The sequence below is a fragment of the Nelumbo lutea genome, chromosome 6 (genome assembly GCF_056320005.1).
Source record: "Nelumbo lutea isolate HS-2025 chromosome 6, American lotus-T2T, whole genome shotgun sequence".
Lineage (NCBI taxonomy): Eukaryota > Viridiplantae > Streptophyta > Magnoliopsida > Proteales > Nelumbonaceae > Nelumbo > Nelumbo lutea.
In genome coordinates this window covers 68,364,000-68,508,178 of record NC_142689.1, presented here as the reverse complement: position 1 = coordinate 68,508,178, position 144,179 = coordinate 68,364,000, and the positions used below count along the sequence as shown (strand labels likewise).

Sequence of the window (144,179 nt, the reverse complement as noted above, 5' to 3'; positions counted from 1 at the left end):
TGAAGCTTGAAGGACTCTGCTTCCGCAACAGCTTTCCTTATTTTGTCCACCAATAAGACTAGGAACCAAAGTTCTTCAATGCTCTTCTTCAATACTTAGAATTATGTTTTCGTCTCTCATAATCAACCAACCACACCAAGATTAATCGTCGTCATTCTCTTCGATGTTGTTGCTCCTCTGCTTTCTTCTCCTTATTTTCTTTTTCTGCTTTTCATTGATTTTACTCCTCTGAAGTCTGAATTCTTCAATCAATATTTTATGGGTAAGAGGAGCCGAAGGGCAAAATTGGATTTAAAAAATATATGTCATTTGTATGCAAAGTTAATGGAATATTAACAGATGCAAATGGTAAGGGTAGTTCTAGTCAATTATCAAAAATAGTAAGGGTAGCGTTAGTTAATTTTCAAACAGTAGGGATACACTTAGCTAATTAGCTAAACCATAAGGGTAGTTTAAGAAATTTACCCAATAATATATAGCAATGATGAGAAATTACAGTTCTATGCTAACAACTATTTTTTGCTTTTTGGGTGCTTTATATATATATATATATATATATATATATATATGTGTGTGTGTGTGTGTGTGTGTGTGTATATATAACTTTAGTAATACTCTGACTAGCGATGACTTTGCTATTAGTTTTAATTTAGCATAAACTTCATTTTATACGATTGGCAATTTCTTTGTATGTAAATTTTTATGCTTCAAATAAAGCCTCTTAGATTTCTTTTTTATTGCATGTGCAGAAGTTTTTCTTTGGAAAAATTTGTACGCTGCTATAAAAGATGACTTGTACATGCACATATGTTCCTACTATTAGTAGAAAAAAATTTCTTAATGTATATCCGTTAAAAATTGATTTCAGCCCACAACGTTGGCAAGTAACAATGATTCAACCTCATAAGAATACAAGTGTCATAATTGTTAGGATCTTTCGTCAATTTAAGTTTCATTCAGAAACATGACGACATTCTCTCTCAATGATATCCATGATTAATGAATTTGATGAGGGATCACTATGGGAGGCATGACTACCAAATGCAAGAAAAATGAATTAATCAGATATAGTTCCAAACAAGATTCAAATTGCAAGTTATTCATCAAATGAAGATACTTTGCTGGAATTTTCGTGGAGTTAAAGATTATAAGTTCATAGAGATTATGAATGGTCTAATTCAAGATTACAGGCATACTATAATTATTCTTGTTGAAACAAGGGCCAAAAAATTTGAATATGAAAGTATTATTGAACAATTGAGAATTAGTAATTGTCATATGGTTGAACCGAATGAATATTCTGGTGGAGGTTGGTTTTTATGGGAGGGTGCAGATGTCCATTTAAGTTTCACTAACATTTCTAACCAATGTATGTAGGTGCAGATAAATTTTCAAAATTCTTAACCAAAATCTTTATTAAGAGGTTTCGGAGAAATAATGCAAAGTTGGTATGTGACACAAGAAAAAGGAGCTCTTCTTGATAGAGTAGAAGAGAATGAACAATGCAAATGGGGAGAAAATGAAAAGTACTCTTAAAATCTACAATTTAACTTTATCAAATACTTAAAAAGTGTAGTGTGAAAAGGAATGTAATTTTTCTACTTTTTAAATTAGGCCTAATGAATGTTGAAAGAGCATACTTGAAAAGTGTAATTAGATGTATTGCTTATCCATTTTGCGTGTGAAAAGAATAGTACTTTAGAAAGTGTATTTTGATGTTTTTGTATAAGAGTGGCAAATGGGTGGGTTGGGTTGGGTTGGGTTGGGTTGGGTAAGGGTTGAATATCAACCCACTCATATTAACCCACCAACCCACCATGACCCATCATCAATCCTATTTAAAGGGTCATAACCCACCCTAACCCTAGCCCACCCTAACCCACCCATATTGACCCACTTGACCCATCATATTGACCTTTAACCACCATCGCCCATACTAATCCACCCACCCTCACTTATAAATACAAAAATGGGTAGGGATGACCCCGTATACACAAAATAATAAATTTTGAGAGAATAATCTCTCTCAAGGCTGTCACATGACAAAAATGAGTCAGGTTAACCCATATATCCGAAAATGCAAAAATTGTAGATAAATATAGAAAATTGAAGAAGATTTACAGAAAATGTAAAAAAATACAAAAAATCTGTAGAAAATACAAAAAATAAAAAAATTATGTAAAATTCAAAAAATACTAAAAAAGTATTGAAAATTCAAAACTCTTTTAGAAAATATGCAAAACAATACCAAAAAATTGTAGGAAATGCATGAAAAACACAAAAAAAATGCAAAAAAGCACCAAAAAATTGTAGAAAATGTAGAAAAATACCAAAAAATTTTAGCAAATGTAGAAAATACCAAAAAATTACAAAAAATGAAAAACTTTTATAAAAGTTCTTTCGTAAAAGTACTTCTACAAAAGTACTTCTATAAAAGTACTTTCATAAAAGAAGTATAAAAGTACTTTTATGCTTTCATAAAAGTGTTTTCGTAAAAATACTTTAATAAAAGTACTTTTGTAAAAATGCTTTCATAAAAGTGCTTTTGTGCTTACATAAAAGTGTTTTCGTAAATGCACATTCATAAAGTGCTTTTTAAAAGTACTTATGTAAAAGTGCTTTCATAAAAGTTCTTTTCATAAAATTACTTTGTAAAATTGCTTTTGTAAAAGTGTTTTTGTATAAAATTGTATGTGAAAATGAAAGGTAATAAAATCTATTTTATTTCGCTTTCATTAACAAAATGAAATTTGGTGTAGTGGTTTAGAAGTGTAATGAAATGTTTGCATGCATTTTTTTGAGATTTGGCGAGTATAGATAGAATTAACTTTGACCCAACCCAATTTGACCCCGCACAACCCAACCCATCCTAACCCTAATGGGTACCCTCGACCCAACCCACCGTAACCCTTTTCCACTGACCCTAATTGGTTGCTTGACCCATATTGATCCATCAATAGATTGGATGGGTATGGGTGGGTGGGTCAAATGGGTTGGGCTCAAGATTGCCAGCCCTATTTTTGTATATATAAATGTAAAGGAAAATATGAATGTAAAAATATTTCTCTTCTTTTTTGTTGTGCCTCCTTTTCTTTCTATTTCTTTCAATTTGGTTTAATTCATGAATAACCCATAGTTGGGATTGAATTAGTTTTATGTTCTATACTACCCATGCCCAATTATAATACGGTTGACTTATTAGTTAATTAGTATTTTTTCCACAAGAATTAGTATGTTGAATTTGTACTAGATCAAAAAAATTGTAATGGGAGTGAGTGCGAAGATGACTAATAGAGGAAAGGTGCAAAGAAAATCTCAATTTGTTTATTCTCCTAAAGGTGCAGTGCAGTGGGCTTTTAAAAGCCAATGTTGCATTTTAGACACTATGAAAGTTGGAGACAACTTATATCCAACTAAATATGACTTGGAAATCTCTTTCAATTGTGATTTTTCTCTCTGTCCACCACTGTAAGGTTGTAAGCTTTAGTCCCTGTAATACTGCCAATGCTAATATATCAAACTTTAAGGAGTTGTTGAAACTAATTGAACCTGAGTGGCTAAAAAGGATATTACCATCATAATCTCAAACTACTCATCCAATGACCGGTGCTCCAGTATTTCCTAGGCATGTCTATTTAAAATGTCCTAAAAAACCACCTCTTCCTAGCTTTCACTTGGAGTGTTCATTATTTTTATTGATCAATAACAAGCAACTTTACTAATTATAAACTAGAATATTGTATGTGTGTATAAGCTTACATTTAGAGATAACATCTCTTATCTATCCCTCCATTTTTTTTATTCGAATGCACCCAAAACATTTAATTTCTCCCACCCCTTAGTTTGCAAAGTAATTAGCTATTTTATTGGCTATTCATTGTACCCATTGAATTCTAACTTCCACACCTTTAATAAGCCACCTAAATTTTTTAAATTCATTTTCATAAACCCATAAATCCGCTTCTCTATTTTGCAACCACCATGTTACCAGCCTAGAGTCATGGTGATGATAATCCATAGAACAAATGTAAATTCATAATAGTGATAATCTACATCAAAAAGTTGTAATCATGTATAGGTAACATTAAATAGATAAAACATAAAACATATGTCTTGTTCTTCAATTTTTTGGGTTTTGCTACAAGTAGATAAAGTAAATACATGGCCAATTGTAGGTACCATAAAAAAACACCTCTTATTGATTGTAGAAAACACCTTTTGACTTTTGTCTCACCATTTGCATATGCAACTTCTGTCATTTATTAGATTTCTCTATATTTGATTTGAAGAGGGAAAAAAGGAAAAAAACAAACAAAATTTGTGATCTCTTTTTCACCTACTTTATTAATTATAAACTAGAAAATCGTATGTATGTATAAGCTTACATTTGATCTCTTATCACCCCTTGGTTTGCTAAATAATCAGCAATTTTATTGGCTATTCATTGTACCCATTGATGTCTAACTTCCACACCTTTATTGATCCAACTGAATTTTTTAATTTATTTTCATAAACCCATAATCTATAGGTACCATTAACTAGATAAAACATCAAATAGATGTCTTGTTCTTCAAATTTTTGAGTTTTGCTACAAGTAGATAAAGTAAATACATGGACAATTGTAGGTACCATAAACTAGATAAAGGCATAAAAGAAATGCCTTTTTATTCATTTTTTTTTTTGGTTTTGGTACAAGTAGATAAAGGAAATACATGACTAACTATCCTTCTATCTTATAGTTTTATCCTCTTTCACCGAATAGTAAGTATTCTTGACTTTTTCTTTTTTGGTTTTTCCTAAAATAGATAAATCATGATATACTTGTAGGCTAAGATTGTTACTGTCACACAAGTGACTGAAATAAGGTGTTTCTACTATAAAATATGTAAACCATCAAACAATTGTATTGTTATTAGCTTTATTCTCTTGTTTTTCCTACAAGTGTTGTTTCCAATTATACTTAGGGGTGGAGCCAAGGGGGAACCAGGGGAGCCATGGCTCCCTCAATAGTCCATAAATCTCCACACGTGGTACATTTTTTCATGCTAGTTTTTTCCCTACCCCCACTTTCCACCCAATGGTTGGCCCCCCATGGCCCATCCATAAGTTTTGGCCCCCCTTATAAAAAAATTCCTATCTCCGCCCTTGGTTAAACTTGTTAATATAATACATGACCACCTGTCCTTCTAGATAATAGTTTTATCCTCTCTGCCCGAATAATAAGTTTTCTGACTATGTAACCTTCTATATCTATTATGTTTCTTGCTACTTATGTCACTCATTTGGTTGGAATTCTATATTATAGTAATCTCAATTTTATACTTCAAGTCACATTCTTCTTACTTTCTATGTATTGAAATCAGTTCATTCGTGCACAGAAAGTTTATTTCTCACTCTTTTTCCATTCTTAGTTCACATCTTCATGTATGTGCCTAATTGGTCAAATGTCATTAACTCTTGCATACTTTATTCGTTGCCCATGTTAATCATTGTTCTCTTTTCAAATTTAACAATGTTTAAACATGGATTGTATATGTGACTTTGAGGATTAGTAAATATATTCATGCTGCGATTAGCATGATTATAAATGAAAAACTATTCAAACAAATTCATAAATCAGTTTGAAGATTATCATACTTTTGAATTCTTATTACCATATTATTTCCATTTAGTTGCATCATTAATTTACATACTTTTTGGACCATTTATGAAAGAAGGAAAAAATATTTAATTCATGCTGTCTCAATCTATTTCACAATAGATCCTAGACTGATTCATAGATGCATAGCAACTTTCTTGGAAAATTTTACTACAATCACTTAATTCTTAGTATACTCTATTCATATCCACAACGAAATAATTCATTAAGAATTGTTAGTTTTCAATTTTCCTATGAATCTTTGCAACTCCTCTATACCTGTTTTATGCAAGTTCAGAACATGTAAGCAAATGAAATCTGAATTCAATATTGTAAGAAATTTATGTTATCTCTTATCAATGTTTTCCACAAGTAGTTTAGCCACTCAAAGTTTTCATCATCTTCTTTTATTATTATAGAGACAATTCACGAAATCATTAAAGATCTCATGTTGTTCTTCAATTCTTAACTTGGATAAAGAAAATCAAGGAAGACAAAATGGCTATCTCATGTTCTTCAATTCTTAACTGAAATAAAGAACAACAAGGAGGAAAAAACGACTATCTTATGTTATTCTTCAATTCTTAAATGAGAAAAAGAAAATCAAGGAGAACAAAATGGCTATCAATATAGCTAAGAAAAATTAATGTAGCTTCTTAAAAAAAATAAGGTAAGACAATGAAATCTATAAAAAAATCAGAACCTAATCTATAAAAGATTAATGTTAATAGAAATGTGTTGTTTAGGTTAGATCCTTTTCCAATGCTCTTTTATTTATGATGATTGATTAGCAAATGTTCTGCAAGAATCTAATAGGTTTGAAATTCAATTGCTATTGCTGTCCTATAAGTTATTGAATAATGTGCTATGAATTTCTGTATCATAGAATGACATATAGATATGTGACTTGATCTTACAAACTATGAACTTCATACACATCCTATCACATTCTTCCGATGTATAAAATAAAAATTTCAATGGCTTTTGCTACTATGACCTTCCCAACTACGAATTTTTATTTTTTTTTGGGCATTCCCCTCGAAATAAGAATTTTTATTGATATTAGAAAAAATACTAAACAAAAAAGTAATAAATAGTGGGTTTCATCGTTTCTATGGTTACTTCTTAAACAGATTTCTTTCTTGATTCTCACTGGAGTTGAATACCTCATTCAAGATTTTTGTATCCAATCCATAGGAATCAATAGAAAAGGCAAATCCCTTATGACACATCAGATCTGGCTCAGTTATTGATAGAGTGAATAGATCTGCCATTTCTTGAAATCTCTCTTCTGATTCAAAATCATGGTGTAACGTATATCCCCTTTGTTCTGGTCATGGAATAGATGAAATAAATCAAAAAATGGATTTTTTTGTTCAAGAATGAAATCTTATTGGAACTGTCCATATCCAGTTCATACTTCAGAACCATATTACATCCTGAATATGATGAAATAGGATGGATTGAGATGGTATTTTATAAATACATAATTATCTTGAACATATAAGCCATTTCTTTATTTTTCGATCGCTTGGAAGGGACAAAAGAAACATCTTCTTGTTTCTTCAACAATTTTTTTATCATTAGTGGACCTCTCAGTAGGATTCAAACCCAGATAAAGTTTTGACCACCTGTCAGAGAAAAAAGAATGAATTGATCTTGTAGGATTCCTAAGAAATTCTTTGATTTCTTCTAGATCACATTCTGTGAATAGCTGGGACATTGAAGAATATCCAGAAAGGCATTTCGGGAACCAGTCCAATTCTATCTCTATTCGTTTCGTTTGAATAAAGGATGGATCCCAATGAATCGAGCTTTCTTTTAGTTGTTGAATCTCTCTTTGATTGATCAATGTGTGATATTCTTAATCCTCATTACTAATGGTAATGAAATCGAAATGATCTCTGAATTGATTAGAAGATCCTTTCAATTGGCTAGAATCTGTTACTTGAACGAAAATAGATCTTGTGGAATCATATTGAATATTTGACGATACATTCCGTACCTTACTAACAAACCGATCATTGTTTACCAATCATACATTGTCTGACCAAATCCAATTATTTCTCGATATGTTCCTCAAAAAATCCGATTCATGTGGATTCTTCCCCCAATTAATGAAGAGATCTTGGCAGAATTGCCATATATGAAATTGAGCACAATTTTGCAAAGAAATACTCCACTTGTTTCTCGAGAAGATGGGAAACATGCTCAATACCATTTGATTGAATAGTTGACTCAATTCCTTGTTGTTTGAAGAAACCCTCCACTTCAATTGATCTCTTTTCACGAAAAGCAGACATGAGATAACAAATCCAGTGTTTCACTAAGATTTCAAATAGTTGTCTCGAATTCAAGTTGATTATGTTTTGCTTCTTCCTCGGAGAAAGATAATCAAACAATTCCCAATCATGGTCCATTCGGATTGGATCATCAATATAGGATACAAAAAGAAACTCCAGTTAATATCTTTTTCTTTAAATGAGATCTCAGTTCTATCTATGGTTTCATTAGATATCTTACAACTAGAATCCCTCTTTTTTTCAATCCTATTCCTCCACCACCGCGAACCCCAGTTAGATTCATGCATGATACACTTTTTAGTTATTGGGAGAACCTAAGTACTCTCTTTCAGATCCATGAAACAACTCTTAGAGATCTTGTTCCCTTTTGGAAGATACAGGAGTGAAACAATCAACCTATTGATATTGAAAGACCTAAAAGATTCTTCTAGTGTATCATTTTTGGGTCTAATGGAATTCATAAGTATAGGAAGAAGCCTCATCAAATAGAGATTTTTTCTTTTGACCATATTTTGATTGTTAATACGATATAAAAGGACCGCTACTACAAGCAACACTATACCTTGATTGTGAAATATCGATTGCTTGTAAACACTTAGTATATGTTTGGCATCGATGCTGCATATAGAAAACGGTATTGTATATGTGCGGGTTGGAAGCATCATTTCTAAGAAAACAATGTCTTTTTTTTTATTTGGAAACGTTGCTGCTAGGTAGGACGTTTCCTGGGGCAACAACAACACATTTTGTTTGGTACTAGTGCTCCATATTTCTTTTTAACACTGGTACCCATTATAGGAAGTATACGTCACTGCCACATCATGTTCTCGTCGGCAACAACGAGCTCTAAATTGAGAAAATGTTGAATTTAGCATTTCCCCAAATCACGCCTTCTCGATTTCCAAGACGTGGTTTGGAGCACCATTTTTTATGGAAAAACAGTTCTAAACATGTTATCGCTTTCTGGAGCACCGATTTTTCCAACGTGGCACTGGTGTATCACCATTTTCTTGAGCAATGTCATCAATGCCAAACACTACCTTACATACGATGAGCTAACATTGTTTTTCAAATAAACAACCATAGAAGCAAACACCATCTAAGTTAAAAAAAGGGTGAATTACAAAGACCCCCTGTACTATGGGGTTTGTGACAAAGACCCCTGTACTTTGGTTTGCGACAAAGACGCTCTTGTACTATGACTATGAGACAAAGACCCCTATCGTTAGCTTTTCGTTAAAATCCACCATTATAATATTTTTAATTCCCATACTACCCTTATAATAAGAAAAACACTGTTGATCTTCCCTGAACTCACTATACACGAACGGGATGGAAAAGGCAGCGATAAGGATGGAGTGCTGGCTTGGTATGTGAAAAACTCCTCCAATCCAAACCAACCAACATTTGTTTGACAGAATTGGCCTTAGAGTTGCTATTAATTACTGTTGTTTCTTCCATTAATACCTTTGTGAATTCGACAGTTACACTCTGCAGGCTACAACAAGAAATTAGGAGTCTAATGAAGGGCTTTTTCTATAAATCAGCTTTCCATCTCAATAGTTAATTGCAAATCCAAGTTATTGCGTGTTTGACATCCACGAGTCAAGACCGAGATTGCTTTGATCTTTTCTGGTTCTTTTATACATTAATGTTCCTTACTTGTTTCTCTTCTCCTCTACTCCTCTCTCTCTCTCTATTTTTATCTTTTGTTGGTTTTGGTACGAAATTCAGATTACTGTGATTGAGTTCTTTCTTGATCTGGAAGTTATGGTTTTACCAGAGTCGTAAGAACCAGGGTAGCTGGATTTAGGGTCATTATTGGCGAGGGAAGAACCATTGCTTTTCGATAAAATTAGGGTAGTTTTGATCAACGAGAGGAGACATGAGGGGCGTCAATAACACCATGGGCACTATAAGTGTTGCTGCGTTTGCAATCGTCACCGTTGATGCTCAAGCCCAGCCAGCTACAGTTCAGGTAAAATTTCTTGACTGATTCGTTAGCTTTGAAATTTCTTTCTTAATTATAATACCATGTGCTTGTTTCGGTTTCTAGTTAACATTATTTTTTATTGAGTTCTTTGAATTTGAATTCTTGGACTTTGTGATTTGCTTCTGAGGCTAGAGATCTGTTGAATTACTTAAGCTTGTTTTCGTTATTTGATTATCCTTTTGCCTTTTCCTGTACGTTTTCGTTTGAGAAATTGGGTTCTAATTTGGAGGTGAAAGGGAGAATTCTCTTGAATTGAATTTGGTAATTAATTTGAAATCTTCCTTTACTAGTTCCTGTGTTTTCGTTGCATTTCCACTCTCAATTTCTTTAGTTCTTTGTAAGACTTCAAACTTGCCTTGGTTTCAGAAATTACAAAACTAGTTTTACTAGATTTCTTTAGTTCTTTGTAAGACTTAAAACTTGCCTTTAGAAAAACAAAGCCCATGCCTCTTTTTATCAAAATCCCACCGTAGTTGAGGTTTATGGGGTTCTCTTCGTCGTCACTGATCTGATGAAATGCTTCAAGTTCAACCTTTGCTTCCTTGTCATTCTCAATTTGATTGCTTAATTTCTCTATGGAAGGTCTCCGATCACCAGCAAAATCTCAACGATTGGTACCAAAACCACTTCCGGTGTTTTTTCTGCGTGGAAATGGATTGGTTCAGACAATGATAAAGGTTCTGGATTCCTTGCCATCGTATGCAGATGTCACATGCCTCGTCATTTTGGAAAAAAGTTGCTGCCTTTTCAGGGACATTCCATCAACGAACTCCAAGAAGTGAGTTAACAGCAATCTTGGGGCTAATTCTGTCAACCAAATGTTGGTTGGTTTGGATTGGAGGAGTTTTCCACATACCAAACTAGCACTTCATCCTTGTTGCTGCCTTTTCCATCCTATTTGTGTATTGTGAGGTCAGGGAATATGAAATGATAGAGAAGATGAACAATGTTTTTCTTATTATTAGGGTAGTATGGGATTAAAAAATATTATAACAGTGGATTTTAAGGAAAAACTAATGGAAGGGGTTTTTGTCTTATAATCATAGTATAAAAGGGGTCTTTGTCACAAAACAAACTGCAGGAGGGTTTTTGTCACAGACCCCATAGTTGGGAGTCTTTGTAATTTACCCTAAAAAATAGAAAATAAAAAAACTAGACTAACTCGAACACATCCAAAATCATTGAATTGGATGTAGGTTTAAGTTTGACCTCAATCGGATCCAACCTAGTCCGACTTGCAACCCTGGACCGTAACCTTCTTTCAGAGTGGAAAGTTGCAATCGTATTTATGTATAACAATACCGTAGACTTGGAGATAAGCTTGTGATTTGTGAACGATACCCGAAAATCATCTAACCGGATCGGATTTGAATTCTACTTTTGGTGAATCCGAACCGATTACAGCCCTACTTCGGGATAGTGTTACGAATTGCTCTTTTGCAATCTTGAACCCGCGCCTCTCGTCTCAACTGTCATCGGCGTTTGGCGCGGGTTCAAGATTGGCATCGTTCAAAGCCCTAAAGATTCACTTAAACCCTGAACCTGACTGTAAGCAGCCGATGGTAGCATCGTTCAAAGCCAACAGAAGAAGAGGAACAAACCGTAGCCACACCGGGCTATAGCAGCATCGTTTAACGGTAACTTGCTAGAAGAAGAAGAAGAAGAAGAAGAAGAAGAAGAAGAAGAAGAAGAAGAAGAATGGGTAAAATCCCACCTTCATTTAAAACAGCCAGACTCCCTGTAACTACTCTACTTAGAAACCCCCCGTCTATTCCTCCCCATGAATCTTCTTCCCCGTCTGTAACTCCAACCCCTCATCCCCACCATTTCCCATCCACAAAGAAAACTGCCAACAAGAAAAAACAGTCATCCTCTCGTCAGAAAACTGACCCATCATCTCAAAACCCTAGTCCCATGATCTTCAAATCCCCAAACCTCTCCGACGCCAAACAGACCTTCAACTCCATCCTCTCCACCTCCCCGGCCTCACTAGATCTCCGCTTCCACAATGCCCTCCTCCAATCCTACTCCCAGATCTCCACCCCGCGCGACTCTCTTTCTTTCCTGCGCCACATGATCGCTAAACAACCCTCCTTCACCCCGAATCGATCGACCTACCATATCCTTCTCTCCCTGTCCTGCAAGTATCCCTCCGACGACCTCTCCCCTGTCCTCGAAACCCTTGACCTAATGGTACAAAAGGGTTTCCCTCCAGACCACGTCTCTCTCGACCTCGCCGTCCGATCACTCTGCTCCATCGGTCGCGAAGACGAGGCTGTTGAGTTGGTCAAGGAGTTATCCGTTAAATACGCTCCACCTGACTCTTTCACCTACAATTTCCTTGTTAGGCATCTCTGCAAGACTAGGGTTTTAAGCACCGTTTACAATTTCATCGATGATATGCGAAATTCGGTAAATTTGAAACCCGATGTCGTTACTTACACTATCTTAATCGATTCAGTTTGTAAACGCAAAAACCTCCGAGAGGCCACTCGGTTGCTCGGAGTCCTCGACGACGAGGGATTTAAGCCGGATTGCTTTCTTTATAACACAATAATGAAGGGTCACTGTTTGTTGGATCGTGGGAGCGAGGTGATTGCGGTTTATAAGAAGATGAAGGAGAATGGGGTAGAACCTGATCTTGTGACGTATAATACTTTGATTTTTGGGTTATCGAAGGATGGGAGGGTGGATGAAGCTAGGAAATACTTAGATATTATGGCTGAAATGGGGCATTTCCCTGATACGGTTACTTACACATCACTGATGAATGGCATGTGCCGGAAGGGAGATGCATTAGGAGCACTGGAGCTGTTGGAGGAGATGGAAGAGAAGGGCTGTAGTCCAAATTCCTGTACGTATAATACATTGCTCCAAGGATTGTGCAAGTCACGGTTGTTGGAGAAAGGGTTGGAATTGTATAAGATGATGAAATCGGGCGGAATGAAACTTGAGGCAGCTTCTTATGCTACGCTTGTGAGGGCACTGTGTAGGGACAACAAGATTGCAGAAGCTTATGAGGTGTTTGATTATGCGGTGCAGAGTAAGAGTCTCACAGATGTTGTATCATATTCCACATTAGAGAGTACCCTCAAGTGGCTGAAGAAATTCAAAGGACCAGAATTTGCTTCTTAGCTTATTCTACAAATACGGTAATTTTGTTTGTTTCCATTCTCTATCCATTTCAATCTCCTTTTTTCACTTTGTCTTGATGAGAGGTTACTTCATGCTGAATTTTGATATCTGATAATCCATTCTCGTATCCTGTTCATGCATGGGTTGTCCTAGTTATTTTAACTTCCAAAGACAAGATGCAGTATTGCTTATGATTTTTTTATAAACTATATTTAACAAATTATGGGATTGTCTAAGGTCTTGATTTTTTTTTTTCCTCCATTGTAAAGGGAGTAGAAGTTGTTTTTCTTTCCGAATAAAAAAAGTATATACAAAGGAAGTGGTGTACAATACTTAGTCTGTCTCATCCTTTAGACGGTGGAAGGATGTAAGATGATAACATTGTTTTCAGGAATGATTCCATTATTCCAAATTTCTTCCCATTCACTGTTTCGAGGAAATGAAGTACAGTTGCTTGAAAGGGGCGAAGATACTGCTTTGCCAATGATACCTCTCTCTCTGCATTTTCTTTTTTTCCTTTTCCTTTTTTTAATCATTGATCTAAACTCAAATATATGGTATCTAGAAATGTTTTTTTTTTTTTTTTTCAAATAACCTTTCATGTCTTCTTGCTTAAGGTGGCCAATTAGCCAGCTTGATTGTGCATGTGATTTATGAGTTCAGCACCATTACTGAGGCGGCTCTTAATTGTTGGACCACCAAAGGTATGTCTTGCTCAGTTATATTTTTCTTAGAAATTGAAGAGTTAATATTACTATAATTGCTTTGCCCCTTTACAAACATTAGCCAGGCCAAGCAGATACAAGGCATTTAAGGGGTGTTGTTATTGATTGGTCTTGAAGAGTTTGTTGGTATGTAAACTATAATAGTGGGAGCTCATGGTATAAAGGTATTACTTACACGGTGTATTTGTGAACAAAAGGACAATTATTTATTCGAACAATATGTTACTTAGCTAATATGCATAACCAATTACATGTGCTTGTGTTGAACTAATGTGGAAATAATAGAAGAAGATGGTATTTGAACAACTGGACTCTTTCATGGTTACACACTTACACTTGAAAGGAGTTGGATAGTTTTTACTGTACCTAAGTTGTTAGAATGTATGTATTATTCAAAGAGTGAGTTGGAGATTGCATTTATTGAACTGTAATTTCAGAGTGAAAATATATATTTGTTTGTTTGCTTTGAAAATTAATCGGTTTAGGTAAACTGTGTTGATAGCAGAGGAGCTGATCTTAGGTAAGCCTTCTTATTGAAAACTGGCACATTAGAATGCAATAAAGGAATGCATATATATATTTATATTTTGATCAATAATGCATTCATTAGCAATTTCATTAATTCAGGATAAAGATGACTACAAAGAAGAAGACAAGCACTCTTGTCTTCCACGTACAGCTAGAGCACTTAAGAAAAGAAAAGGAAATGGAAACAGTAGTTTACAAATTGGCCCAAAACATTGAGTCCCTTTCTACCCCTTGTTTAGCTAATCTATCAGCCAAGGAATTAGCCGATCTTTGAACCCACCTCATCTTCACTTCCATCTCCCTCACCAGCCACTTAAACCTTTTCCTCTCATTACTGTAATTCCATAGGCTACTGTTATCTTTATTCAGCCACCCTATTACCACCTCCGAATCCCCTTCAATTATGATTTTTCTGATATTCATCTCCTTAGCTTTCTGTATCCCTTCCATAACTGCATAGATCTCAGCTCTAAGGGAGTCCCCAACTCCAATTGGACCCAAGTAAAATGTAGAAATGACCCCATTCTCATCCCTGAAAACACCTCCAATCCTTGACTGTCCTGGGTTCCCTCTACTACTGCCATCAAAATTCAGTTTTAAGAATCCAGCAGGTGGGGGGGGGGGTCCAAGGCACACTTATTGCTGATTTGCTTTGCGAACAGTTTGCAATTTCTCCGCACTTCCTCAGCATATCATTCACTGTGTAATCTGTAAATACCATTAAGGATTTCAGCCACTGTCCAGCCCTAATATGAATTGTGGCCCTCAGTTCATCAACCCTCCTCTCGACTTTTGAGAAGATCCTGGAGTTTCTTTCTTCCCATAGTGACCAACATACTACAGCCCTTAATCCCTTCCACATAATCTTTCCTCTTTTCACTGTCCACTTGAAAAAATAAGGGGAGAATAGACTCTGCATGTTTGATGGGGGATTCCAGCTACACCCAAAGAGAGCAAAGGCCCACTCCCAAACAGACTTTGCATATTGGCAAGATACCAGTAAGTGGAAACCAGTTTCCCCCTCCGCTTTGCAGAGAACACACCAATGAGGAGGCAAGCAACTATTGGGTCTCATTTTTTGGAGCAAGTATTAATTCTTTCCAGATAGGCTTCCCAACAAAAACTACCAACCTTGGGAGGAATTGGTCTGCACCAAACCTCCTTAATCGGGAAAAGGGGGGGGGGTAACAGGATCAATGGACTGGCTTAAAACTTCAAAGAAGGAAGCACAAGAAAAAGATCCAGTTGGGGTAGGGGTCCAAATTCTAGGGTCCATGTTTGAGGGGTCTAAGAAGACATTATCAAGGAGATCAAGGAGGCTCGAGATACTGTCTAGGTCTGAGTCCTTCACAACCCTTCTCAGACCTAGGTTCCACCCAAGCCCAGAATTGGAAGAGGAAGGGGTGATGAAAGAAGAAACTGGCTCATTCTTAAGGTCTGAAAGAGCATACAAAGAAGGAAACTGATCTTTTAAAGGTACAAAACCCACCCAAATCGGTTCCCAAAATTTTATGGAATTACCTGAATTCAAGTCATACCTGATGTAAGGGGAGAAAACTGGTAGCAGATCATGAATTGCTTTCCAAGGAGAGGAACTTGTGGTCCTAGCTTTGATTCCAGCATCCCATCCATTTTGCTCCAGCCCATGTATGCTTGTCACTATCCTAGCCCACAGCTTCTCTTGCTCCAAAGGAAATCTCCACAGCCACTTCCCTAAAAGAGCCATATTTCTTTTTCTAATGTTCTCGAGTCCCAACCCACCACAGCTTCTACTCTTTGTCACCACCTCCCATCTAACTCTATGATCCCTCTTTTCCTCTCCCAGCTCCCAGAGGAAGTCTCTCATCATCCTCCAACCTACTAGACACCTTCAATGGGACTTTAAATACTGACATGCAGTAGATGGGTAAGTCTGCTAGCGTGGCCTTAATCTGTGTAATCCTTCCAGGATGCAAGTTTCTTTCCAAATCTTTCCACCACTGGGTTCCAAAAGCTCTCTCTCTCTTAGGGCTATCACCTAGAGGCAATCCAAGGTAATTTAAAGGCCATTCCGAAACTTCACACCCAAGCACTTATGCACACTCCCTAATCTCTCCCTCTTCCAAATTCACACCCACTACGCAACTTTTCCAAAAGTTCACCTTCAAATATGACATTTGCTCAAAGAATAGGATTGTGTCATTAGCAAACTGTAAATGGGTGAGGGGTGTTTCCTCCCTTCCAACCCTTCATCCTCTGATAAGACCCTAGAATCTGCCCTGTGTATCAACTTCCCCAAAACATCAGCAATCAGAATGAACAAGAAGGGAGAAAGGGGGTCTCCTTGTCTTATACCTCTAATGGCTGGAAAGAAATCTACCACTGTCCCATTCACTAGCACTGAATAATGGCAGTTCCGAATACAACCCATGATCCATTTACACCATCTAGCCCCGGACCCAAATTTAGTCATAACCTTCCTCAAAAACTCCTAATCCACCAAATCATGAGCCTTTTCCAGGTCCAACTTACACACCATCCCCTTCTTTTTATCCTTCTTAAAACTCTCTACATTCTCATTAGCAACGAGGATTTGGTCTATAATCTGTTTTCCATTCACAAAGGCTCCTTGATTTTATGCAGTGATGTCTGGCAATACCTCCTTCAGTCTTAAAGACAACACCTTTGCAATAATCTTATATAGGCTATTAACCAAATTGATTGGTTTGAAATCCTTTGGGTGGGAGGTCTCTTTCTTTTTTGGAATCAAAGCTGAGAAGGCTGGAAAGAAGGTTTGAGCTGGAAGAAATCAAAGAGGCTATGTTTTCTATGGATAGAACAAGAACCTCAGGGCCGGATGGATTCACAATGGCTTTTTATCAGGATTGTTGGGATATTTTGAAAGATGACCCTCTGCTGGTGTTCGAGGAGTTTCATAGGAGATGTTGGGACACAAATAAAGGGAATACAAGTGTACAAGAAAAGGCCACACCAGCCTTTAAAGAATGTAGCTAACAGCCAACCACTAAAACAAACTAAATTACAAACTAGACAAGTAGGCTGGACAAGTGGAGAAGCTGGTATAACAGAATTGTAACAACAATATATAAATAAGGAAAGGAGGTTAGGAGGGGATTATCGATTTGGGAATACAATCTCTCTCTCTCTCTCTCTCTCTCTCTCTCTCTCTCTCTCTCTCATTCAAGAGGCAGGCTCCCTCGAAAGAGTCCCTAAGTTAGGTAGTACCTAACAGGAGAGGCATTGTTAACCCAGGAATGAACTCCACCTTCCTTCCTTACATTTGGCCAATGCTCAACACATGCCCCGACAATCTCCTCTTGTTGTGTTAGCTCTACTCCATCTACTACAAATTTGGATATAAAATTTCTCCTCCTCCTTCCATCTGCCAAAGAATGGAAATACTTGGTGTTCCTATCTCCCTCTTGCAGCCATTTACACCTAGACTTTTGCCTCCAGCAAATTTCCTCCTTATGTAGGCAGTCCTCTAACTGCTTTTTCAAGTCTCTTCTAAGTTCAATGTCTCCCTCTCCAAGTTCTCCCCCTTCTTCTCTAGAGTCCAAGCTTTCAATTTGGTCCACCAAAGCTCTCTTACTTTCTTCTAGCCTCCCAAACTCTAAAAGATTCCACTCCTTAATCTTTGCTTTCAAAAATTGTAATTTCTTGTGGAATCTCATCCCCTCCCATTCCACTATTGGGTTACATTCATACCACCACTCCCTAACTCTCTCGGTAAACCCAGGATGAAGTAGCCACATATTTTCAAATCTAAACGGGGTAGGGCCTCCACTCCTTTCCTCCTTGCCAATTACTATGGGTCAATGATCAAAGGTCACCCTAGGGAGAGCTCTAGATGCCAGATTTCCCCAATGTTCTTCCCAGTCCAAGGAGAACAGGAACCTATCCAGCTTGGAACAGATGGGCCTAGATTGGAGATTGGTTATTATCAATCTTGTTGATACAAATTATGATCGGAAATAAAAATGCTGAGCATAGAGACATGAGCAGGCATTCCAAGTTTGTAACAATGATCAAACTGTAACTGGAGTAATTAGAATCTAGCTTTTACAGCTCCTGAGTACTGACATCATAAGAACGAGTAATGCATACAATATTTTAAAGCAAGATATTTTATAATTGGTTATTTAAAATATCAATCTTGTTGATACATATTTTGATAGGAAACAAAAATGCTTAGCATAGAGACACGAGCAGGTATTTCAAGTTTGTAACAATGTTCAACCTGTAACTGGTATTGGAGATAAAAGAAAGGGAATAACATGAATACAACTCAGATCTTAGTACCTGATTTCACATCTTCCACCACCAAAGCTTACATTGAACCTTTTCTAAAATGGCCAGGAATGAGTAAAAAAAGAACATTGCATTCGGTTGAAGAAAAAACAAAACTAATCAGGTTAATGCATTTAATCAAATGAGTATATTGTGACAAATGTCTGCCTTTTCATGTATCTGACCATTTCATCTCAAGGGGTTGTGACCTATAAAGTCCGTGCATATTGTTTAACTCTTGCTAGAATCAGTTCCCCACTTGCTTATTCAAAGTATAGAACCAATTTGTTAATTTATTTGGTAGATTGTGGATTGTGATTGTCCCGGGATCAATGGCTGTTTTGATAGTATTGTGGCTAATAAAGGACTACAGCAAGTTGAGATAACCATTCTCTGGAATCTGATTGCATTTGCCATCTGTTGCAACCTATTAAGAGAGGAATATAGAAACTATTCAAAAGAAAAATAAGAAAATATGGACTGATGTCTTGGGAAAGGTAGACCAAACAGCACAAGTTTGAACCTTTCGCCTTTTCTTTTGTAATGAATAAGAGCATATGGTGTTTGAATCTTAGTTGGGGTTTCAGTAACGAGGCACAATGCTTATGCGAGTATCTTATTGTAAAGGGGGCTTTACCTTTCCACAGTGTTTGGTATTTATATTGACATATCTTACCTATACAAGAAAAATGCAAAAAAAGATGAGATTATAGGAAGAGGAAGAGAAAATGACCTGCCGATCAGGTTTGTCTCAGGTGGAGAGGTTGAAGAGTGAAGTGGTGAGATCAGTAAAGCAACACCTGATATTTGGTGGACAAAAATTAACAGGTGGTGAATCAACTGGTGGAGCTCAGATAGATTTAAAGGAAGGGGCAGAAATGGAAAGGGAGGGTTCTCAAGTGGGTAACTAATGATTTTAGATATTCCTATTGGAGGGACAGGATGTTGACATATGCATAACTGCATAAGAATAGGGGGCAAAATGAGACGGTCAGAAGAAAGATTCATCTTCATCAAAAGGGGCAGGTTAATGATTTGAATGATTGGAATGATTCATGAATAAAAGGACCTTCAGCCAATGCTCATCCTAGCTTTCTGAGGTCTTTGGAGTGGTAGGCTGGATGCAGACCTAAGTCCTACCCTCTGGCACTTTCTTGCACAATGTGGGCCCCCTCAGACTTGACCTGGGATCTCATTCATCTGATCCAAGATTTTACCAGTGAACAATTCAAGAACGTTTTTCTCCTTTATTTGTTGGGTGGTGGTTGAACTGTTGAATATTGTTTTTATGAAGTTAGAAACTGATAATTGTTTCAGTATGGTTGCTTGTTTCTTTGGTTAATAAATTGATGTAGTCTTAAAACTTAGGATTCTGATTTAAGGTTTATAGTTCAAATGGCATGAAGAAGTAACATGTTGGAAGAGCTAGGGGCAAGCTAAAATGAAAACTTAGGATTATGATTTAATCAGTCTGTTTTGTCAGTAGATTTGCTGCAACTATACTTTGCTATTTTAAACACCATGTTTTCTCTTCTTCTTTACATCCCATGAAGATTAATTTCACAGCATTGACTTATACTAGACTCATAGATCTTCTGTTATTTTGAATTCATTCCAGATTTAGATTATGATGCTGATGAACAAGAGCTTGTAATTTTTGGAGCCTTCGCCACCTTTAAGGTAACGAAGTTTTGAAGTCCAGGCAGATTTCGCCGCCTGCATTTACCTATTGAGAATCTGCAACACATCCCTTGGCTAAGCTGATCCATTTTGAACCATCTCAAACGTTGGGGCAATCTGTATTAAACTGAAGCCCAACAATTACCAAAGATAATTGAATCCAAGGGGCATTTGGAGTCAGCAGACTTGTGAGGGAACTTCTTTGGGGACAGTTGGAGTGTCAACTATTCCATTCCCCCACTAATAAACCGTCAGTTGACAAAATATTAGACGATTTTTAATTTTTTTTGAAAGTCTATTTTATCCTTTTTTCTAGCACCTTTTAAGTCATATGTATAAAAAATATCCTTGCTTTTGTCAATTAAATGTACTATATATATGTATGTATTGCTGTGAACATTGAGGTGCAAAAAAAAAAAAGTTGAAAACAAATTTATAAAATAAAATTGAGATGATAAAACTCCTGACAATCAGAGATCGCGATGTAGAACAGAATGGGGAGGGCCAAATAGTCCCTCTTCCCTTGCTTTTATATTCTTTCTTACAGTGTCTATGGTACACACAAACTCCACATGAAAATCAATTATTACAATCTTGTTTCGTAAATGTGCTACCCAATCTGGTCTTAAGGGCGTTAAGGTGAATGAACATGAACCTCATAAATTAATGGTTTCAGGATTCATGAAATACCTTGTAGGCTTTTACCGTTGGTGTTGTTTGGGCTAACATATACATAGTCATTCCATTGATTCACCGTGGGCCGGTTGCTATTGCTGGGGAGAGGGGACTCCACAAATCCCACCTCATCATTTGGAACATGCAAATTGCAAAACAAGGTTCTAATTCTGGGGGTCCGTGCGTCTTTTAGACAAGAATTTGGAATTCGATCTGAATGGTTGAACATCAATTGAGATGTCCAAGTAGAATATGAAAATATAGATTTCATCTGGACTGCAAGGTTAAACACATGGTCCATTCAGCCCGTTAATACCCCATCTCCTGGAACTTTTATGAGATCTTCTTGGAAAGCAATTTATATTATAATTAATACAGACATGAAATCTTAATCTCAGCTTAAAATCATCAAATGTTTTGCTTCCGAGTTGCAAATTGCAACAGGGTACAGTTGTACGTGATCCCATCTCCTACACATGTATATATATATATATATATTCCCTCGTGCACAATCTCATTGTGTCCCCCTTCTGACTTTTGACCCCCTTCCCTTGTGCGGTTATCCAATTGGCTAGTTTGCCACGTGTTAGCGTCCCATGTCCCTCCCTAAAAGGTTACATACCTCTCTCCACCCCTAACAATCCATGTTGCCTACGTTACATCTAATTACACAATAATTTAACACTAATTAAGTGTTTATGTTACTCAACAATGCTGTGTGCTATGAAGACATGACAAGCTGGCACCCCCCTGCATCTCACTCGTTTATGTTTATTCTGCTATATCTCTATTCAAGCCCACACAGATGACGAATACGAATACGATCGATCGAATCGAACAACCCCTCTCCCATTTGAGCGAACGGCAACGTAATCCCTCTCTCTCTGTCTGTCTCCCAAGATTCCTCGTGTCTCCTTCCTTGGCCACCTCTACCCTCCGCTGTTATTGACTTAATCGTACCAGTTTCGTATTCAGGAGAGTTCGTCGTCCTTTCCTCAACATCCAACATCCGACATCCTATTCAGAATTCTTCTCTTTAAAACAGAGGAGCGGGAAGTTGGTGATAGATCTCAGGAAACCATTCATTAACCAGGAGCCCACTACAGACTTCATCTTCATTCTTATCTATCATTGTTGTTCCTGCCGATTTATTTTCGATAGCAATAATCTTGATTAGAGATGTTGCGCCACAACTTCGAAGCGCTTAGAAGCTTGCATGACTCTGCTAATGATCTGCTTCAATCGCCCGTTACCCAACAAGCACTAGTCCACCATCGAGACGAGAAATGGATTCACGAGGTCACTGAAGGATCTCTAAGAATGTTGGACGTGTGTAGCATCACAAGGGATGTCTTGTTGCTGGTGAAGGAACACCTGCAAGATCTTCATTCTACTCTGCGGAGAAGGAGCGCCAGAGAACCAGATTTGGATGATAAAATCGGGGCTTACAACTTCTGCAGAAAGAAGATGAAGAAGGAGATGATCAAGTGTCTACAAGCATTGAAGAAGATGAACAAATGTGGGTCATTGCCACTCTCGGAAATGGACCAGAATCTCGTGGCGGTTGTCAGCATATTAAGACAAGTACGAGTGACCACCATCTCTATCGTGGAGTCCATCTTATCCTTCATGTCCAGATCAAATAGAAGTTCCTTCATTCCGAGGTGTCTTCGGGCGAGACGAGTAGGCAGTGCAGTAGTGGAAGAGAATGAGGTGGAGAGGGCGAATACAGCTCTGTGTGCCCTTCATGGGAACACTTGGCGTGGTGAAAAGACGGACGCTATTGGGGTTCAGACTGCAAATAAACGATTGGAGGCTTTGGAGCTTGCTATTGAAGACCTAGAATTTGATTTAGAGTGCATGTTCAGACGATTAATACGAACCAGAGTCTCACTTCTCAACATACTCAATAACTAAGGACTGGGATTTGGTCTACATATCCATTAGACCTCCCACAGGCAGTCACCCGGCCCATTATTAATATATAATTAAACTTTAACATAGAAACAGATGTAATGAGTCACTGATTAATTCTTGATTAATATCGACAGTTTCAACCGTTAAACAATCCTGTAATTCTTTTTATTTTTATTGCGCGTGTGAGTGCTATAAGAATGTAACTCTTTCTCCAAACAGAGGCTTTATGATGGTGCATACAAAACCATGAATCTTTTGGTTTTGGTTATGTCTGCAAAATAATAATAATAATAATAATTATTTCTCAAAGAACCCTTCAACAAAAATCTTACTTAACACCGGTGTTAGGTTAGGTCATTGAATAGATTTTTATTCTCTGACACCCTCCTTCATACAAAAATCCATTGGGCTTTAAGTATAATGGGGCAACGAGGATCAAACACTAGATCATGATCATGTGGCCAAACAAAACAGGCTTTGATACCATCTCGAAGAACCCTTACACTTAAAATTTTAAGCTGTTAGGTTTGGTCTCTGAACAAGTTTTTATTCTCCAACATTAAGGAGGTCTTGAACCCAGTTGAGACTTGAGAGCAGTAGATATAAATTGTCCATTCAGCATGTGACAAGTATCCAATTACACGTTGTAATTAAATTGGTATCCATGCATATGAGACCATGCACACATATAAAATTGGACACACCTATCACAGATTGAATGGAAGTGCAGGATAAGTGCAATGGAAAAACAAAGTGCAGCCAGGTTTTGATTAAATTAAGGAGCAAATTTGATGGATTAAAGATATACCCTTCTTGTTTGGCTAATAAGATGAATAGCTGAGCCACCTTGTCTCCAGTTCAGAGTTTCAGATGGTTAATTAACTGGCGCTGACCAGATAAACAGGGCAAACCGAAATTTGATTTGATACCGCGTGCTTAACATAACGTAGCATTGAGTTTCTTCCATTGGAAAGCCTGAGAGATCCTTTCACAATGACTTGAGCTTCATCATTCAGCCCTTGTCCATGTGCAGAGGGAGACAATTGGAATCTTGACAGCCTTGAGTTAGGTCTATGTTAATTATTACAGAATTAATATTCATTTCATCTAAATCTTGATAGTTACTTGTTGATTTTTAATAATGTTTAGTTGATCTATCCATCTATTCAATTGTGTAAAAATCATCGAATATAATTTCTCTGCACAGACCTTCCTAATACCTACTGCAACAACAACAATAATTTAGCGTGCTTGCTCAAATTGAAGGCTCTTCTCCTCCTGTTCAAGGCAGGACATGCCACATTGGGTAATAATCTACACTTGAAGGTGCAAATGGCATAGCTTCAAAATTGGACGAGTCAACCCGGACTCGTACGCGTAAGCTCAACTCAACCGAATTCATGGGTTAGATCAATGTGCAGACTGGTTTTGCCGATGGAAGTAGATGGGTCGACATGGCCAAACTAGGTGAAACTCGACTGGATATTCGACTGATGAGATCATATATAATTTTGGAAAGAAGTTTGCTTTTTCTATTCTATGTCATCAACCAAAGTGGGGGAACAAAGAGAAAGATCATTAGCCAATAGACAATTTGAAAATTGAGATTGAATCCTTTTCTGTTTCATTATTTGAATACTGATTTTTCCATGAGCGTATTGTATGCATATACTTGATCATTCTACAAAAATGTATAGACGTACAAAACTCAAAGGAGTTTCCAATGGACATATATATTTAATGGTGATTGAGAATGTTTAGGAGTGAGACTCTGGTTTTGATCAAACGCCTGAAGACGCAATCTAAACCATCCTCAAGTCCCTGGATATTCATCTCAACTTCAGCCAATTGATTCTGTGAGTTCTGCAGTCCGCTGCCCATACATGACTTTTGGCAGTTGATCAGAGCATACAAAGCACCATCCAATTTCTCCATCTCACCGCAGCCATCCTCTTCTTCCCTTTCGCATGCTATGCGCTTTGGTTGCATCAATTTCGAAACCAAAGACCAACCACTGGTCTTTGATTGTGCCTTTGGTCCTGATACAAACGACAATATGGACTGGAACACCGAGACAGTGATCGCTTCCACTTCCTGCAGTATGTTAACAATGGCCACAAGGTCAAGATCTTTGCTAATGAAGAGAGCAGAGGAGGCGTGCTTCTCCATCTTCTTCAAATCTGCTAGACATTTGTGGATAGTTTTATTAATCTTCTTCCTGAATGTCATGTAAGCACCAACTTGGGTTGCCAAACCAGATTCTCCGCCTCGTTTCCTCCGGAGAGATGATTCAAGTTGTTGCAGAGATTCTTTGAGCTGTGACAAAACATCCCTAGTGGTGCCACAGATGTCCAATAACCTGAGAGATCCGTCCAACACCTCGTCTGCCCATTTGGGGTGGGAGAGAGCTTGTTGGGTGAGTGGCAACTGAAGCAGATCGTCTACACACTCGAACAAGTCATGGAGAGCACTCAAGTTGTTGCAGAGTGATGATGATGAGCAGGAGGAGGATAGGGCTTCGGAAGCCCTTAATCTGTGCAACTGTTCCTCGACGGCAAGAGTAAGAGGATGAGATGCGGAGGGCAAACTGGTAGAACGAGCATGAGAAGGCGCTATAGGAGTTGAAAGGGTGGTAGCCATCTTCTCTTATAATTAACAGATCAAGAAACCCAGCTATCTATTGCAATTGAATGTTATGTTGGAGATGTGTATAGATATGAAGATGTGGCCTCACCACCTTTGGGACCTTATTATATATAGGGAGAGGAAGAGAAGAGTAAGGAAGAGACACGAAGAATCTCACCCTTGAACTTCCTAACAACACTAAGCTGTCATGTGGTGGAACTTGATTTATTTTCCGGCGATGTCTCATCAGTGTTGGAAATGATCTACTTCACAGAAATTAATTATAGGTTATGCATGCATGCGCATGCATGGTTTATAAAACAAATATAAAATGTACACACACGAGTAGCTAGAGTGTCACTATGTCTCCCAGACAGAGAGATGGTGAATTGACGATGATCACATATTATATATAAGATGGAAAGGCTAAACTCCATGGGGACGCAGCAATGCATCCAAGGTTTTGATTAGTGGTTTTAGCGCAGTGGTTTGGAATTGAATGGATTGTTAGGGTCAACCTTCTGTTATGGTTGTTTGAGGGATGGTTAGATTGGTTTTAACCAAAAACCTGGTCCATTGACACATATATTCTTATCTTATATCAATGGACCAAATATTGGCTTAATCCAACTCAATTCAATATAAATTTGTTACGGACAGACCAGGTTCAATCCAATCTAATAAATATTTTAGACCCGATTGATCAAATCTAATATGTCTTGTTGGTCCATCCAAATCCAAAACTGATCCATTGCACCCTTAGCTAGTGATCTATAATTAATTTACCGAGTGATGTATCCTCTTCTCTGCTCTGGTGATTAAGCAGGATTACTTTGAACTTGGGGAGGCAAACACATTTGGTTGTATGTAGTAAATCAATTAATTAGTTAAATAAGATTATACTAATTAGCTTGTTTTAAAGCACAAAATTTTGAATGCCTTCACATATCTGAAATAATGTTGGGGGACCAACGTGCCCCCACTGAGCCACTGGTATTAGTCGCTTGAAATGATACAATGTTCCATTTGTGTTGTTGCAGAATTATTATCTTCAACTTTTATGCTTAATTTTTGTTTGCTAATTCACGATTACTTTGTAGTGCCATTCCCCCGCCCTCCATACATCAGTAGATACGATTTAAGAATCTAAAGGTTTCCTTGTCCCCAAACAGAGGACGACATATATTCTGATTTTGCCTAACTCCATTTGTCCTTACTAATAGATCAGAAGTCTGTAACTATTGGTATATGGATGATTAATGCTATTGTGTCCTACATTTACCTTAAACTTAAGGGTGTTCTTGATGATATATGCCCGATGACTTCTGTTTATATGGTCATTAACTTTCATAAAGAAATTTGATTTTGTGGATGGGAACCCGATTGAAACTATTAATTATACCCAAGGAGATAAATGACTCAAATTAGGATAGAGTGATAGTGAAAAGCAAGAAGAAGAAAAAGAATTCTAAATCTAAGAAGACCGAGGAGATGTTTCATTCAGGAAATGTTCATAGATATATCCTCTAGATCAAACAAAGACTATCACCCCATTATTCTTAAATTACTTTTGGTCTTTAATTTGTTTTTCTTTTTCAGATAAAGTTTTGCGAAAATTGCAAAAAAAAAAAAAAAAAAGAAAAACTTGCTGTTTGCTAGCACTGATCTCCTTGATCAGGGAATATATTGGTGAAATACTTCAATGTCTTGAAGTAAAAAAATAAAAAATAAAAAAGGTTGAGGACTTCAATAATCCACCATGAATATTCAATAACCAAACCCATCGACACCGGCCATTAGAAGTTTTAGAATCATGGAAGAAGAGTTGAAAACACAGCTGCAGCACGGCTGCAGGGAGTTGTTTTGATAAAAATTAAAATAGGGTATACAGTAGAATAGTCACGTTTCATTTGCCAGTGCAGACGGATAGAAATTTGTGGTGGTTTGTCACTTTTCAGGCAGGCTTCTCTGGCTCCGGCCCGATGGAGTTGTACAAATGCTTCTCATCAACCATTAACTATATATCTTGTTCAGAGATGTGTCATTCCCGTCACAAGCAATGAAGCAAACCATCGAACATGAGAAATGGGTACTGGGTAGTCGACATTAATCGACATGTTTGATGCATATAATCACTCAAATCATCAGACATGAGACACAAATACATCTTGCTTTCGGCTGCCAACAAAACATACAACAGATGCAACAGCCCTCAGCCACTACGACTACTATGATGCTCAGACGATGGCCAGATCCATGTTTCCCTCTTCTGGGTCTCCCTCCCATAGTCCCATGTAATGTGATGGGTTGCTTCATCAGCTTGCGACTATGAATGTCGTCGTAGTATGCATCAGATCAGAACGCACATGTGCATACATACACATGGATGAATTATTCATGCTCCAACAAGGCAATGTATTGAAAACATAACTAGACGTTCAACCAAATACAGCCTCATCTTGTGGTTCAACCGGTTCAATTGTGATATCTTTTCTTTTTGTTTTTTGGGTTTCTAGCAGATAAAGGCAACCTTTTGCCCTTAATATCAATAAAAAATAATACTTTTATATAATAACCAATACATGATAGAATTTTAAGAACAATGAGAGAAAACAAGAATTAAATAGTGTATAGTCGAAAAAACCGACAGCTCATATTTTCGACAGGATTCCAACAACCTTTGCAATAAAAATGAGCTGCAGAAAAGAATCTTTTTTTTGGCATTATATTTCTGACAGTTAGTTGAATTGATCACGAAATTTTCACGAATCCGTTTGCCAAAATTCTTTGGATTTCTGGTGAAAGTTGCGTTTGCATGAATACAGAGGAGGATTTTTTGTGGGGGAGGAGAGAAGGGGGTTTCGATGCATGGCTTTAATTAAAATTAAAGGCGATCTGATCATTTTGTTTATATGGGAGTTACAGTGCTAGGGAACAACGAGGGAGCTGACACCTCACCATTGCATACAGAAAGCATTTAAGCTGTTTTCTTTAATAGCCAGAGTAGATTTTGCTAACCAAAATTGTGACAGCATAACCATAGAGAGAAGACCATACTTACCGCATTGCCATTTGCCAGGTTGCCAAGATTCCTCCTGTCTCTTCCCATCTTCTGTAACTACATACAAATATCGATTGGGGGTTTCAGCTTTCTTATGTATCAAAAAGACAAAGAAAAAGTCTGGTTCTAAGAAGCCTGAAGGCAGTCATCATGTTTAATCGTTCCATTAGCCTTCCACCATGCATGTAGGCATTGACAATTTTATCATCAACTAGCTGATGGACACAGAAATCATTTGCATTAATCGGTATGAACACATATATCATCAACTAGCTGATAGACACATCCCTCATGAAAAAGGGCTTTACTTCAAATGGCTAACGACCATTTGTTATTAGACAAGCATGGGGTGATGAATGGAAGAATTTCAAAAAGAGTAAATTGCGGATTATTACCCAACTTTGGGACTGGTCTTATTTTAATCCTCGAATTTCAAAAAGTATCATTGCAATACTTAAACTCTAACTGTCAATTTAGTCCAAAACCGTTAATCGATATTAAGTGAAATGTGAAAAAATACAAATTAAATAATCTTCGTGAAAAACAATCGTGCAATTTATTCTGTAAATTTACAAAAATGGATAGAGAAAAACAATTTGTCAATTTACAAAAAGCCTTCCAACAACCACAGAATATTAAACAATCGTGCCAACTAAAATAAATCCAGAAAAGGATTAATGATTAAAGTGAGACTAGTCCTCTAAAGTATAAGATATTAATCTGCAATTTATTATGTAAAAAAAAAACAAATAATTAAAACAAAAATGATCAAAAAACATTGTGTAGGTCAAATGGGTTGACCATTCAACCGCGTAACTAGCTGATCAAGTCAACGGTTTTTCACAAAAAAACATTCAAAGATGAAACGGAACTAGAGGTGATCATGAGTCGGGCCGGGCTTTGCACTTATGATAGTGGTTATAGCTTAGACCCAGGCCCAGCCTGTAGGGCTGTTCACGGGTTGGATTGGGTCGATATACTGGTGTTTTTCCAACCGACCCAATTTTACCTAGAAATGAAACCAAACCGACCCAGTACTAAGTAAAACCGACTTGGTCGGTTTGAATCGGTTTGGGTCGGTTTTGTGAATGGTTTTCTCGGTGTGAATGGTAAAGGATTCAAGTCTAACAAAGCAAAGGCTGGATGCCTGAAAATTAAAAATGATTTGATGGATTAAAACTAATATTTTATATATCAGAAATTTTATATATAATATGTATATTTCTGAAATAAAGATGAAATATTTCCACAATATATATATATATATATATATATATATATATATATATATATATCTGAAATATATATTAAAACTGAAATATATATAGTAAAATTGAAATATACCATATATATATAATATATATCTGAAATATATTATATATATAATATATCTAAGTCGGTTCGGGTCGGTTCAGTTTCAATTTTCATACATGAAAACCGAAACCAAACCGAACTATCGGTTTATGTTTTTTTGTAACCCGAAACCGACCGATACTGAAGAAAAACCGATCAACTCGGATTGGATCAGACCGGATTGGTCGGTTTGATCGATTTGGGTCTTGTTATGAACAGCCCTACTGGCCCGGCCCAGAGTTCTGGGCCTGAAACATAAATCCTAGCCTAGGTCTATACAGGCCCGGCCGGGCTGGGCCTGATTCCGGGCCAAATGATATAGCATTGGAAAAGGAAATTCTCTTTCAAGAATTGATCAAATTTTCTAGAATTAACTAATATTAGATGAAAAAAAATTCCCTTGGAACCAGAAAAATACTCAAGAAAAATAATATTTAAATAGAGAGCCCAAGAATCTGGGCATAATGATTCCCATCTTTGTAAACAATGAATGCTCTTACAAACAGCGTAACAACATGCTAACATGGATCCCACCTATTAAAGTTTTAATTAATTCTTGATAAATTTGAAATCTTTACGTTTTAAAATAGTATAATAATTACTATTATTAAAATATAAAAGAAAATGTCTTATATCTATTTAGATTTTTCTAGAGGAAAGGATGAAGAAGTAAAGCTACTGATTCAAAAGCTGCTCTTGATTCGATCGAAGAATAAAAAGGTAACCCATTTTTTCATACTGCTGATAATACTCCTCTTCGCATTACTCATATTGGATCAGTTACCTTACCCTTTCTTCTTCTCGATCATTATCTCGTCCTGACTAACAAACCGCTTAAATCTACGAGAGAGAAACTCTGAAAAACATGGGAAGATCCAAAACTCATTAAAATTAATGCCAGGGCAATTAGGCAACTACAAAGTCATACATATGGACTCACTCAAACTTTGATTTAACTCGGCAAATCAGAATTCAAAAACCCCATTAAACCAACCCCAAAAGTTAAAACACCACTAAACACAACCTTCTGAACAAATCAGAAATTAAAAATTCTAAAAAAGCAGAAAAATAAGAAATTATCAAAAATAGTAAGTTTAACCAAGGTTTTTAAAATTGAATACAACGAATAAACCGTTGTTCAAATCGATGATTCGAAGACAGAACCGTCTTTTGGCCAGGTTGAAACTCAGGACAGAAGTGTAGCTTAAACTGCAATGTTTGGACGCATGCATCTGAGTTCAAGGTTGATGGCCAGCCACGAGAGAGTGGGCTTCAAATTTTTAATCCTACCACTGCAAGAAACATTACCTAGGCAGGACAATCTTCATGAATAGTGCTGTAAGATCGATTTATACTGGCTAGTGGCTGCAAGGTTCAAAATATAGATGCGCCTGATAAGCTGGTAGAGGCATATCGGGCTGTATTGATAGTTTTTTGGGTTTTATTTAATTTTGTTTAAAACCAGTTTTGAAAGGTTGGTTTAAGGCTCAACTACCATCTGAACCAGTGACTGACCCAATACAACCTCTGGAGGGGCGTATCGGCCGATATGGGCCAATATGTATTGATACTTTGAACCTTAGCTGCGAGTTTTACCAAATCATCTACTAAAATTACTTCTTATCACCAATTACTCCCAACATTTGCATCCTAAATTATGGATCCTTTTCTTCATTCGCATTCATTCAACTCTTGGGTCCTTTTGATTCTCAGTTGAATCTGAACCAAACTCCTTTGAAATTGGAATTGGAATGGTCTATTCCCGTAACCTGTTTGGTTCAAAAAAGAATTAGAATCAAAATGAGAATCAACTGGAATGAGATTTCATTCCCAAGGGACGGGAAAGGAATGGCCATTCCCTCAAATGGGAAATGCCATTCTACCAGGAATGGGGAATCAGATTCTGACTCCATCCAACCACTTGGTTGGAATCGAAATGAACTATTCCGACTCCTATTTCAGACCCCTATTCCCATAAACCAAACAGGCCCTTATTTCTACTCCAAAGACAATGATTGGATCGGCTGCCCACACAGTGCGCCCCATAGCCGATCCCCTCCGTGCACTGGAACATCTCCCGTTCTTGTGATGGGGACTGAGATAATTCCAATGCACGGAGGGAAAGGGCGGTGGGATGCGCTTTGTGGGCAGCCGATCCCGTCTCATGCTAAACATCTATATCTGCAAAATGGAGATTCAGCCGATCCCGTCTCAAGCTAACCCATGCCGATCATAGGACCATAATATGCTACGAACATCAAAATGCAGTTTGTAACCTGACCATTCAAAAGTCAATCCATGACCATCAATTATATTAAAAATTGATCCTGAAACATATTTACCAAACCAAAGCGAGATCATCAGTATGTATTCCAAAATCCCAGTTACTCGATTAAACATAAATCCAGAAAATCTTGGGTCCATAATTGACTTTATTGAGGTCTGAATACATTGCAGCATGGCACTTGTACATGGAACACCCGCTACTGAATGGTTTCCTGCCTTCACCTTTCAGCTCTTCAATGAGAAGCCTGAACAATAAGATAACGGAAATTAACATTCAGCCGAATGTGTTACATCTTACATATATGTATGATGCTTAAACATTAAGAGAGGACAGTGCATTCACGTGCTATATTCAAAATAATGTCATATAAGCTTTTATTTTGTTACGTTCATGTATGCTTTTGGCAGATAAAAATGAGCTACATGGAGCAAAACACAGGCGTAGGAGCCAATACATGTACAGGAAGTACTGACACAGAAAGATGGAAGAAACATGGGCTAGGGGAAACATTAAAGATCAGTATTTACTATAAAAAAACTTCTCTATCCTGCAAATTCTGTCAGCATATACCTATACAAGATTGGATACATCATCTAGAAGTTTATGTTTGTTGTCTATAAATTATAAATATTTTATCAGAGTTAATTATGTCAGATAAAGGAGAGAGAGGAAAACCATATGAAAAGCGTCCCTCAACCCATGGGGTGTTGGAACTTGATGCGTGTCTGAACACTTTGCCCATGAGTAGATGACATGGTTGGCTGATGGTACCAAAGAAAAAGGGACTGCAACAGTCAGCTTGGCACTCTTTCTTTAATACACAGACTGTCACTCCCTATCTGAGCATATCCACCACCTTTATGAAGACTGCAAGCTTAACCTTATATATCATTCTTTTATTACTTATTTGCAATTTATATCAACCGATATTGGCATTGCATCACTATCTTAAATTTATAACTTAATTTTTTTTTGTTGATCAATTAGTCAGCGCTTAGGCACTGAATAGCCACATCATCAAAGGACATTAAAATAACTTGGTCATCATCTCACTGCATTTTTTTATAATTGAAAATTAATTCATTAATCGAAGGATAGATCTGTTACAAAAAAACCAGAGGCTCAAGGTGCAGCATCACTATTAAAAATAAATATCAGAACTATGTTAAAATACAAGTAACCCACAAGAAGAGAGATTAAAAACAATTACAAAGCTGCCCAGAACAGAGAATCCCTGTTAACAAGAGTCATCATCTCACTGCATTAGTAGCATTGGTTCTGGCTGCCAAAATTCTGCCACCATAATTTGATCTGGAAAAGTTACCAAAGGCCTTCAAGGCATGATCTCATCCAGCCTATTACCATTGATGAATCTCCTTTGGTCTCCCTTGGTCCCAGCAAGGCCAGAGTATGCAGCACCAACTTCTGTTCAATGTCTTGGTAACATTCCAAAAATTCCAAATGGATCATGGGGACCAAGATCCCTGAGCAATGAGCAATCATCAAAGTTGAGTTTAATCCAATCCTACAGGGAAGGGGGACATTCCCTTTCTACTAGTTCGCTAGAATGAGCAGAGGATGCAATTGTCTGTCACCCCCCTCAAAGTGGAGTTAGTGGGAACTCCTCTAAAATTCCAATTCCGTAGAGTTTCAATGAGCTACTCTATTTTTTCTATGAATGCCAATGAGCTACTCTAGTAGTGACCAAGTCTATTGCGAAGTTGGCGTCCATCCCTTTGTTGTTAAAGATTATTGTATTCTTTCTTCCCATATACTCCACAAGGTTGCTTCTCTGGTGCATCTTTACATAAATTTCCTCCTAGTTATTGCGAAAGGAAAACTGACTCAAAAGGCTCAATGATGCATGTAAGAGGAATCCACGTAGCACCAAACAAAGACAAGAAATGGTTGTTATTTTTTTTACTTTTTATTTTTTGAAGTGGAAGTAGTTGTTAAATTAATAGCATGAGAATAAGATAAAGATGTAATTAGCAATTTCATCACTATTATTGCATTGCACAAGTACAGACAAGTACCACATCAATAGAAGGCTCTAATCTTTGGTGGAGTAGAACCTAACCAGACAGACTTAATGGGTAATGATGTGTCTACCCTACCCCACCATAAATTCTTTCAGAATCCAATCCACGAACTTGAGACTAATCATACTTAAGGAGCTGAAGACAATGTGACCAGTCATAGGTTTAGCATCCATCTATTTATGTTCATACTAGATTTGCTTCTGATCACTGAAACCCAAAGGTGATCTTCCTCCCTTGAGAACCAGGTATTCCATTTTATTGTCTCCCAGCTCCCATGAGTAGGAGTGCAAGCTGGGCACCCGAGTTAAAGATTTTACACTGCGACAGCCTCAGCCCAAGCTTGTTCAAAATTTAAGAGCCCGCCCAAGTTGCACCGCTACTCACACGAAACTTCTCATTATCATCTCCTGTTTTTTATAAACTTTGTTGATGCCTTGTAACCTGAAAGGTAGTAAGAGTTGCCTTGATCAAAGTGATCCTTTTGTGATTAAAGTGATTAAGGAAGAGGCTAGTGACAGTTGCCTTGATCAAGTGATCCCTCCACCAAAGGATATGTAACTCATTTGACAAGCACTTTTTTATCATTGCGCTTTTCCCTCCTAACCTTTAAAGATATTCTCCCCTTAATTCAAAAATGGCTCTCAAAAAGTTCATTTCTTCTTGAAGCCTACATTTTCCTCCCTAATCTAATTCATATAGAAACATGTGATTAAAAGCTGTAAAAAATCTAATTTTTCAGTTACATTTTCCCAAATATAATAATGTTTTCTTACATAAAGTAGCTTAGTACATACAAACAACAAAAACAACTGTATTAATTCAGGTGCAAACTGAAATTCTTTAAAAAGTTAGGTGCCTTATAATTATATATTATTATTTAATCATTAGTTGGTATCTTAATTATCATATGGATGCGCTTTTACCAGCATCAGTTGCAGTGGCATACCTCATGTTCATGAGTGTGACCATGTGAGTGATCTCCATGGCCTTCCCAAGGATGTCTCCATCCCTATCCAAAAAGAAAGTGCTAAATGAAAGCCAAGACCTGAAATGATGAACCACACACACACACACACAAAATAAACAAATAAATAAATGCTTACCAAGACTACAGGACCATCTTGTTTAGCCCTGTAAAGCACCCAGAACCTACAAATGGCAGAAAGAGTTTTAAAAGTTGGTTGTCTGCAGTTTTCCTAAAAGATTTTAACAATCATATTACATTTAAATTACCAAAAGTATATATATATATATATATATATATATGCCTGTAGACATGGACAAATTCGTAATTATCGCAAACAGGGAGATATTTGTACTCACAATGTTACAGTTTTCACCAAAAAATAAGACTATGTTTCAGTGAAATATATATTTTAGAGATAGGAGAACCCATTGACTTTAAACATTGTCTTCCTTTAAGCTCACTGCTCCATTCTTCTCCTTTTACCTCTTCACTCAATTTCCTTGTATTTTGCTACTCCAACTTCTATCATGTTCTATCAAGAATATTTATTACAACTCATTATGATTTATTCATCAAAAGTATGAGATCATCCTTAGCTCACCAAGCCCAACCCTCAATTGTCCCAAGTATTCCCTTTAGCCTTTAATATATTGCTAACATCATTCTATTTCTTGCCATCCGATCACTACCCAGCTAAAAAACTAATTTCTCAAAGTTCTGCAAAGGGGTGAACCCTAGTTGCTTGAGATTATCAATTTGAAGGATGCCATACTCTTAGGCTAGATCTAATCAATGTGTTTGCTTTTCTATGGCACATAGCAAAGAAGCCTTCTGTTCTTTGGAAGTTCTTTTGTTCCGCTTTCCATGTTGTTTGGTGCTTTCCTCCTTCAAGGGAAACCACTAAAGTAAAGGTCTGGTATGTCGTCTTGTTAGCACTGAACCCAACGAAGTAGAGGTTTTGTGATGGGTCAGATCAGAGTGGAGCTTAAAAGAAGACGTTCAGGTGAGAAAAGCTAAATGCAGATTTCTTTCCTTTTATTTTCTGTAGCAAGGAAGAGGCAGATGAAGTCCTGGAAAGTGAAACAACAAAGTTTAGGACGCCAGATCTCTGGCTGGGTAGATGGAATCCATTTGTGGGGGCAATTCAAGAAGTAGGGAGCAAAAGCCTTGTTTGGATTAATGTCTTCAGGATTCCTATCCATGCCTGGAATTTGAATACATTTTCTGCCATTGGAAATGCCTGCGGTTGTTTCAGAAGAGTTGATGCCTATACATAACTACATATAAGTTGAAGAGTCTGGTTGTAGAAAGGATTCTGGTTGAAGCAGAGAACTTGCACTTGATCCCCCTGAGCTTAGCATTAAACTTTGCTGGGGAGTGGTACGACTTGAAGTTGGTGATTGATGGTTCCTGCTACATTGGCTTCAGGAGGATGCAGTGGTTTTGCCTGATTGAACTCAGGGGTTCAATTGCTTTGCAGAGGAAATAATAGAGTCGTTTGAGCAGGGGAATAGAAGTCTAGAGGAGGAAGACGATGGAAGTTGAATTCTAGACCAGGGAATAGTCATGAGAGAGAGAGAGAGAGAGATGAGAATCTGGAAAGGTGGGGGTAAAGAAGTAATTCCTCAGATGGGAGATGAGAGGTCTTTAGTGGAGGATAGACATGTAGTGGGAGCTTTTAAGAAGGGGGTCTATCTCGATAAATCTAAAAGTACCTTCTTAAGAATGAATATGGAATAGATCAAGGATGGGACCCACACATTCAGAGAGGTTTTGAGTAACTTTAAGAGGTGCAAGGCCCTGCCTTAGGTAAAGGTAAGTTGGGAATTTGAAAGGGGAGAATTAAGAAAAGAATAAGGAGAAGGCATGGGGCAGCTTACAATCTTCATCGGAAGAAAGCTTCATTTACTGGTTCATCAACGGATGTTGCTTCTAACATTTGAATATATGGGTGTGGCTCGGGGATATGTAGGGCAAGGTCACTCCCATTGCTCTGTTGCTTGAACCAGTTGAAGATACACAAGAACCGTGCCCTGTCTCTACTTGCTAGAAGACGAGACAAGAGAACGGGGGTTTTGTTTCTAGTTACCAGGAGGAAGCCTCAGAAAGGGAGTCAATAGTAAGGGATGTGAGTGACGCTAGGGTGGAGAAGGTGGAAGAAGGGGTGAACAATGAAACCGAGGACAGAGAGGAGGGAGGTGACAATGAAGAAGGAAGTGGCTTAATAGAAGTTGAGGGCGAGAAGGGGATTGATTTAGAATTCTTTAATCAAGTCGCGTTGCATAGGAACGATGTCGATTATGTGGTATCTGAAGTGGTTGTCGGAAGACTAGGAGTGGACTTGGGCCACAGGGGCAAGGAGACGAGTTTGGCTAGAAGTGGTGAGGTTTCGGTGACCCCAAAGAAGACCAAAGTTTCAAGCAAACTCAACATGGTTCATGTTACCAAGGTTTTCTCAGGGTTGAAAGATGGTTTGGTGGGAGCTAGGCCGACCAATAAGTGTAAAAGGATTTATAAAAGAAGAGGAGTTGAACTCAGATCTCTGAGTCTTGAGAACCTGCACCTAGATTCTTCACTCTCATCCAAAGGGGCTAGAAAGATGACCTTCCAGTGGATTCTCAAAGCATTGAGTTGAAAAAGTTTGACCATTTCAAAAAAATCAACTAGGGTTGGTTCTGATTCGAAAGAGGTTTTTTGTTGAAGTGATGTCGGGGGAAAAGGAAATAAAGAAAGGAAGCATGGACTTCTCAAGGTTACGGTTCAGGTGCCACTTGTACCTGCAAAGGAAGTCAGTCCAATAGTTCAGGAAGAGCAGGATATGATGCTGGTAGGAAGCACTTCTCACGCTCTGACCTGTAATGTAACACTAGAAGAAGGGCAGAACTGGAAGAGTATTTCACCTGTTAAAGCAGACAGGGTATTGATTCACAGTATAAACTCTTTCACGCAAGCTCAATTACAGGGAAGGAACAGCTTTAGGCCCATCTCCTTAACGAGAATCCCTCTCCCTTGGAAGACGTCCCCTCAGTCCCAAACAATACAGGTATTGTTGTCCATTCGGTTTTGGTTACTAATGTGCCTTCTGTGCTTGAAACAGATACACTAGCATCCTTAGTGGAAGTTCCAGTTGGGGGGAAGAGAAGAGAGACTGGCAACTGGGAGTGTGAACTGAGAGAAGGTGAGGTAGCATTGGAAGAGAGACAGAAGGAGGAATTAGAGAGAATTTGGAAGAGGATCTGCGCATTGTTGGAGTATAAAGAGAAGGAGGAGGAATTAGATCAAAGGGAGAGAGTAACAACTTCTCAAGAAAAAGACTACTACAGAAGCTCCAATCTAGGGGGAGAGGTAAACAAAGCTAGTGCCTCAACGAGGAAGACTGAGGGTAATAATAGAAGAAAAAAGAAAAAGAGATCTGAAGTAGAGAGATTGATTTCAGATATTGAGGGTGATATTGAATTTAGTGGGAGAGGGGAAAGAAGAAATACTCTGCTGTAAGGTGGAGTCTTTGAGAAAGGGTTTTTTTGAAAGAAGTGTTTAATGAAAATCATTAGTTGGAATGTGAGAGGCTTGGGAAGTGAGAGAAAGAGAATGGCAATTAAAGATTTATTAAGAAGAGAGAAACCGGATATAGTTTTGGTACAGGAAACCAAGCTGGCAGGATTGGATAGAAGATGGATCAAAAGTGTATGGAGATCAAGAGAAGTTTGTTGGACTTCGACTTCGGCTTATGGAGCCTCTGGAAGTCTAGTAACTTTATGGAGGGAGGATGCTGTAAAATCAGTGGATGAGCTAATAGGGAGATATTCCGTGTCTTTAAAGGTTAGGAATGTGGGGGATGGTTTCACCTGGGTTTTAACCAATGTCTATGGGCTAAACTCGTATAGAGAGAGGAATGAGATGTGGGAAGAATTGTATGCCATACGAGGTCTATGGGAAGGTCCTTGGTGTCTTGGGGGGCGGGTTTTAATGCAATTAGGTTTTGTACTGAATCTAATAACCCCCAAAGAACAGTTACAACCAGCATGAGGAAGTTCAATGATTTCATTAATAATTGTGGTCTAAAGGAGTTACCCCTCTTACAAGCCAATTTTACATGGTCTAATTTCCAAGAAAACCCCCTTTGCTCGAAATTAGATAGATTCCTCTTTATTGGAGAGTGGGAGAACCATTGGATGAACTTGATGGCCAGAGCTTTACCCAGAGTCACCTCTGATCACTGCCCTATCTAGTTAAGTCCTGAAACCTTAACATTTGGTCCACGGCCTTTTAGATTTGAGAGTATGTGGTTAACTCACCCAGATTTTGTGCACTTGATTGGGGAATGGTGGAAAGAAGACTTAAGAAGGGTGAGTTGGAAGGAAGATTCCACAAAAAATTGAAAAGGTTGAGATCCAAAATTAAGGAGTGGAATAGGGAACATTTTGGAATGATAGAGGAGCAAATAATTAACTTGGTGTCCAGGATTGAGGAACTTGATTCCAAAGAAGCTCAAAGGATGATGAGTGAGCAAGAACGGGTTTTGAGAGGAAACCTAAAAAAGGACCTGGAAGAGGTCCTTTTGAGAGAGGAAATCTCGTGGAGGCAAAAGTCGAGACACAAATGGATTAAGGAAAGGGATGGAAATACTAATTTTTTCCATGCGTTGGCTAATGGGAGGAGAGGAAAAAATTTTGTGGCTAAATTAGAGGTGAATGGAGAGGAAATCACAAATCAAGATGAGATAGCTAGATTGTTTGTGGATCATTTCAAATCAATCTATAGGAAACCGTTGAATAATAGGCCAACTTTAGAAGATTTGGAGTGGACTAGATTGTTTGAAGAACAAGTAAACTGGTTAGAAAGGGACTTTAGTGAAGAAGAGATCAGACAAGCAGTGTTTCAATGGATAGATCCAAAGCACCTGGTCCAGATGGCTTTACAATGGCTTTTTATCAGGACTGTTGGGATGTGGTCAAAGAAAGACCTTGTTGGGGTGTTTAAGGAATTTGCAGATATAAAAATGATGAGCCCTGGAGTTAATGCTACTTTCTTAGCCCTAATCCCAAAGAAGGCAAATGCAAAGAACCCTAAGAACTATAGGCCAATTAGTCTAGTGACAAGCATCCATAAAATCTTGGCTAAAGTGTTGTCATTGAGAATTCAAGTAGTACTAGCCTCCATCATCAGTCAAGAACAAGGTGCTTTCGTGTAGGGAAGGAAAATAACAGATCAGATGGTGCAATTGGGTAAAGGGTGTTGTGGGTTGGATGATCTTGTGATCTTGTGGATTGGAGTTTTTTACTAGAGGCCCTAGGGTGCTGTGGATTTGGAGCTAGATGGTGCAATTGGGAAAAGGGTTGTATTAGCTCCTACCATTACTCAATCTTGGTTAATGGGATGGTTAAAGATTTTTCCCTAGCTTGTAGAGGCCTTAGACAAGGTGACCCTCTCTCCCCTTTTCTTTTCACCCTAGTTGCAGATGTCTTCAGTAGATTAATCTCTAAGGTAGATAAGGAAGAGAAAGGTAGAGGTTGGAGGATTGGAAGAAATAATATCCAGGTAACCCACCTACAGTTTGCCAATGATATCATAATATTTTGTGAAAGGGGTGATAGGCAGGAAGTGAGGAACCTCAAAGCATTGCTACAACACTTTGAGAATGTCTCCAATTTGAAGATAAACCTGGATAAGAGTTGTGTGGTAGGGGTTGATTTGAATGAGAGGACTCTTCAGTCTGTGGTAGATTGTTTAGGTTGTCCCATTTCTTCTTGGCCTTTGTAGTATCTAGGTCTCCCTCTAGGGGCTAACCCAAAGGAGAGTAGATTTTGGACCCCAATTTTGGAAAAGTTTGAGAAAAGATTAGCTTCTTGGAAAAAAGAATTACATCTCCATAGGGGGTAGAGTGACTTTATTGAGAGCTACCCTAGCAAACCTATCGGTCTATTTTCTCTCTATCTTTAGGATTCCTAATAGGGAAGCTAAGAAGTTAGAGAGGATAATGAGATCTTTTCTATGGGAGCCTGGGGAGGAAAAGAAAGATCACCTAATCAATTGGGAAATAGTTTGTAGGAGTAAAGAGGGTGGATTGGGAGTAGAAAGGTTAGCTCTAAAAAATAAAGCTCTCTTAGGAAAGTGGTTGTGGATAAGAGTTGTGTGGTAGGGGTTGATTTGAATGAGAGGACTCTTTAGTCTGTGGTAGATTGTTTAGGTTGTCCCATTTCTTCTTGGCCTTAGTAGTATCTAGCTCTCCCTCTAGGGGCTAACCCAAAGGAGAGTAGATTTTGGACCCCAATTCTAGAAAAGTTTGAGAAAAGATTAGCTTCTTGGAAAAAAGAAATCTCCATAGGGGGTAGAGTGACTTTATTGAGAGCTACCCTAGCAAACCTACCGGTCTATTTTCTCTCTATATTTAGGATTCCTAATAGGGAAGCTAAGAAGTTGGAGAGGATAATGAGATCTTTTCTATGGGAGCCTGGGGAGGAAAAGAAAGATCACCTAATCAATTGGGAAATAGTTTGTAGGAGTAAAGAGGAGGGTGGACTGGGAGTAAGAAGGTTAGCTCTAAAAAATAAAGCTCTCTTAGGAAAGTGGTTGTGGAGGTGGCCTAGAGAAAGGGAGAGATTGTGGCATGAAGTGGTAGCAAGTATACATGGCAGACGGGAAAATGGATGAGATGCGGATGTATCACGTTAAGCTATATTGGCATCTCCTTGGAAAGCAATTCAGAGTGTTCTCCCTCAATTTTTCAACTTGGTCAGGTATGATGTTAATTCTGGTGACTGTTTTATTTTGGGAAGATACTTGGGTGGGTACTGTTGCCCTTAAGGATAGGTTCCCAACTCTCTATTCGCCTTCCCTTTACAAGGAAAAAACTGTCTCTCATTTTCTTCTATCTATTACTTCACCCTCTTCCTTAAGCTGGGACTTTGGTTTTAGGAGAGGTTTGAGGGATGTTGAACCTAGTAGTGCTTTAGAATTGTTCTCTCTTCTTGGCAGTGTCTTTCTGGACCCTCTTCGTTCGGATGTAAAACTATGGTCCCCTCATCCAAAAGGTTTTTTCACTTGTGCTTCCTTTTTTAAGCCCCTTTGCTCCTCCATGGGACAGTTGGGTTTTCCAACTAAGGAGATTTGGTTTAGACCTGTTCCTCCTAAAATTGTAATTTTCTGCTGGGAGGTGTTTTATAGAAAGATCAATACTCTGGACTGCTTGCAAAAGAAAAGGCCTTTCATGTGCTTGTCCCCTAACTGGTGTTTACTTTATAGGGCTAGTGGTGAGGATTGCTCCCATCTATTTGTATCTTGTTCCTTTTCTAGTGCTATTTGGAGTTGGATTTTTTCTTTGTTTGGGTGCAAGTGGAATCTGTCCACAGAATTAACTCAGTTGTTCGATCCTTCTTTTTTTGTGTGGCCTACAAAAAAGGAAAAACAATGTGAAGATGTATTAGAGCAGCAGCCTTGTGGACAATTTGGGAAGAAAGGAATGCTAGGGTATTTAAAGAAAAGGAAAGAAGCATACAAACTATTGAGGATTGTATCCTGACTAGAGTCATTCATTGGCTAAGAACTATGGACTTCTTTCATACATTTTCCTTTCATGATATTTGGAGTAACTGGAAGGCAGTAGCCAGTAGTCATACGAGGAAGGACAAGGCAGCTGCAGTGTGGAAGCCTCCGCTTGAAGGTTGGGCACAGCTGTATTTCGATGATAGCAGCCAAGGAAACCCAGGCCCTTCGGGGATAGGAGGGGTGCTGAGAGATAAGGAGATCAACATTTTAGCATTGTTTTCAGGCCCTGTGGGAACAGGAGACTCAAATAGAGCAGAGATTTTAGCGGCTGTACAAGGCATCCAGATTGCTGAACAACTAGGAGTTCAATACTGGATAGTTGAAGGAGACTCCAAAATTGTTGTGGGATGGCTGACAGAGCCAGCTTCAGCTATGTGGGGATATAGAGATTTATTAAGGAAAGTCAATTGGCTCACAAGAAATATGACAGTTACCTCTCTTTGGGTGGAAAGATCAGCAAATTCCTTAGTGGATGGACTAGCTAAGCAAGGGGTTTCAAGGGATCATTTGTTTTGGGCTGCTATGTAATTTTGTTTCTGTTTATTCTTGTTTTTAATTGATGTAATACATTGTCAGAAGAGGTAACAGCTCATGCCTCTTCATGGGTTTCCTGTATTGCCTTAATTTCTGGATTAATAAATTATTTTCATTCATAAAAAAAAAGGAAGCATGGAGTTGAAGACTCTAGTTGACAAAGAGGTGGAAATGGCAAGTCTTTGGGCTTGTTCTTCTTAGTAGGAGAGAACTTTGCTAGAAGATTTGAAGCGTTCTAGATAAAGAGCAAGAAAGAAAGCCTGAGAAAGGTTCCTGAAGCATTAGGGGGAGAATTTTGGGATGAGGATGAAGGCCCAGATGAATTTGGTGAGGTGGAAGATTGACTTGTGCATAGTATTTGCTCTGCTGGTCTAGTGGTTGTTGTGCAAGAGTAATGTTATCTCTTGTTTCCTCTCCCTGCTCTTCTTTTTTTTTTTTTTTTAGTTTTAGGCAGTTAGTAGAAGTTGTTGGGTTTGGAGGGTGTTATCTTAACACCTGCCTTTAATTTGCATTCAGTTTTCTCCTTTTTAATAAAATTTTCTTGTTACTTATCAAAAAAAAGGGGAAACCACTAACCTTGGCCTTCTATGTTGGGAGGTATAGAGTCCATTGTTTGATAGGTGGTCTCATTTGCCATTTGTTGGTCATTTAAGGGGAAAGGGGTGTGAGGAAACTGCTGAATTTTTTCAAGGCTTCAAATTGTCTTTCATTTTTCATTGTGCAGATGTCAATAGCTTCTTCGAGTATTGATCTTAGGATTCAAAAGGGTCCAATAGGCAAAAAACAAGGGAATTTGTGTTTAAATGGAACTTTTATGCATCATCTATTTTTAACAGCTTGATAAAGCGAGCCGGGTAAGGGTTGAACCATCTACATATATACAACTAATGAAAATAGTTTTGCTTATTTATCAAAAAAACAACTCAAGAAGGGGGGGAACTACAACAAAGCTACCATGACAGCCATTCAAAAATTTCCTCAGAAACAGCCTCTCTGTATGTTCAGGGGTAAGGCCAGTGTACATCTGTCCCTCCCCAGACCCCACATTGGTGGGAGCCTCGTGCACTGGGCTGCCCTATTCCTAAAGAAGGGGGATTCCACTATTGCAAACTCTTAGGTGCTTCTATCTTCAACCTCAAGGTTTAATAAGACAAAGGACCACCTTAAAAGTATTAGTGTTAAGTAAATTATAGCAGCATCTTTTCAACATGATTTTTTAACATCTTCATGAACAATGCCAAGTGTGTTTATTTCTTCTCACCCCAAGGAAGATGTGCACCTTCACATGCTTGGTGAGCTCCTCACTCTACTGCGAAAGAAAACCTATTCCTGCCATCAAATTTATTAATAGATTTCTTTTCCATGCATACGGACTCCCCTCTGACCCCTAATGAAAGTACGAAACAAGCTCCCATTTGAATCCTGTAAGATTTAGAGGCCTTGCAACCTTTTAATCTCTAGAATTCTAGATGATAATTGCATTGACCTTACACTTTCTATACAGGATAATTGACCTTTCTTTAAGTGAAAGTAATCCTCTTATGTCCCATGACAGTGACATTTCACTTTTAATATGTTCATAGTGCATACCCCTTAAAACTGCTAACCAGGTCCTCAAGTTCTCCGACCTTCCTCACCTTTAGGTTAAAGGTTCATTCTCTACTAGCATAAAGGTTTATCTTCTTGTCAACAGTAATGAGAAATGTTATCTCCTCTTCAAATGTAGGTTGCAAAAGGACTGGGTATGACCAATGAGCTTTGATGTCTGGTTCTCTCTACGCTAAGCTTGGAATGGAAATTATGCCCTTGAGCTTGGAGTGCACTTCAACTTTAGGCTAATCATTTTTCCCACTAGGTTTGGAGAAGATAGAGCTACCCAGCAGATTCTAGGACTAAGGTAGCAAAGGGGCAAGCCCAATATCATAACTGATTGATGGGCCAAAGATTGGTGCAGTTGTAAAACTGCGTCCAGACAAGCATGAGAATATGTGTTTGAGTTTTGCAGCAGCCACTTTGTGCACGATAATGCCAAAGGTTATGTCTATAAGATTGTAACAATTCACCTCTTTCAAGACCCCAGATAGCTGGGACCAACCCTTTTGTTGATGGATACTGAGTATTGACTTCATTAAACTCTATTTAAAGAGGGAACTGAATGATTTCTAAGAGATACCACTAGGACTACTGACCACTAGATCTGATACTCCTCAGTCCATGGATGTCATCTCCCCGTCAGATTTGAAATTCATAATCACGGTTGAAACACTCTTGGGTAAACTTTGGGGGTGGGGGTTGAAGGTGGCATACCATCTCAGGTCTGTTCGTAACTAAATCCACCAATTTTACAAGCTGAGCCAGCTTGTAGTAGCTTCCAGTTAGATCATCTTCTCATGTGCTAGATTGTATCTGTCACCAGTTGGCTGATGTCAATGCAACTTCTAACAGTTTTGGTACTTCTTGCAAAGAGTTGTTATAATATACCATATAAAAGTGTCCATGACATATCTAGTATCAGTATCTCATCTTTTAGATATGGGTATGGTTAGCGTGTCACTTATCTTCAAGCACATTATTTCTTACAAATCTAACTTTCAATTTTCAACCGCCTAGAACAAACTCTAACTCTGAAGCTGGGTAAGATAACCTCATCCTGTTGGAGACATGGGAAATGTTGGTATATTGAAAGAACAAATACTTATCAAGGGGGAATGGCGGCTTATTGAAAGGAGAATTCACTATTACAGGCATTAGAAGTGAACAAGGATGTCACTGTTCTAACTTCTAAGAAACTGGCTTCAGAGACTCAGTACCAAACAGGGATGCGACGTGGGTCAGGTTGGGTTAGGAATTCTTTAAATTTTCAATGGGTCCGACCCTGAACCCTAACCTGAGCCTGGTGTAGTTGAAACCCTTCAAGTTGAGCAGCCTGACTTGCATCCCCAGTACAAATCCAATAGAACTTTTGGAAGAGCGATTATAGAAGAATACGTTATAGGGAACAGAAATAAGCTAGAGATGATATTTTTAATATCCATGGAGTTGATTTAATAAGGAATTTTCAAGTTTTTGAAAATGTCATCAAGGAGGACCGAAGTCAACGTTTGTGTTGGACAAAGGATGACATTTGAGAGGTGCATTGCTGTGGACAAATCCCCATAAAAACCAAACTCCAAAATACAACAAGCCGGTACCCTAACAGAGGGTCATGGAGCAACTTTGTACTAGTCTTAAGATGTATCCTAACAACTCAGAAGGAATTTTTGGTGATAGAGAAAATGATGAGCTTTCTAACAAATGGCCGTAGTTTAAATCAAGAGAGCAGATTCCTTCTATCAATATAGAAGCTATGGAAGTATCTAATGGAATACTGATGGAGAGATGTCAATTTAGTCATTTTCTCTAACTTGTTGCATGCTACGGAAACCTCTCATTGCCAAGCAAAGCTTATTTGGGGTTCTCTGGTTCTCTAGACTTGCCCACTGCAAAGACTTTGCTCGAAACTTATAATGTTTCCTGAATGTAGCAAATGAATCCAACACTCAGATTTCAACAGAAAGCGCGATTATCGAAGATATAATGCAAACGACCGGCAGTGAAGGAACATTTCAAGGCATTGATTGAAATAAATTCCAAATCAGGCAACCAATAAATTCAGAATTAGAACAGAGGGAAGATGTTAATAATTTTCAGAAAAGAAAGGGGGCAAAGACCCATTTTTCGTGAGAATTATGAAGTTGATCCATCAATTGACCAAATTAAGAAGAAGAAGAAGAAGAAGAAGAAGAAAATGTGAAGTACATTAGGGATATGAAGATAGAGGAAGGAGAAATCAGGAAGAAGGGTAGAGTGAGTACCACATGATGGCGCACATGCCCTTCCCGGTAAGGACATGCCATCGCTTTGGGTGATGCACGGTGAAGCCCTTGTAGGTCGTACCGTGTCCATCTCCCCCGTGTCCTCCTCCCATCTCTCTCTCTCTCTCTCTGAGACCGACGACGACGACGAGAGCCCCAAATTCTGAGTTTTACGGAACACAGAAGTGAAAAGACTTCGGATCTTTACCGTATACATTAAAGATGATGTTGGTCTAACTAGAAATTGACACGTAGCCCTTCCGAGGAAGGGTTGAGATGCACGACTCCTTGAGAGGAAAACCCGGAGTTGTACTCTTGAAACTGAGACTGTTGGATTAGAACTTTTTTGGTCGGATTGTGAGATTCGAGTAAGTATTGCAAGTACAATAAACTGAGATAAGAAAAGATCTCAATACAATGGTTTTCATATGATAGCCTACAGTTCTTAGTCTGGATTCTCATGCACTCTATCGCTTATCCAACTGAGAAAGTTTCAAAGGGGAAACGTGGGAATGCTCTGGTTACGGGTCCTCCAAAACCCGCAATTAAAACATTGTTTTAATTCCGAAGTCCGGAGTAAAAAAGCTTGCTTTGGAGATGGGCATTTGGAGTTACGGGTTTGAGACTTTGTGAAAATCTACCCGAACAATTTTTACCACCCCGCCTTTAATCGGGTCGGGTCAGGTTTATGTTGTATAATATCAATTGTTTCTATCTTTTCCGTTTGTCATTTTTATTATAAATTTATTTATTTTTCTATTTACGTCACCCTCATACTTGGCATAAATCGATTAGTTATGCATTCATGTTCTCATTTGTTCTCGTTTAAAAGGTTAAAAGTAAAAAGTTTGGCACATATATAATTTTATATGTAAATATGTGTATAAGATATTAAATATATAATGTAAATAAAATTTCAAATTTAAAAAAATGTATATGTAATTAAAAGTTCTCAAAATTCTGTGCCCATATTTTTCAAATTCTGAATTATTCATCAATTATACACTTTTTTTTTTCTAAATTATTCGTATGTTTTTCCATATCGTTGAAAAATTTACAACTCCAGACATTTTCTTTTTAAAACTGTTATTGTGCATATAATTTATGTATTTATTACACAAATTTACTAAATATTGTCACCCCCAAACAGTCAGACCGGTGACCCGGTTACAATTTTTTGTTATTATTTCTTTTATACTTACATGGTTACTCAATCTCTAACTTGTCACACTACAAAAAAAAAAAAAAAAATCTGTTGGCTTTTGATGACCCATCAATTTGTTGATTGAATTGGTGGCCCATTCATTAGGTTATTAGATTTTAATTTTGTGAAAACTTTTGTTTTAATGGTGGTGGGTTGATCTGTTGATCGAGGATTGAACCAACGATCCATATCAAACTGGAGGGGAAAATAGTTCATCCCCCAGGACAGATTTTAAAACACTAGTAAGCATGCATGTGTTTTGTATATGGCAATTGTAGATGACGATAATGATAGTAGTAATGTATCCAAAATTTTCAATAATATGTATTTTTATTTTTTATTTTATTTTATATATATATATATATATATTAATATTAATTGAATATTACAAAATTCAAATCTGATAACAAAAACACCTCATTCAAATATGTAATAATTGAATCAAGTTGTGAAGTTTCAAGTATCATTAACAAGCCTACCTGCTTGGCTATATTTTTGTACTGTTTTATTTTTTGTGTATCTTTTTTTATTCATTTATCAAAAAAAATGTAAGATTTAAATATAAGGAATTAAATGAGGTAAAAAGTAGTAGTTCAATTTACAATATAAACTTCACAATTAAATAGGGATTAAATTAAAAACAATGAGTATTTTAGGCAAAAGAAAGTTGCATAATCTTATTCATATTTTTAATAGTAGTATAAATATATAATTATAGGTGTGTTCAATTTTTTCTATAGTTTTTTATTTCTTTTTGTAAAAATAATTTTGATATGTCACATTTTTGTTTAATATGATATTATACATGTATCTAAATATTTTTATTTTTTTGTAAAATTTATGTGTTTTTTTTTATTTTTTTATTTTTATATTTTATTAGTTTTTATTATTTATTTATGAAATCAAATGTTAACACATTTAACCCAAAGTTGAACTATTGATCTTTGCCAAACAGTAAAAGAAATTAATTTTTGGCCAATTCTAAATTATGTATTTCATTTTCATTATCGATAAAAATAATTCTTTTATATTACACTTATTTTTTAATTTGATTAAAAAAATATCACAAATGTGCCTAATTTTTTCTACATTTTTTGTAACTTTCTATATTTATTTATATTTTAAAAATTTTATTATTTAACTATGACTTCATAGGTTGATCAATTCGATTCAAATGGTTGAATTGCTTACCCACCACTTGAATAAAAAAATGGTTTTATTTTTGAGTCAGTTTTAAAATATATGACTTTATATTGTTGAAAATATTAACATAAATCTAATTATAGTATTTATTAGTGAAAATAACTTAAATATAAGATTTAATAAGAGAAAATGAGAGTTAATACCTTCAATATAAGACTTAATGAGAGGGGATTAAATGAAGTGGAAAGTAATAATTGAAGTTACATCTTTAACCCTTGCGATTAGAGATGGACTAAATACATAAATATGGTCATTTTAGTAGCCATTAAAGCTGTAATAAAATGACTTTTATACCTTTTTTCAAACAAAGAAATAGAGGATAATTTTAATTCAAAAAAATTTCACTCTCAATTGGCACTTTTATATATAAATAGTAATTAAGTACAAGCATTGCACGTGAGAAATTTTTCTTCATATTAATTAATTGAATTTTAGATATCTCATAGTTAAGATAGAAACTGAAAATTAACAAAAGTAACAATATGATTAAAAGTAAACTTAAATGTTTGTAGCAAATAACAATTATTATTATTAAATTTTGTATTCTATTTTTATCATAAATAAAAATAACTTTTATTTTAACAGTTATTTTTATTTAATATGATGAATATATATAACATTAGAAATGTTTTCAAATGCTTCCGATAAAATGTTATACATTTTCATTATCTTTTTTTAAATATTTATTATTCAATTATGACATCATGGGTTTCTTTGAAAAGTTGGATCATTGACCTACCATCTAGATAAGAAAATAGCTTTTCTTTTAGATTAGTTTTAAATTAAGGAAAATTATAGTTAGAACTGGTTGTTGTACATTTAAAAATAGGCTATAAGTTGGTTCAAAAACCAACAAAATTCTAACAAATGGCTCTACATTTCAAATTATAAAAAGCTCACTATGTCTTCAGAGGCTTATGTGGCTGTTGCCAACATGTGACTCTTAGTCAATGTTGGAAACAACAAAAAACTTATACCAAAATTGCCCTTTAATGCTGGGTGATTGGAAATTATAAAAGGGTTTTTAGTCTCTCTCCCTCTCTTTCTCCCTCCTACTCTCTCATTCTCACAGTTGCCACTCTTTGCTCAATGATTGTGTGATTTGAAAATAAATAAAAATGGTTTTTGGTTTCTGTATTACGTTTTCTCTATCAATTTATCTCAATCTCTCTACCTATCATTCTCCTTCCATCTCTCCCATTCTCTTTCTTGCTTGATCTCTCATTCTCCCTTATTTTCTGTCGCTCTCCCTCAGTTTCTCTCCCGTTCCCTCCCTTATTCTTCTTCTTTTTTTTTTAATTTTCTTACACACGCATATGGTATTAATCAGATCATATAAAAGTACATGAGACCAACTTGGTATGGTTCAAAAATCATTACACCAATTTGATAAAAATTCATAAGAAACTCTTAACTATAAAATTTACACAAACTTGGTAGAAATTTATAACTTGATTGTACAAGTGGTTGGTCCCTCTAATTCTTTTATATGGTTTGATTAATATTGTATAAGTTTGTAAGAAAAATAATAAAAAAAAAAGAATGAGAGAGGGAGTGGGAGAAAGATTGAGAACAATAGAGATTGAGGGAGAAGGAGATATTGACCGGGATGATGAGTGAGGGAGAAAAATGAGAGAGAAAGGTTTTGATTTGGCTATAAACCAGAGCTAAGAGAGTGGGAGAGACAGAGGGAGCGAGAGATCAAAAGATGACTATGAGAGTGAGAGAGAAGAGAGGGAGATCAAGAGATAGAGGAAGCGGGAGAGATACTGAAAACTTATTTTCGGTATATGCTTTTTGTTGTGTTCAGCATGGATTAAGAGTCTCATGTTGGCAACAACCACATAAACCTCCAATGACATGGTAGGGGCTTTTATAGTTTGAAATGTAGAGCCAATTGTCAGAGTTTTGTTGGTTTCTAGATCAACCTGCAACCTAATTTTAAATGTATGACTTTAATTATTTTTAAATTATATATTTCATTTACATCATATAAAATAACTTTTACTTATCACACTTGATTTTTGTTTGTCTATGATATGATTTGACCCAAACCACTATCCCACCACAAAAAAAAAAAAACATTTGATTTTTAGGTTGACATTAAATATTGTATTATATTTCTATCATTGATAGAATTATTTCTTATGTATAATATTTATTTTTATTCAATATAATGTATGCATAATATTATAGATGTACCCAATATTTTATTTTTTTATAAATATATAACATTAATTATGTGCCCAAAATTTTCTTTATCATTTTGTTTATTTTTGTGATTCTTTGTATTTTCTATTTTTAAAAATTTTACTATTTGACTATGACATCATTTCATTTCTAGGTAGATTTTAAATTTGGCGTTCCATTTTCATCATTAATAAAAATACTTCTTACATTTTATACTTTATTTATTTTAATTTTTATTATTTAATTATGGCATTATTTATTAATCCATTTGACCTCAAATGGTCGAATTGCTTGCCCACCACCGGGAGGGAAGAAAGTGGTTTTATTTTCAAATTACTTTTCAAAATATTTATTTTTATACTATTAAAATTAATATTGAGGATTTAATTACAAGAATTTAATGATGAGAAAAATATATCTTAAATATAGGATTTAATGAGAGAGAATAGAAAAATATTTTCATTTCCAATTGGTTTAAAATTTTATATTCCATTTCCATCATTAATAAAAACATTTCTTATTTATCATACTTATTATTGTTTAATATATGTTAAAAATGTTTCCATTTTTTTCATTTTATTATTTAATCGTGGCAACATGGATTGACTCATTTAAAAAACACTATTTTTTTTCTAGGTAGATTTTAAAAGTATAAGCTTTTACGTTATTAGAATTATTAATTTATTAAGTATGGATTTAATTAATAGAACTTAATGATGAAAAGAAACAAAAATGACTTAATATATGATTTAATGAACACGAATGCAAGTTAATAATTTAAATGTTGGATTTAATGAGAGGGAATTGAATATCTTAAAATCACATTTTTTTCAACTCATTTAATATCAATAACCTATTACCATATTTGCCCTCATTTTTTATAAATAAATTTCAATATAAAGGGGTAAATTTTGTCCTAAAAAAATTCAGAAATATTCTTGAGGCCATTCATGCTTTTTAAAGTAGTATAGATATAGGTTTATTTCCAAGACAACAAATTAGGCAAGAGGAAACCCAAACCAACTTTGTGTTTCACACTAATAATCAAGTTGGAAAAAAAAATATAAAACAAGACATATAAAGGAGATAAATGTTTAAAAAGTAAAAGGTTGCTATTGAGTAACTTTAGGTAGTTTAATGGCTTCAAACTCTCAAAACTTACAAACATAATGCCGTTTATGTTTGAGAGCAGCCACTTCAATGAAAAAAAAAAAAGCGAAAAATTAGGTTCATATCTGGTCCATCTCTCCCAATCAAGGTTCTCAATACCGAACTGCACTTCTATATGTCTTTTTTTTTTTTTTTTTTTTCACTTTATCTTTTCAAATTGGTTCAGGGGGTCAGTTTAAGGCCTATCTACCCTTTGAACCAGTTCAGATCCCAAAACACCAATTGTAGGGGTGTATCGGCAATACAATACAAATCAGTTGATATAACCCGCTATGTTGCGATTTTTTTTATCCTTGCTCCCAATACCCCAAGTATATAGTTGAAGCATAAATATTGGATAGCATTTCAGGTAAGTTAATTAAAGTTATTTTTATAATGCAACATGTTTAGTCATTAGGTGTTTGATAACGTGAATGTTTTTGTTTTCATTTGCTTAAAAATTGTCACATTGGAGAGAAAACAAAAAAGGAAACTTCTGGTCTACCCCCTCAAAAGTTTTTATTGGTTTTTTAAATGTATTGTTCCAGACTCCCACAGCTCCACCTATGCTTGAGTACCCCGCTTGAATTGTGGTAATAATTCCCCCACTTATGAGGTGGACTGAATAATAAAAATCACAAACAAAAACACCTTATCCAACTTTACTTAAAAATGAAAATAATATGGTTTTGCACTTTAATTTGTTCCCAAAAATAAACCATGTGTTTTTGAAACAACCAAATTTACGTTTTCTTTTTTTTTTTTAACAAAACAAATTTTCAGTATTCATACATTTGAAAACAAAAATTAAAACACATGCAGAACTAAAAACATATATCTATATTTGTTTTAAGAAACAATTATCTTTTAAACCAGATATTGATTTGTTTCCCAAACTAGCATAAAAAAACAATTCACATTGAAGAACAATGCAAATATAAATATGTTCAGTGCAAAAGCTTGTTTCACCTTACATTTGCAGTGTTCATATTTGTATATAAGGCTTAGTTTGGAAGAAGTACAAATACAAATATGTACAGTACAATCTATACAAAATAATACAAAATATAAGTTTGTGCTCTACATATTTGTATTTGTACTCCTTCCAAATAGAGCCTAAAGCCGCCTTATGATAGAGCAAACTTTTTGCTTGTTAATGGAAAACAAGAAAATGCTGCCTCTAGGCCCTCTACTCATAGTAGGAACTATGAAGAATTTAAACTTTACATGACCACAAAGATTGGGGCGCTGTTTTTCACAAGTTCGGCTTCAGTCAGGGCAAAGCTCATTCGAGCAGCCTTTACTGCCTTGCATTGAAAATATCTCCGTACTGATGTGCTTTACTTTATCGGGAGATTCCCAATGCAAGGTTGGGAAAGGCTGTTAGATCGGTGCGGGCACAGGTTTTCCCTGATGGAAGCCGATCTCGTTTTTCACTGTGCTGCTCTTTTCCCTACTCAGAAAATGGTTTCACACAAACAATGTGGAAGGATTATATAGCTGATCCAGCCACCCAATTAATTCGGAATGGACTATTTGGATTCTAAATTTTTGGTTGGGTGGAATGGGAACGCCATTCCCATTCTTGCTGAAATGGCATTCTCCCTTTTGAGGGAATTTTGTTAAGAAATAAAATCCCATTCCTACTGATTTTAATTTTCATTCTCATTTCTGTCTGAACCAAACAGATATGAAAATAGACTATTTGAATTCTGATTCCAAAAGATTTTGATTCCAATAACCAAACGGACCATCAATGTTCTTTGGATAAGGTAAACACTGTTACACTTAAGTGACTGGGAGGTTTCCATGAAGGTTGACGATTTGAGTTAAACTTAGAAAGTATACTATTTATTCAAATTGTTTTATAACAATAAGTCAAATTGATGCTGTAAGCGGTAGCCCATGTTACCTGCGCTAAGAGCTTCCAACAAAACTTAGCTGAATGATTTCTTCCTTTACAAATCTAACAGGGATTATTATTAATTATATTTTGATGGCTTTGACGAGGAGCCAGTATGTTGAAAGGGAATGTCAACGGTTCATGTTGAAAGGGAGCTTCCAACAAAACTTAGCTGAATGATTTCTTCCTATGTAGATGGCAATCCATTGAGAGTATGATGGATAACTGTTAGTTGGTCAATGGTTCATGGCTGATAATTTATCACTGTATACCTTAAGCTTCTGTAAGTAGATTGACATGTTCATGTCCTCCTTCCGGAGAGAGCCTAGTTTATTGCGAATCCCCACTGCATTTGCTGTCATTCCACACTTTTTTTCTTGTTTTAGAACTAACGATTTGGGTGAGTATAGCCTCATTGGGTGAGGCCAGTAGCCCAGCTAAATATGTACCTGTCCTGCAGTCCTGCTTGATCCATTGACGATATTATTCACTCGAAGATGATGATGGCAAGACCTCTGATGGAGATCGAGGAGGACAAACGGGATGAATATGGATTCAAACCATCGAACTTATGACTCAGAAGAGCATTTTCGACTTGAAAACGCCAAACAATATAGTTGTTTTTTTTTTTTTCGTATGGACGGACTGAAATAAAGTGGGGAAGTTGATTTCCCTGTGATCCAAAACTGATATGAATAAGAGTGGTGGATTCAACTGAGTTTCCAAGTAAAACGAAGAGATGAAGACGTTAGTACAAACCAGTGTACAGCTGACTTACTTCTCTTGTATTCTTATCCCATTAGGTGTTCGTGTAACACCATAACTCTAATTGCATATATCCCATGTACCTAAGGGTGTCAATGGACCGGTTTTGGATTGGACCCAATCCAGTCCAAAATCAATTTGGACGGATTGGTTGCATAGACCAACAAGATATAATGGGTTGGACCAATCCGGTCCAAAATATTTATTAGATTGGATTGGACCTGGTCCATCCATATCAAATTTATATTGGATTGGGTTGGATTAAGCCAATATCTAGTCCATTGACATAAGATAAGAACATAGGTGTCAATGGACCAGATTTGGATTGAAATCAATCTAAATCAAAATGAATTTGAACAGATTGAATGGTCCAAACATTGAATTAGACCGACCCAAAATGATCCATAATATTCATTGGGCTGGATTGGACCTGATCCATTTATAATGGACTCACACTGGACTGGATCGGATTGGACCAAATCCAGTCCCATTGACACCCCTACATGTATGTACCTTAGCTCCTCATGACAGTGAACATTCACTAGAGAGAAAACCTCTGTTTCAGTTTTATTAGTGTTTGGTTTCCAAACTGAGGCGTGTTTGAAGATTGTTTAAATTTCTTGTCCTGAAAAGATTGTCAGCTTGTGCAAAGAGAAAAGAAAATGGAAAATGAGATTAAATTAAGTTTCAAAAAAAGAATTAAAAAAAAAAAAAGTAGAGAAGAAAAGAAAGGGACGAGGACATTTAAAAACAAACTAGATAGACGTGCATAAATAAAATTGATATTGATTTTGGTTTTAGAAAAGATTTGTGCCTAAAAATAGTTTTTTCTTAAAGAATTACTATCAGGAAGCTAATGTCATGGTTATTTGGATTAATATGTAGTAAGAAATCTGCACTGCAAAGGTTTGGGAGGCCAACAACCCCCACCCTTGCTCCACCCTTAAACTAACAGAATAACAGTTTGGGGAAGAACCATGCTAATAGCGATTTAGACTGTGTTTGGTTTGAAAGAAAATAACAAATTTTTGTTCCTCTCTTATTTCTATCAAAGATGCACTGATATTGAATCTCAGATTTAACAATTAAAATATAAATCGACCAACCCTTTAGGTATACTTGATCCCAGCTTTGGAGTATCAAAGTGGATCTATACAATCTAAATTAAGCAGAATAATTTGGAGGTTTTAATAGCCTCCCAAGTCCCAACTTTTGAGGAATTTCTTAATGCAATGTGACTCTTGCTCTCTGCAATCTTAAACACATTGATACAACCTACAATTCTCTCGCTGTGAAGTAGAAAGACTGAACTGTTGGTTAAGAAATGCTGCTCTAGTTTTCTTAATAAAAGGTTAAACGGATCCATCTTAAATTCAAAGACTACCCTTGTAAACAAATTAAATACAGTTGAGAGAAAACGATTTTTGTTTTTTACTAAAAATAATAAATAAAATATTATAAGAACTATAATTAGTATATTATTCCCAAGAGTGATATTAACAAACTTATCCATTAATATATGGCTTGTGACATGGTCAGTGGAGTTTGCTAGAGGATTCCAATAAAACCAGGGCCTATGGCCAACTTGTCACGATAAAAGAAAGAGTTGGGTGGAACCCTATGCATGTAAACAACCCTATGTGGATCATATTATCAAATCTTGAATTGGCCCGGCCCAAGCTACAGTCCTAGATAAGACCCATGATCAAATAGGTAATTCATCCATAGTTACTAAAAATATTGAATTTGACAAATTGACAGAAGAAAAAGAAAATTTGAGAAATTCATTTGAAAGGACAACCATACCATTACAGATAAAAGAAAAGAAAACAACTTGTAAAATCTCTAGAACAGAGATCACAAGGGAAAGTCCCATGATTCCAATTGGCTAGAAGAGCCTAGAGCCCGGTCACCTTAAATTTTATTAATTAATTATTATCAAAAGGAGAAAGATAGATAAAGGGGAGGACGTAACCCGCCTTGCCTCAAAATCGAAATACAAAACATACAAGCTCACCATCTCAACCCAACCCAAAGAAAGAGTTTTTTTATTTTTTCAAGGGACGATGGCCTAGTGCTATTGCAAAATTTCAGTCTAAAAAGCATGAGAATGTAGATTCGAGTGATTTCATGCCAAGAAAATAGCCAAGGTTAGGCCCCGTATCCATTCTCATAAGCATGGTTTTAAAAATCGATCTGAAAACCGAACTGCATCGACCACCAATTCTTGGGTTAAACAATACAGCCATCCGGTTTGAACCACAATCAAATGGTTTCAGGTCTAAATTTGAGCCCAAAATCATGAACGGTTCTTGGGTCAAACAATTCGATCATTCAGTTTGAACCATGCATGGTCAAACAGTTTTGGATCCAAACCTGAACCTGAAATCCTAACCGATTCCTATGTCAAACAGTACAACTATTCAGTCCGATCCGATTTTCAAATAAATCATGCTCTAAGAGCTGGTTGACCAAGTCCAAATCCAACATTGGTTAATTATGAGTATTCAGTCACCCTTCCAACAATGAAACATTTGGTGAACTTGTCTGTAGCTCTTGAGTTCAGGGAATGTCCTGTATTTTGGCTCGAGTTTTAAAATGCGATAAATCAATATTCAAACTTTTAAAATACAACAATCTAATACCTATTGTTAAGGAATCGTCAGTTATGTTATGTTTATGTATATTATGTGACTTCATGTGCCATTTAAGATTTTTGAAAATGTAAAAATTATTCTTAGAAATAAAAGTATTATTCATCATCTTCTTTAGAGACATTCCAATGACAATATCCCTTCCAGCAGCGTATTGGTCAGATAGATACATAGAAACCGGGGATTATCCACCTGCGGTGACAGTAACAGGTAAGGCCAACAAAAATGGCGGACGCAGGTTATACGCAGATCACCTACGATGGCGCGGGGAGGCAAATATACTATTATACAACAGCACAGCCAGGTGTAGTGCCCCAATATCAGACAATGACAGCTGGTCTGGTATTGTGCGGTGGACATGGCATCTCTCTTCCATGGCTAACAATAATGAGCTTCATGTAGTAATGTTCCCATGGTTAGCTTTTGGGCACATGATGTCGTTTTTGGAGCTCTCTAAGCGTTTAGCTCAAAGGGGTCATTGCGTCTCCTTTGTTTCTACACCTAGAAACATCCAAAGACTCCCCAAGATCCCTCCAAGCTTATCATCTCTCCTGCATCCGTTGGAGCTCCCCTTACCACCCGTCGACGGTTTGCCGGAGAACGCAGAGGCAACTGTTGATCTCTCATACCACAAGGTCCGTTACCTTAAGAAAGCCTTCAATGGGTTGGAGGGACCCTTGACTCGTTTCTTGGAGAGCTCATCCCCGAACTGGATCCTTTCTTCAGTATCTTCAATGCACCAATGCATGCCTTCTTTGGGCCTTCGAGTGCTTTGTTGGGTGGGGATGACTGTCGGACGAAGTCAGAAGACTTCACCGTTCCGCCCAAGTGGGTCGCCTCCATGAGATCTCGGAATGGTCGATGGCTTAGACCTACGGGTGCAACTTGTCCCAACCCAGAATTTTATATAAGCTGCGCTTGGATTTTTGGTCTTCGGGTTGGGTTTGGGCTCAAAAAGTCGGACTTTTTTTTTGGGTCGGGCTCGGGCCTAGCCCTTTGGTAGCCCGAATCCAACCTGAGACAGACCTCATCATTAATTTTGGTAGCCCTATCGTTAATTTTGTTTTATTAGTGCAAATCTTTATTAATTTTGTTTTATTAGTGTACTTGATTTTAACAACCACAACTTCACCAATGAGCCACACATATTTGCCTGCTATGATTATATATATTTTTAATTTTAAGTAAATTTTCACTTTTCTTAATGAGTGATTAATAAATGCTAGAATTAATTATTAAAATTTATATACTAATAAATATTAAGATTAATTATTTTGGATTTCTGAAAACTGGCATTCACAGTTTAGGTCTTTTTTTCTGTTTTTTGTTTTATATTTTAGTTATTCCATCATTTTCAACGGTTGCTAATTGTGACACTTTATATATCACACTTTATATAAACCATTCTATTATGGTCTTTTACATTCAAATGACTTATTTACAATCATATAAAATTTGTAAAATTGTTAGTAATATATTTTTAGGTTTTATTTGAATTTTATGTGTATCTTGATTTTTTGTATAAAATTGTCTTTGCATTTTCGATACTTTTTGCCTTGATTGTCACTGCTGTTGGGGTGTTGAATTAAGAAGGTAAATTGTGAATATGATCTTCAAATGGTTGGTTTTGATTTTAGATTGATAAAAAAAATTAGATGATACTTAAAAGGTATTTATGTCTTTTCATATGACATTTAACAATTGGTTAACTAGATACCGAATTGTCATATTTTAAAATTTGAGTACCAAATTGTCACTCGAGCCAAATACAAGAATTTTTTATAAAGTTTAATTAAATGAAAGAATCAATTATATAAACTAGCTTAGTGAATACAATTTTAATGTAATTTAAAGCATATATATGGTGATGAGACATGGCCACATGGGTGTGTTTTTCCGGCCCCAAGGTAATTAAAACCCCACGACTTATCTATGAAAAAACAGTAACCCCTTCACTTCCAGTCTTGATCATCGCAAGGCCAACAACCCTCTTGGGCAACATCACTGATTTGAACACCAGAATCGTAGATCATCCCAGCCTTCCAGTCAGAGGGGAGCACATTTGGTGCCCATATCCACTTCCCATCAAACCCTCCCGTCACCACCAGCCGAAACTGCAGCGGTCCCATCGGAACCCGATTTGTATCCCAAACTGTTCCATAATTCCGGCTCATGTAATGCCAATTTGAAGAACCAACCTATACCAGTGAAATCATCGTTTATTAAATGTATATTAAACGATGATAGGAAAATTAATAATTTATTTAAAAACAATTATTATTAATTAACAATTTATAAACATTTAATTACCTGAGCTACATCAACTGCGATAATATCGGTCTGGCCACCTTGATACAGAAACTTAATTGCTAAGTAGTGTGGCCTTTGGCTTGTCTCTTCCACTCGCGCAGCCAAATTGCGGCTTTTGTAATTACAGGGTATCCTGCTCCATACAACAGAAGAAATTCATGCCCATTAATTTATGGATTACTGAGAAAAAAAATAAAAAGATTCATACAAATTGGAACAGTTGTGACGCAGCAAGAATCGACCAGAAAAGACCTAAAATACTGGGTTAGGTCAAAGGTTGTCTAATTTCAATTATGTTAGGGTTGTGTACGGTTTTGAAGTTTTTCCATTCCAAGTTGGTTAGTTAGACATTTTTTTTTCTACAAAAGGTTGGAACTTGGCAGCTGCAACCATCCATGTCTGTCTGATTGTCCCTAACATCTATTTTGGAAGACAAAGAGGAGTATGATCGGTGACCATCATTTAATTTGGTCGGTTCCATATCATCAATGGCTATTACCTCTTGTATTCAACGTCGACAACCCCAAGCTTTAAAACGTTGCTAGCCATGCCCCGATTAGCCATCGCCATAAAAGCTCTTTTACTGAGAACGAAATCTGTCTGGTTGTTTCGATTCAGGTCAGTCAATATCACTTTAGTCCCTGCTCTGCTACACAGGGTCTCGTTCTTGCACCTTATCTGTCATGTCAAAAATCAAATTATGTAATAATTAAAGAAGAAGAGGAAGAAGAAGAAGAAATTCCTGATCAACTAATCTTGCACACAAACAGCACATACCTGAAAGCAGGCCCCACAACCAACGCCATCTCTATAAAGCGAAGAAACACCAGCGGCAAGGTATCCGCCATTAAAGCCCAGAGCCAAGGAACCGTACCCACAAGCCCCAGCTGCATTTAAGCAATAAGATAATTTGTACCCATTAAATATTTCAGAAAAATATAACCTGGGTATCAGTTAATTGATAAAAAAGAAATGGACGAAGAAACTTACACGAGAGTGGAGCAGAGGAGGAGAAATAAGCAGCCTTGGTTTGATGCACGCATCGATCACAAGCTGTTGCAGAGGAAGACAGGAGAAAGAAGAGGAAGCATAGATAGATAGCCATCTTTGTGCGAGAGCGACTTGACAAAGAAGAGTGGAGTAGAGGTTTATTTATAGGCTCTAGTGGCGGACAAAGAAAGGGAAGTGGAATACAGATCTTCACTACTCACAAGCCACGAAAACGTGGATGTTCTTTAATGGATTGGACATTAATGGAGACTACAAATTTCTAAATCTTGGGGATGGAAGATTGGATAGGAAAGCGACGGACATCTGCACCAACGCGGCGACACAGGGAGAAATTTGCTGGGCGCCCCCTCACCGACTACTTGTACGCGCAAAAACAGCTCCTATCTTTTACCTTTGAGAAACGATCTGTTGTATACGACTTTCCAGCAGATCCTGAGTCTCGTCCAGTCCATGGATCGAGTTGTTGGATGCATATATTTCGCTGTTGGAGACTTTTTCTGTTTCTGATGGTCAAAGGTGGTTTTAATTACAATTTACAAAGCAATGGCTTAGCCATTAATATGGCCGTATGTAAGAATGGAAGAATCATCATGTATAAAAATGTGCCTGCCAGTGTACTGACTGTGGAATTCTATTAACCGGATTTGGCCCATGTTGCAAAACTAGTGGGCACCCTCTGCCCATTGGGTTTCCTGGGAAAACTTGGGGGGTGGGCTTGATGTTTAAGAATTGAAAAAAAAAATCTGAGTGAATTCAATGAGTATTTATTGGATGGAGAGAGAGGAGATTAGGGGAGTGTTTATGGGGTTAAAGTATTTTGGTCATATTTCTTAGCCTTTTTCTGGTTGAAAGATACTTCTTCTTTTTGGATAAAAGTAGAAAGATATTTCTCAGCTTTAAGTTGCTTTCCTATACAAAAAAACAGAAAGGGGTTAGGTTAGGTGATCATTTTGCTGAATTGATAATGGCATGTCAATGAGTGGAGTGATAAGGAACAAAGTCCACATTCCTTTCTTTCCAAGAAAGAAAGGCGTGGGGTGATCATTTTGCTGAATTGATATGGGAAAGATAACTCTCTCTCTCTCCTTGCACTTGCAGAGAGTACAGAGACAAATAAATGATGCAATGGAGGCTGAATCTCCTGTAGCCACCAACCACCATTGATAAACCAGTTACTAGCTTGGTCTTATGTGGGCTTTACTACAATGTCCTGATTTCATTTTCTAGTTGCAGTTACAGGTTACTGTAGATGAGTTGATGGTTTGTGATCGGTTGGGTTACATGAAATTGGCTCCTTTGGGACAACGAATAAAGTACAATACAAGGCACACGGTTATGTATCTTGCTCCCAAACCAAACTAAACGATGTTGCACATGGGTTAGTCTATCTTGGAAATAATTTTGGCATCAGAAATCAGATCATCAATTACAGCTTTGGGCCTAGGAGGGATTACATGTAACAACTTTTCCTTTTACATCTATTTTACAAAACTAGATGCAATCCATAATTTGGTATCTGTACTGTACACTGAATGGTTTATTATTTTCTCTTTTAATTGATAAAACAGTAATATAATAAATTTTTAAGGGTTTAGCAATCAGCCCAACATGCCATTCACAGCTCACAATCTATAATAAAGGGTTATCCGCTTAAAGACAAAGCAATAAGCCAATCAGTTCAGCTACTTCAGCCGTTGTCAAATGGCCAATAGATTTAATAGAAGAGCATTGATCAACAAAACCATCTGTGAATTCTAATGAAAACCATCCTGATGCTGATGGTTACCACTTTCATGATGCGCCTCTCGTGCATGGGGAACATTTCCTGTATTTGGCATGGACGATATTCCCAATGTACGATTGGGATGCGCTGTAGGGTATGCTGTCTATTAATCAATAAAATTGTCGTTTAATCGGGACCCGGAAAGGTCAGTGGGTGACCATGTAATTGTAACGTAATCACTTCAATCGTCTGGTCTGGTGTGGTTCAACGTTCAAGTCTGACAACGCTGTTGCCATGCCATCAAACCCTATAATTGCTTCAACAAAACAATCTTGGCTTGGGGTTGCTTTCAAATCCAAATCCTATTACGTACAATGAACTCCCTTAGTCTTTACAGACGTATAACCGTGTGTGGGATATATGTATTGTCATCTTCCTAGGTATACAAACATAAATAAAGCCCTTGAGTTTGAGAGGGCACAAGTGGACAGATGGATGGCTGGATTTTTTTTTTCTTTTTATTTTTTGCAACCTGATAGATATTCATATTAATAATTGTATTTTGATTTAGATAATTTTTGTGAAATATTAGATAACATAAACGGATGTCGGGGTTGGGCTCAGGCCTGGACATTCTCTGTTATAGTTTGGTTTACTACTACAATGGAAGTATGATAAAGATTATAGAGAAGTGTGAAGCTGAGAACAGAGCAAAATATAAGTAACCCTCCCAGTCATTTTGCAACCAGGAGTACAATTTTTACAAACTGCATAGCAAAGCTGGTTGGAGTATTGGAGTAAAATTAAACATGGTAACATGCTCTTTACAACTTCACTATTTTCACCTACTGTTTTAATGACAAAGAATGATCTTATATAAACTTCATCCATCTTCTGTGTGAATGACAGGAAAAGAAATTTGCTTTCTCTAGCTGTTGCTATGATATGCTTTTAACGCTCCTAGAAGCCACAACTGATCCTTTTCAGTACTTTACCTCATTCAGTAGGCTCAAGTCGCAAACTAAGATGTCACAAAATAAGACTGTATATCACCCTGCTTTCTCAGATAAAGCAGCAACAAGCTCTGTTCGGGCTTTCTCAAGGGCCATTGACAAATTCTCAGGCTCTCTTCCGCCTGCTTGGGCAAAATTAGGCTTTCCACCCCCTCCACCACCACACAACTTCGCTATGGGCCCTATAAATTTTCCAGCATGTATTCCCAGACCAACAACCCCTGGACTAAATGCAGCAATCAAGCTCACTCTCCCTTCACCCGGGCAAGAGCCCAAAACCACAGCTACTGGATCTTGTAGTGTATCCATTAGATGCTCAGCAGCACTCCTTAGGGAATCAGTATCAACATCATCCATATTCTCGACAAGAACCCTGGCAGGCAAATACTATTTTCTTAAAAAAAACAAGCATAAAATGAGCCAATATTATCAGTCAAAGAAGCAGTTGCAAGTAAATCACCATATTTTGGAAGTTCATGCATCTTTTATTACCTTATTTCTTTTATTATCTTATTTTGAAATCTTCAGAAAATGGAAAATGAAACATCGATATAGCCTGTCTTGATGCCATGCCAAATGAAATCACTTTATTGTACTGTTCCTTAGCATTTGAACTTGCACTATAGCCATGCAAAATGCAGTTATGCTTCTTAAGAAAAACTGGAAATGTACTCTTTTATTTAAAAACCTGAGATGCCCTCATTCTAATTTTTTGTTAATAACCAGGAATGGTTGCATTTTTGGTGTTGAACTTTGCCTCAACTGTAAAGGCAAATTACAACAACTTTTTCTTTTTTCATTTTCCCATGGCATCAAAACAGGCTTTAAGTCAGTATAATACACTGTATACATCCAATAGTTCAAACTTTCACTTCCCTAGAAAACTACCTTGACATACCATAACATCTTTTCACTTATTCTATCTTGAGAAGCCAAATTACTTATTCCCCTGCTATAGAAAGGGCTTTCTAGCAATAAGAACTTGAATTTTGCTCAGAGGAAATTAGATGATTATTACTTGATCCTTATAGAAGCTCCAAGTGTGAGTGCCTTGCCAGCAATAGTTGCCGCTTTGAATACTGCTGCCTTTGCACGTACAGCTGACACTTCGTTCCTCACCATCCGTAACTCCTCCAAAAGGTTTTCAACTCTGTCTGTTACCTTTTCAGCTTTTACCTTTGACAATGACATTTCATATGGTTTAGAATCACTTGTGATATTTCCAAATATTCACACATAAATATAACAATATTCACAAGCCAAATAATACCATCGGAATAGAGATACTTTTGTAATAGATAAATACACTTTTATTTAGGTAATCACTAATTAATATGCTTGAGATTTCATTTCTCTAATTGGACAAGCTCCAGAGAAAACAATACGTTATGCATCCTTTTCCGTCTTTGACATGTCAATATATGCAGGCAGATTGATTTTCTTGAGATCTTTGACCAAAACCCATTTTGCAAGATAGAGAATGATAGTTCTGGTGCTTTAATCAGACAGGACTGAAACAGTTAAAAACTATAGATATGTTTTCTCTTGGAAAATAGCAGATGGACCTTCATCTTATCTTCTAATAGATGTATAAACTAATAGAAGAAGAGAAGATCTGATGTAATTTTAAAATGATGGAAGAATTGTGTGAAAATAAGTTCCTAACCCAGCTCAGTTAACTAGAAGAGGAAGAGAGTGAAGATAAATTTTAACATGAATACAATATAACTATATATTTCAGATATAGAAGGGAACATTGAGTTTAGTGGCAGAAGGGGAAGAAGAAAGACTCCCAAGTAGGAACTTTTAACCTTAGTTGGGCTCTAAAATTTTGTTTCCCATGAAAATCATCAGTTGGAATGTGAGGAGCTTAGGGAATGCAAGGAAAAGGAGGTTAATTAAAGACCTGCTCAGAAGGAATAGGCCTGATATAGTGATTGTTAAAAGACTGGTTAAAGTGTGTTTTTTTTTTCTGTTAGTGTCGCAGAGGTACTATTGTAATTCCCCTTGTCTTTATGTTATGTTTAGTCGCCCTTATATAAATATTAAAAAGCTAGCGTCACCAGCATCTTTTGGTGCTTTCAAATCTCTCTTCTCTCTTTCTCTCCTCTCCCTTCTCTTCACTTCAGTTCTGGACAAGATGGTACCATAGCAGGCTCATCGGATCTGAAAGGAGATCAAGTTCTCTACTTTCTCCCCTTCTCATCGTGCTACTGATTTTTTTTTTGAAGAACCAAGGTATTTTCTTTCGGACTGATCTCAGAAGCTTTGTTCTCCTCTTCTTTATTTTTTTCCTGATTGTGTATCAGGACAGACCTAAAAAAAGGAAAAAACCAATCGGATGTGAAGTGATCAGCACCTGTACCTTCCTTTTTTGTAGGATCGAGTGATCCTTGTGGTGGTTGTAGGTCAGAGGTGACCTGTTTGTGCTGCGACAGCAGCTTTGTGAAGTGTGTATAGGTCGGAGATGACTTGTGTGTGCTGTAACAGCAGTGCAGTGGGTAATTTGTAGGTCGGTTATGACCTATAGGTACTGCAACAGCAGAGAAAAATTGTTTTATGGTGACTGAAGTGCTGTAGTTGATCTAGAAGGTGGCTGCCTGCGTTTTTTTATTATTTCTGGTGCAGAATTTTTTTTCCATAATTAACACAGCGTGTGAAAGGGAAAATAAGTTGGACAGACCGGTTATTCAACCTCTTCTAGTGTGATCTAAACCAGCTATCATGAATAGTGAAGACTCAGTCACTTCCAGTGTTTCGTCAATGCAAAATGGACTGAGTGGGGGTATGGATTTATCCTTCTCCATGGCTGTCATACCTCTTGATGGTTTGAATTATTTAGAATGGTCGAAGGTAGACCTGTTCATGGGCCGGGTGGCCCGACGAGCCGGCCCGGCCCCCGAATGGGCTTGAACATGTTTATAGGCCCGCAGACTTAAACTCGAACCAAAAAGCCCGACCCACAATAAATTCGAGCCGGGCTCGGGTTTTGTCAAAATAGCCCGGCCCGAGCTCGGCCCGGCCCGACCTAAATTTAGACTTAAAAATGGGTTATGTGATTATGTCCATTTGAATAAATTTTTTGATTTAAGAATGTAAAAATGTTTTTTGAAACGTAAAAGAAAGGGAAAAAAACCATCTTGTAGGCCCATTGTTCATTTAAATAGGAAAAAAAGCCATCTGAATTTTTAATTCTAATTTGAATAGGCAAATTGTAATTTTTTTTATTAGGTCGGGCTTTGGGCTTGGGCTCGGGCTTCAGGCTTTTTATTAAGGCTGGGCTCGGGCCCAAGTTATAGGCCCGTTGGTCAGGCCAGGCTCGGGCTCGGGCCTAGCGTATTTCCATTAATGATGAGTAAAAGCCCGGCCTGGCCCATGAACAGGTCTAGTCGAAGGGGATTAGACTATACATTACTGCAAGGGGAAAAATAAGCTATATAACTGGCAGAATTAAAGAATGTAGTTCTGGGAGTGCTGAGCATGATAGATGGAACCGGGAGAACAGCATGGTAATGTCATGGCTCCTAGTGTCTATGCAACCTCAAGTGAGAAGAAATTTTATGTGGGCTGAAATAGCTTATGAGATTTGGGAACAAGCCAAGTCAACCTATTCTAAATTGAGACACTATGCAAAGATCTATCAGCTACAGGCAGAATCCTCTACTTGCAAATGCAAACAGGGGAGAAGAGTCTCTCTGTGTACTACACAAACTTGTCTTCCATCTAGAAAGAGTTAAATCATTATCAGAGTGTAGATTGAAAGTGTGATGAAGATGCAAAAGCATATAAGTCTCTTGTTTCTTAGCAAAGGGTCTTTGTCTTCCTCCTTGGCTTGAATCCTATATATGAATCCATTAGAGTACAGATCCTTGGAAGCAAGGATCTCCCTTCAAGAGGTATATGCTCTAGTACAGTCAAAGGAAAGTAGAAGAAATCTGATGAATAATTCTAGGGGAAATTCTTTTAAGAAGGGAGACTCTCAGAAAAGAGTGGATGACAAAGAAAAATTATGGTGCACCCATTGATAGAAGCCTTGACACACTCGTGACACATGTTGGGACCTTCATGGGAAGCCGGAATGAGCTTAGGAATTGAGTAAGAAACAGGGCTCAGATCTGAATAAGATGCTAAGTCAACAAGGTCTAAGAAAATTCACTACAACAAAACATGGCCACTCAGGAGACTCAGCCCCTTACTACTACTACAGTTTATACATACACCATTGGTTCTGACCCTAGGGAGATTAATTCCTTCTGCGATCATTTAGAGATTTATGGTAAGGCAATTTGCCAGATGGATGCCCCTCCATCAACTTCATATGCGTCTACATCAGGTAATTCTACCACAGCTCTCCATGTATCGTCTCATTCCTCTGACTCTCATTGGATAATTGATTCTGGAGCATCAAAACATATGACTGATAAGTCTACCTACTTTCAGACCTATCATCTTCTCTCTGGAAGAGACAAAGTCAGACTGGTTGATGGCTCATTCTCTACCATAGCTGGTCAAGGGACTATTTCTCTTCCCTTTGGTCCTACACTCCCTAATGTTTTACATGTTCATCAATTCCCTATTAATTTGTTTTCTATTAGTAGTATAACCAATTCTTTAAACTATTCAGTAACCTTCTTCCCTTCTTATTGTGTAATTCAGGATTTGGACTCGGGGAAGATGATTGGTAGAGGGCGTATGGTGGATGATGTCTACTTGTTGGAGAGTAAGGCTGGCCTTGCAGTCACAAAGTCTAAGAGTCTGTCTATTAAGAGTCAAGCCTATTTATGGCATAGTTGTCTTGGTCATTTATCCTTTGATTCCTTAAAGATTGTGTTTCCAGAGTTGTTTAAGTCAATATTAGTGTCATAGTTGGTATGTCAAACTTGTCAATTGAGTAAACATTGTAGAACTCATTTTTCTTCAAGGAATAATAAATCTGAATTTCATTTTCATATTGTTCACTCTGATGTTTGAGGTCTAGTTACTTTACCATCTGAAAGTGGCTACAAGTATTTTATTAACTTTATTGATGATTATTCCCGGTATACATGGGTATATCCCATGCAAACTAGGGATGAAGTACCAAAAATTATCCAAGATTTCCAAAGAATGATTTTCACCCAATTTCAAACCGAAATCCAAATCTTTCAATCTGATAATGCCAAAGAATACTTCCATAATGATAGTAGAAACCACTATCTGCTGATTCGGTCAAACTTCTTGTGAAAGGAAGAGGAGAAAGTTGTAGATTTCAGCAATAGAAAGAGAAAAGAGAAGAAAGGAGAAGAAGGTCAACTAGGATTGTGTGTGAATACCCTAGCCGCCAGCCCCTCATTCTATTTATATTTAACTTAAATATGAGATATTACAAAGATGCCCTTAGTAGGGCGGTAACTCAAACTAAATAGTTACAACCCTTTTAAAAATAAAAACTAATGGGCCCAAGGCCCAACAACTTAATTTAAAAGAAAATAAACTAAACACAAATCAGCCCACTCAACAACACTGTTTTGACTGTTGCTACAGTAGTCCGAACAGGAAGAGGAGAAGAAGAAGAAAAGAAGGGTCTGTCGAAAATCTGATGGATAAACCCATTCAGTCGACCCCCTTAATCTATATTAGATTCTAATCATAGTTACAAAGACAGAAATGACCTTACTTAAGTGTGGGACAGAGTAACTCTAATAACACTGCCACATAAGCAAGTTACTTAATAAACAGAAGAAGACTAAACTACCCCTATTCGGCACATCTTAACACTCCCCCTCAAGCTGGAGAATATATGTCATATAATCCCAGCTTGTTACATAGATAGTTCACTTTCCCTGAGCTTAGAGCTTTTGTAAACAAATCTGTCCATTGGTCATTGGAGCCCACATGTTCTGTATTTCTCTCTCTGGCAAGAACCTTCTCTCTCACAAAGTGGCAATCAACCTCTATGTGCTTTGTTCTCTCATGAAAGATAGGATTGGATGAGATATGTAGTGCAGCTTGGTTGTCACAGTACAATTTCATAGGTTTATCCATGTGAAACCCAATTTCTTGTAGGAGATTCCTCAGCCACACTAATTCATAGGTAGTGTGAGCCATGGCCCTATATTCGGCTTCATCACTGCTTCTGGCTACAACCATCTGCTTTTTACTCTTCCATGTCACAAGATTTCCTCCCAGAAATGTGCAATAGCCTGTAGTAGATCTTCTGTCACTCACTGAGCCTGCCCAGTCTGCATCTGTATACCCAACTACTTCAAGTTTTCCTCCTAGTTTATACAATAGCCCACAGCCTGGAACTCCTTTCAGATTCCTCACAATTCTAAGGACTGCATCCCAGTGAGGTATACGAGGGTTCTGCATGAATTGGCTCACCACACTGACTGCAAAGGAGATGTTGGGTCTCGTGATAGTCAAATAGTTCAGCTTTCCCACTAGTTGTCTATACCTTCTAGGATCTTCAAATACTTCTCCTATATCACTGCTCAACTTAACATTTGGTTCCATAGGGGTCTCAACCGGTTTTGCACCTAACAATCCTATTTCTTCCAATAGATCAAGGACATATTTCCTTTGGCACAGATTCACACCTTGTTTTGACCTGGCAACCTCTATTCCCAAGAAATACTTTAATGTTCCAAGGTCCTTTGTTTGAAAATGATTTTGCAGAAATACCTTTAGTTTGACAATCCCCAATTTATCACTACCAGTGATGACAATATCATCCACATAGACCACTAATAAAATCTTCTCAGCTTCTGAGTCATAGCTAAACACTGAGTGATCAACCTGGCATTTCTTCATTCCAAAACTCTTCACCACTTTGCTGAACTTCCCAAACCAAGCACGTGGAGATTGCTTCAACCCATAAATTGCTTTCTTCAGCCTGTACACCTTACCATCCTCCCCCTGAGCAACAAACCCAGGTGGTTGCTTCATATATACCTCCTCCACTAGATCACCATGGAGGAAGGCATTCTTTATGTCAAGTTGAAGGAGAGGCCAAGCATACATAACTGCCAAGGAAATTAGGACACGAACGGAACCAATTTTAGCCACCGGAGAGAATGTCTCCATATAGTCCACACCATATACCTGTGAGTAACCTTTAGCAACAAGTCTGGCCTTCAGACGCTCCACACTACCATCTGGCAAGTATTTCACAGTATACACCCATTTACAGCCCACAACATGCTTCCCAGGTGGAAGAGTAGTAAGTTCCCACATTTGAGTATGTTGAAGAGCAGAAAGTTCCTCCTCCATTGCCTGCCGCCATCCAGGTGAACTAAGAGCTTCTTAAACATTGTTAGGTAGGGAAATAGAAGACAAAAGTGAAACAAACTGGTGATGTGAGGCAGAAAGACGAGATAATGAAACAAAATTGGAAATGGGGTGGAGTGTGGAACTACGTTTACCTTTCCATAAGGCAATGGGTAGGTCAAGATCTGAAGGTTCAGCAATAGGAGCCATGAGAGGATCCGCAAATGAGGTAGAAGCAGGAGGAGGGGCCGGTGTCGTTCGACGTGTATACACTTGTCGAATCGGTGGTCGTTCAGTGGTGACATACACTGGATGAGGAGATGAGTCTACTCCAACAGCAGCCTCTGGAACTGAATCACTAACAGGAAGAGAAAGATGAGGTAAGGATGAGGACAAGGGTGCTTCATGACTGGAGAAGAAGGGGACAAACTCAAAAAATGTGACATCAGGGCAGACATAGCACTTTTGGGCAATAGGATTATAACACTTGTACCCTTTTTGAGTCCGAGAGTAGCCAAGGAAGACACATTTAATTGAGCGTGCATCTAGCTTGTCTATTCCAGGACTCAGATTATGAACAAAGCACACACAACCAAAGACATGAGGAGTTAATGGAAACGGAGATAAAGTGGGAAACAAGATGGAGAAGGGGGACCAACCATGAAGAATAAAAGAGGGCATCCGATTAATGAGAAAACATGCAGTGAGTACAGCATCACTCCAAAACCGTTCAGGAACATGCATGTGGTGAAGCATAGACCGAGCAATTTCAAGAAGATGACAATTCTTCCGTTCAGCCACCCCATTTTGTTGAGGGGTGAAAGCACACGAGGTCTGATGAATAATGCCATGCTGTTCTAAATACTGTTGAAATGCAGTAAGAAATTATTCACGACCATTATCTGAAAGAAGAATTTTGATTGAAACACCAAATTGTGTGCGTATTTCAGCATGGAATTTTTGAAAAATGGAAAATAATTCACTTCTTTCTTTCATTAAGTAAATCCATGCCATTCTTGAACAATCATCAATAAAGGAGACAAAATACTTGTACCCATTATAAGACTCTATTTTGATCAGACCCCAAACATCTGAGTGAACCAAAGAAAAAGGACTCAACATACAACTCTCAACTCTTGGATTGAAGGACACACGACGGTGTTTACCAAACTGACAACTGACTCAATGATGGAACCAACATCTTGAGGACCTTGAGAGATGGATGTCCCAGTCGGCAATGCCATTGTAGAGGAGTAAGGGAAGTCTGAAGTGCAATTGAAGATCCACCGCCGTCAAGGTAATACAATCCACCAGCTTCATGCCCCCCACCAATCTTCTTCACCGTCTTGAGATCCTGAAAAACACGTGGAAGGAAAGAAGGTAATAGAACAGTTAAGAGCTTTGGTTATTTTACTAACAGACATAAGATTGAATGGAAACTTAGGTACGTATAAAACAGATGATAAAGGGACAAAAGCCAAGTCAACATTACCAACACCATAGATGGGAGATGAGGACCTATTGGCAAGTGTAACAGTTTGTGGTGTGGAGGTTTCAGCAAGAGAAGAGAACACACCTGGAGTCCCGGTCATATGATCTGAGGCTCCAGAGTCAATAATCCAGGAAGGAGTTTTAGATGACATACAAGCGATACCTGATTGAGCATATGTGGCAGTGGTATGCTGTGAAGTAGTTTGAAGGAACCGTTCATACTCATCACGCGGAACACTCACCATCTCCCTCCCACAAGTAGATGTAGATGTGGAAGGTGTTAGGTCTGCCAGTTTACTGTCACTAATAGCAACCTCGCCTGCTATAGCATGATTAGCCCATTTAGAGGGAGAGCCATGTAGATCATAACAGAAATTCACTGTGTGTCCATCCCAGCACAATGAGTACACTTCCTTGTAGAGTTATTTTTTCCTCTGCCACAGCCTCCCCCTGAGTCACGGCCACCCCTACCAATCATGGAATTGCCACGGCCCCCTCTGGAATGACCTCCCCCTCTTGTACTATGTCCACCACCTCTAGTTGTCACAAGTGCTGATCTATCATACTGTGTGGGGTTCTCTGTCTGGCCCAAAGAGATTCTACCAAGTCTTGAGAATACTTCCTCAAGTGTAGGAAGAGTAGAGCCCCCCAATATTTGAGCTCTAACTGGTTCATATTCCGACTTCAGCCCCACTAAAAATCTTGTAACATCTAGCTGCTCCCTTTGCTGTTGCTGAACTTAAATATTTGGAGTAAGGGGATGATAGACATTGAATTCATTCCTTATATTCTTCATGCAGGCATAGTACTCTTCTAGTGTTTTGGTTCCTTGTTGTAAATCAAAGTACTCCTGATACAGCTGATATACTCTTGTTGTGTTATCTTGTCCAGAATATAGCTTCTTAGCATGCTCCCATATATCCTTAGCCATATCAAGGAACATGAAGTTGGCACTGATTTTGGGTTCCATACTATTCCACAACCAAGTCATGATTTGAGCATCTTCTTGTTCCCAATCATCAAACCCTGGAGAGTCAACCGGTGGCTTCTCATCTCTAACATGCTTTGCTTTCTTCTTTGCCTTGAGAAAAACTTCCACTGATTTAGCCCATGGAACATAGTTCTCCCCATTTAGCTTAATTGAGGTCATTTGTACTCCTAGGTAGTCGGAGGAAATTACTACACTAGGTTTCTGATCATTGTAGCCATCTCCTATTGCTGCCATTGTACTCTTTCACAGTTGTCTCTAACTTTACTTCTCAGCTACAAGTTGATTGATGTTGTTCATAGTTTGATATTTCGGCACCCAGTTCAGACTTATTTAACACACTTAAGAGGGCATCACACAACCACAAGGAGTTCGGTAAGGTCACTGCATTCTACCTTACACCACTCGGCCACTTATAGCAGCCCTAACACCATTCAACGACTTACAGCATCCCTACACCATTCGGCTACTGCACACACAGCCCTTCCTAGGGCAACAATGAACCTAGTTCTCTAGGTTCTACTCAGTACAACAGCTTCTTGTAGGGTTTCTACCCAGAAATATAAGTAACACTAGAAGAAGAGAGAACTGACCTTCCTTTGAGAATATCAATCAACCATTCACTACTGAAGTCACTTTCCTTGTTGAAGAAGGTTATGCGCAACAGAGAGACAAGCTGTAATGTTTCTGACCTAGCGCGAACCAGTTCTCTCCATCGACTGATCAGAAACGAAGGTGAAGAGTCACGAACAATGCTGAGGTGCTTTACCAACTGACTTAGGTCAGGAGCATGGCTCCGATACCATGTTTCGACTGTTGCTACAATAATCCGAACAGGAAGAGAAGAAGAAGAAGAAGAAGAAGAAGAAGAAGAAGGGTCTGTCGAAAATCTGATGGATAAACCCATTCAGTCGACCCCCTTAATCTATATTAGATTCTAATCATAGTTACAAAGACAGAAATGACCTTACTTAAGTGTGGGACAGAGTAACTCTAATAACACTGCCACATAAGCAAGTTACTTAATAAACAGAAGAAGACTAAACTACCCCTATTCAGCACATCTTAACAAACACAAATTGGTGGCCCCACTCAACACTCCCCCTCAAGTTGGGAGTAGATGTCACACATTCCCAACTTGCGTAGATCATGCTCCAGCTTATTCTTTGCAACGCCTTTTGTGAGAACATCAGCACGCTGCAGATCATAAGAAATGTATGGAAGACAAACTTCTCCAGAAGTTAACCTTTCTCTAATAAAATGTCTATCTACTTCAATGTGCTTAGTTCGGTCTGGACTGGATTATGGGCAATATTAATTGCTTCCTGGTTATCGCGGTATAACATCATAGGTTCTTCTGCCTGTACACCGATTTCTTCTAACAGAGAACGGATCCAGAGAAGTTCTGAAACTCCATGTGCCATGGCCTAATATTCGGCTTCTGCACTTGATCTTGCCACAACTGTTTGTTTTTTACTCTTCCATGAGACTAGGTTACCCCCAACTAGGGTGCACACTCCTGAAGTTGATCTTCTGTCATCAAGGCATCCTGCCCAATTTGCATTTGTATAAGCCTCTAGCTTCAACTGTCCATGATCAGTAAACAATATGCCTCTGCCTGGATGTCCCTTCAAATAAGCAAGGATCCTGTCAATTGCCTTCCAATGCTGGTCTCGTGGAGCATGCATGTATTGACTCAGTACACTTACTGCATAGGAGATGTCTGGTCTTGTCATACACAAGTATAGTAGCCGACCCACAAGTCTTTGGTATCTCCCAAGGTCCTTTATTCACCTTCTGATGCACTGATTCTATGGTTCTGATCAATGGGGGTGCTAGCTGCCTTTGTTCCAAGCTTCCCTGTCTCTTGGAGAAGGTCCAAGACATACTTCCTTTGAGAGATAATAATTCCATGTTTCGATCTTGCAACTTTGATGCCTAAGAAGTATCTCAGTTCTCCAAGATCCTTAATCTCAAATTTCTTATGCAGGTTCCTCTTCAGACTATCAATCTCACTCAGATCATTCCCAATGACAATAATATCATCCACATAAACAATCAAGATTGACACCAAAGATCCCCTACGCTTCACAAACAATGTGTGATCAGATTGAGTTTGAGTGTAGCCAAAAACAATAAAGGCCTTTCTGAATTTGTCAAACCATGCTCTGGGAGATTGTTTCAAGCCATATAGTGACTTCTTCAGCTTGCATACCTTTCCCTTTTCAGCATTATCATAAAGACCAGCTGGAAGATCCATATACACCTCTTCTTGCAGATCCCCATTTAGGAAAGCATTCTTCACATCCAGTTGAAACAAGGGCCAAGAGTATGAGGCAACAAGAGAAAGGAGTATCCGAACAGAGGTCATCTTTGCAACTGGCGCAAATGTCTCTAGATAATCAATGCCATAGGTCTGTGTGTACCCTTTCGGAACAAGTCTTGCCTTGTACCTCTCTATACTTCCATCTACCTTATACTCTATTGTGTAAACCCATCTGCATCCAACTATCTCCTTGCCTTCTGGTAGGTCCACAATCTCCAATGTCTGATTTTTAATCAAAGCCTCCATCTCTTCCTGCATAGCTATCTTCCACTCAGGTTTGGAGAGAGCCTCACTAACACCCTTGGGTATAGACACTGGTTCAAGAGAAGAGAGAAAAGCACGGTAGGGAGGAGAAAGTCCACTGTAGGATAAGTACTGTGAAATACAATGAGCAGTGCACTTTCTCTTCCCTTTTCTAAGAGCAATAGGGAGATCAAGGTTATCTGTAACAATGTTAGTAGGACCAATGGGAACTGAAATAGTAGTGGGATCAAGAAGAATACCTGAATCCGTATCAGCCGAATCTGGAGTCTCCAAGGGATCGAAAGGAAGTGGTGGTGTGAGTTCTGCTGTAGTGGAATCAACTGCCTAATGAAGTCTCTGCTGTGAGTAATGTTGTGAGACGGAACGCAAAGGAGGTGGCAATGTAGGTGACATCGGGTGGTGGTCAGGCACAGGAGTAGACACAGGGACTGGAACTGGGAGAGGGATAGATTGCTGACTTACTTCCCCAAAACACTCCCCCTGAGAAGGATTCCTTGAGAAGAAGTACGTAGATTCAAAAAAGGTAATGTCCATAGTAATAAACCGGTTCCTAGAGATTGGATCATAGCAACGGTACCCTTTTTGATTCTCTGCATATCCAAGGAAGACACATTTCTTTGCCTTAGGATCAAGCTTCGAACGGTAAGGACCGAGGATATGCACAAATCAGACACACCCAAACACCCTTAGAGGAATATGAAACATCTCCCCCTGAGGAAAAAAAAGGCTGAATGGAGTGCTGAATCCAAGTATACGAGAAGGCACCCTGTTAATCAAATATACTACCGTGAGAACTACATCACCCCAAAAATGAACCGGAACTGTAGCTGTGATCATCATGCTTCTTGTCGTCTCAACAATGTGTTTGTTCTTCCTCTCTACAACACCATTCTACTGTGGACTGTAGGAGCAACTACTCTGATGGACAACACCATACTCCAACAGATATGAGGCAAGATGTCTCTCAAAATATTCCCTAGCATTGTCAGATCTGAACATCTTTATTCTCGTTCCAAACTGTGTTAGTACCATCTGGTGGAATTGCCTCACCAAGGATGGTACTTCATTATGGGATTTTATCAGGTAAATCCAGGAATATCAAGAGAAATCATCCACAAACAAGAGAAAATAGCGATAGCCACCCATAGAGGGAACATGATAAGGGCCCCACACATCCGAATAAATAACATCAAAAAAAGAAGAACATCTTTTATTACTAGGTTTAAAAGAGTGTCTACAATGCTTTCCAAGTTCACAACCTTCACACTTCAAACTTAAGACTCACAGACTCAAACAATTTTGGAAACAAAGAACTCAAAGAAAAAAAAGACAAATGACCCAGACGATTATGCCAAAGTATAATTGATCCACAGATTTTGACTCACTGTCCCTGCTAACATGATAACTTTGGTGAAGAGGAAGAGCATCCATGAGGTAGATTCCATTCACTTCACGACCACTCCCAATCGTCCTCTTTGAATCCAGATCCTACAAAATACAATGTCCAGGAGAAAAAATTACTGAGCAGTTTAGATTCTTAGTCAAACTACTAACATATAATAAATCGATGCTCAATCTAGGCACATGGAGGACAGAGGGTAAACAAATGGAATCATTAATCTTGACAGATCCCTTCCCAACAATAGGAACATGGGATCCATCAGCTGTGGAGACCCTATCTCTGCCAGAACAGAGTTGGTAAGAGGAGAAAATAGTGGAGCAATGGGTCATGTGCTATGAGGCTCCAGAGTCTATAATCCAAGGAGATCTCTCCTTACCTAAAGCATAAACATAGTTTGCAGTGACATGTGAACTACCTGTGTGGGCAAAGGAGGTAGCGTGAGCTCCACCTGTGCTACCTGTACCTTGTTGTCCGCTTGCGGCTGAACTGGAACTAGTTGTATTCCTTTGATTCAGAAGTAACCTAAACCTCTCAAGCTTGGCCCTTACTGCAGCAGCTGCAACGGACTCCAAAGCAACTGTAGTAGGGGGGGTCGGAGTGTCACCAGTAACTACCATGTGCGCATTTCCTTCTTATTCTTCAATCTGGTCGGCACAAGATGTGAGTGAAGCTTCCAACAAGTATCTCTTGTATGCTTAGGCTTCTTACAGTAGTCACGGACTAAGTCCCTTTTGTCTTCCTTCTTGTTTTCATTGCCATTCTGTTTAGATTTCACAACACTTACCATAGCGGACTTATCAGAAATGAGATTCTTCATCATTACATCCCTCCTGCACTCCTCTCTTAACACAAAGGCATATGCTTGGGAGAGAGTGACACTATCGTGCAATGTCATACTCAGGGTTAAGGCCAGCAAGGAATTCAAATACCCTATACTTCTCTAAGTGTCTTTGATAGGTAGTTGCATCCTTGGTGGTTTCCCAAGCAAAAGTCTCTAGATGGTCGATCTCCTGCCACAGGGTCTTAAGGTCTGAAAAATAGGCTGCAACAGATCTATCTCCCTGCCTTGTAGCAATAATCTGATTTCTCAGTTGATAAGCCCTAACAACATTCTCCCTTTGTGAATAGGTTTCTGCAACCCCATCCCATATCTCCTTAGCAGTATTTTCCCATAAAAAATTTTACTTATATGTGGCAACATGGAATTACACAACCATGTCATTACACAACATGGAATTCTCCTGCACCCACCGGGAGTTGCCAGTTTCACGTTTCACCTCTTCACCAGTAATATACCCCAATTTTCCACGAGCCCCAATGGCCATCTTTGCATATTGGGACCATTCCAAGTAGTTTGTACCATCCAACCTAACTGTAGTAATGGTCCCAGCTCTGAAGGGGTCTCCAGCACCTCCTCCCACAGGTCTCATTTCATTCCCGGGCTTATATTCAACTCTCTGTCCCTCCATGCTTCTCGAAAGGGTATAGAAAACAAATAAAAAATGCAACAAGAACAAACAAAACACCTTCTGGAACCAACGACACTCCTTTGGTGTCCTGGACTTTCTTCTCACGAAAGATTCCTTTTTTGTGGAATGGGAGAAGAGAGAGAAAAAGCAACCGCCCTCTCTAGAAGCCTCCAAACCACGTGGGACTTGAATTGCCCCTTATAAAAAAACTCCAAGGAACCCTAAAAAATTAGGACGCCACTACCTAGGTCAAAATTGAAGAGTCCAACAAAAACAAGACTCTTCCCCTTTCTCCAGTTTTTCCTGATTCTGATGAGAAACCCTAGACTAGCTACAGGGCATACAGATCCATCAAGAAAATCCAAAAACTGGGCTTACCTGAGAGCTTCGATCAACCTCTTAAATCTCCATGCAGTCGGCCTATTTAGGGCTGCATGAGAGAATCACTTCCAGAACCTTCAACCTGCTCTGATACCAAGTAGAAACCACTATCTGCTGATTTGGTCAAGCTTCTTGTGAAAGGAAGAGGAGAAAGTTGTAGATTTCAATAATAGAAAGAGAAAAGAGAAGAAAGGAGAAGAAGGTCAACTAGGATTGTGTGTGATAACCCTAGCCGCCAGCCCCTCATTCTATTTATATTTAACTTAAACATGAGATATTACAAAGATGCCCTTAGTAGGGCGGCAACTCAAACTAAATAGCTACAACCCTTTTAAAAATAAAAACTAATGGGCCCAAGGCCCAACAACTTCTTAATTTAAAAGAAAATAAACTAAACACAAATCGGCCCACTCAACAACACAAATCGGTGGCCCCACTCAACAATGATCTTACGGAGTTCTTTGCTTCACGTGGATCACTCCACCATAGCCCCTGTGCTCAAACACCACAATAAAATGGTGTTGTTGAAAGAAAGAACCGTCATCTTCTTGAAGTAGCTCGGAGACTATTGATTCATATGAATGTCCCCAAACGTTTTTGGCTTGAAACTATCCTTTGTGCTACCTATCTCATTAACCACATGCCCTCTCGTTGGTTAGAGTACAAAGCCCTGCATCAGCTTTTGTTTTCCAAGGCTCCTCTTTTGTCTATTCCTCTCCGTATTTTGGTTGTCGTTGCTTTGTTCAAAACCTATTACCCACTCGTGGGAAATTAGATCCTTGTGCTATTCCTTGCATATTGTTGGATACCCTACAAATCAAAAGGGGTACTGGTGCTTTGATCCCGCTTATCGAAAATATGATGTTTCCATGGGTGTCTCCTTTTTTTATAGTGAACCTTTCTTTCTTGTTTCTCCTTAGGAGCAGTGTAGGCATGAGGACAAACAGGTTCAGAATCCTCCTCTACCACAGATTCAGCTCCCTCCTCTACCTAATCCTCCTTCCTTCCGTGTTTTCTGGCGTCGTCATGAAGGCCAACCAAGTTCAAGAGCTATGGAGCATCAAGAAGCTATACCACCAATGCCATCACATTCTCCAAGGACGGATTCTACCCATCCAGGTACCTTAGTTCCCATTGATATTTCTGACCCTATTGCTATTAATACCTCAAGTGCTGATGATCTTAACCTTCCTATTGCTCTCTGGAAGCGTGTTAGATCTTGCACCACCAAGCACCCCATTTCCTACTTTGTTTCCTATGAAAACATTTCACCTTCCTTTCAGGCATTCCTCTCTTCCATTGACAGTGTCCCTACTCCTAAGAATGTGGCAGAAGCTCTCTCAGTGCCTGAATGGACAGATGCAATGAAGGAAGAGATTAATGCATTACATAAAAATGGTACATGGGAATCGGTGGATCTTCCTGAGGAAAAATAACTAGTTGGATGTAAATGGGTATTTACAGTGAAACATAGGGTTGATGGCATAGTGGAAAGGTATAAAGCTCATCTAGTGGCTAAAGGGTTCACTCAAGTGTATGGGGCGGATTATGCATAAACTTTTGCACCAGTTGCTAAGATGGACTCCATTAGGGTTCTCTTCTCTTTAGCTACTAACTTCAATTGGGACCTTCACCAATTGGACATCAAGAATGCATTTCTAAATGGACATCAAGAATGCATTACATAAAAATGGTACAATCGTCTGGTTTTCGGGCTCAAGGTAATGAACAAAAGGTATGCAGGTTAAAAAAGTCTTTATATGGCCTAAAACAATCACCAAGAGCTTGGTTCAGCATATTCTAGGTAGTTGTACAACAAAAGGGCTACAAGCAATGCCAATCTGACCATACATTGTGAAAAGAGAGGAAGGGAAAATTGCAGCCCTAATAGTGTATGTTGATGATATAGTTATCACTGGTGAATGGAAAGATGAAATTCAAAGATTGAAAGGGTTTCTTGCTACTAAGTTTGAGATGAAAGATCTAGGCCCTCTGAATACTTTCTTGGAATTGAAGTTGCCCGCTCACAAAAGGTTATCTTCATTTCTTAGAGAAAGTATGTCCTAGATCTGTTATAGGATACAGGAAAGTTGGGAGTGAAACCAATTGATTCTCCTATTGATCCTAATCACAAATTAAGTGATTGCTCAGGTGAATCCATCAAGCAATTTCAGAGGCTTGTAAGAAGACTGCTATATCTCTCCATTACTCCGCCAGACATTGCTTATGCTGTGGGTGTTCTTAGTCAATTCATACATGCCCCTAAGACCACCCGCCTTGAAGCAACTGAAAGAATTCTCAGATACCTTAAGAAATTCCCAGGTGAAAGTTTATTGTTCTAAAAGCACGGATATTTGAAGGTTGAAGTGTATACTGATGCAAATTGGGCAGGATCACTGGATGATAGGAAGTCTACCAGTGGCTACTGTACCTTTGTGGGAGGAAACCTAGTCACTTAGAGAAGCAAAAAGCAAAATGTTGTGGCTAGATCTAGTGCTGAAGCTGAATATGGAGCAATGTCTCATGGAGTGGCTGAAATAATGTGGTTAAAAAATCTATTGAGTGAACTGGGATTTATAGTTGATGGACCTATGACTTTATATTGCAATAACAGTGAAGCCATAAACATTGCTGCTAACCCAGTACTGCATGATAGAACCAAGCACATTGAAGTAGACAAGCATTTTATCAGAGAGAAGGTTGTCAAAGGGGAAGTGTGGGCTCCCTATGTCAGGTCCGAAGATCAACTTGCAAACATCTTCACAAAAGGGCTACATCATCTGCAACACAATGATCTATGTGACAAGTTGGGCATGATTGACATCTATGTCCCAAGGGGAGTGTTAAAAGACTAGTTTGTTATGTTGACTGATTTTATGTATTGTTGGTTCGGCTGATAAGTGTACATGTTAGTTAGTATTGGGCTTTATGTTGTTAGGTACTGGGCCTTTGTTATTGGGCCTAAGTCTGTTTAGTGTTTTAAGCAGTCTGGGTGTCCCATCACTAATCAGGGGCATTCCAGACATTTCATGTAACACTGCATTGTACTCTATTTTAAATAATAGTACTGTCAACTGGGTTACTCTGTTCGACATTCTCAGCACTTGTTTGTCTTCACCTCTCTTCTACTGCTTCAGCCACAACCTTCCAGCAAACATGGTATCAAAGCATTGAGTGATATTCTGGTTACAGCTGATGTCAACTCTTCTCTCTTGCTTTCTTTCTCTCTGTTTTTTATCTTGGTTGCTACGGTGAAACCCTAGAGTTGCTGTAGAACAGAACAAGGTTCGAACCTAGGGTTTCCCTTGGTTGTAGGGCACAAGGGAAGTAAGACCCAGAAGTTGATGTCCTACTAGACTGCTTCAATAGCCATTCGGCTGCTAAGAGAGGTCTGTATAGGACAGACCTAGGTTGAGGACTGATTTCAGCAGTCCTAGTATTGGTCGTAGGGGTGAGCACACTCTACAATAGGAGAAGTCGAAGCCCAAGAGAAGTCTGCATAGTGCAATGGTGGAGAGCTCTTAGTTTCAGGTCAGTTACTAGCTCACAGAATACTTCTTGCTGCTGTAACTAGACCATTTCAGAACTGTGACAGTCTCAGCAAGTCTGAAACAGTGTTACGAGCTGTCAAAACCTTCTTCACTACTATAACTGGTCCACTTCAGACCTGTGACCACTTCGGCTAGTCTGAAACAGTGTTATCTACACAAAGTCTGCAACCAAGATTTCTTCAATATCTGGAGAGGTCTATTCTAGGGATAATAGACCTGGTGGGAGGTCTTCAAATCTGGAGAACCCAAATCTGCACAGCTTGCAGATTACAAGTGTGTTGCTGGATGAGTACAACTTCAGGGAGTGGTCCGTTTTTGCAATACTTTTTTATTACTTCCCGTGAACTCACAGGTTATTTAGATGGGAAGAAGAAGGAGCCCGAAGTTGGCAGTGTAGAGTATGCAGTGTGGCGCAAGCAGAATGCCACAGTTATGTCCTGGTTGCTTGCTTCTATGACTCCACGAGTTGCCAAGACTGTTCAACACTTTCCCACAACAGCTAAGATTTGGGAAAAGGTGTCAAAAACCTATGGACAGAAGAAAAACAATGCTAGAATTTACAGGTTGAACTAAGACATTGCTGCTTTAAGGCAAGGGGATATGACAGTTGCAACATATTTTGCAACTCTGGAAGGATTGTGGGAAGAACTTGATCATCACTTGATTCTGGATTGAGAGAATGCCAAGGACAAGGAGAGACATGATAAGCAGATTGAAGAGAATAGAGCCTTTAAGTTCTTAGCTGGCCTGGACCCAGTGTATGAGGGTTGTTGAGCAAGAGCAAGAGAAGAGAAGAGAAGAGAGGGAGAGAAGAGAGGAGAGTCGACAGGATTGAAAGCCCCTACAGAATACTGTAGGCGAGTGCATAACTTATTATTTATACTAGTCTAGTCGTACAACATAAAGAGGAGAAAATTACAACAGTACCCTTGCGGTACTAAACCTGGGTACAACAACATCTGTCAACACTCCCCCTCAAGTTGGAGCATAGATATCAATCATGCCCAACTTGTCACAGAGATCATGATGTCTGGAATGATTTAAACCCTTTGTAAAGATGTCTGCAAGTTGGTTCTTAGAGTTGACATAGGGAGTACACACTTCGCCTGTGATTTCTCTCGGATAAAATGCTTGTCAACTTCGATGTGTTTTGTTCCATCATGTAGCACTGGATTGGCAGCAATGCTTATAGTTGCTTTGTTATCACATAATAGAGTCATAGGTTTGTCCACTGGGAAACCCAACTCACTCAACAAATTCTTTATCCACATGCCTTCAGCTACCCCATGGGCCATAGCACGATATTCAGCTTCAGCACTGGATCTAGCCACCACATTTTGCTTTTTATTCCACCATGTAACAAGGCTCCCTCCTATAAAGGTGCAATAGCAACTAGTAGACTTTCTGTCACTTTGGGATCCAACCCAATCTGCATCTGTATAAACTTCAACTTTTAAATGCCCGTGCTTTTGAAACAACAGGCCAGCACCAGGAAACTTCTTTAGATATCGGAGGATTCTCTCAGCTGCTTCAAGATGAGAGGACATAGGAGCATGCATGAACTGACTGAGGACACCAACAACATATGCAATGTCTAGGCGAGTCATAGAAGGGTATAACAATCTCCCTACAAGCCTCTGAAACTGTTTCACATCCTTGAGAGGTTCACATTGGCTGTCACCTAATTTATGGTTAGGATCAATGGGAGAGTCAACTGGCTTCACCCCAATCTTCCCAGTGTCCTGAAGTAAATCTAGGACATATTTCCTTTGAGAAATGAAGATACCCCTCTTTGATCGGGCAACTTCAATTCCAAGGAAGTATCTGACAGGTCCTAGACCCTTCACTTCAAACTGAGTGGCAAGAAAAACCTTCAACCTCTGAATTTCATCCTCCCAGTCACCAGTAACAATTATGTCATCCACATATACAATTAGGGCAGCAATTTTACCTTCTCCTCTTTTCACAAACAATGTGTGATCTGATTGGCATTGCTTGTATCCTTTCTGCTGAATTGCAACATGGAATTTGCTGAACCAAGCTCTTGGTGATTGTTTCAGCCCGTATAAGGACTTCTTCAACTTGCACACTTTTTGTTCATTGCCTTGAACCAGAAAACCAGGGGGTTGAATCATGTAAACTTCCTCTTCAAGGTCACCATTCAAAAATGCATTCTTGATGTTAAGCCGGTGTAGATCGCAATCCAGATTAATAGCAAGAGAGAAAAGAACTCTAATGGAGTTCATCTTGGCAACAGGGGCAAAAGTTTCTGCATAATCAACTCCATACACTTGAGTAAACCCCTTTGCCACTAAGCGAGCTTTATACCTCTCCACTATTCCATCAGCCCTATGCTTGACAATGAACACCCATTTACATCCAACTAGAATCTTTCCCTTAGGAAGATCAATAAGTTCCCATGTGCCATTTTTATGAAGGGCATTAATTTCTTCCTTCATGGCATTTGTCCATTCAGGAACTAAAAGAGCTTCTGCCACATTCTTGGGGATAGGGACACTATCAATAGAGGTAAGGAAAGCATGGAATGAGGGTGAAATGTTCTCATAGGAAACAAAGTTGGAAATGGGATATTTAGTGGTGCACAATCTAACACCTTTCTTGTGAGCAATAGGACGGTCAAGGTCATTAGCAGTAGAGGAATCATTTTCAATAGAATCAGGAACATCACTGGGAGCCAAGTTACCTGAATGAGTATGATCCTCCCCCAAGGAGTCTGGTGGCACTGGAGGTACAGCTTCCGGATTCTCCACATCTCCTGAATTTGGTTGGCCTTTGCGACGACGAGAAAAAACACGGAAAGGCGGAGGATCAGGAAGAGAAGGGAGTTGAACCAGTTTCTCCTCATGCCTACACTCCCCCTGAGGAGAAACGGGAAAAAAGGCTCATCTTTAAAGAAAGAAACATCCATGGAGACATAGAATTTCCGAGAAACAAGATCAAAACAATGGTACCCCTTTTGAGTGAAGGAGTAACCAAGAAATATGCAAGGGATAGCATGAGAATCTAATTTCCCACGGGTGGGAGACAAATTTTAGACAAAACACCTACAACCAAATACACGAAGAGAAATAGAAAGAAGGGGAGCCTTAGGAAAGAGAAGCTGATGCGGGGCTTTGTACTCTAACCAACGAGAGGGCATACGGTTTATAAGGTAAGTAGAACAAAGAACAACTTCAAGCCAAAAACGTTTGGGGACATTCATATGAAGTAGTAAACCCCGTGCCACTTCAAGGAGATGTCGGTTCTTTCGTTCGACTACACCATTTTGTTGTGGTGTGCGGACACAAGAGGTCCGGTGAAGTGAACCACGCGAAGCAAAGAACTCCATGAGGTCACTATGAAAAAATTCTTTTGCATTGTCTAACTGAAAATTTGGAATTTCAGTCTGAAATTGAGTGAAGACCATCTGCTGGAAATCTTGAATGATTTTTGGTACTTCCTCCCTGGTTCGCATCGGATATACCCAAGTATATCTAGAGTAATCATCAACGAGGGTAACGAAATACTTGTAGCCACTCTTAGATGGTACAGTAACAGGGCCCCATATATCAGAATGAACAATGTGAAAAGGAGATTTAGATTTACTATTTTTCTGAAGAAAATGAGTTCTACAATATTTACTTAACTGACACGTTTGACAAGAAAAATCAGAAACAGACATTGACTTAAACAGATCTGGGAATACAACTTTCAAAGACTCAAAAGACAAATGACCAAGACAACAATGCCATAAATAGACTGTTTCGACTAGTGCTACAGTAGTCCGAACCAGAAAGAGAAGATGAAGAAGAAGAAGATAAGAAGAAGGGTCTGTCAAAATCTTATTAATTACACATACAGTCGACCCCCTTAATCTATATTAGATTCTAATAGTCTTTACAAAGACAAAAATGCCCTTACTTAAGTGTGGGGCAGAGTAACTCTAATAACATTGCCACATAAGAAGACTAAGCTACCCCTATTCGGCACACTTTAAGACTCCCCCTCAAGATGGAAAATATATGTCATATAATCCCAGCTTGTTACATAGATAGTTCACTTTCCCTAAGCTTAGAGGTTTTGTAAACAAATCTGCCCACTGGTCATTCGAGCCCACATGTTCTGTATTTATCTCTCCAACAAGAACCTTCTCTCTCACAAAGTGGCAATCAACCTCTATGTGCTTTGCTCTCTCATGAAAGACAGGATTGGATGAGATATGGAGTGCAGCTTGGTTGTCACAGTACAATCTCATAGGTTTATCCATGTGAAATGCAATTTCTTGTAGGAGATTCCTCAACCACACTAATTCACAGGTAGTGTGAGCCATGGCCCTATATTCGGCTTCAGCACTGCTTCTGGCCACAACCGTTTGCTTTTCACTCTTCCACGTCACAAGATTTCCTCCAAGAAATGTGCAATAGCCTGTAGTAGATCTTCTGTCATTCATTGAGCCTGCCTAGTCTGCATCTGTATACCCAACTACTTCAAGTTTTCCCCCTGGTTTATACAATAGCCCATGGCCTGGAGCTCCTTTCAGATACCTCACAATTCTAAGGATTGCATCCCAGTGAGGTATACGAGGGTTCTGCATGAATTGGCTCACCACACTAAGGATTCTTATTCTCCCTTCCCAGAATCCTCTTTAGGGGGAGACTAGTGGGATGGAAGAGGATTCTTATTCTCCCTTCCTTTTTGTTCCCCTATCTGCCTCGGGCCTTCCATCCTCTCCTTCTACTCCTAGTTGTGGCATCCCGGGTGAACCTAGTGAGGCTCCCACTATGCCTGTTACCTCTCCTAATATTGCAGATGTTCCTGAGGGCTCTAGTAGGCAACAGAAAGATATAAGAATCACCTACAACAAAAGGAAAAATGATCCTCAAACTCATGACAGCAACCAATTGGACTCGAATCAATCTGTCTCCGCAATCCAAGGTAATCCCAACACACATACTCCTGATTTGGATCTTCCCATTGCTCTTCGTAAGTCTATCTGCTCTTGTACTACTCGGCACCCCATTGCTGATTTTGTTTCTTACTCACATTTATCTCCATCCTATTACTCCTTTGTGTCTGCTCTTTCCTCTGCACATGTTCCTTCTAGATACTCAGAGGCTGTGTCTGACCCAAGGTGGAAAGAAGCTATGAATGAAGAGATGAAAGCCTTAATGAAAGCAAGGACTTCGAAATTAGTGGATCTGCCAGAAGGGAAGAGCACTGTCGGGTGCAAGTGGGTGTTCACTGTAAAGCATAGGGAGGACGGGTCCATTGAATGGTACAAGGCCCGACCTGTGGCAAAGGGGTTTACTCAAAAAGAAGGGATTGACTACAAAGAAACCTTTGCTCCAGTAGCGAAGCTCAACACAATTCGGGTTTTACCGTCATTAGCAGCAAATTTTTCATGGGAACTCCATCAGCTGGATGTGAAGAATGCCTTCCTAAATGATGATCTTCATGAAGAGGTATTTATGGACCCTCCACCAGGCTACGACTTTGATAGAAAAGTGTGTAAACTAAGGAAAGCATTATATGGCCTAAAACAGTCTCCTCGTGCATGGTTTGAGAGGCTTTGTGAGGCCATAAAGAAAGTGGGGTACACTCAGAGTGGTGTAGACCATACCTTGTTCATAAGGAGACAAGATAGCAAACTTACAACACTCATTGTTTATGTGGATGATATGGTGATTACTGGGAATGACCTGGAAGAGATCAAAGGACTAAAGGAGTTTTTAGCTTCTGAATTTGATATCAAAGACTTGGGCCATTTGAGATACTTTATTGGGATTGAAGTTGCTAGGTCAAGAGAGGGGATCTATATATGTCAGCGGAAATATGTACTTGACCTCCTAGAAGAGACAGGCATGATAGGGTGTAAACCAGCAGACACTCCAATAGAACAGAACCATGGTCTATAGGAATCAGTAGGGGAGGACTACTGCGATAAAGAGAGATACCAAAAATTGGTAGGGAAGTTGATATATCTATCTCTCACCCGACCAGATATTGCTTATGCTGTGCATGTTGTTAGTCAGTTCATGCACTCTCCAAAGATCCCTCATATGAGAGTAGTTGAAAGGATTCTCAGGTACTTGAAGACTTGCCCAGGAAAGGGAATTCTGTTCAGAAAACACAATAAAATTGAAATTGAAGCTTATACTGATGCAGATTGGGTCGGTTCTACTGGGGACAGAAAATCAACTTCAGGATATTGTACATTTGTTGGAGGGAACCTGGTTACATGGCGGAGTAAGAAGCAGAATGTGGTTGCTAGATCAAGTGCGAAGGCTGAATATCGAGCTATGGTTCATGGTGTTGCTGAACTTCTATGGCTTAGGACCCTTCTCGGTGAACTTGGCAAAAAAAATGGGGGTCCTCTCAGGCTGTACTGTGACAACAAAGCTGCCATCAATATTGCAAATAACCCAGTGCAACATGACAGGACAAAGCATATTGAGATTGATTGACATTTTGTTAGAGAGAGAATAGTCTCGGGAGAACTCTGCATTCCTTATACTCCATCCGAGATGCAGATTGCAGATGTGCTGACTAAAGGGTTGGCTGCAACAAAATTCTTGGACCTTCTTGGCAAGCTAAACATGACTGACATCCATGCTTAGCTTGAGGGGGAGTGTTATGTTGACTGATTTTATGTATTGTTGGTTCGGCTGATAAGTGTACATGTTAGTTAGTATTAGGCTTTAAGTTGTTAGGTACTGGGCCTTTGTTATTGGGCCTAAGTCTGTTTAGTGTTTTAAGCAGTTTGGGTGTCCCATCACTAATCAGGGGCATTCCAGATATTTCATGTAACAGTACATTGTACTCTGTTATAAATAATAGTACTGTCGACTGGGTTACTCAGTTCGACATTCTCAGCACTTGTTTGTCTTCACCTCTCTTCTACTGTTTCAACCACAACCTTCCAGCAAACATAGTTAAAGTGTGTTTTCTTGTGTTTTTATTTCTGTTAGTGTTGCAAGGGTACTATTGTAATTCCCCTTGTCTTTATGTTATGTTTAGTCGCCCTAATATAAATATTAAAAAGCTGGCGCTGCCAGCATCTTTTGGTGCTCTCAAATCTCTCTTCTCTTTTTCTCTCCCCTCCCTTCTCTTCACTTCAGTTCTGGACAAGATTGATGCTACAGGAGACCAAATTAGTCGAATTTAATAGAAGATGGGCTAGAAGTGTGTGGAAGTCAAGAGGAATAAGTTGGGCCTATGCACCCTCTTGGGGGGCTTCAGGGGGTATTGTCACATTGTGGAGAGATGATGTTGTAAAGGCAGAGGAGGAGTTAATAGGAAACTTTTCAGTGTCTGTAAAGTTTGAAGAAATAATTGGTTAGCCACAAGTGTGGGGTTCCATACCAGGCTCTAGTGTGTGTGGTTTCATACCCACACCTAGTTGTTTCTAATTTCTATTTTTTGTTTATTTCCTATTATTGTAAGGAACCTAAAGCTATAAATAAAGAAGTGTATGGGGCAGCAGATCATTAACCACCGAATCCCTTCTTTCTTTTCTCCTCCCTTCACTCTCTCTCTCTCTCTCTCTCTCTCTCTCTCTCTCTCTCTCTCTCTTTTCTTCTCTTCGAACCTGTATTACTTCTCTAATACAGTAAACAATTCTTCTTCTTCTTCTTCTTCTTCTTCTTCTTCTTTCAAGTTTGTATCAGAGCCTTCGATATAGGGTTTCTCATGTGGATTTAATTCATCCAACCACATGAGAATTGTTAAGGCTGAAAGTTCAGAAAAATCCTTACTTCGGCTGATTCTTGGAGGTTGCAAGAAAGCTTTAGCAGCTGTTCTAAGATTGGAGAGAGCTTCTTGTAATCAGGAAGAATCAGGCAGGAATTGAGTGATCAAGATTGGAGGTGCCGATCAGCTTTTTCTTGGTTCTTTGACCAAGATTAAAGGTGCTAACAGTAATTGATTGATCAAGTTTGAAGACTGAAGGTAGCAATCAGTTTTCTGGGCATTTTTCTTCAAGTACATTTTCTTGAGATTTGTTGGTTCGGCTGTTATTAGTGTTTAAGTTGGTCTTATTTGTGTCTTATTTCTTAAGTTATTGGGCCCAAACATGTTTAATGTTTTAATTGTTCTTTTCTTCTTCTTCTCCCTCTTCTTCGACTGCTGTAATTCAGCAAACATGGTATCAAAGCCAGGTTCATTTGTCTGATTACAGCAGCAACCCTTCTTTAACCTTCTTTTTCTTCCTTCTTTTCCTTTTCCTTTCTGACTTGTCGCTGTAAAGAAACCCTAGGGCTGACCGTAGAGCACAGCAGTGTCCGTATCTAGGGTTTCCCTTGGTTGTAGGGCCCAAGGGGAGTTTGCTCCAGAAATCGATGCCCTACTAGACACCTTACAGTAGGTAGTAGCCATTCGGCTGCTAAGAGAGATCTGTGTGGACAGATCTACGTGGAAGGGCTGACTTCGACGGTCCTAGTTTGGTTCGTACAGTTGATCACAGTTTATTACAGCAGAAATCAAAGTCCAGTCCAGTCCAGAAGAGTTCAGCAGTGTACAGAAGTGGAGTGTTCTTGGTTTCAGTTCTGTTACAAGGGTTTTTCAGGCCTGCAACAGCTTCGGTAAGTCCGAAATTGTGCTCTTTATACTGAGTTTTTCCAATTGTGATCACTGTAAGAGGAAGGAGATGTCTTCAATATCGGGAGAAGTGTCTTCTAGGGATAATAGACCTGGTGGGAGGTCTTCTAATCTGGAAAATCCAAATCTGCATAGCTTGCAGATTACCCAGTGTGCTGCTAGATGAATATAATTTCAGAGAATGGTCTGTTTCAGCCATGCTCTTCATTACTTCCTGGGACTTTACGGGTTATCTAGATGGACAGAAGAAAGAACCTGTAGTGGGTAGTGCGGAGTATGCAGTATGGCGTAGGGAAAATGCTACTGTTATGTCCTGGCTGCTTGCTTCGATGACTTCAAGAGTGGCCAGGACTGTTCAACACTTTCCGACTGCTGCTAAGATTTGGGAGAAAGTCTTTAAAACTTATGGACAGAGAAAGAACAATGCCAGAATTTATAGGTTGAACTAAGACATTGCTGCATTGAGATAAGGAGACATGACAGTTGCAACATATTTTGCAACCCTAGAAGGATAATGGGAAGAACTCGATCACCATCTTATTCTTGATTGGGAGAATGCAAAAGACAAGGAGAGGCATGATAAACAGATTGAGGAGGGTAGAACTTTTAAGTTCTTGGCTGGCAGACCCAATGTTTGAGAGCATAAGATATCAAATTTTGGGAAGGGATGAACTGCCTGATTTACATCATGTCTATTACCTAGTAAGGAATGAAGAGGTTAAGAGGAAAGAGATGCAAGTTGACACTCAAACACAGCCAGCAGAACAGCATGTTGAACATTCAACTCTAATTTCTTCAAACCAAAAGGGGAGCAAGCATTCAGACAAGAGGCATCTTAAGTGCTCTCATTGTGGTGGTGAAAGGCATGTAAAAGAGACTTGTTGGGTTCTTCATCCTCATCTGAAACCGGCTGCTTTAAGAAAAGACAGGAAGCCCCAGAAGAATCAAACAGCAAGTGGGAATCATGTTACTCGTCACAGTGGTGATGGCTCGAATAACACATCTACAGTTGCATCTTCTCCCATGGGACAGACTGCTAATTTCCCCACATCTGAATCCTTGGGTTTCACTGCTGATGAGGTAGAGGTTCTTAGCCGGACCTTAACCCGTCTAAGGACTAATTCTCTTGCTTCCACCTCTCTTGCCAAATCAGGTATTGTCTCTACTTATAGTACAACTAGTTATATTGACTCTACTTCTTGGATTATTGATTTTGGTGCCACTGACCACATGACACACATGTCCTCTTCATTTTCTTCTTACCAGTTGATGTCTAGCTAAGATAAGATGAGGGTTGCTGACAGTTCCCTCTCCACCATCTCGAGGAAAGGGGGAGTTGACCTAAGCAAGAACCTCTCTTAAATCTGTTCTACATGTTCCCAATCTTATTTCCAATCTCTTATCTGTTTCGAAGCTTACCAATAATTTAAACTGTAGTGTAACTTTCTTTCCTACTCATTGTGTCTTTCAGGACAGATTGACGAAGAGACGGATTGGGAGCGGTTGTGAGTGTGGAGGTCTCTACTATTTTGATGCAGACATAAGTTCGGCCTTACAATCATCTGCAACTAGTGGTCAGAATAGTGTGGAGTCAATAGCTAGGTTACACTTGTGGCATGCTAGGCTAGGTCATTTACCTTTTTCATCATTGCAAGGGTTGTTTCCTGAATTATTTAAGGGTGTTTCGAGTCAAAGTTTAGTTTGTGAAGTGTGTCAGTTGTCAAAACAATGTAGAACCATTTATCCAATTTCTAGTAATGAAATTCAAGCTCCTTTTGATTTGGTCCATTCTGATGTTTGGGGCCCTTCACCCCTTGTTTCTATGGATGGCTTTCGTTACTTTATCAGTTTTATTTATCACTATTCACGATGCACATGGATCTACTTGTTAAAAGAACATGATGAAGTGCCACGGATAACCATGGCATTTTGCAAAATGATTGAGACTCAATTTGACAAGAAGATTAAGCAATTCCGTTCAGACAATGCTGCAGAGTATTTTGAAAGATCCTTGAACCTATTCATGGAAGATGTTGGCATGATACATCAGTCGTCTTGTGCTAGTACCCCTCAATAGAATGGGGTTGCTGAGTGCAAAAATAGACACTTATTGGAGACCGCTCGAGCTTTATTATTTCAGCACAAGGTGCCCAAGCACTACTGGTCTCAAGATGTCCTTACCGCATCCTATCTGATAAATCGGATGACATCCAAGGTGTTGGGTATGAAAACTTCTTTCTCTGTCCTTTGCCCTAATCTTCCAGATTTTCCTCTTCCACCTAGAGTCTTTGGTTGTGTGTGCTTTATACATGTTAAGGATCCGAAGAAGTCCAAGTTGGATCCTAGGGCTACGAAAGGAATCTTTCTTGGGTACTCTCCTACCCAGAAAGGTTACAAGTGTTATGGCCCCATCATTAAGAAGAAGTATGTCACCATAGATGTGATATTTTTTTAGTCTCACTCCTATTTTCATTCTTCCCAAAATCCTCTTCAGGGGGAGACTAGTGGGATGGAAGAGGATTCTTCTTTGGATTCTCCTTCCCCCTCCTGTTTTGTGCCTCTCTCTGCCTCGGGCCTTCCATCCTCTCCTCCTGATCCTCCTAGTTATAGCATCCCGGGTGAACCCAGTGAGGCTCCCATTCCTCCTGTTACCACTCTTGATGCTGTAGATGTAACTAGAGACATCAGTAAGCAACAGAAAGATATAAGAATCACCTACAACAGGAAGGAAAAAAGACCCTCCAACTCATGGCAGAAATCAATCGGACTCGGATCAATCTGCCTCAACAACTTCAGGTAATCCCATTCCTCATACTTCTGATTTGGATCTCCCTATTGCTCTTCGTAAGTCTACCCGCTCTTGTACTATTCGACACCCCATTGCTGAATTTGTCTCTTACTCATGTTTATCTCCTCGTTACTATTCCTTTGTGTCTGCTCTCTCCTCAATGCATGTTCCTGCTAGGTACTCAGAAACAGTGTCTGATCCAAGATGGAAAGAGGCTATGAATGAGGAAATGAAAGCCTTAATGAAAGCAAAGGCTTGGGAATTAGTGGATCTACTAGAAGGGAAGCGCACTGTAGGATGCAAGTGGGTGTTCACTGTAAAGCATAGGGAGGATGGGTCCATTGAAAGATTCAAGGCCAGACTTGTGGCAAAGGGGTTTATTCAAAAGGAAGGGATTGATTACAAAGAGACCTTTGCTCCGGTCATGAAACTCAACACAATCCGGGTCTTGTTGTCATTGGCTGCAAATTTCTCATGGGAGTTACATCAGTTGGATGTAAAAAATGCTTTTCTAAATGGTGATCTACATGAAGAAGTATTTATGGATCCTCCACCGGGTTATGGCTTTGATGGGAAAGTATGTGGATGATATGGTGATTACAAGGGATGATCTGGAAGAGATAAAAAGATTAAAGGAATTCTTGGCTTTTGAGTTTGAGATCAAAGACTTGGGCCATCTAAGGTAGTTCCTTGAAATTGAAGTTGCTAGATCAAAAGAGGGCATCTATATATGTCAGCGGAAGTATGTCCTTGACCTACTAGGGGAGACAGGTATGATGGGGTGCAGACTAGCAGATACTCCAATAGAGCAGAACCATGGTCTACAGGAATCTGTTGGAGAGGACTACGTTGATAGAGAGAGATACCAAAAACTAGTAGGCAAGCTGATATATCTGTCTCTCACTCGACCGGATATTGCTTATGTTGTACATGTAGTCAGCCAGTTCATGCACTCTCCGAAGATTCCTCATATGAGAGCAGTGGAAAGAATCCTCAGGTACTTGAAGACTTGCCTAGGAAAAGGAATTATGTTCAAAAAACACAACAAAATTGATATTGAAGCGTATACTGATGCTGATTGGGCTGACTCCATTGGGGACAGGAGGTCTACTTCTAGGTATTGCATGTTTGTTGGAGGAAATCTGGTTACATGGCAAAGTAAAAAGTAGAATGTGGTTGCCAGATCGAGTGCAGAGGCTGAATATAGGGCTATGGCCCATGGTGTTGCAGAACTGTTGTGGCTTCGAACCCTTCTTGATGAGCTCGGGATAAAAGTTGAGTGTCCTCTCAGGCTGTACTGTGACAACAAGGCTGCCATCAACATTGCAAATAATCTAGTATAAAATGATAGGACGAAGCACATTGAGATTGATCGGCACTTCGTTAGAGAAAGAATTGTCTCAGGAGAACTCTGCATTCCTTATACTCCTTCCGAGATGCAGATTGCAGACGTGTTAACTAAAGGACTAGCGTCAACAAAGTTCTCAGACTTACTTGGCAAGCTAAACATGATTGACATCCATGCTTAGCTTGAGGGGGAGTGTTGGTTCGGCTGTTATTAGTGTTTAAGTTAGTCTTATTTGTGTCTTATGTTCTTAAGTTATTGGGCCCAAACATGTTTAATGTTTTAATTGTTTTATTTGTCTAGGTGTCCCATCACTAATCAGGGGCATTCTAGTCTGTTCATGTAATTTTTATAATCATCTATATAAGCTTCTTGCGTCGGCTGAAGAGAAAAAAAGCCGCCTCTCTCACATCTTCTTTTCTTCTTCTTCTCCCTCTTCTTCGACTGCTATAATCCAGCAAACAAGATTGATACTCAAAAGGACTTTGTTATTAATTCAGAGAGGTACGAATAGAAAATCTCAGGATTGATATCAATCATCTAACTACAAAATCATTGTCCTAGGCCGGCTGTTATCAGCCTTGAAATACAGTTTTTCTTGTCACAGTAGTTTAAAGCCTCTTCTTAACTTAGAATGGAGTACAAGAACCAAGGGGAAGGTGCTTTTGGGACTGGTGGTTCAGGTAACATGACTGAAAACACCTTTCAGATTACAACTGTTAAGTTTGATGGATCAAACTACTTGGAATGGGCCCAACCAGCCATGATGGCTATTGGGGGTAGAGGAAAATTGAACTTCTTGCTAGGGGATGTGAAGGAACCCTCCAAGGAGGACCCTACTTATGCTAGGTGGGTCCAAGAGAATTTTTTGGTGATGACATGGCTGTGCAACTCTATGCAGCCACACATCAGCCGAAACTACTTGCGGGCCAAAACAACTAAGGAAATATGGGATAATATGAAGGAAACCTACTCTCAACCCCTTAATGTTGCTAGGGCTTATGAGCTAAAATGTGCGGTTAAAAATCTGAGGCAAGGAGAGAAGCAGGTCTCTGTTTACTTTTCAACCTTAAAATCCCTATGTCATGAAATTGACCATCTTGAAACAATTGAGTGGGAGAGTCAGAAAGATGCACAAACATATAGAAAGCAGGTTGAAACTAACAGAGTTTTTGAGTTCCTAGCTGGTCTGCATTTTGAATATGACATTGTGAGACAACAGTTGTTGACAAGAGATAGTGTGACTTTATCACAAGCCTATTCCCTAATGCATAGTGAAGAAACTAGGAGAAAGGTTATGTTGCAGCAACAACCCTTCGAATCAACCTTGGCAGCAATTAGACCTAAATCTGGGGGGGAGGGATAAGGAGAAGAAGGAAGCTAAGAAGGAATTAGTATGTGAACACTGCAAGAAACCTAAACATACTAAGGACACCTGTTGGAAGTTGCACCCTCATCTAGTTCTAGCAAAGCTCTGAAATTAGAAAGGGAATGCTAATATGCCTGTCAACACTGATAGTACAACTTCATCAGGCACAAGAGGCACTCCTCTAAATACCCTAGCTGCAGTTCGAGTTGCTCTGACTCAACTAGAAAATGAATTTAGTAATTCAACTCAGCCTACATCAGCTCAACAGCCTACTTCAGCCCTTGCTCATACAGGTACAAGAGCTACTGCTTGCCATGTTTCTGTCCCAAGTAATACTAGACCTTCCTAGGTAATAGATTTAGGTGCTTCAAATCATATGACTAGCATATCTACTCTATTTAGCACCTATTGTTTATCCTCTGGGAGAGACAAAGTTTCTATTGTTGATGGCTCTCTTGTACCAATTTCTAGCAAGGGAGACATCAAATTATCAGATACCATCACCCTATCCTCAGTTTTGCATGTTCCCAAGCTTAGTGCTAACTTACTTTCAGTTAGTAATATTACTAAAAATCAAAACTGTTCGGTAACATTTTTCCCTGATCGGTGTATTTTTCAAGATCTGGAAACGAAGGTGATTGGGATTGGCCATGAGATGAATGTTCTGGACTTATTGGAAGCAACCTTCCTTTTGAGATTGTGCATACCGATGGTGGGAGCATGGTATTTTCATCTCCCAAAGGAAGTATGTTCTGGACTTATTGGAAGAAATTGGCACGTTAGGAGTGAAACCTGCCGATACTCCCATTGAGCCTAACCATAAGATAAGTGCAAAAAGTGGAGAGCTCCTTAAGGACAGGGCTATGTACCAAAGGCTGGTTGGGAAACTTCTTTATGTCTATCTAACCTGACCATATATTTCTTATGCCGTCAGTGTTGTCAGTCAATACATGCATTCCCCTAGGACCACCCATCTCCTTGCAGTAGAAAGGATTCTTGCCTACTTAAAGAGATGTCTAGGGAGAGGTATACTCTTCAAGAATAATGGTCATTTAAAAATAGAAGTATATACAGATGCGGATTGGGTTGGATGTGTTGATGATAGGAGGTCCACCTCTAGATATTGTGCATTTGTGGGGGGAAATCTTGTTTCCTAGAGAAGCAAGAAGCAAAATGTTGTTGCTCGCTCCAGTGCAGAAGTAGAATATAAATCCATGGCTAGACCTATTCACGGGCCAGGCTTTGGGCCTAACTTTACATTATGTTGAGCTCGAGCTTCGGCCGAGCCCATTCAAAATTTGGCAAAAGCCAAGCCCGAGCCCGGCCCATGAATAGGTCTATCCATGGCCAATGGTGTTGCAGAGGTGTTATGGCTGAGATCCTTGCTTAATGAGTTGGAGGTTGAATATAAGAAGCCTCAAATGCTGTATTGTGATAATCAAGCTACAATTAATATTGCCCACAACCCAATACAGCATGACAGGACTAAGCATATCGAGGTTGATAGACATTTTATCCGAGAGTGAGTCACATCTCAAGAAGTATGCCTTCCTTACATTGCCTCAGACATGCAGTTAGCTGATCTCTTCACCAAAGCATTCACGAAAAGCAAATTAGAGACAAATCTACGCAAGTTGGGCATGACAAATATCTACTCCCAACTTGAGGGGGGGTGAAGAAATAGTTGGTTAGCCACGAGTGTGGGATTCCATACCCACACTCAGGCTCTAGTGTGTGTGGTTTCATACCCACACCTAGTTGTTTCTAATTTCTATTTTTTGCTTATTTCATATTCTTGCAAGGAACCTAAAGCTATAAATAAAGAAGTGTATGGGGCGGCAAATCATTAACCACCAAACCCCTTCTTTCTTTTCTCCTCTCTTCATTGTTCTTCTTCTTCTTCTTCTTCTTCTTCTTCTTCTCTCTCTCTCTCTCTCTCTCTCTCTCTCTTCTTCTCTTCAAACTTGTATTACTTCTCTAATACAATAAACAATTCTTCTTCTTTCAAGTAAGTTCAAGTCAATGAACGATGGTTTCGTTTGGGTGTTGACCAATGTGTATGGCCTTAAATCTATAGAGAGAGGAATGAATTTTTGGAAGAGTTATATGGAATCCAAGGGCTATGGGAGGGTCCTTGGTGTTTGGGTGGTGATTTTAATGATTTTATGAGAAAATTTAATGATTTTATTAATTGTAGTGAGCTCAAGGAGCTTCCTCTTGTGCAGGGCCTTTTTACTTGGTCCAACTTCCAAGAAAACCCAACTTGCTCAAAGCTTGATATATTCCTTTTTAACGAAAGTTGGGAAAATCATTAGAGAGACTTGCTATCCAAATCTCTACCTAGAGTTACCTCCAACCATTGTCCCATTGAGCTAGGACAAGAACCTTCAGGAATGGACCCAAACCCTTTAGATTTGAAAATATGTGGCTAACACACCGAGGTTTTGTAAAAAAGATTGAGGAATGCTGGAATCAAGAAATGAGGGGGGTGAAGTGGAAAGGGGTAAGGTTTCATAAGAAGTTGAAAAGCCTAAGGGTGAAGTTAAGAGAATGGAATAGGAAACATTTTGGGAGGATAGACGAATAGAAATCCAATCTGATGACCCAAATAGAGGACCTGGATGAGAAGGAATCTCAACGAACCATGAATACTCAGGAAAGAGAATTAAGGTGGAGGTTGAAAAAGGAATTAGAGGAGGTTCTTTTGTGAGAAGAGATCTCTTGGAGGAAGAAATCTAGGCATAAAATGGATAAAAGAAGGTGACAGGAATACCAAATTTTTTCATGAGATGGCCAATGGAAGAAGAAGGAAAAACTTGGTGACTAAACTTGAAGTAGATGATGTGGAATTGGACTCTCAAGAGGAAATAGCCAATTGTTTTGTAGCACACTTCGAATCTATCTTAAGGAAACCTCTAGCTAGTCGAGTGGAGTTGGCTGGTTTGGATTGGGCTACACTGTCTAAAGAGATGAAATTGTGGTTGGAAAGGAGTTTTGAGGACGAGGAAATCCCGTGGATAGATCTAAGGCACCAAGGCCAGATGGTTTTACTATGGCTTTCTTTCAAGACTGTTGGAACATAATTAAAGGAGACTTGTTAGAAGTTTTCAAAGAGTTTGAGGAAGAACCTGTCATTAGCCGTGGAGTAAATGCCACTTTCCTAGCCCTGGTCCCTAAGAAGAAAGAGGCCAAACATCCCAAAGACTTTAGGCCAATCAGCTTGCTAACAAGCATCTATAAAATACTGGCAAAGGTCTTATCTTTGAGGATCAAAAAGGTTTTTCCCCCCATCATAAGTCAAGCTCAAGGTGCTTTTGTTCATAGTAGACAAATAGTTGACCAAATTTTAATAGCAAATGAAAGTGTGGAAGAGATGAGAAGATTGGGTAGGTAAGGTTTTGTTTGCAAATTGGATTTTGAAAAGGCCTATGATTTAGTGGATTGGAGTTTTCTGCTAGAGGTGCTCAGAAAGTGTGGTTTTGGGGATAGATGGTGCAAGTGGATAGGTGGTTGTCTAACGTCATGCCATTACTCAGTTTTAGTAAATGGAGTAGTAAAGGATTTTTTCCTAGCATGTAGGGGATTGAGACAAGGTGATCCATTGTCTCCTTTCCTTTCCACATTGGTTGTTGATGTTTTTAGTAGACTTTTGTCAAAAGTAGACAAGGTTAGATTGATAAGAGGATGGAGATTAGGAAGAAATCAAGTTTTAGTTACCCACCTTCAATTTGCAGATGATATCATAATCTTTTGTGAGGAATGTGATTTGTTGAGGACAAGGAATCTAAGAAATCTAATATCCCTCTTTGAGAATGTCTCAAACATGAAAATAAATCTTGAGAAGAGTTGTGTGGTGAGGCTAAATGTGGAGGGAAGGGAGTTAGAGTCTATTACTGCCTACTTAGAATGCCCTATTTCTGCTTGGCCCTTGACCTATCTAGGACTTCCCCTAGGTGAAAATCCAAAGGAAAGTAGGATTTGGAACCCAGTGGTAGAGAAGTTTAAAAAAAGGCTAGTGACTTGGAAAAAGAAGTATATCTCTCTAGAGGGTAGAATAACTTTGATTAGGGCCACACTTGCAAACTTACCCATCTACTTTTTGTTTGTTTTTAGGATACCTGTTAGGGAAGCCAAAAAAGATAGAAAAGTTGATGAGGGATTTTTTGTGGGAGCCAGGTGTAGAGAAAAAGGACCATTTGATTAAATGGGAGGTGGTGAGTCGAAGCAAGGAACAAGGGGCTTAGGGTTAGGGAACCTAGTAAATAAGAATGAAGCTCTTTTGGGCAAGTGGTTATGGAGGTGGCATCTGGAAAGAGAAAGATTGTGGCATGAGGTGGTGGCTAGCATCCATGGCTATTCTAAATCTGGTTAGGAAGCCGAGGTATCTTGGCAACCCACAATCACTACACCTTGGAAGGCGATTTTTGGCATCCTCACAAAATTTCTCAACTTCGTAAGGTATGATGTCCATAGTGATAGTTTTGTGCTTTTTTGGGAAGATGCTTGGGTGGACAACCAACCATTAAAAGACCTCTATCCCTCCCTTTTTTCTATTTCCCTCTATAAAAAGGAGCCTATTTCAAGGTCTCCGTCTCCCCCCATTCTCCCATGGTCTCTTAATTGGGATTTTGGGTTCCATAGCGGGTTTAGGGATGAGGAATCTGTTTCTGCCACTGAGCTTTTACTTTTACTTGATTTTGTATGTTTGGACCCTCCCAAACCAAATAGAAGAATTTGGTCTTTGACCTCAAGTGGCTCCTTCTCTTGTTCTTCCTTCTTTAAGTCCCTATGCTTTATGTTGTCAGGTGTATTATATGTATTGTACGCAGGTTTAGTGCCCGCAGGGGTATTTTTGTAATTTTTTGTAGTCCTCTTGTGTTGTACGGCCAATATGGTATAAATACAAATGCTTCACTCGCATGAAGTGGTTTTTTGTTTTGAGGCCTTAAGTCTGCAACCTCTTTTCTCTTCTTCTTCTTCTTCTTCTTCTTTTGCTCAACATGGTATCAGAGCAGGACCGACTATACCTGGAAAACAACCAGTTGAGGTCTCTCTTCACTGCTGCGTAGAAGCTATAATCCTGATGCTCGAAGACAAGGAAGAAGAAGTATTCTCTAGTGCTGCGGTTAGTCTCCACTGCCGAGTAGGGCTCTGCTACAAGAAAGTTGACTGTTCAACTTCCTAGCGCAGAAAAGGGTTCTGCTACATGTTTTTCTGGGGTTGCTCGGCTAAGAAGACTGTAGAAAACCATCCCAGATGTACGAAGAAGGGTTCTGGCCTGCAGAGAAGATTGGGTCCATGAGTGTACTGCCTATTCACAGTTCGGGTGACCTGGGTACTGAACTGAAGTTTCTATAGTTATGGTTCTCTTCTTGCACTCTTTCAATGGACTGTTAATGTCCTATAATCTGAGTAGAGACTGTTCGGCCTTTTTTTTCCCTCCTCCGATTGTGTGTTGCTCTATTCAGCTCTCTAAGGGACTGTTGTTGAACCCTAAACCCTAAGTAACTATTCGGCTGCCCTGGAAAGTGCATATCAGCCGATTAGGTGTGGTGAACCACCACTTGTATTTCTGTTCTTACTGAGAAGCTGCATGAAAGTTGTAAAATTGTAGGTCATTTAGACCTAGTTACACTACAAGTGCGGTGTTCGTATATTGTTCTGTGGACTCCTACGAAGGGTAGGTCATACAAACTAGTATTGCAGCTGCAGTGTTTGTGTTTGGTTCTCTGTGAAACCGAAAATCAGCAAGTGCCTAGTTGTGGACTGTAGCAGCTCTATAAGGCAGTGTGCCTTTGGTTTTGAGTACTTCTAAACCTATAATCATGAATAAGTAAAAATTGTGGTGCACTAATTGTCAAAAGCCCCGGCACACCAAAGATACTTGTTGGGATCTCCATAGGAAACCAAAGTGGGCTCAGGATCTACCTAAGAAGCAAGGCTCAGATGTAATTAGAAGGCCTGGGAAACAAGGTAATAAGAAACACCACATGGCCAACATGGTTACTCGGGAGAATAAAAAAAATACATAAATTTTACAAAAGACCATTTGAAATACATAATCTAAAACTAACAAAAAATGAAATTATTTTCTTGTTTGGAAGAGATCAATAGTTCAACTTTTGGGTCAAGTTTGTCAACCTTTAATGTCATAATTGAATAATAAAAGTTAATAAAATATAAAAACACAAAAATGAAAAAATACATAAATTTTACAAAAAAAAACCATTTGGGCACATGTATAATATCATATATTTATCGTATTAAACAATAAATAAGTGTACATAACAGAATTATTTTCACACATAAAAATAAAAAAAAAATTACAGAAAAAATCGAACACGTCTATAATTATATATTTACACTACTATTAAAAATATGAATAAGATTGTGGAACTTTGTTTTGATAAAATACCCTTTTTTTTATTTAATCTCTATTTAATTTTGAGGTTTAAAATGCAATTTGAACTACTACTTTTCATCTCATTCAATTCCCTCTCTTTAAATCTTACATTTTTTTTATAGATGAACAAAAAAAGATATACTAAGAAGATAAAACATTACAAAAAGAAGGTCCAATCAAATAGGTAGGCCTATCAATGATATCCAAAACTTTGCAGCCCAATATGAGGTGTTTAGGTAATCGGATCCGGATTTTTCAATCTATATCCAGTGAATAATGAAAAACAAAAAGAATAAAAAATACATGAATTTTATAAAAAAAAAATTGAATACATTATTACTATCATTATCATCATCTAGAATTGCCACATGCACACTTGCTAGTATCTTAAAAATGAGGGAAGAATGTATACTTTGAGAGTGGAACACAGATGTTTCATGTAGTTATCTCGAACATTGATATAATCAATGAAAGCATCACCAGCTACAGCTTCAATACGCCTTATCCCTGATGCAATTCCTTGCTCTGAAACTATTTTGAATCCACGTATTTCTGAAGTATTACTGACATGGGTCCCACCACAAAGTTCCATTGATACACCGGGGACCTCTACAACACGTACCTAAAACATATCATGGTCAAAAAAGATGTTAAAAAACTTTCTGTTTTTGATGTAAACATCCTTTTTCATCAAAATGGAAATATTTGTTATTGTATGTAAAAAACCTTATTCCATAGTGTTCAGAATATGATTGTATTTAATGATTTTGAATTACTTTTGGGCAGTTAATTGATTTTTTTTCAGACCAGATGTGAGATACAGGGTTTTAATTAAAAGTTGAAAATAGTTTAAAAAGGTGAAGATGAACTCATTTTTACACTTAAAACCATTTGAACATTGAAAAGTTCCACCCATATTAGCACTTCTAGTTTTGATGTTTCAAGCCTCAATTATAAGCAGGCCGTTGGTGATTGGCCAATACAAAGCACACTAGCAAAAAAGCTGACTTTTAGTTCTGCTAATCCTACATTTTTTTATTCTATCCAATCAAATTCATACATGCAAGTGGATTTCTCTATAAATGTAACCTCTTGCATCCTTACTCTTTAAGTGTGTGTGGGAGGTCCTCATAACTTATCCGGCCTATGTTTCAAGCATTGGGACTGAAATATAATCCTTTGATTTCAGCAATATATGTAGGGCTTCTTTTCAAATGCAATAGAAACTTTTCTCCACAATCCAATTAAATGCAACAAAATCAGATGGAGATAATCTACTGTATAAGCTGATTTTTTCCCTAGCTGATATACAAATAAGACCCATCAGATGGTGTCTCAATGCTTTCAGCATGAGAGGTGGCAAGTTATGGCTATGGACCATATACCCCCAGACCCAAGTTAGCCTTCCAGATATGCCATTTTGTAGAACACATCCAGAAGAAACTACAAATGGTCCATGATTCAATGGAAACTTTCCTCATCGTTTTTCTGGAAGTTCAACAAAAAACTGACCAAGGTAAGCTCATAAATTCAATATTCACAAGTCTCGACTTCAACATTAGAACCTAAGAAAGGACACTTTGTTCTGAATGATGGCCATGTCCAATCAGTGTTGAATTCATGTTTTAGAAGTATATCTACATTTCTACAAACATAAATATCTCCTTAGGTCGCCATGCCTATGTCAGATATCTTCAGTCACTGTTGGATACAAATACGCTAGTGTCCTTATTAGATTGGTTAGAACTATATAAGGTAGAAATTTTGACTTAGATGTTCAAACCTGTTCTCCATATTTTTCACCAAACATTGCAATAGCTCCAGCTTCTTTGGCATCATTAAGAGGCATCACTTTAGTTTGAAGATTTGTTGCATCACCAATCCATTTATTAATCAACCCTTCAACTTCCATTATTTCATGATCTAGTAGTGGTCGATGGAAGTTGAAATCAAACCGGAGTCGATCAAAAGCCACCAATGAACCAGCTTGTGATGTTTCATGGCCTATTACTTGTTTAAGTGCAGCTTGTAACAAATGTGTAGCAGTATGATGAACCTGCAGAACCCAAACAAAATTTTGTAATAAAAGATAATTGTGATTTCAACACTAAGAATAAATTTTATGTTAATGAGCATATAAATAAGTGTCAAGTAATGGTCAATAATAGAATAAATATAGTGATGTTGAAATATAAAGATTGGAAGTATTTTAGTATTGTATTTGTTTTAACATTAAGTACAAGGCAGCTGTGGTAGAAGAAATGAATGCTTTATTGAATAATCAAACTTGGGAGTTCGTAGATCTTCTGAGATGAGATGCAAGTAAGTTTTCACTATCAAGAACAAGACATGCTTCAATTAAGAGATACAATTTATAAGGCCAAACTTGAGGCAAAGGGTTCTACCAAAAACAAGAAAAAGAAAAGAAAAACTTAAGAAAAAACAAAAGGGGTTTACTGAAAAAAAATGGATAGGCTACACTTATAATATTGTTAAAAGAGCAGCTTAGTGCATGAGGCTCCCGCCAACAAGGGTGCAATCGAGCCAAGCTGAGCCAAACTTTGGCATGTCTTGGCTTGGCTTGACTAAATGCTACTAAGTTCGAGTTCAAGCTCGAGTTCGGCTCGAACTATATTTTTCAGCTCGAGCTCAATTCAATTAAATATTCAATGAGCTCAAGCTTGGCTCAAAAGCTCGAAAATAAATATATTTGTATATTATATATATATATGATATTTTTATAATATATAGTATATTCTTATATTATATAGAATCATGATTCTAAGTATCGATATGCCCCTGTGTATGGGCAGAGGCGCATCGATACTAAAAAACTCCACTTTTATATTTTTTTAGTTTTTTTTTATTTGGCTTTTGTGTACATTTTTATATATTTTTTGTATTAAAAAAAGAGGGGTGCCAAAACACCTATTTTGTTTTGGGACCCAAAAGATGCGATACGAGATGCCCAATACAGGGCATATCGTATCGAAATTTTGATCCTTGTATAGAATATAAAAAATATGTTTTTATTATATATATTATAAAATCTATTTTTATATTCTATAATATACATGTATGTATGTATGTATTTTTATATTTGTATATTCTATAATATGTATGTATTTTTATAAAAATATGTTTTTATAATATATGTATTAATCGAGCCAAGCTTACGAGCTTTCAGGCCAAACTTTTTATTGGTCAAGCTTGAGCTTGAATAACTAATCAAGCTTACTCTAAGGTTTGAACTTGATTCAAGCTTGATTAGAATCGAACTTGAATCGAGCCTAATTGAATTTGAGCCTGAACTATTAGAACTTGATTTGAGTGCAACCTTACCTACCAATACGTGGTCTGGGGAGGGGGAGGGACAGATATACACAACCTTATCTCTACAGATACACAAAGAGGTTGTTTCCAAGATTTGGACCCTGGTCACCTAGGTAGCAATGGAGCAACCCAACTGTTGCACTAAAGCACACACTCACACTTAGAATATTGTTCCTATTGCTAAAATGAACTCCACACGGGTGTTTCTCTCCATTGTAGCAAACTGTTCTTGGCCATTTTTCAAATTAGATGTCAATAATGCATTCATGCATGGTAATCTTGATGAGGAAGTGAACACAATATATCCTCTAGGTTCCCTTCCTTTTAGAGGTAAGTCAAAAAAGAATGTCCAATATATGGGCTCAAACAATCTCCTAGAGCATGGTTCAACACATCCAGAATGATGTTAAGATTAGATACTCTTTAGAGTCATGTAGATCATACTTTATTTTAGAAGCATAATTGGAAGTTGACTAAAAACTCCTATTGTATATGCCAATGATATAATGGTGATAGGGAATTGCCACTTTGAAATTCAACATCTCAAAACTTTTCTAGCATTTGAATTTGAAGGATTTAGGAGACTTGAAATATTCTTTGGCATTTAGATAGCCCAATGCAAGCAAGTATCTTTGTTTTGTAAACAAGTCATGTATTAGATTTGTTAAAAGACAAAAAATAAATATTGGGATCTAAATGCACTGATACTCCTAAAAATCCAAACCAAAAGTTACAAGATCAAAAAGAGGAATTATTGGCAGATAAATAGAAATTTCTGGTGGATCTTCTTTCTACATGTCTTTGGCAATGCCTTATAGAGCCTATGTTGTGGCTGTAGTTAGTCAATATGAGTGTATTCCCAATATTGAAATATATACATTGGTAGTGCTTAGACATTCTACCTTTCTCTAAAATTGTGTATAAATGATAATGAGTGGTTCAACCAATCTTAAGTTCTTTTTCCCCCGAAGTATCTCTTCCTGTCTCTTTAACATCCTATATTCCAGTATAAATTATAATCAGAATTTTCAGGATGTTTTTAGTTTCCCCAAATCTATATGCAGTAATAAAAATAAAGACCAAGATTTATGTCAGATATTTAGATGATGTAAAGATGGGACCATAGGCCTAGAAATTTTTGAGAGGGATCAAATATTGCAATGACAACTTTACCTTAGCTTTCTGCCGCAGTTTTGCATCAACCATCGCTTCCACTTCATTTTCAACTTCTATAGCTCCCTCTTTAATAGTACCCTTGTGAACAAATATGTTTCCAAGAGATTTTTGGACATCTTTGACCTCCACAATAGCTTTGCATTCTTTTTCAGCTTCAGAAACATATAAAAAACCATGATCTCCTATTTGACCACCTGATTCAGCATAAAATGGTGTCCTATTCAGCAAAATTTCTACATCACTTCCCTCAGAAACCTGTGTTACTGAGTTCCCACTCACCAATAGGCCCTTAACTGTTGCTTTGGCAGAAAGGGTATCATATCCTAAAAATTCAGTGTCTGGAATGCTCTTGGTAAGCTCTGATGCATTTTCAACTGCAAGTTTAACAACACTATGAGCAGCCTGAGATTGACGCCGTTGGTTCTCCATTTCAATATCAAAATCATTCAAATCTATACTGACACCTCGTTCCTCAGCAACTTCTGTAGTTATTTCTACTGGAAAACCAAACGTGTCATACAAAAGAAAGGCATCTTTTCCAGACAGACAAGGTTTACTTCCATTCTCAGAAGCACTTAGTAATGCACTAGTTAGTAACTGCTCAAGTAACTTCTCTCCTCTCTCTAGTGTCTGCACAAACCGTAGTTCTTCCCTTTTCAACTCCTCAAGAATACGGGCTGCTCTGGTTTTTACATCTGGATCTATTTCAGTGCTTAATTCTATTACTTTATCTGCAAGTTCTGGTAGAAAAGCTCCTTCTGGATTCCCCTTTCCATCACCGTTTATACCTAGTAACCTGCCTGTTCGAACAACCCTTCTGATGAGCCGCCGAACTACATAACCTCTCCCAATATTTGAAGGAACAACCCCATCCGATATGAGAAAAACAATAGCACGCATATGATCTCCAATTACCTGGAAAACAATAAAAAATAGATATCACTAAAAAGTGTCATTAAGTATTTACAAACATGTTACATCACATTAGGTACTAGGTAGTAGCTCACAGATATTATTAAATAAATAGCAGAATGTTCGATGACAACATACTTTAAGATAGGTCTTTACACGATCATCAGCTTCAGCATATGAGACCAGTGCCAACTCTTCAGCCTTCTCTATAATGGGATAAATCAAGTCTGTCTCATAATTATTTGGAACCTGCAAAATAAGTAACACATACAGAAAACTTCTTATTGAGAGAGACTTATACAGTATAAAATAATAAACCAACAAGAAGAATAGCATCATATCTCCCTTTTAAGCAACAGGGGTCGTTTGATAACAGCTGAAGTAGCTAAACTGAAAAGCGTATTGATTTTTAGTGAATAAGTTTTACAAGACAAAGCAATAAGTCTTTCGGTTCAGTAACTTCAGCTGTTATCAAACAGCCCCACAGAACCTAAGATGAAGCAGACTATCTTCATAACACTGGACTTTTAAAGAGCTAATATATCAAATAAAGATACCTTCTGCAGGATGCGAGCCATGCGTTCAAGGCCAAGCCCAGTATCTATATTCTTCTGCTTTAAGGGCTCAAGGGACCCATCTTCCTTTTTGTTATACTGCATGAAGACGAGATTGTAGAACTCTATAAACCTACTGTCATCTCCCAAATCCTGTGAATGCATTTTTCCAAATCCACAATAAGTACAAGGAACAATAGTGAATGGAGAGAGAGAGAGAGAAAGAGAGAGGGAAACGCACTACATCAGAATATCCTCTCTCAGGAAGGAAATCATAATAAATCTCAGAGCAAGGACCACAGGGACCAGTAACACCACTAGTCCAGAAATTGTCATCTTCACCCATACGCTTTATACGCTCCACAGGAACTCCTACCTGATGAAAGAACCACATTATGCAAATTATTAGACATTGAAACACATTTTCTTTCTCTTATTAAAGAGAACATTTATTTAGAACTTTTGGAAGCAGAACATGGCATAAAGATGCACATGCTGGCTCTTAACTAGAATTAAAATTTAGGAAAGTTTCTGGTAGAAACATATAAAGGAAATAAGCCGCAGAATTATCAGTGAGGAAACAAGAAAAAGAACAGGGGAGTACTTTATTATGAAGTCCAAATATGGTATCAGTAAGGGATTTTATTGAATTAGCCCAATACAACTAGTTTTTAATTAATTTGCATTTCACCTTTCTGAGCATCTCTCCTTTCTTTTTCTGGAGAAAAAAAAATGCTTTGGTTGAATATACTGTTGAACCAAAAATTTCTACAAGTTTATGTTATGCCACTAATGCAACCATCTGCATCACACACAAATTTACAAGCACAATAGTCGCATAAGAAATTATTTGTGATGAGGTTGCTTTTGAAGAGGTGTAGTACCATGTATCATGATTTAAAATGCCCAAACAAGAAGAAAGGCATTTTTCTTGCCAAAATTTTGAGGTTTAGCATGCCTTCTCTAGAAAATAAGGATATAAAATATAGTTGATCCTTCTTTCTTTCTTTTTCCTGTGTATTTTAGCGTTTTTTTGGTCATATACCACTAGTGTTGACTTACATTAATCCTGCCTGGATTTGAAAGTTTAAGTAAAACATAAACTTAAGACTGACATATTTTTGAACTTCTGCATTTTATTGAAGTAATATGATATGTTTGTAAGACAAGCATCCAATCTGGAGGTGTGAAAAATACATCTGTCCAACTTATGTCTAATGGACATGTTATGCTTGTGCCCTAAAGCATTTAAGACATGATTCACCTAGCCCAAAGGCTTATGTATAAAAATCCTTTCTAAGAAGAGATAGATAACAGGTCGGAACTGAAGATCAGCTGATGAAGGTTCTTACAGACGTATTTAGAAGCACTCATGTTTTGAATCTTGAGTGGTTTGGCTGATACCCACCTATATAACTTAAGAATCAAAATCTAATTTCAGAAAAAGATATTGGACTTTACTCTTAAGAATAAACATGTTATTGTTAAAAATGGCAATAAGGATTGTACTTCCAATAATGAGAAAGAGTGATTGATCTGATGAACTTGAAAATGAATAAAAAATGAAATATGAATACATCCCATATGCAAGGCTCTAGGCAAAGAAAGACAACTGCAGAAGGCCATAAGAATAAACTGACAAGAATAGTGGTTTACCTCATTATGCCATATAGAGAAAGCTTCATCATCATCTTTGAAAACACTAACCCACAATCTCTCTGGTGGCAATTCAAATCTGTAAGTAAACATGGTAAATAAACAACATATTCAAATAAGAGAAGCTACCATGGTAAGGAATTTTATGACATTTGCATCTGTTTATAGCCTAAAAAACTAATATTCTTAATGATACAGAAAGTAGTGGATGCTGTTTGGAAGTTCCTGAAACACTAGACATGTTTTGTAACAGGTCATGGACAACACAGTTATGCAGTTCTTCTAATTACAGATATACCAAGTTAGGCATTTATTTTTATTTTAAAGAACATGAAAGACTAATCATTAGTTATATTTTCTTGATCAGGAACAAATGATAAAATGGTTACAGAAAATTTTTTCTACGAGACCAAAGTTGACAAATAACTCAAAGGAAATATATAAGTAAATGTGTATCCAACCATTTCTTGCCAACATCATACTATCCTGATAGTAGTAGTAGTAGTACATCAATCACCAAGCCAGCGAAAGAGATTGATAAATTCATTTCAGGACCAAAGGTGACCATATTTACCTTACTAAATCCAATGTTAAGGCGTGCCTAGGCTCAAAGGTGAGACCCATTTTGCAGGGCACCTAACTTGTTGCCATGTTTTGATAAATTAACTTTGGCATAACCTATGTAGGACTTGAATGTACATGGTGATGAACAACCTTCGTGTAACATGACACTCTAACCAATTGAGCTTTTGAAATATTCTATTTCCTTTTGGAGCTTATATAATTATATTTAATATCTAAATAGAAAAGACTATCAAAAAGTATTATAACGGCACAACTGATAATGCAAAATCACTATTCCAACAACATTCAGTGCAAATGTAAATCTTATCTCACAGCATGATAAGATTTACAACTCCACCAGTGTCAACCTATCTTACACTTCCAGTCCTAAGTAGGGGTGCAAGTCAAGCCGGGTTAGGTTAGGTTGAGATCATCCCTAACCCAACCCAAGTTGTTGAACCCCCAACCCTTAAACTTAGGATTGGGTTCAGCGTGCTCTCAGGTTGGCCCAACTTCTCTTCTTTCATTTGCCAAATGTACTAATTTCCTAGATTCTAAGGCTGTGTTTGGTTTGAAGGAAAAAGTAGGGAAAGGTAGGGAAACCTTTACAAACTGTTAACAGGTGTATTATATGTACTGTACACAGGCTTAGTACCCACAGGGGTATTTTTGTAATTCTGTATACATTTTGTTATGTACGGCCAGAACAGTATAAATAGAAAGCTTCACTCGACTGAAGCTAAGTTTTGTTGAGGCCTAAACTCAGTTGCCTCTTATTCTTCTTCCTCTTCTCCTTCTTCTTCCTTCTTCTTTTCTCCTTCTTCTTTTTCTTCTTCTTCTTGGTCTCCTGCTCAACACAAACCTTGTATAGGTTTCCCTACCTTTCCCTTCCTTTTCCTACTTTTTTCCTTCAAACCAAACATAATGTAAGGGTTCAAGTTAATTCAGTATTAGCATTATTGTGTAAAATAACATACTTATCATGTTTTAAAACAAATGCCTTCAAACTTACAATTTTTGACATACAATATACATGCATACATGTATAGATAGATAATGCATATAAAATAAACACATAAATACTTGAAACAAAAAAAAGTACATAAATATATAGACATATACATTTATGGATGCATTGTTGTATATGCATACATGCATGATTGGTGAATGGACATATACATAAGTACTTACATTACATGCATAAATACATATTTATACATGCAAATATGAAGTTAAGTTGGGTCTGGGTTAGATTGAGTTAGCCAAGGCCTCAGCCCAAACCAAACCCAAAGTTAAGTTGGTTTCATACTTTTCAACCCTAACCCTAACCTGAACTTCAACCCAACTCAACCCTAGTTTTTTTCAGGCTGAGTTTGGGCTAACCCAGGTCCAAATTGCAGCCCTAGTTCTAAGCCTGACTAAAGGAGGAAGGTTATGCCAAGTTAGTAGCTGGTGTTAAAAATTTTGTCAAACTCTTATGAACATGTAAGTGTTATCATGTTTTAATTAAATATAGCACAAAATTTACCAATAAAAAGTTCATGTCCATCAGCAATAAAAGTATTATTCATACTCCTTGGTTGTAAGCTCCCATGCCCAAATAATTGCTTCCCTCTTGAAGTAATCACCAAAACTGAAGTTCCCGAGCATCTCAAAAAATGTATGATGTCTAGATGTTTGGCCCACATTTTCCACATCATTTGTCCGTATGCACCTTTGAGCAGTTGTAGCACAAGCTACTTGTCTAGGTTCCTACATAAGATGTCAAAGCACTTCCAAATTAATGCAAATGTTTAGTAGCACTAGAAAAAGAAAAAAAAAAGGAAAACTATCATAATTTACAATGCAAGGGTGTTGAAACTAAAGTATAAAATCAACTAGATTAGAACTTTCAGTCAAGAACTGACAGTTTACTAATTTCCAGCATCCTACATTTGGATCCAAAAATAATACAATTTTTAATGTTAATGAAATATTCAACTTTGTATGAATCCCCTATGGATAGTTTACTTTTGCATGAAGTATTATTGTTCAAATATGTCAATTAGTCTGCACTTGGTTGAAACTATTCCAAGATTAGCTTGTTTTATCGTGTTGATCCCAAGACTGGAAAGGAAGAGTGTTGTCCCAGGTTGGAAGCTGGCGTAAAAACCTTTAAGCAATCTAATATGAATATGAATCCTGAGTTGAGCCTCAACTTGGTTGAATAGTTTAAAGGAACTTCAATAGAAAGCATGCTCATCCAATTTGGTATTTTTCAATTTTAGAAAGAATTCTGACACAATTCTTCTTCCTTCCTCCCTTCCCCCTTTAAATAGTTCACTTTTGCATAGTGATGTTTAAAAAAGTGAATTAACCTAAAATTGGTCAAATAGTTTAAAGAAACTTAAATAGAAGACACACTCATCCAATTTTCTATTTCCCAATTGTTAGAAAGCATACTTATGCAATTTTTCTTTCTTCCTTCCTTTTTTTCTTCATTTTATTATTTGATTGTTACTCTATGATCTTTTTTGAAGGTGGATGATAAGGTTGTTATCTTCACATTTTGGGTGGCCTCAAATAAAATTAGATTGTGAAATTTCTACTCTTGCAATATAGAAATATTCTTGTGATGATAGATCATTCCCTGAGGTAGTGGGAGTGAGACTCCTCATGTTGGAAATATGATTTCCATGTGCCCATTTAAAGTCACTTTGTATCTTTTTGCTGATGTATTTATAAATAAAAGTGAGACTTTTCATACGAGGCATTCTATTAATGGCTATGTTTATGTATGATTGTGTAGTCCATAGGTAATATTGTAGGGCATTTAGGTGATGAGTGAGACTCATCATGAGAGATCTGGATAACCCAATTCTTGTGAACTTAAAACATCCTAAATAAGGGTGAGCTTGGGTAGTTCACTTATAAGGATTGCAAACGGACAACTTCCATTATACAGTGTGGTGATATCTCAACTATTGGGGGTGAAACTCCAGACTGCCATGCAGGTGTGTATTGGATGCACACTAATATTGATCCAGTTTAGACTTTTCTACTATGTGGGTGTGCAATGGAATGATTCACTCCAATGCAAAGACTTTTCTCCCCTTGGACCTAAGGAGTTTTCAAGATTGTGGTGTCATGATTAGTCATTTTGATATACTACAGGTGAGGTTACTATTAGATTATGACTAACATACTCTATATGTTAGGAGGTTAAAAGTGATATTATGGTTCTAGGAATGTCCAATAAGGAATCTACACCCTCAAACAAGAGGAAAGTTTCATATCTAAGAATTTGATCTACATCAGGGCTCTAGCCAAGTATCCTAGTTAGACTAAGACTCTAGCAGTGGAATCCCAGTAGCAGGACTCCTATATAAGTCTTAGGGTAACACCAGAATGAGTATGGAAAGAATCGTAATTTAACTTGAACTCCTGGAGCAGAATTCTAGATGCATTAGAGCTCAAGTATACTGGTTTCACATGATGAATATGGAAAGAGTCCTTGTGGCACTAGACTCACAAGAAAGAAAGTTTCCTAGGGCTTATCCTGCAGTGTCCTGATTGAACTGGGAATCCCTAATATACCCAAGTTATCATATGATAGCATCCACTTTAGAAGTACTTTTGACCAAGTAGGTGATATTCAAGTAGTTTGTCTGTCTGAGCAGAACTCTTGGATAAATCCCATTTAGATGGTGGTCGGGTACAAATAGTGACAAATGTGGTTTCCCAACCAGAATTAGACACTGTTGTGTGGAGGGGAAAAACTATAATCTTCTTTGCATGAAGAGAACTAAGTGATAATTTCCAAGGACTTAAGAGCAATTGTAGAGGAGTTGTTGGAATTTGGATATAATATTAAAATGATGTTTTAATCTTGACCACACATTATAGAGAAAGGGATGTACATTGCTATCTCAAGGTAGAGAGAAATTCTTCTCCTATTTTAATTAGCACTTTTAAGTTTTGGAAGCCCTAATAGATCTCACACCCCCAATATGCTTACCTCTCTATATAAGATAAAGAAAGCTCTAGAAAAGCAATTTTATCAAAGCCTAGAGTGAGTGGGATGAACCCGAAAGAGTGGAGGTTGAACTACATTATTTGGTGCCTAACAAATCCAGACTAGAGAGAGATAAAAGTTAGAGACAAAGGGAGCAGTATGATTTCACATAGAGGACATCTTGGGCAAATTGGAACATGACATTCAAGAGAGATTCAGAGATCTCTTTCAGCCATAAACGTGGAAATCTGCCCTTTATAGGTATGATTAGGTTAGAGAACTAAAATAGTTAGATTCCCCATGGAGATTTTGGGCAAATAGTGAACTCAATTTGTTTAGTTTGTTTAAATTTCACTTTTACCTTGACATTTGAAAACCTTCATGCTATACAAAACGCATATAGAAAATGTTAGCAAGAGTACAAATTCAATACGTGGGTTCACTTTTAGACATTAATAAACTTTCAATGTTTCTGACTTGGTTGGTTACTCTTTTCTTTTTCTTCCTTTGATAAAAAGAAATGTACCACCTAAAGTTTATAAAAAAAATTAGCATACCTTTCCAAGAAATATAGGCTTGAACTGTAGCATTCCTGCAATTGTAAGTAAAACAGTGGGATCTTCAGGAACAAGTGAAGCACTTGGAAGGACCTTGTGGCCTCGAGAAGCATAGAATTCAAGAAACCGATGGCGTATGGAATTCCCACTCACTAGGGACTCTTTAGACTTATCTTTTACTAGTTCTTTGCTGATAGACTGTGTTGGTGCTGAAAGGAAATATATGAAAACTGAGACAAGATCAACAAACTTAAAAAACTATAAAATCAAACAGAACAGTATATAAATTATGAAACAGACCTGATGCATTTCTTATTATGAACTTCTTTTCCCATGACCCTCTCGAATTAGAATTTTTGTAGAGCCATCCACTTGGAAAAACTTGAGTGGGCACTCTTCCTCTAACACCCACGAATTCCCTGCAACCTATAACCAAACCTTAATTGTTCAGCCAAAAGAATGCATCTGATATACAAGCACAATTTTATGAAATAGGAAAAGAAAATCATAAAACCATCATATATTACAATGAGGACTGTGAATGTTGCTTCCCACTGCTAAAATGGGCCATCCAAAAACAATGGATTGGAGTTATCTATTCAAGTATTCCACAACCTACGATTAAAGATATTTAAATCTAAGCTTTCTTGCTCATTTTGCATTTATATCCAATTTGGAAACAAATCAGTGTTTTCATGATTTCCTCAGTGAATGACTGACAAATGTGCCTTACATTTTCACGTTAGTCAGTACAGTAATTGAATTTCTGATAAATTTACATTGTAAATTTTATTAGGGATTTCAAAATTACCATTTTGGGGGCTTGTTTCATAGTTCAAATTGTAATCACGATCATGAGGAACAAAATTACCACTTTGTTCTATTACAGCATACCTCACAGGGGAAATTTACCAATTTGCGAACCATTAGGCATACAGTATGCCATTGCCAAAATCCGACCAGATTAAGGCTCCATTTGATTGCACATAAAATGAAAGAACACCGATGATTTCCAGAAAATGTTATTTTATGGGGTAGCTTCTCATTAAATGGATAAGGAAAACGAACACTTCCCGAAAGTGAGTAATAATTATAGGAAGAAGGAATTCCTTCTTATCTTCCACGAGTCATTTTCTAAATAGAGGTTGGTCGTCTTGGTTCATATCTGACAGCATTCATGTACTTCCCAACCATTCAGATTCTTTTTCCAAGTTAGCGAGGAAAATCAGGAAAATAAGTTAGCTCCCTATTCAACATCATTTTGCAGGAAACTATTTGTTTACCTTCATTTTATGTGCAGACAAAAGTAGCCCAAAAATTTAGGAATAGATTGTACCATTCAAATGAGATTCAAAAATTGTCCCTATAAAAGAGAACAAGGGAGCACCATGGCCTTTTACTCGTTCTCTCGTCTTGATTGATTTGCAGAGGATGAATAAATCTACAACTTTTTCTTTCTAGTTCATTTTTCATTTACTAAGATTAAACTAGACGCAAAAAAAATTAAGCACCAATAAGATGAAGCTCATCAATGGTCAGAATAAACCCAAAAGGTTTCCAATTAGGTCCTAAAAGAATGAAAAATTATAAGTAAGAGCAAAAGAGAAAAAAAGTACCAGTTGTGAAGGAAAGACTGCATTTTGCTGGTTTAAGAAAGCTAGCTCTGGAAGCTAAGATTGGACTGGAGAGTCGAATTAGAGGTTTCCCACTCTGGTTTCCATGCAGAGAGTCCACCAGCTTCAATCCTTCCATGGCAAACAAGGTCCTCTCTCTCGCTCGCTCGCTCGCGCGCGCGCGCTCTGTCTCTCTTTATCTCTCTCTCTAGCTGCTTTATACTTCAAACAGGTAGAGATTTAAATTGGCGTTACAAACGTTGGCGTGAAGATAAGCTCCCGATATTCACACATTCGGTCTTTTTAAGCCTGTTTGGTAACGGATCCAAGTTGATTCCAAGTCGGGACAATATTTAGAATGGGCAAATTTCTTAAATTATCCTTATAATTTAGAAAATTGACTAACTCTATCTTTACTATTTTACATATTGTGTTAAAGTACTTTAGGCTCCATTTGGTTTGTGAGAAGATTTGGGTGGAATGGAAAAAGATGGGATGGTGTAAAAATTTATCTTTCTATTGTTTGGTTTATATGGGAAAATAGTAGGAAAAGTACCGAGAGAGATAGGAGTACTAAGAAAGCATATTAGAGAAAGAAGGAAATTCAAAAGGGTGAAGAAAACGATGATCAGACAAAGAAGCAGATTGCCACGACCTTGTTCTCTTGCCATCGCACCGATTCTCTTGCCACCACCGCCTCCTCTGTTTGAATAGGGAAGGCAATGAACAGTATCCGGTTCGTCGCTGCTGTCAAAAGGAATGGGACTGTTCGCCGTTGTCATCGTTGCCGTTGATCTGTGGTAAGGAGACTCTTCATCGCTGATTCACCGCTGCTGTCAAAAGGAAGGGAGACTGTTCGTTATCATCACTAGTTCATTGTTGTTGGTCGTTGCCACTAGTTTGTGGTAAGGAGACTCTTCATCGCTGGTTTGTTGCTGCTATCAAAAGGAAGGGAGACTGTTCGCCGTCATCACTAGTTCATTGTTGTTCGCCGTCATCACTAGTTCATTGTTGTTCGCCGTCATCATCGTTGCCGCTGGTCTGTGGTAAGGAGACTCTTCATCACTGGTTCATCGCCGTTGTCAAAAGGAAGGGGGACTGTTCGCCGTCGTTGCTGGTTCATCGCTGTTTGTCATCGTCATTGGTCCATAGTAAGGAAACTCTTCATTGCTGGTTCGTCGCCTTACTCCAATTGAAAAGAAGAAGAAGAAGGCACATCCCCCTTCCTCAAGTGAATGAAGAAAACTCAAATTTTTCCACCAAGGCCGCATTGTTTTGGTGTGACCCCGATTACACAATTTTGGGATCCCACATTCCATGTTTTTCTCATCCCATCCCCCTATTTTCTTCAAAACAAATAAGAGAAAAAAAATATTTTTGGAATAATCCCTTTTTCTCACCCTCATCCCACAAACTAAATGGACCCTTAAGTTTCTTAAGGTACACTTTGTTGGAATTGACTCAAAATAAAATTAGTTACAGAAAGTGGCTATTCATGCTATTAGTGCATGATAACCATAAAGTAGTTACAAAAAGTGGCTATTAATGCATGGTAACCATAAAGTAGTTGTAAAAAGTGGCTATTAGTGCATGGTAACTACAAAGTCAGATATAAAAGGAGTGGCTATCTTGTATCTACTGCTTCTTCTTCTTATACAATTTTAGTGAAAGATCCCTCTCTAGAGTGTGTGCTCTTCCCATGGACATAGGAGGATTTTCTCTGAACCATGTAAATTCTTGTGTCTTCATCTCTATTTGCTTGATTTTTTTTTTGTTTGCTTTGTCATTTTGTGTTCTTCATTTTTCTTCACAGGTTGATTTAGGATATGTGATCTAATGCTTCTACACCAACAAATGGTATCAGAGCCAGGTTACTAAATCTTGAAATACTTATGATGGCGAAGATGTCGACTATAAAGTTCGAGGTGGAGAAATTTGACGGCAAGATGAATTTTGGATTGTGGAAAAAGAGGGTGAAGGTAGTTTTGGTACAACAAGGTCTTCACAAAGCTCTCCTTGAAAAGAAGAAGGTAGAGAAAATGACAAGTGATGAGTGGGATGAGTAAGATCTAAAGGCATTGAGCATGATTCAGTTATACTTGGCAAATTAAGTGATATACAATATACTTGATGAGGAAACCACCATTGGCTTGTGGACAAAGTTGGAGAAATTGTATATGATAAAATCTCTCACCAATAAGTTGTACCTGAAAAGGCAATTATACAGTTTTCGTATGGCCAATGGAATCGACTTATTGGATCATTTGAATACATTCAATTGGTTGATTACACAACTTCTCAATGTAGATGTGAAGATTGATGAAGAAGATAAGGCGATTCTTCTCCTCTCATCTCTCCCAAAATCGTATGATCATTTGGTGATGACCATCTTGTATGGGAATGATACATTGGTGATGGGTGAGGCCATAAGTACTTTGTTGTCAAACGAGATGCGGCGAAAGCCTACCTTTAGTGATAGTGAAAGTTTGATTGCAAAAGATTCAGGTTATGAACGGGACAGATCTAAAGAGAAGGGAGATAAGAAGAAAAGAGGCATATCAAAATCTAAATTGAAGAAAACACAATGCAAGTGGTGCAAGAAAGATGGTCACTAGCTAAAGGATTACAAGAAATTTGCCGATGCTCAAAAGAAGAAAGGCAAAGCTGCAGATGAGGTAAGCATTGCTTCCGATATAGAGAATGATGGAGATCCTCTTACGGTCTCCTCAGGTATGGATCCCATAGATACTTGATTTTGGATGTTCTTATCATATGTGTCCTTATAGAGATTGGTTTTCTATATATGAGTCACATGTTGGCAACACATTTCTTATGGGAAATAATGCCAAGTGTAAAACCGTTGGGATTGGGACAATTAAAATTAAGATGTTTGATGGGATTGTTATAACATTAATAAATGTTAGACATGTCCTAGATCTTAAGAAAAGTTTAGTCACACTTGGTGTTTTAGATTATCTTGGGTGTACATATAATAAGGTTGATGGAGTCATAAAAGTTAAAAGGGGTGTCATAAAAGGAGAGAAAAAATGATCATTATATAGGTTAATCGGAAAAACTATCATTGGGGATGCAACTACCACATCCACTTCAGGTGATGATTCTAGTCAGTTATGGCACTTGAGATTGGCACACATTAGCGAGAGATGCATGATAGAACTGCACAAAAAGAAATTACTTGATGGTGTTAAATCTTGCAAATTAGATTTCTACAAATATTGTAGTTTTGGAAAGCAATGCAGGGACAATTTTACAATATCTACTAAAAGAAACAAGGAGATTCTTGAGTAGCATGCAGATACATGGGGTTCATCGCTAGTGACTTCTAGTGGTGGAGCACGATATTTTGTTAGCTTTGTTGATGATTATTCCAGAAAGGTTTGGGTGTAATTCATGAAGAATAAATATGAAACTTTTGAGAAGTTCAAGATTTGGAAGGCAAAAGTGGAGAAGCAAACCGGAGAGCAGATAAAATATCTATGAATAGATAATGGTGGACAGTTTACCTCTACAGAGTTTTTGAAATTTTGTACAGCAGAAGGGATTACTTGACATCTTACTACTCCAGGCACACCATAATAGAACGAGGTAGCAGAAAAAATGAATAGGACACTACTAGAGAAGGCAAGGTGCATGAGAATCTTTGCAGGTTTATCAAAGCAATTTTGGGCCGAGGTAGTTAATATGGCCTGTTATGTGGTAAACAGATCACCTTTCAAAGCATTGAGACTCAAGACAGAAGAAGAGGTATGGACTGGTAATTCTGTTGATTACTCAAATTTGAGAATTTTTGGATGCCTTTGTTATGTCTTGTTGTAGGATAGAAAGAGGACAAAGGTTAATGCTAAGTCAAAACCTTGTATTTTTCTAGGATACAATGAAGGGGTGAAATAATTTAGACTTTGGAATCCTAACACTAAGAAGGTTGAGGTGAGCAGAGATATTGTATTTGATAAAGTTTCTATATGAAAAAAAAAAAAATCAGTAGCAAATCTAAGATGGTGAGAAGAGTAGTACCTCAATTCAGGTGGAGCTAAGTGAGGAAGAGAAAATGGGTAGTGAACCAATCGCTACAGATTCTTTTCATCAAAGCCAAGAAGTTGAACAATCCCAAGAGGAACCACCAAATTCCATTACTGCAAATAGGGCTAAAAGGAACATCAAGAGACCAATCAAATTTGATGATACAGTTGCATATGCATTAACAATTAATTGTGATGATCCAATGACCTATAAGGAGGCAATGAAAGATAAAGACAACTCACTATTGGATGGGTGCTATGAAAGAGGAGATGACTTCTCTTTGGAAGAATGAAACTTGGAAGTTAATAGAATTGCTTAAGGGTAAGAAGGCTATTGGGTGCAAGTAGGTGTACAAAAAGAAAGAGGCTTCATCTGCAAGCGAACTGGTTAAGTACAAGGCAATGTTAGTAGCAAAAGGATATGCACAAAAGAAAGGAATGGATCTCAATGAAAATTTTTCTCCAGTAGTGAAGCATTGTTCTGTTAGAATCATGTTGGCAATAGTAGCTATATGGGATATGGAATTGGAGCAGCTTGATGTCACGACAACTTTCCTCCATGGGAGCTTAGAAGAGGAAATTTACATGGTGTAGCCTGATGGGTTTGTTGAGAAAGGCAAAAAACAACTGGTATGCAAGTTGAATATGTTGTTCTATGGCCTTAAGCAAGCACCGAGGCAATGGTACAAGCTCTTTGGCACTTTTATGACTTCACATGGCTACATCAAAAGTAAGTATAATAGTTGTGTTTATTTTCGCTTCCTTCATGATGACTTCATTATACTATTGATGCTTTATGTTGATGACATGCTTATTGCTTGTAAGAGTTTGCATGATATTATTAAGTTAAAGAAAATATTGAGCATGGAATTTGAGATGAAAGATTTAAGTGGAGCAAAGAAAATATTGGGTATGGAAATTCAAAGAGATAGGCGCAATGGGAAGTTGTGGTTGACCCAAAAAGGGTATACTGAGAAAGTATTGACCAAATTTAATATGAAGGAGGCTAAGGCAGTGAGCACACCACTAGTTCAACACTTCAACTTATCTCTTCAACATTGTCCAAAGATAGAGGAAGAACGTGAGGAGATGATATATATACCATATGCCAGTGCAGTTGGATGTCTTTTGTATGCTATGGTATGCACCAGATCGGACTTATCTCAAGTAGTTAGTGTTGTGAGTAGATTTTTGGCTAATCTAGGGAAGGAGCATTGGAATGCTGTAAAGTGGATTATGCGCTACTTAAACGGTACCCAATATACATGTTTACTATTTCATAATGGTTTGAAAGGAAACAAAGTGATTGGGTATGTAGATTCAGATTTTGCAAGTGACCTTGACAAAAGAAAGTTTATTATGGGATATATTTTTACTCTTGGTCAATGTCCTATTAATTGGAGATATACATTACAAGATGCAGTGGCTCTGTCTACTATGGAATCAGAGTACATGGCGACAGTAAAGATAGCCAAGGAAGCTGTATGGTTGAGAGGATTGGTTCAAGAGCTTGGAATTGATCAGAAAAACATTTGTGTTCACTGTGACAGTCAGAGTGTTATATGTCTTGCAAAGAATCCAGGATATCATGCAAGGACTAAGCACATAGATGTGCGGTATCACAGGCTTAGAAATTTTATAGCAGATGGTGACATTCAATTGGAGAAGATTTCTTTCCAAATGAACATAACAGACATGATGGCCAAGCCATTGCCAAGGGAGAGGTTCAGGCATTGCACGAATCTTTCAAATATATAGCAGTGCTAAGTTGTGAAGGCCCCAAGAAGAGGGGGTAATTTAGATAGAGAAATGAAGCAGGGTGAAGAAGAGAGTTGAAGATTTTTTTTGTTTTTTAGTAAAGGTGGAAAATGTTGGAATTGACTCAATGCTATTAGTGCATGGTAACCATAAAGTAGTTACAGAAAGTGGCTATTAGTGCATAGCAACCATAAAGTAGTTATAGAAAGTGGCTATTAGTGAGTCGTAATTACAAAGTCAGATATAAAAGGAGTGGCTATTTGGTATTTATTGTTTCTTCTTCTTCTATAATTTTAATGAAAGATTTTTTTTTCTGGAGTGTGTATTCTTCTTGTGGACGTAGGAGGATTTTATCTAAACCATATAAATTCTTATGTCTTCATTTCTATTTTTTATTTTTTACTTTGCCATTTTGTGTGTTCTCCATGTTGATTTAGGATACATGATCCAACGCTTCTGCCCAATACACTTAAGTTTTTCTAGCAATTGTTTACAACCTTCATTGCCCTTAACTTTCCGTCACATTCTGTTAATCATGTAACTAATATATTTATTAAAATTTCTAAAATACCCTCTATGAAAACGGATAAAATATTAAGTGGCACCAGGAGCTACGATCACGGTAAACACAAGAGCACAACACATATTCAGAATGAACTGCTTTTACTGAGAAAATTCCCATTGGATCTGACTAGGAGTGTTGCGAGAAGTTCCCTCGGTTCTCTCTCTCTTTGTCTCTATGGTTTCTGATGGTCGATCACTAAAATACTAATAAAAAGGGAGCTTGAGAGAAATCCTTCAAACCTCAAAATCTTATCTTTATGGTTGAACACAGGTTTGTATTTATATACAGTATTTTGTACAGAAGCAGAGTTTTTTAGAGAAATACGTTAATTGATTACAATAGCTATTGAAAGAGTTTGTGATTGGGGTAATGACGTGGGTATAGTTGCAATGATGTTTATCCTGAATCATTATCAATCAATCCATCGATAGAAAGAAGAGTTAATTTGGATTTTGGACCAGGAACTTTCCTTTCTGGTTTATTAGTTCTCATGGATCGAAATAATTAACATCTTCTCACGAGATGATTCTTCGAAAATGGAGCATAATAAGAAGCCTACTTTCAATGAAGGTTCTGAGCATGTCAGATCAGGCATCCTACCTTCGTTTCGTATATGGAAATCTCGAATTTGCCTCCCAAAACCAAATTGCTCTGCAAAATCTCAAAACCATATCCGACACACCTTTTCTAACTGTTGAAAAGGTGTTAGGGTTACGACGGAAGACGACGAAGGGGTTCCGAAACTCTCGTATGGCTACCTATCTATTGCTGTGAAGTTCTTCCGTTGGTCCAACTGGCAGCTCAGCAACAGGCATATATAGTCCATATGTAGGAAAAAATGTTTTTTTTTTTTTTTTATATGATAAAGTGATGAAGTTTTTTTATGTGATGAGATTCAAGGCTGCATTGGAAGAAATGATTGTAGACATGATACGGCAAAGAGGGAGTGAAGAAGAAAGTCAGCAGATGGCCGCTCCATCCATGGTGGCCCTGGTGGGTGTAGTAGTACGGATCTACGTTTGGTTATGCTCGGAGTCCAACAAGCTACTGAGAGGTCTGGTCGTAAGTCCGATGGGACCGGATCTGCTCCTCACACCGACCTCACGGGTTCATCTCACAGACAATTGATTGGGGACAGCCCATCTCTTGATTCTGTAGCCGATGAGTAATTGAATAAAGAGTATACATTAAAACCTTGATACTGTTGAAAGGGAGAAGATGATGGATTGAGGTTTAAAAGCCATCTAATGATGCAACCATCAGGATCATAAATTTCTATATGTCAATGTATAATCAATGAAGAAAATTCCTGAAAATGGAAGCTCGGACACTATTTCATTCTTCTCATAAAAAGATAGTTCGAACCCAAGAAAGTTATAGGGAATTAGGGATTTGGCTATGAAACTCTTAGCCAGAATGGGAATTTGACGGCAGAGCCACGATGTTTGCACCATGAATGTTGGTTTCCTCCAAGACTTGCTGAGATGTGTACGAGGAAACCGACGAAGATGAATAACTGCACATCAATGGCTAGACCCATTTTCGATGGCCCACTATTTACTTGTGAAAGATGGATATGTAGCTTGAGTGAGAGAGACGCAGATCCGGTTAAGTATTAGTTGCAATCCAACTGTGAAAGATGCCGGGACGGGGTAAAGTAAGGTAAAAGCAGGACGGGGCCGGGTGGTAAGAAAAAGCGAAGGCAATGAAAGGAGGCCTTCTCAGAAGTTCATGTCCTATGTTGGATCGATTGGAGTTTTCTCTCTCTTAACTACTGAAGGGAAGAGGATGGGGATGGGCAATTGGACATGAATATGGCCTTATCGTCTGGTTTTTCTTACGGTGTCTCTTTGTGTTCTCTCAAAGAGACACAGTGTCTTTCGTTCGCCAGGTCGTTTTTTTGTAAAATAGCATTTCTAATAAGAAAGCAACCAGCCACAAGGCAGACGACAGAAAAACATAGAGAATAAATGCCCAAAGAAAAATTTAACACAATTTTAATTAGGTGTGTTCACGGTTCGGTTAACTGAACCGTGGAGTATTTTTTTTCAAACTGAACCGAACCGATGCAATTAGTTAATCCGTTCACCGGTTAACCGATGGACCGGTTCACCAGTTAACCGATGGACCGGTTAACCGTGATTCATTTTTTCGGTTTTTTTATACACTTAAAATAAAATAAAAAATCTAAAACTATCGGTGGACTGGTGGTTGTTGTCGCCTATTGGTGCCAATCATCCATTACTCTCCTGTTTTTTGCAAGAACTGTTTAGCTGGCTAGCTCTATGAAATTTAGATCTACTGATTTTAGGCCGTTACAAATGCTGGATCTCTAACTTATGTGATGCAAGACACACACCCGATCATCATCGTCATTTGTTGGGAGATTTGGAGGGTTAGAAATGACCTCATTTTTAAATGGGGAACGTCGTTGCCGCTTGGTGTTAGTGGTTGGCGCCAGCTACATGGCAGAGATGACATGTGACATGGCAAGAAGAAAAGTAGAGAACTGAGAACTGATACTGATAGAGGTTTACTGGTTTAGGTTTTGAATTTGAAGTTGAAGAGACAAAGTGAGAACCGAGAGAAAAAGAGAAAGGATGAACGTTCAGATTTTCGAAGAAACAGATTGGCAGAGTGGCAGTCACCAGTCTGGCAGTCAACAGACTTTCAACCTTTTTCTTGGAACTTTTCAATTTAATTTTCAAAAAAAGATATATATATATATATATATAATATATATTGATCGATTCGGTTAACTGTCGGTTTTTTTTAAATGATTAATCAAAACTGAATCAAAACTGCCGATTTTTTTAAATATCAAACTGAAACCGAGCCAACCGGTTCGGTTAACCAATTTTTTGGTTCGGTTTCGATCGATTTTCTTCAGTTTTTCAGTTTTTTTTGCTCACCCCTAATTTTAATTAGGCACTGACTCTATTTATGAAAACACAAAAGAAAAACACAGAGAACAAGTTGGTGTTTTCAGTTTTTGATGTTCTCCGTGTTTTGTCTCTCGTTTGCCAACGAAATTGGTGATTGTTGCTTCGGTGATAACTGTAAACTACATTCAAGAAAGAGATCATTGAAAAAGCACCCCAAGTCTTCTTTCTCCACATTTCACCTCTCCTTAGCAGGACCTCTCAAACGAATCATAAAGTTGGAATATTTCCACCAACAACAGCTTAGATACCAACACCAAGAAGTCCTCCCCGACATACTGCTTCTTCTTCACCATCGGACAGCCTAGATACAACATTGTTGTATCTCCGAAAGCTGGATTCCTGCTTTCCTTTGACCAAATGATCAATTACTAGAGAAGCCCAATTCTGTTGTTGGTCCAGACTATGGAAAGCCTGAGGGAAATTTCTTGTACATGTTAATAGATTTTTCTTAGAAGCGGAAATAGTACCAATCAATTTTTTATTAGTTAGGTTTTATTTTGAAAATTTTAAAAATAATGGAAGGTAAATTTGACATTTTGTTTTTTCTATAAATATTTAAAATTCATGACAATTGCCAGAAAATTTAAGGGTACTTTAATACAATATATAAACAGTAATGATAGAGTTAGTCAATTTCCTAAACTTTAGGGGTACTTTGAAAAATTTGCCCTATTTAGAATTCAGAATATCGTAACTTGGGCTAAACGAATGGAACCAATTCCGGTTTGAGACATTATTATGGATTAGGTCTGGGCCAGATGATGATTCACCCAAAAAAAGAAAAGGGAAAGTCCATTCAAATTTTAATAAACCCTTGATACGAGCCCGTTGAAGTTGCACCTAAAATGACCAAATCCAAAACTCCCGTTTGGTTCACAGGGATAGGGTCTGGAGTTGAAATTTGATCATTCCCATTCCAGCTTGGAATTAGAATCCCATTCTCATTCTTGGTAGAAGGACATTTCCTATTTGTTGAGAATGAAATCTTATTTCAGCTGATTCAAATTTCTGTTCTGATTGCTGTCTGAACCAAACAAACTTTGGGAATAAATCATTTCAATTTCAATTCCAATCTAATAGATTTTAATTCCGATTTCATTCCAACTGTGGACCAAACAGAAATCTACTTAGGGTCTAGATCCATTCAATTCCGGCTCCGTATAAATTGGGATTTAAAAGAGAGACTCAGACCCTATATGATAGGGTTGGAATAGTTTTAGTCTATCAAATTGAACTTGAACATTGACTGCCATAGCTTTTGTTAAGAGAATTCCCTGAAAACACAATCCGGTAATACTGGCAGCAAAGGAAAATGCTATTTTAATAGGTAAAAGACTGACTTTCCTAGAGTTTAGCTGGACGAGGAAAACAAATTGAAAAATATGGGCATTACAAGAATTGGGAGAGAAGCAATACTTTATTCGAAAAACGACTTATGAAAAATTGGATGAAAATGCCATTTTCCCCATAGCTGATATTCATCTTTTGGAAATCGTTTATGTTCTATGACCTTCATGCAATCAGATGCTTCATTTTCCTTCATTGCATAATGCATATAAGGCTCCTTTGTTTTTCAATAAGTTATTTATCCAAGTAAATGCATTTATCCATGTTCTATTATTTCTCAAATAAATAAACCAATACCATTTTAGCTATAAAAATCCATTATTAAAAGGGTCAGTTTTAAGAAACACTTACTCAGGTAAGTAAGTGCATTTACCCATGTTCTATTATTTCTCAATAAAATAAATCAATGGCCATTTTAGCCATAAAAATCCATTATTAAAAGGAGCATTTTTGTCCCATCTAAGTGCTGGCCATTTCCCCCCAGGTGGGAAAGTTATTTACCCACCTCGGAGATGGGTATTACTCTAGAAAAATAAACTTTCTCTGGTTCCCACATAAAGCTGAAAAAAAACATAGGTTTCTTGGTCAATGAGATTCACCGTAGGTTTCTTGGTCAATGAGATTCACCACTTTCCCACCTCTCAAAATCCAAAAAACGAACGACCCTAAAGGTAAATGGAGTTTGTAAAACATTTAGGTCATGTTTGGTTCGCAAGAATAGGGGTCTGGAATAGGAATCGGAATGGCAACTGTTTGGTTGGGTGGAATCGGAACCCCATTCCCTTTCCTGGTGGAATGACATTCCCCCGTTTCCCCCTCCCTTGGGAATGAAATCTCATTCCAACTAATTTCAACTCCCATTTTGATTCCTATTTGAACCAAACAAACTATGGGAATAGATCACTCCTATTCCGATGCTGAATTTGCATCTACGCCCCATAGCACATCCCACCTATGTATTGAAAACATCTCTCAATGGTAAGTGCGAGAGAGGTTCCCAATGCACGTTGAGATGTGCATGTGGGGCGTTTGTGGGGCACACTATGTGGGGTGCCAGTGTGAACTTGTTTTGACTACATTTTCATACCAAACTAAACACATGTGAACCCTAATGGAAGTTTTCAATTCGTGGAGCCAAAAAAACTGAAAAAACCCTAATGGGAACTTACTTAGGCTACATTTTGGTTTTAATTTTAAAAATTTTGATTTATTCGATTTGATTTTTAACCCAATAAACCATTTCCTCACCCCTCAATACGCTCTGTAGGGTGTCTATGGGAAGTTTTCGATTCATGGTTCATTTCATGTTTGTCTAGTTATGAACCTCATTATCATTTTGGGGGGCTACCTTATTAGCATAGGAGGACCATTTAGGGGGCTGGGCTTGGGCCTTGGTGTTGTATAAAGGGCTTCATGTAAGCATGTTAGCCAGGACCTACCTACACACCAGGCTCATATCTAGCCCTACAGAGACCCGGGGTGGTTGCATAAAACTTTTGTGCCTAGCCCCATAAAATTGTGAGCCAAACGGGCCAAACCTTCTTATTATTTATACTAGTGAATGACCCCATATTAAGTACGGGGAATCAATAATGTTAAATTTACATTATGGAATCAATATTGTTAAATTTATATTTATTAATATTTTAAATAATTATTAAAATTTTAATAAATATTTATTTAAAAAAATATATTTTCAAAAATTATTAGAATATATATATATATATATTGTTATGATACATCGAGGGTTAATGATTAACTGAGATTGATAGAATGTAGGCAGAAGTGGTTGTGGATAACCATTTTTGCATTTCTTTAGGAATGGATTGAAAATGGTGGTAATGGATTGTGGGTTTTAGTAGCAACTTCTCAAAAAATGCCATGTATCTAACTTTCCAGAAAAATGAGAAGGCCATGTGTCTAAATGGTGGAGAGTGTAACAGTAGTAGGTTGTGAGCTTTAGTAGAAATTTCTCAGAAATTGCCACGTATCTAATTTTCTAGAAAATAAAAAGGCCACTTGTCTGAATGGTGATAGTTGACTGTGGGTTTAACTTGTTAAAAAAATGTTGCGTGTCTAAACGGTAGGGGAAGTAGCCTGAAAGCCTTCTTTTAACTTTTTTATCAATAATCACTTTAACATGATTACCATTCCCCAACTTTCTACCAAAAAAACAAAAATACAAATCTTAAAATGAAATAGGTTAGAAGTTTTTCAGGTATCATAGTTGAACAAGTTAATTCAAGAAATACATAGGCTTATTGTCAATTGTTACTCTTTTTTTTTTTTTTTTAAGTAGTTGTTAGGCTTATTCATTCAACTTGGTGCAGTGAAAAAAAACTGGTTTTGTTCATTTATTTAATGGTTCAGGATTAAGTCAACCATTACCCGGACAAAACCTAATGCAGTGGGAAAACTTGGATCAATGGATGTTCCTGTTCATCTCCAATGCCCACAGCAGTAAGGAAGGCTATTTTCTCTTACATGCCATGCGCCCTTTCTTCAACGGTTACTTCCTTTTCTCCAGTTCACTACAGATCCATCCTGTCTCATATCCATTAATGGGTCCACAGCCTAATAGGAGAGAATAAAATATTGTTAATTGAAAACTTCAAGCACAAGGATCTTGAATTAGTTAGAGTTTATGCAGTGCATTCATGTTTGAGTCTTGTGGGGTCCATGTCGGTAGTTACTTAAAGAGTGGTTGGAGTGAGTAGGATGGTGGATTATAAGAGTTTGGCTTCTGTCCCATTCGAAGAATCTTTATTGTCTTGTTCCCGTACTTATGTATTCTATTTTTTGGGGAGATATTTCCAATGGAAAGTTGCATGAGATTGTTTGAATAGCACGAGCTTGCATTAATCGAAGCTGAAATTGAATTATAATGGAGATCAAGCTTTTAGGGAGTCAATTATTATTCAAGAGTTTATTTAAGTTGTAGTTCTCCTTTTAATTAAACTATGAAAATTATTCCTATTAATTGAGGGTAATATCTTAGGAGCATGGTTTTGACAACTGGACTGGATTGGATGATTGGACCGAAAAAATCGGGAACTGGTCAAGTGACCAGTTCTATTTTACCCCAAAACCATTATTTCGCCAAAAATCATTGATTTGGTTTGTAAATCATTGATTCGGGCGATCGGACTATTCAAACTGTTCAATGGTTTTGGCCATTTCTAATTATTTTTGTCAAAATGGGATGTTCATTCGGTTGAATGGTCGGACCATTTGACCCAGGAACTGGACCCCTGACCAGCTCTTTGTCTGGTTCGATTTTAAAAACCTTGCTTAGGAGGTCTTCATCTCCCTTGAAGCAGACGAAACTACATTACATCTTACCTAGGATTGTAACATATCTCCAATCGAACCAACACTCTAGGGTTGATCAATGAATCAACCAAAACCAACCAGAAAGGAAATAAAACCGATCTTAACTTTTATTTCCAATTAGATTGATTTAGGGGGCATTCTATAACATGAATGTATTTGTTTTCATTTGTTTTTGGAATCACCACATCAGCAAATAATCAAAAACATGTTCTTGAACTATGTTTGTTTTCAAAGAGAAAAACAAGTTGGTTTTGTTTTAAAGAATAACACATGTTTTTGAAACCAACAAAATATTGGTTTTTAAAATAAAGACAAATTTTCTAGCATAGAAATTATATGATTTATGGAATATAATGCACAATAATCAAATGAAAACATGTTTTTGAAACCAGATTGAAGAACATGTTTTTGGTTTCAGTTTTGAAAACAAAAAATACATACACAACCAAGAACATGTTTGTTGTGTTTTTGTTTTAATAAACAATCTATTTTCAAACAAGATGATTTTACTTTGTTTTTATAACCAACAACAAGAAAAACAATTCACATTGTATAACACTCCAATCAATTAATCAAAGAATGATAAGGCATTTGAATTTTCACAAGTTCCAACATTACACATTTTGATTGTTGTATTTTATATGTATTTCCCAAATCCCAACATTCACTTTTAAATTTTCTACTTATATTGTATGGGTCCCATCAACTTTTGCTTCTTTTTTGGAATTCCGGTTGTGGCTGAGGAAATGGAGGGATGACAAAAGGCTTTAATATATATATATTAAAAAAATAACTAAAATTGTTCAGGTCAAATGGATCAACGATAATCACCTGGATTAATGGGTCATTGATCAAGTCAACCAATTGCCTGGATGATTTTTGGGCCAAACGATTTGATCATTTAAATCAACGATGTTTTGAAAACCGTGTATATATATATACGATTCAATTGAAAGTTTATATACACATAACCCATAACCAAATTGAATCATTGGGTTTTATTGTTTACTAAATTAAAACTGACCAATTACATTTTAAAATTGTGATCCAATTTGATTGGTTTGAAAAATTTTGTGAACAACCCTAGTGAAGCCATTGAAAATATATAGTTACCATTATTCAATTATTCATTTATATATATATATATATGCATGGCCTTTTTTTAATATTATTTTATTAATAGAAGAATAATGAAAAGTATTGACATAAGTAATGATTAGAAGTATAGCGGGCCCACCACATACACAAAGCTTGCCGAATGGATAGATTCATCATCACCAATATACTCCACCTTCAGCAAGTGTCATTTAGGAGAAGCAATTCTCCACGTGGGAATTAGTTTGTTAGGCGGTTGCCTATTTGTTACATCATTTACAATTAGCACAAGCAAGTTGCTACTATATCTATAATTATTACTCTGGTCTTCGAATAAAGCACTTATTCTATCTTTTGCATTTACAAAATTTAGATGGTATTAGAGTAGGTTAAGCATGCCTCTGTTGGGTGATAAAAAAATCCTTAGTGTTTTAGTATTGAAATCCATGGTGTTGAACAAGTCTCCAAAGATCCAACCAAAATTGATGCAATAGCAAATCTGAATTCTCATACTACTTGCATCATTCAAATAAACCAGGTCCAGGAGCTATACTCATTTCAACTTCTCTCAATGTTGAGAATTATCCAACTTGGTGCAAAGCTATGCTGAATGTTCTATGGGCTAAGAATAAGGTCGGTTTTGTAAACACTTTAATTAAGAAACCAGATCTAATCAAGACAACTGAATTATGGGCATGGAAACACTATGATGCCATCGTCATTTCATGGATTTACAATGCCCTCACTCATAACCTCCATGAAAGTATAACATATATTGATAGTGTAAGGAGATTTGGAAAGACTTGGAAAATAGGTATTCTTAAGGTAATGACCCAAGGATCTTCCATCTCAAGCATGAATTAACCCTTTTCAGACAAGACAATTTATGTATGATAGTTTATTTCACAAAAATGTAAAGCTTGTAGATGAATTGAATGTTTATAACTTCATCTCTTCTTGCACTTGTGGTCTCTGCACATGAGGATCTTCTAAAGACTTTCTTGCTAAACAAGAAAAAAGAGTGAATCTACCAATTTTTTATGGGATTGAGTGATGGGTTCAAAATTGTCCAATCCAATATTCTAGGCATGGAACCTTTACTTAATGCCAACAAGATTTATGCTCCTGTGTTACAAGAAGAAAAGCACCAATTCTTGGTTGAGAGTCGAACTCCAATACCTAATGTTGCAGCATTTCAAGTTTCTAGTTCCATGAAGAGCTATTCAAAGAATTCTAAGGATCATTCATGTTATTGTTGCGATTACTACAAAAATAATGGTCACACGAAGGAGTGGAGTTATGAATTGATTGGATACCCTTCAATCCATAGACAATAAAGGAAACAAGTGGTAATTGGCCAAGATCTTGACAAATCAAGTAGAAAATCCTCTACCTCTGCTCAAAACGTCACCGCACCCAATGGTTCTCCAATTGTTGGCTTAACTAAGAAGCAATACCAACAATTTATCACTCTATTTAATAGTTTCGCACCACCAGTACAAATTTTGCAAGGCCTCTATTCATCTATCTTGGACTATTAATCCTTCAATTTGGATTCTTGATAGTAGGGCCTCAAATCATTTGGCTTAACTCGTTACCACCTCACCTGACCTTGCCTTATACAATGTGCTCTTCATCCTAGAAGTTCAATACAATCTAATTTTTGTCAGTAGATCGTCATTTCATTATAATTGTGTTGTAGAATTTTTTTGCACCTTTTGCATTCTACAGGACTTGATACAAGTTGATTGGGGTGGAACATCGGTGTGATGGCCTCTACTATCTACTATCTGTCTATAACTTCTACTATAGCTTTGCATACTGCTAGCAATACCAACATTGATTACTCTACAATTTGGCACCATAGATTGTCATGCTTCTTATGACCAATTATCACAAATAAAGGATTTATCTTTAGCAACACGTACTCATAAAATTTTATATAATGTATTCTTTAGATCTAAATATTTAGACACATAATCATTTCCCCTTAATTGCATTCATACTTTTTCACCATTTGAATTTGAACTATTTCATTGTGATATTTGAGGATGATATTGTACACCTTCCAACAAAACTGCACATTACTTCTTAACAATTGTGGATGGTTTCACTAGATTTACATGGGTTTATTTGTTGAAATGCAAATCAAATGCAACCTCCTTTTCATTATGTTTTGTGCAATGGTGAACAACCAAATTGGTTTTCAAGTAAAAGGATTATGATCTGACGAAGGATTTGAATTTGTTTATGCACCCCTAAAACATTTCTTGTGTGATCATGGGATTACTCAGCAATGATCTTATGTTGACACTTTTTAACAAAATGGGGTTATCAAACGCAAGCACCACCACATAATAGAAGTGGAAAGAGCTTTACGGTTACATGTTAGCCTCCCAATCAAAATTTGGGATGAATGTGTGCTAACAACTGCATATATCATCAATTATCTTCCCACACTATTACTCTTGGGATAAAGTCTTTATGAAGCCCTTTTTGGAAAATCTCCATCATATGATCACTTTAGAGTGTTTGGATGCTTTTTTCTATGCTAGTGCATCTCAATGGGCCCATGATAAATTTGCAACATGTTCTAATTGTTGCATATTCATTCACTACCACATGAACAAAAGAGATAACGTTTATATAACATGGAAATAGGAGAAGTCTTTTTATTAAGGGACATGTTTTTTGAAGATAAGTTCCTTTACCGTGATCTTGAGAACATTGACTAAGACCATGGGCCACTAAATTATTCCACTAACATTCCTGGATGTTCATAACACACCAAAGGCATCAAATTAGCAATTCACCACTTTCTCTGTTCTTGACTCTTCTTGTCAATAGTCCAACATTAGAATAGGTACAATTATACCCATCGTCCAGTATAGTCATGAACCAAATAGTCATAAACAGCTCACATCCATTGTTCCCATACAACCAGGTCCATCTTGGCCCATCCACACACGCTAGCCTTCATCTCACTTGGTTGATTACAATTGTCCTACATTCACTATTTCCCAAACCAAGTATCCCATTTCTCATTACCTTATTTAAGCCTATTCAGCTATAGCTAACGTTCCCAGTGAGCCCACTTTGTTTGTTCAAGCCAACAAACACCAATGTTGGTGACAAGCCATGACAACTGAACTTTCAGCTCTTGAGGCAACCAACACATGGACTTTTACAGATCTACCTCTAGGAAAACACCTAATGGGTGTATAAGATAAAGCTCAATCCAGACTTTTCCATTGAAAGATTTAAATCTCGCTATATTGCCAAAGGCTCCACTCAATTGGAAGGAGTTTATTACAATCAAACATATGCTTCCATTGCCAAACTCGTTACAATACAATGCTTACTTGCATTTGCTACAACTTAGAATTATGAACATCATCAAATGGATGTTAATAATGTCTTCTTGCATGGTGCTTTGCAAGAAGTCTACATGCTTCCGCCCTTAGGTCTACTAGTTCTAGCCATAAATGGGTATGTTGTCTCAATAAATCCATTTATGGCCTCAAACTGACCCCTTAGAATTGGTTTGATACTTTGGCACATTCTTTCAAAAGTAGGGGTTTCACTTAGTCTAGGAATGGAAACGGGGCGGGTTCAGGGTGGAGATCATATTTCTCGTCCCTAACCCCAATTCTGAAATTAATCCCCATCCCCGTCCCCGACGGGGGCCCAAATTCCCAAATGTTTTTATAAATAACAATATTTTTTTGAAAAAAATATTTAAAATAAATAAAAATTATAAATTGTAAATAATGTTTTAAATATGTTTTGATATATATATATATATAATCGGATTCGGGGTGGGGTAGGGACCTCAATCCCCATCTCAACCCTGACCTTGATCGAGGATTCCTATTAATCCCTGTCCCTGTCCCCATCCCCACTCCATCAAAACAATCCCCATCCACAACCCGATGTCGGAGAAGTCAGGTCCCCATTAGAGATGCGGAAATTGCCATCCCTAACTTAGTCCTCAATTGACAACACATTGTTCAATTCTACTCAATTGGGTAACTCACTTGTAGTCCTTGCTTATCTTGATGATCTTATCATTGTCGGAAATAATACAAGCAATGTTTCAACCCTCAAAGATGATCTCAGTTTTTGTTTTCCTATAAAGGACCTTGGGCACCTATAATATTTCCTAGGCATTGAAATTTCTCATGTAGCAATTGGGATTTTTCTTTGTTAATGTAAATAACTAAATATGCACTTAACATACTCATCGGTGTTGGTATGCTTAACTGTAAACCTAGCCCATTTCCTATGTTAGAACAACGACACTTACAAGTTACAACCTAACTTAGGGCCTCCTATAGCCCACTTGGATCAGTACAGGAGATTAGTGGGTTGGCTGGTTTATCTTACCATCATTAGGCCTGAATTGACATACCCATTGCATGTTTTGAGCCAATTTATGAGCAATCCTTGTCAAACTCACTTAGATGCAGCCACGCATGTCCTTCGCTATCTTAAGGCATCCCTAGACAAGGCATGCATCTTACTCTCTTCCAAATGCGATTTGGTTTTAAAGGCATACTGTGACTTGGATTAGGCTGGATACTCCACTAGAGGTTCCACCACAGAATATTTCACCACTCTATGGCGCTCTCCTCTTTCTTGGAAAACCAAGAAACAAGCCACAATGGCTTGTTCATCAATTGAAGCAAAACTTTGATCTATAGCTGCAATCAAAACTAAGCACATATGGTTGAAGCAACTCTTCTCTGATTTGGGCCTTTGGCATTTTGAGCCCATGCAATTTTACTGTGATAATAAATCCACTTTACACACTACAGTGAACACTGTATTCCATGAGAGGGTGAAGCACATCGAAATCAATTAGCACTTTGTCCATGATTACTTACTAGCTAAAAGTATCATTACAATTCACATTCCGACTACACAACAATCAAGTTCTAGGTTAGGACAAATTACATAGTCTTTACTCCAAGTAGGGCATTGTTTCACACGTTCCAACTTGGAGGGAGGGCATTAGGAGAAGCAATTCTCCAAGTGTGACTTAGTTTGTATCTTAGGAGAAGCAATTCTCCATGTGGGAATTAGTTTGTCAGGCGATTGCCTAGTTTATTACATTTTTTACAATTGGCACAAGCAAGTTTTCGTTGAATCTATAAATATTACTTAAGTCTTCGAATAAAGCACTTTTTTCCATTCTTTTGCATTTGCAAAATTTAGATCATTAAGGTAAATGTTGATGGTTGTTTAAGCCCCTAACAATTAGGCCTTAGAGTTGTTTTGAGGGACTCACAAGGGCTTTTCTACATGACTTATGCTATACATGTAGAACGTTGTGATCTAAAAAAAGCTAAAGCCCTGGATTTCTTCAAGAAATTAATTTTGCATTAGAAGGGGATGTGAAAAAGATAGTTTCTCTCCTATTAAATCCTAATTCAAAGGTTACTTAGCCAATTTATCATACAATCATTGATTGAAAGAGTCTTTTAATTTTTCTCATGTAATGATCTCCTTCATTCATCATAGAATTAATATTGATGCAGCTCATGTCATAGCCAAGAGGTCTTGTTCTTTAATTAGACCAAATGTTTTGTCCCTCTCCCAGCTTTCTTATTGCCTCTATTGTTGAAAGATTCATTGCATTGAAATACCCCTTGGGCTTTGGTAGTAAAAAAGATAAGTAATGATTACTTTTTGGAAAGAAACTAATATTTTGATATTTCAATGTGAAAAGAATTAAAAAACTTAGCATACCTATTTCAACTTTTAAAGGCACTTTCAAGTTCAAAGAAGCATATTCTCGAATGTAAAGGGATGGAAGGTTTTCCCTTTGTCTTTGGCACACCCCATGCCCATGGCAAAGATAGGAAGCAAGAAAAGCATTGGCTTCTACTTCACCTATTTTTTGGTTCTTCTCAAACTCTTAAAGAAACTCTTCATCTCTATTGCACCACTAGCCATTGTGACCCCTTATGGCCTGAAATTTTACATGGGATGGGCTTGAATTTTCAATCTTCAGGCTGGGCTTGGGCCTAAGAATTCGGGTTTTTTTTTTTTTTGGGGGGGGGGGGTGTGGGCCCAGGCTTACCCCTTAGGTAGCACGAAGTCAGCCTGTCTATAAAAACACATACACACACAGGAAAAAAATGTTATTTTGCATCTTCATTTAGTGTTTATTTGATAAAAAGACACAAAAGTACCTCTTTTGTTAATAATTGAAAAACAAGCTATAGCAGAAATGTCATTTTACATTTTTTATTTAATGTTTATCTATACTACTATTAAAAGTGTAAATGAGGGTGTGGAACTTTTATTTGATTAAATTACCTTAATTTTTTATTTAGTCATTCTCTAATTTTAAGGACAGAAATGTAATGTGAAAAACCACTTTTTTTTTTCATTCAAATCCCTCTCATTAAAGTCTCATATTTAAAATATTAACTTCCACTAACATTCATTGAATCGTATTCTTTACTAGAATACCCTTATTTTTGAATTTGGCCCCACTCTAATTGTGAGGACACATATTGTAATTGAACTACCATATTTCTTTTCATTCAATTCCCTTGCATTAAGTCTTATACTTAGGGTTTTAACTCCCATTATTTTATTGAATCCTATATTTAAGTTATTATTTTCACAAAATAAAAATGAATAAATTCTAGGGAGAATGACATTTCAGCCCAAGGTCAGAATTTTTAGGCCCAAAGTACATTTGAGGTAGGTGCCAACTCGGAATTGATGCCAATTCACGGGTAGGCATTGGTGTATAGAGTAGGGATTTTTTACATTTTAAATGTTTATAGGTCTGTAGTGGAATTCAGAAATATGCATTAGGCCTGTCCATATTTTTCCATAAATTCTATCAATTAGATCTACATCCAATACTTTTACTGATATAAAATACGTTTTTAAAAATTTTCCCAAAAATGGAACCATTTTTCCATCATATGGTGGCAAGTAAGCAATTCAACCATTCAGGTCAAGTGGGATAATCCATAATGTCATAATTAAATAAAAAACTTTTAAAATAAAAATAACTAACAAATATAGAAAAATTGGGTTCATCTCTAATGTTTTATATATATTAATCATATTAAAGAAAAATAAGTGTGATAAATAATAATTATTCTTATGGATGTTGAGTGAAATATAAATTGAAAACCAATCCAAAAATAAAATTATTTTTGTAGTGTGGGTCAACAATTCAACCTTTTGAGTGAAAATGTGCCAACCCTTGATATCATAATTAAAAAAAAATGAAAAAAACATAAAAAACACAAAAAAATTATGTAATGATGCAAAAATTTTGTAAATAACATTTAGGCACATATATAATATTTTATAATAATCATATTGAATAAAAACAAATGTGATAAATAATAGTTGCGTTGCTTTATTAATGTTGGATATAAAATTTAAAATTTAAAACCAACCCAAAAATGAAATTGCTTTTTTTTGTGGTGGGTCAACAATTGAACCTTTCAGGTCATATGTGTCAATCACTGATTTTATAATTAAATAATAAAAGTTAAAAAGTAAAAATGCAAAAATATGAAAAGAGATAGAAACTTTATAAAAAAACATTTGGACACATCTCTAATATTTTATATTAATCATATTAAAAATTAGACACAATAAACATGAATTGTTTTTAAGATTTTATTGATGATATAAATAAAATAAAAAATTCAAAAGTAACCCAAAAGTGAAATTGTTTTCCGGATTTGTGGTAGATCAATTTAACATTTTAGGTTAAATGTGCCAACTCGCGAAGTTATAATTAAATAATAAAACTTAAATGATAAAAACACAAAAATATACAAAAAACATATTAATTGTGTAAAAAAATTGGGCATATCTCTATACTAATTAACCATAATAAGTGTGACAAACAAGAATACTCTTTCTAGACATAGAAATATAAAAAGAAATTGTAGAAAATTTCCTAAACATATTATATACTATCATCATCATCATCATCAAAATTTGTCAAGTGCAAAGTATGTGCACACACACAAACACACACTAGTACACACACATGTATAATTAGGGTTGTTCACGGGTCGGGTTGGGTCGGTTTATTGCGGTTTTTCCAACCGACCCGACCTGGTCGGTTACCTGACATACAACCGAAACTGACCTAGTGTTAAGCAATACCGACCTAGTTGGTTTGAGTCGGTTTGGGTCGGTTTGGGTCGGTTTATTGCGGTTTTTCCAACCGATCCGACCTGGTCAGTTACCTGACATACAACCGAAACTGACCTAGTGTTAAGCAAAACCGACCTAGTCGGTTTGAGTTGGGTTGGGTCGGTTTGGGTCGATTTCGGTTCTAAGTTCATCCCTATGATAAAATCTTATTAATTTTAAAAACAACCATAAATTGAACATCATTTCTGCCATCTCCTATGATAAAATTTAAATGAAAAGTTAATCACAAAAGTTGTTCATTAATCACTATTAGCTAATCCAAAGTTTCTTGCAACCATTCAAAAACTAGGTGGCCTAATGGGCTTTGGAACTTCATGTTTGAACTACGAACTAAGTCGGTTTGGTTTGGGTCAGTTTTGGTTTTCTTGTATGAAAACTGAAACCGACCTGAATCATCGGTTTAGGAATTTGCACAACCCAAAAATGACCCATGCTAATGAAAATTCGGCTGACTTGGATTGGGTCTGTCCGGGTTGGTTGGTTTGGTTGGGTTGGGCTTTCTTATGAACAACCCTATGTATAATTTTAGAATGGGTTCCTTGACCAACTTGAGCCTAGCCTGGGCTTGAACCCAACCTGAATGCATCAAATTACAATGCATGTTAGGCTTGGGTTGGGAGGATTGGGCTTGACCTTAGACTTGATTTAGACTTGAATCTTAAGCCTAAACCTTAGGGTTGGGACTAGGTTGACCACAAATCTGGCCCAACCCACCCAACTTGCACCCCTACCCTTACTTAAGGCCCTCACTATCAACATTAAAGATGATTTAAAGTGATTCCCACCACCAAGAAGTTGATTTTCGTTGTTGCTTACTTTCAAATTGATGTGAGATATGGTTTTGAGGCCTCATTCTCTTTTTAGTAAGTTGCTTACCCAATTAAATGGACTTACCCGCATAAGTGTTTCCTAATAAAGATTTACCCGGGTAAGTGCATTTACGCATGTTCTTTTATTTCCCATGTAAATAAGGCAATGACCATTTTTGCCATAAAAATCCATTATTAAAAGGGACAGTTTTGTCCCATTCAAGTATTGGCAACTTTACCCCTAGGTGGGAAAGTTATTTATCTATCGGGTAAGTGATACTTAGGAAAATAAACTTTATTTAGTTCCCACATAAATTTGAAAAAAGAATATGGATTTCTTGGTCAATGAAAATCAAAATCCCATTGACCAACTTTCTCCCTCAAAATCCAAAAAAAAGAATGCTCCTTGAATGTCTTACTAGTTTTCATATTTGAGGGATTTTAACCAAAGCAGTGCCTTAGGTTTTTGTGGGGACAACTTTTTTTGTGAAGAAAAGCTTAAACTTTAATACTAAACAATAACATTTTATCATAGATCTATAAAAAGTAGCTTTTTACTAAATTGGAGAACGTTTTGACCATTGTGTGTTAAAAAATTATAAGAATAACTAACAAAGTTTCATATACAACATATGCGACAATTGTCACATAGCAATGGTTAGTCCAGCTTGCAGTCCTTGAATGGTCAGTCCAACAGAGTGGGATTCGGAAGTTCCTACTGCCTCCGTGGGGGGCTTGCAACTATGGACCTATTATTCCGATGAATAGCAACCATTTTCTAGCACTGAATCTAGGATGGAACAGGAATGAAGCGAGATAGTCGTGGGCAATGCTAGCCAACGACAATCATTTTCTAGCATTGAATCTTGGATGGAACAGGAATGGAGCGAGTCCAGATCTGGGATTCGGTTTGGGAGCAAGACACAATGGACCTAACGTGTTATAAATTTTCTGAAAACTATTTCTTCCAATGAGGCGATACAGTGGACCGAACATGCTATAAATTTTCTGAAAACTATTTCTTAAAATGAGGCTATAAATTTTTAAGAAAAATATAAGTTATGTTAAAAACTTAAATTAATTATGGGGATTTTGATTTGATGAAAGAGGAAGTGAAAGTGGTATATAGCAATTCACAGAAATGGGAAGCTGGTGGCGGGGGACGTGGTAATGGAGTACGATTTCTTCCCGCGTGTGACAATGAATAGAAAAAATGGTGGCTCCTCTTCGACATCCCAAATTGAGGTGTCGTCATCTGCGGTGTTGGCACCGGTAACGGCCATAGCAGGAGTGGTGGGTGAAGCTTCCAAGAGTGCAGCTAACTTTCTTGATTTGTCGATGAAGTTTTCATGTCAGGAGTTTGAATGGAACTTAAGTTTAGGGCTCGGGTGAAAAATGGGGGAAGGTAGGGGTGCTCATGGTTCGGTTAATATCCAGTACCGGTTTTTGGAAAATTGGCAATGAAATCTATCGATTAACCAGTTGACCGGTTCGGTTAACCGTTGGTTTGGTTCATTGGTTTTTTATTTTTTACAATATATATTATAAAAAATATATAAATATAATACAAAATTACAAATATATAAAATATTATATTTTAAATAATAAATAATATATCATATATTATAAATATAATGCATATTTATTAATTTATAGTATATAAAAAATATAAAATATATACATAATATACATAAATAGATATAAAATATATAGGAATATATGTATACCAGTCGGTTCGGTTAATCATCGGTTTTCTGTATTGATTAACCAAAACCGAACCAACCAATTCAGTTAATCGAATTTTCAGCTTTTTTGCTCACCCC

At 37.7% G+C, this 144,179-nt stretch overlaps 6 protein-coding genes and 1 long non-coding RNA gene across 7 annotated transcripts; 3 read left to right on the top strand and 4 right to left on the bottom strand.

Annotated features, from left to right (window-relative positions):
- The first annotated feature begins 9,534 nt into the window (after window positions 1-9,534).
- Window positions 9,535-10,987, top strand: LOC148849465 (uncharacterized). The gene is made up of 2 exons (XR_016101377.1): window positions 9,535-9,919; window positions 10,517-10,987. It is a non-coding gene; the product is annotated as an uncharacterized LOC148849465 (long non-coding RNA).
- A 142-nt stretch (window positions 10,988-11,129) lies between these two features.
- Window positions 11,130-20,752, top strand: LOC148849464 (Tetratricopeptide repeat (TPR)-like superfamily protein). The gene is made up of 3 exons (XM_088952259.1): window positions 11,130-13,086; window positions 13,687-13,773; window positions 20,231-20,752. The coding sequence occupies exon 1, from the start codon at window positions 11,633-11,635 to the stop codon at window positions 13,067-13,069; it is 1,437 nt and encodes a 478-aa protein (XP_088808385.1). The 5' UTR covers window positions 11,130-11,632; the 3' UTR covers window positions 13,070-13,086; window positions 13,687-13,773; window positions 20,231-20,752.
- Window positions 19,341-22,884, top strand: LOC148849463 (DUF241 domain protein, putative (DUF241)). The gene is made up of 4 exons (XM_088951417.1): window positions 19,341-19,515; window positions 20,231-20,292; window positions 21,943-22,027; window positions 22,145-22,884. The coding sequence occupies exons 1-4, from the start codon at window positions 19,341-19,343 to the stop codon at window positions 22,882-22,884; spliced, it is 1,062 nt and encodes a 353-aa protein (XP_088807543.1).
- Window positions 22,885-24,621: 1,737 nt separating this feature from the next.
- LOC148849462 (uncharacterized) lies at window positions 24,622-25,524 on the bottom strand. The gene has a single exon (XM_088951415.1). It carries the CDS (start codon window positions 25,522-25,524, stop codon window positions 24,622-24,624), a length of 903 nt encoding a protein of 300 aa, XP_088807541.1.
- Window positions 25,525-32,206: 6,682 nt separating this feature from the next.
- Window positions 32,207-47,339, bottom strand: LOC148849461 (NADH dehydrogenase [ubiquinone] 1 beta subcomplex subunit 2-like). Its single transcript, XM_088949832.1, has 4 exons — window positions 47,153-47,339; window positions 35,356-35,401; window positions 35,199-35,261; window positions 32,207-32,454 (listed from the first exon to the last, which is right to left on the bottom strand). The coding sequence occupies exons 1-4, from the start codon at window positions 47,263-47,265 to the stop codon at window positions 32,443-32,445; spliced, it is 234 nt and encodes a 77-aa protein (XP_088805958.1). The 5' UTR covers window positions 47,266-47,339; the 3' UTR covers window positions 32,207-32,442.
- A 12,648-nt stretch (window positions 47,340-59,987) lies between these two features.
- On the bottom strand, window positions 59,988-62,235 carry LOC148849460 (expansin-like A1). Its single transcript, XM_088949831.1, has 5 exons — window positions 61,521-62,235; window positions 61,308-61,417; window positions 61,030-61,208; window positions 60,531-60,663; window positions 59,988-60,418 (listed from the first exon to the last, which is right to left on the bottom strand). Exons 1-5 carry the CDS (start codon window positions 61,633-61,635, stop codon window positions 60,173-60,175), a joined length of 783 nt encoding a protein of 260 aa, XP_088805957.1. The 5' UTR covers window positions 61,636-62,235; the 3' UTR covers window positions 59,988-60,172.
- A 1,723-nt stretch (window positions 62,236-63,958) lies between these two features.
- EMB1030 (Alanyl-tRNA synthetase, class IIc) lies at window positions 63,959-118,537 on the bottom strand. Its single transcript, XM_088951436.1, has 13 exons — window positions 118,260-118,537; window positions 116,944-117,069; window positions 116,644-116,852; window positions 113,666-113,844; window positions 111,529-111,607; window positions 110,114-110,248; window positions 109,876-110,025; window positions 109,457-109,567; window positions 108,404-109,321; window positions 105,681-105,953; window positions 104,310-104,519; window positions 65,296-65,453; window positions 63,959-64,650 (listed from the first exon to the last, which is right to left on the bottom strand). Exons 1-13 carry the CDS (start codon window positions 118,393-118,395, stop codon window positions 64,314-64,316), a joined length of 3,021 nt encoding a protein of 1,006 aa, XP_088807562.1. The 5' UTR covers window positions 118,396-118,537; the 3' UTR covers window positions 63,959-64,313.
- Between the last annotated feature and the right edge of the window lie 25,642 nt (window positions 118,538-144,179).

What these genes read in the sequence shown, in the direction of transcription:
- LOC148849464 (XM_088952259.1), top strand. Translation starts at nt 11,633, where the DNA reads ATGGGTAAAATCCCACCTTCATTTAAAACAGCCAGACTCCCTGTAACT.
- LOC148849463 (XM_088951417.1), top strand. Translation starts at nt 19,341, where the DNA reads ATGACCTGCCGATCAGGTTTGTCTCAGGTGGAGAGGTTGAAGAGTGAA. An exon ending in AAGGGAGGGTTCTCAAGTGG is followed by an intron (nt 19,516 to 20,230) that starts GTAACTAATGAT and finishes AATTCATTCCAG; the next exon opens with ATTTAGATTATGATGCTGAT. An exon ending in AACAGAGGAGCGGGAAGTTG is followed by an intron (nt 22,028 to 22,144) that starts GTGATAGATCTC and finishes AATCTTGATTAG; the next exon opens with AGATGTTGCGCCACAACTTC.
- LOC148849462 (XM_088951415.1), bottom strand. Translation starts at nt 25,524, where the DNA reads ATGGCTACCACCCTTTCAACTCCTATAGCGCCTTCTCATGCTCGTTCT.
- LOC148849461 (XM_088949832.1), bottom strand. Translation starts at nt 47,265, where the DNA reads ATGGGAGGAGGACACGGGGGAGATGGACACGGTACGACCTACAAGGGC. An exon ending in GGCATGTGCGCCATCATGTG is followed by an intron (nt 35,402 to 47,152) that starts GTACTCACTCTA and finishes TGCCATTTGTAG; the next exon opens with GTTCTGGGTGCTTTACAGGG. An exon ending in AAGATGGTCCTGTAGTCTTG is followed by an intron (nt 35,262 to 35,355) that starts GTAAGCATTTAT and finishes CTTTTTGGATAG; the next exon opens with GGATGGAGACATCCTTGGGA.
- LOC148849460 (XM_088949831.1), bottom strand. Translation starts at nt 61,635, where the DNA reads ATGGCTATCTATCTATGCTTCCTCTTCTTTCTCCTGTCTTCCTCTGCA. An exon ending in CTCCTCTGCTCCACTCTCGT is followed by an intron (nt 61,418 to 61,520) that starts GTAAGTTTCTTC and finishes GCTTAAATGCAG; the next exon opens with CTGGGGCTTGTGGGTACGGT. An exon ending in GTCGACGTTGAATACAAGAG is followed by an intron (nt 60,664 to 61,029) that starts GTAATAGCCATT and finishes TGTATGGAGCAG; the next exon opens with GATACCCTGTAATTACAAAA.
- EMB1030 (XM_088951436.1), bottom strand. Translation starts at nt 118,395, where the DNA reads ATGGAAGGATTGAAGCTGGTGGACTCTCTGCATGGAAACCAGAGTGGG. An exon ending in TCTCTATATGGCATAATGAG is followed by an intron (nt 110,249 to 111,528) that starts GTAAACCACTAT and finishes TTCTTTCATCAG; the next exon opens with GTAGGAGTTCCTGTGGAGCG. An exon ending in GGAGCTTCTATAAGGATCAA is followed by an intron (nt 64,651 to 65,295) that starts GTAATAATCATC and finishes TTTGCCTGCCAG; the next exon opens with GGTTCTTGTCGAGAATATGG.